At 40.7% G+C, this 144,179-nt stretch overlaps 3 protein-coding genes and 1 long non-coding RNA gene across 7 annotated transcripts; 1 reads left to right on the top strand and 3 right to left on the bottom strand.

The window, feature by feature from the left end:
• Positions 1-55,198: 55,198 nt before the first annotated feature.
• On the bottom strand, positions 55,199-59,881 carry RPS15A (ribosomal protein S15a). Of its 2 annotated transcripts, none has more exons than XM_052773259.1 (5): positions 59,749-59,881; positions 58,448-58,585; positions 58,177-58,256; positions 56,569-56,654; positions 55,199-55,334 (listed from the first exon to the last, which is right to left on the bottom strand). In XM_052773259.1, the coding sequence occupies exons 2-5, from the start codon at positions 58,578-58,580 to the stop codon at positions 55,241-55,243; spliced, it is 393 nt and encodes a 130-aa protein (XP_052629219.1). In that variant the 5' UTR covers positions 58,581-58,585; positions 59,749-59,881; the 3' UTR covers positions 55,199-55,240. The 2 variants fall into 2 exon arrangements, with proteins under 2 accessions (XP_052629219.1, XP_052629220.1); XM_052773260.1 differs by lacking the exon at positions 59,749-59,881 and adding an exon at positions 59,373-59,481.
• A 925-nt stretch (positions 59,882-60,806) lies between these two features.
• ARL6IP1 (ADP ribosylation factor like GTPase 6 interacting protein 1) lies at positions 60,807-68,287 on the bottom strand. Its single transcript, XM_052773133.1, has 6 exons — positions 68,175-68,287; positions 65,821-65,954; positions 63,937-64,056; positions 62,907-63,024; positions 62,149-62,233; positions 60,807-61,909 (listed from the first exon to the last, which is right to left on the bottom strand). Exons 1-6 carry the CDS (start codon positions 68,208-68,210, stop codon positions 61,791-61,793), a joined length of 612 nt encoding a protein of 203 aa, XP_052629093.1. The 5' UTR covers positions 68,211-68,287; the 3' UTR covers positions 60,807-61,790.
• A 190-nt stretch (positions 68,288-68,477) lies between these two features.
• On the top strand, positions 68,478-72,501 carry LOC128134531 (uncharacterized). Its single transcript, XR_008232773.1, has 2 exons — positions 68,478-68,589; positions 68,854-72,501. It is a non-coding gene; the product is annotated as an uncharacterized LOC128134531 (long non-coding RNA).
• Positions 72,502-73,624: 1,123 nt separating this feature from the next.
• On the bottom strand, positions 73,625-143,612 carry SMG1 (SMG1 nonsense mediated mRNA decay associated PI3K related kinase). Of its 3 annotated transcripts, none has more exons than XM_052772294.1 (63): positions 143,316-143,612; positions 132,855-133,018; positions 128,677-128,832; positions 123,381-123,517; positions 121,039-121,097; positions 120,068-120,281; positions 118,018-118,143; positions 117,851-117,923; positions 117,068-117,165; positions 115,359-115,532; positions 114,076-114,300; positions 113,252-113,353; positions 112,528-112,797; positions 111,836-111,966; positions 110,932-111,093; positions 110,343-110,461; positions 109,507-109,594; positions 109,321-109,422; positions 108,713-108,853; positions 108,212-108,411; positions 107,735-107,931; positions 106,842-107,009; positions 105,850-106,004; positions 104,609-104,754; positions 103,731-103,932; positions 101,808-101,917; positions 101,257-101,404; positions 100,705-100,864; positions 99,907-100,027; positions 98,958-99,206; positions 98,366-98,650; positions 97,202-97,346; positions 96,778-96,916; positions 96,244-96,474; positions 95,969-96,146; positions 94,967-95,128; positions 94,429-94,646; positions 94,071-94,225; positions 92,889-93,111; positions 91,647-91,893; positions 90,798-91,027; positions 89,975-90,223; positions 89,455-89,593; positions 89,258-89,367; positions 88,421-88,639; positions 87,798-87,988; positions 87,002-87,174; positions 86,337-86,616; positions 85,341-85,613; positions 84,975-85,209; positions 83,240-83,466; positions 81,853-82,003; positions 81,573-81,762; positions 80,868-81,337; positions 79,698-79,835; positions 78,645-78,797; positions 78,123-78,302; positions 77,673-77,900; positions 77,014-77,225; positions 76,708-76,814; positions 75,829-76,008; positions 75,579-75,685; positions 73,625-74,881 (listed from the first exon to the last, which is right to left on the bottom strand). In XM_052772294.1, the coding sequence occupies exons 1-63, from the start codon at positions 143,402-143,404 to the stop codon at positions 74,804-74,806; spliced, it is 10,989 nt and encodes a 3,662-aa protein (XP_052628254.1). In that variant the 5' UTR covers positions 143,405-143,612; the 3' UTR covers positions 73,625-74,803. The 3 variants fall into 3 exon arrangements, with proteins under 3 accessions (XP_052628254.1, XP_052628256.1, XP_052628255.1); XM_052772296.1 differs by lacking the exon at positions 143,316-143,612 and adding an exon at positions 139,507-139,635; XM_052772295.1 differs by lacking the exon at positions 132,855-133,018.
• Positions 143,613-144,179: the final 567 nt, after the last annotated feature.

Raw genomic sequence — 144,179 nt, 5'->3', positions numbered from 1 at the left:
TTCATTTTTTTTATTGCTTTCCTGATGAGAGGTGATAGCATGATAACAGCACTCATCGCTTTTCAAGGAACCTCATGCCCGTGCTGGTATGTTCAGGTTTTGAGGCCAGGAATCCAAACCTTGGTCTATATTTACAACTGGATGCACAAAAGCCCGTATGTGTATGACAGAAAACGATGGCTACCCTCTGCTCTGGTACCTGTGAGGAGTGAAAGGGGAGATGCAGGTCTACGTACAGCTTAGATCTACTAATATCTTTTCTGCAATTTGTTTTGCGAATCAAGTCATTTCACCAGATCCCTTCAGCATCCTGCAAATAATGGATCCTATCACGCTGTCTTACTGGTATTAAAATCAACTGGTTATATTTCCATTATGAAGAAAAACATTTCCAGAACCTATTACAGCTGTTATAGGAAGGGTTTTGTTCTGCTGCACCAAAACACTCAAAGTACTAATTACACTGTTATGAGTTAGCCTATCTTGGATACAGGTGCCCACACCTTTCTAAGATGGCAGAATGATTGTAATGTTATGAAGACAAATGGGATGATACTAGTCACCCCTATGATACACAGTACTTTTGAAGGAATAGTGCATAAAAAGGACAACCAATCCCATTTTTGTAAGTGTAGAAAGAGATACAGGAGTGGAGATAGAGCAGTACTGCAGTATAGGATGGATGTAAGTATGTGGAATGAAAAGCATGGAGACATCTCACATGATCATTGTAACACCATGCAGTTTGTTGGTGTGTAGCCCAGAGGGTGGGAGAGGTCCACCCACCTTCCTAACACTGATTCATATCAATTTTAGTGTTAAAAGGCACTAGAATGGTCACTGGTTTCTCTACCTTGCATATGACAGAATTTCACCCAGTAAGTCCTTCACCAGACACGTAACTTCTGAGTGAAGTTGTACTTATTTTTAGAAAAGGCGTCCAGTTTTGATTTAAAGACTTCATGTGACAACAAATCCAGCACAATTCAAGGTAAATTGTTCAAATGATTAATTCCTCTTGCAGCAAAAATGTACACCTGTTTCTGGGCATAATACATCTATTCCTTCTTCACTGGTTTTCCAGTACCCAAGGGAGATGCTTCTGCTGGTAGAATAGCTTTTTGAGAAAGAAAATTTTCTCAAGGCCATCAGTATTACAGTCTACTCATCAATGGAATGGTAAATGCCTGGTTCCTACAGCTTGGTGCCTGTGGAGCTGAATCAGACCTGACAGGCACTTCTTTCGTGAAGTGACACTGGTGTGACCATCATTCATACATTGCAGAGGGGAAAGGGAGAGGATGTGGGGACAAAGCAGGAGGCAGAGCTGCCCGCTGAGGGGGTTCAGCATCCCAGCTCCCTGGAGAGGGAGATGAGCATGGGATACTGAACCAGCAAAACCACCTGCCTTGCTTAGGACAGGAGTCCCTAGACTGTTTATCACAGCATCCCCACTGCCCATACATTTCCAGTTTTGTGGCTTGACCAGCAGATTCAAACACAAAAGATAGGAAGGGTACTCAGGGGGCTGGACAACCTCTTAGCCTTGCCACCATCACAGGACGTAAACCACCAACCTGGACAGTGCTAATGTAAAGGCTACAGTCAAGAAATCTGTCCCTCTTCTTGCCAGGATCAAGCAAACAGTTCAGAGACAAGCCAACAACCTTGCACTACCAAGCATTAAGGATGGATGAAAGCTCAAAACTTGTCCATCTTGACAACAGCAGTGATTTACAACAGCACAAAAGCTCTGTAGAACAACTTAAAGCAAGGCTCCAAGGAGCCAAGATTAGTTACCAGACAGTAGAAAATAGAAGTAATCAATTTTGTTCAGCCTGGACTGAAGTTCTGCAACTTTCCAGAGAAATGCAAAGGTGTTTGAACATCATTTTTTTTAGCTATTGAAGAGACAGTGATCCAAAAACTCATAGGAAAAAGACCTCTGCTTGGCTTATGTTTGGCTCTTTGGGATGTATAAACAAAATTTAAATAAATAGGGGTTGAGATAAATTAGGATGCAGTTAAGTTTTTTCTGTTTCTCCTGGGGTTACTTTTTGCCAGGCTTACTGCCATTAAGTAGGACCTTGCTCCTTAAACAGTTCACTGTGAACAGAAAGATTATTCAGAGAAAAAACACTTTATACAAGAGCCTAGATCAGACTACAGAAAAAGAAAAGGCGGGATTTGAATAAAAGGGTGCTTTAGGCAATTGGATTTCAGCTGTGCTGAACTATATCCTTGGTTTCTCACTGCTCAATGTGTCTTCTTAGTTACATATTGTCTCATTTTATCTTCAGTAGGTGAGCCAGAAACAACGGGAAGAAGCAGACTAAGGAAACAATGAGTGATGATGAGGGGTTTGAACAGGAAGGGGTTTGTAGTTGTGTTTTTTAAATACAATGCTTTCCCAGAAAGGTTTAACAAAATTTACCTACGTTGTAATACTCTGCTAGATTAAAGGCTTAGGCACATTTGCAAAACGGATATGAATCCTGTGTTTAATCATTGTATTATAATATTCATTAATATTGCAACAGCTTTGAATTATACAATTACACAAATATTTTGCATTCTATGATTTGATTCAGTAATCTCATTTATTTTAGATTTTATTAGCTGTTTGCTTCAAATTCATTCAGTCAGATACTCATTTGGTTTGCAGCAGAATGGGAAGAATGCTTTCTTCATCCTAAATGGGAAGAAAAAGAGAGCCAGCTCTCATAGTCTCCAGAGCAGCACTGAGATAAGTCTCTTCTCCCTGGAGCATTGTTCCTCTCACACAGGGAGGTAAGTTAATCTCCTACCTTTCCCTAATTTTCTTAAAGTAGAGGAAATGTACTGGATAAATAACCGGTGTTTTTTGCTTGTGGAAGTTTTCCCAGCTCCTCAAGGGCCTTACTGCTCCCTTCCCTCATCACTGCACCTATTGCTGTAACACAGCTGACAATTCCTGTCCTCTCCTTTGGGCGTCTCTCCCACTTCTAATGATTTCCCCTTCTTTCCTCCCATATTACAGTACAGATTAGAAGAAGGGGGACAGATGCAGGTATCTGCTGCTAAGGCTACTGAGAACTGCAGAAGAGCACATAACTAACCGCTTAGACTGTTTATACTGTTGCTGTTTATATGCAGGGTGAAAAAGGAGGATACTTCAAAGTTAGAGATTTGTTCAGTCCAAGCCTTGGAGGATTTTTGATTAACTGTGCAAAAGTTATATACCCTTTCCTCCCCATCCTCCCCCAATACACAGGGATTAACCAATTTAGCTTATTATTTTAGGTTAACAGAACAAGTGAACAAAAAAGACCAAAATGAAAGTCCCCATGAGAAGACCTCCACAAACACAAATACCATTCCTGCTCCCCAGGAGTACCGGATCTGGGAAGCAATTTGTTTTAGCAATAAATTGTGGGTTAAATATACAATATTGAAGTGTGTCTGTAAAAGCAATGGTTTAATTCCCTTGTTCACTGCCGAGGCATCTCCCATTTAGAGATGACTTGAGCATTTGGAGCCAAAGATCACTAGGTATAATCCTTTTGTGGTCTTAACTGCATCTGTAAACAGATAAGGCAAAGCCTGAAGAAAGTATCTCTCAAGCAGGTCAACCTGCACAGACAGGCACACAAACAATCACACACATATACACACACATGTTCTCCATTCCAAAGGTTCAGAGTATTTTGTTAGCTGGAGGTGGGATTAAAGAAGAATTTAAGTCCCCAAAAGCCTTTCCCTGAAAGTGAACATGTGATAAGATAACAGTTAGAGTTGAATCATCAAAAGCAGTAAAGGTTGAGTCTGAGAACAGCAACAAAATGAGTACTGCAGATTCACATGAGTAATGATTCACATGATTAATTCTTTCTAGGGGTTAAAAAAAGGGATAAAGCAGGATTACTGCAGCCAGCCTTAAGCTTAGAGGGACTTTGAAGGCCTGCAGAGAAACAGACACATTTCCAAGGTAGAGGGCTTCCTTCCAACTTGAAAGGCTGAGGGAGGAAAATAAGAAATAATAACAAGTGTGATGGTCTAGCGCATTGAAAGATAAAATCTTCTTTCCATATTCATTACAGAAAAATAAACCTGGAGTCACAATATGACATAACCACACAAAATTAATAAGAGTTGCAGTCCAGTACTACTGGGGCTGAAAAAATAAACAGCTCTTCCAATGCTATGTTGGCAAAAGAGCGTCAGGCATATAAAATAACTGAGAAATACCAAGTATCTGCTTGTGAAACAAATCCCTACTATTTCTAAAATAAGGATCCCATTTAAAAAATAGCTTATACACATTAAAAAAAAAATCAGCTTGTTAAACAACTCACAAAGATGGGATCTCAAAATAAGCATTTCCACTTGCTGCTAAGTCTAAAAGTATTGAAGATTTTAAAGCCTATGTTTAGACCTCATCTATCAAAGGGTGCTCAGAAAGAATAATGTAAATTAATGATATTCATTTCTACCAGATTAGTTAAAACCACACTACACCACTGGAGAAGTTCATCTAAATAAAAACAGTGTTAATTAATTTTCTTAACTCACTTTGGAAATAGATTGAGAAACTGAAATCAGGGTACTGTTCAACAGAGACTGTATAGGAGATTAATCCAAACTTTCAAGCCCCTATAGGTATTTCTAATTCATAATAATGATGTATTTCCCTAAAATAGTTAGGATACATACCTCAGCCTGCCCCACACACAAAGTAGATAGCGTGGATGTTAACTAGAGTGTAAAACCCCTTGCCATGAACTGCTTTGTCCTGTGTAATGGAGATGGTACATTGCAAGGGCTGACCCTGCTCCAAACGCTGCTGGCACCAGCCACCCCACTGTGCTAAACTGCTAGCAACCTGCAGCGTTCGCTATCGGCTCAGCTTTCTGGTCTGCTGGAAGTACCTGGGTCACCTACCTATTGCAAACCAATTTCAGGAAGCTGCAAGTAAGAGGTCATCCAAACTGAGTTGTCTAGGCCACCTACAGCAGCAGCTTTGCTGCTCACCTCCATCAGCTTGTCCCATTGCAGAAATAGCACCTTTCAGAAAAACTACGGACAAATGGACTAAACTTAAACCACCTCCTAAGGGAAATTAAAATCTCAAGGAAGGCTTGGAAAGGCAGCAGTGCCTGTCAATGATGTCTCAATTGTTATTAATGGAAGGCTATACCACCGTGGAACTTTCCTTCTCCCTTTTTCCCTGTTAAGGTTGTATTCAAACCTGCCCCCAGCACAGACTTGTGGTGCTACAAAGATGTAGTTCAGAGAGTAGCAAAGGGTTCAACAATTTCCTCACCACTGGGGGAGATTATGCTGCCTTTGGAGGCAGTTTTGGCCACCCCCAGTGTCCTGGTTTCAGCTGGGATAGAGTTAACTGTCTTCCTAGTAGCTGGTACGGTGCTATGTTTTGAGTTCAGTATGCGAAGAAAGTTGATAACACTGATGTTTTCAGTTGTTGCTCAGTAGTGTTTAGACTAAAGTCAAGGATTTTTCAGCTTCTCATGCCCAGCCAGCGAGAAAGCTGGAGGGGCACAAGAAGTTGGCACAGGACACAGATGGCTTACTTGACCAGTCCCTAGCAGCCTCTCTTAGGTTCAGTGAGGCACTGACAGGAAGAAAAAGACTACCATTTCCAGCTTTTCCCTGCTGCTGCCAATCTTTTCTGATGGCCTCAAAACTAAGGCCAGTACAGCCAGGATGCTGGGCACCTCTGTTATTTAAAATTCCCACTCATCTTGGGAGGTGGTCCACTTCTCCCTAGCTCTCAGAACCTCAGGATGGATCAGGCGTGCTGCTGCAAGTGTCATCCCCTGTGAGCAAGTCCTTTACCTTTGAATGAAAACAATTTATAAATATGTAAGTGTAGAGCATTTATCTGAAACACAGACAAACACAAACAATTGCTACAAGGTCACTTGGATGAGAATTAGTAATATTTTGCATCACCTCCTCTCACTGAATATCATTAAAGAATGGTTATTACTGCCTTTGTGGACCAATTTTAAATGGTTCAGTTCTATTGGTTTTGTACATAGAACATTGCATTTTAAATTATAAATTACACCGAGACCAGTAAAGATCTATTTCTTGAAGTTCAAGTTTCATTTTTTTCACTTGCAGACCTGAAGTCACTTCAAGGCAGGGAATATCTTCATATCATATGTGGGGACCTCTGTCACTGCTTCAAGGCAGTGAAAAAGACCCCAGTACATCTATGGCTTGAGGGTAGCATCTCTGCCAGTGATGCAGGGCCTTAAGATGGGTCTTTTTACACACAAGAAGTAGTGGCTGTGGCTGAATGAGAATCAGACCTATTAATTTTGTCATTGAAACAAAGCTGCAAAGTTGCTGATGTATTTAAGCCTGCAAATTTTGTATCATTGCCTTCCCAGTACACATCTACAGGGTATTTCCTCTGTCAAAGCTCCTTTCCTGGTCCGGTTGCCATAGTATCTGAGCACCTCCGAAAGCAGTTATCCTCCCAGCCCTCGGTGAGCGAGAAGTGCTATTACCTGCACTTTATACCTGGGAAACAGGGTGCAGGGAGGCTAAATGACTTGTTCAAAGTCATGCAGGACATGTTTGAGTTCCAGATTGCTAACATCAGCCTGGACAATCCCTCCTTCACGTTAGCTGCTCTTTATATAGTATCATCCAGCCATTCTCAGCTAAGTGAGTCTTATAAAGACACAGAGCAAGGCATGCATGAAAAGAAAATGACTGTGCAATAGAGGTAGGGGGTTGACACTAACGGGTATTTGAGCTACAAAACCAAAACCAAATTAAAATTAAAGCTCCCTTATTAAATTTCTAATTGTCGTGTGATGCTGTGCAATCATTTTTAAACCACTGGCACCTTCCTTTTATGTGAGACAAGTGGAGGAAAAAAATGGGCTGAATCCAAGTCTTTGTTTGACTTTATTATGTGCAATTCCTTTTTAGCATTCTGAGCATTTAACCTTGAAAAATAGTGTTGTTTTGCTGCTGTGTTTTCTGATTGTTAGTCTCAAGGCATCTCAGTGGCATCTTTATAAATCTGCTGTAGCTGGTAAATATTTCTTGCGGTCCAGTGCTGAAGACTGAAAAACCCAGATCACTTTTAGCTGTCAGGCAATTAATGTAACCCAAAGGAAATGAAAGGTATGTGCAACTGGGACTGCTTTTAATAACGGAGGGCTCCTGACTCATGCTTCTAAGGGGAACAAGGGAAAAAAAAAATCAATAAAATAAAGCATAGAGAGGGTGCTGGAAAAGATCTTGAGACTCTGAATGCCATTTCAATGCAGATTATGTGACAACTAATACTTGGAGAGAAAACATGATAAGTGTATTTATTGATCACCTGTTTCAAATGACAGCCATAGTATAGTTACACAGGGCTGCATCATCTCATATCATCAGTTTCTAATTTTTCCTCTTTCAGGTCACTCCTGTATTTTAAGTAAAGTCAAATACAGGAAAGAGGCATTTGTGTTTAGAGATGTAATGCCAGTATTGATGGCTGTGTTCTTAGCCAAAATACGTGGGGACAGAGGGAGCTAAGCCAGGGAGGTACAAAGGTAGTAAGGCACACGAGCAAGAAACTGTATATATGAGCCAAGATCTAGAACAAGTTCCAGGCTCTTTGTGGGCATACAGATGCTACTGCAAACAGAGCGCAGGAGCGGGGATTTTAGCATTCACCCAAGTGGTGTTGCTAGCAGCAGCAGCAGCAACCCCCCAGCAGGTACCACTGAAGGCCATGGGAGAAGCCAAGAGTTCAACACTTCAAAAGTTGGACAAAAGTGTGCGGTAGGGATTTGGGAACCTAACAGCAGGTCCCATCTACTTTGTAACCTTTTTATTTAGTCAATAACCATTCCCAGTGCCACAAAAGACATGCAAAAGGAGTGAGCTCAAAAGCCTGTTTGGCATGGGGCGGCCCAACGTGCCGGCAGTTTCGAGGTGAGTAAGGTGAGGGGACAGGCTCTGTCTGCTTCACCAAGGTTCCCTAGCCCAGCTGTGGATATTACTGCTCTGGTGAAAGAAGGGCAAAACCTGTGGGACACAAGAGCAAATCTTCAACCTGAACGGTCCCTCTGAACAGACATGGGAGAGCGTCAGTGCCTGTGTTAACAGGACACAGTACCTCTTCTGTGGATTTTCCATGCACCTTCACACCCCAGAGCCCGGTGAGTGTTTCTCTGCCCAGTTCTGTCTTGACCATATTTAAATGGACTTCTGTGCCATCAGCAGAGTTTCTATGTGCATCTCTGCAAGCCCAGAGCCACAGCATTCCGATTTGCATCTCCTGACTAGTTCAGCTTGCATCTAATCTTTCTTCCTCTGGAGTCAAAAGAGTTCTGTCTGTATTAAGATGGCAGAATCAGGCCCTTTTATGATACTGCCAATATAGAATAATTAAAGCAAACTAAATGAATAATTCCAGCAGATGAAAATTAACTCAGCCACATAGGCAGATAAAAGCATCTCTTATTTGAAGTGTCTGTGGAGCTGCACCTTTAAACACCATGGCAACCAATGCCATTACTGAGTTCTTTTTTAGATCTCATTTAAAATGTAGGAAAATTGATGCTTTATTCACTCAGGGTTGGGGGGGGTTGGTTTGGTTTGTTTTTTTTTAATATGAAAAAATTTTGATTCGGGTATGGCCCTACTTTTAACAACTAAATCCCTTTTTCTGTAATAGCTTTTCTCATCCTTCCTCATACAGCTTTTCTTTCTCTAGCTCCCTGCAGGTTGACCATTTAACCAGCACCAAACATTCCTCTCTGAGAACCACTTATCGATCTGTTTTCTACTCTTTAACATACCCTTTCCCAGTTCCAAGGGCTGCATGTCCACTCTGGGCTAAAAGCAGTGGCTTAGTACGTTTTCTTCTTGGCACCTGATTCCCTCAACAGTCCACAAATGCTTCATGTTTTTCATCAACAAAACAATCATTCATTAATCCTGTTTACTAACGTGGAGCCAAGTATTCCCATGGCTATAAAATAGCTGTGCTATATCCCCTTTCATATACTGCAGGTGCAGGGAAGTGGCTTCCTTGGCATGATATCACACAGCGTATTTGTTGATTTGCTTTGCCTGGTTTGTATGTGCAAGTTATGGTCAGCCATTTCCTTTCAAGCACCAGTGCAGGCATCAGCAAATATACAGAAAACTAAATTCTTCTCCCACACTGATCTAGCTTTAAGCACAGTAAGGCTGAAAACTGTATAGGAATTACTGTATAGGAATTACTGTATGGGATCAGCCAGCCGAGTCAAGCATCTAGTAACCAGTCCCAGACAACTCTGGGAAAAAATAATTATTAACAACCTGCCATGGAAATAGACAAGTAGCCTCTCCATCATACTCTATTATACATGTCTCCACCATGGCTGTGCTGGAAGTGTCTACAAGATTTAGAAGATGCTGGAGAACTGCCAAAATGGATCAAGCCTCTGGCTTGCATAGGTCCTGCCGCAGGATGCCAGACAACTTCAAATCCATCAGAGAGGCTGCAGCGGTGACACAAGAGAATTTTCTCCAAAAAAGTTTCATCCAAGCCACTAATAAAGTTTACTTTACAACCTGAAGGATGACGTACTAGTTCCCTTCCAAAATTTGCTAACATCAGCCTTCAGGATGTTTTTGCTAGTCCAATCCCCTTCTTAATCTTGCTATATCTTGGCTGCGGTGATGCTCCACCAGGACTTAACTCCACTGTTACCATTCTGCTTGCTGTCATTATCTCACTGTTCACATCCTGTTGGAAAGGCCAGAAAACTGTCATAGCACTAAAATATACAGGAGGCAGTTTATACCAGAGTAAAACATACAGACCCCTTAGGTCCAGCTACGAGCTGCAACAGAGACACCATACTTTTGAGTCAAACTGTTCATTAAATAAATTACTTGTTCAATAAATTTAGCCCTTCTTCAGCTCATTAACTGTCCCTCCAAAAAACATATTCATTTTTACAAGTTTGTTCATTACTCACAGCTGCTTCATATATTCAAGAGTGCAGACTGCTCACAAGGTAGTCATAAAGAGAACTTAAATTGTTGGTGGCTATTTGGTACTCTGTGTTTAGCTCTGTGTGTCAGTGGCTGTTGGGTATTGATTCTCTCAGCTGAATTAAACATTTCTGATTATTCCTAAGATAATTTTTCATTGTTCCTTATACATACTCTGTTTCATCAGACACAGAGAAAGAATTTGCCTTTTCTTGAAAAACTACCTGAACTTCAGCCATACAGGTGTCAATGAACAGTAAAATGGAGCAGGAACAAGCCCCTAGGTGCCTCTGGCGACTATGGGACCAACCTTAACACTGCCACTGACTTTCTGGGTGATGTGAGGCATATTTTACCATCCTGCTTCAAGGTTACAATGTATAAAAGATCTTGACTGTTGCATAAATCAGTTAGGATGACAATTTGACCCTGTAAAACACTAAGTAAATAGCAGGTACAATTAATGGTGTTGAACATATTAAACCCATAATTCTACCCACCAACAAGTTTTACTCTGAGCCACCCTTCCACTGAACCGCTTACTGCAAATGTGCCAGCACAAGAACGTCAGACAGTTAGATCCTTTAGAGGAGTTTAAATTAAGAAATAATTTGTGAGCTATTTTTTTCATTAATTTGGCCTCGCCAGCAAATAAGTTACAGCAAAACTTATACAGATCTATTTTGTCCTCAAGAGAGTTAAAAAACTGCTGCATATTCCGTGATTTGCACATTTTCGCTCACTTAACATAAAAATAATGACATTCTCTACTCCATTCTGCACGCTTTGAGTTAAAGCAGCAATGGCCAGCTTTGAGCTTTCAGCTCAAAAGACTAATGTCACTCTGCCACCGCAGATATAGCAAAAGGAATTTTCAGGGATGCAGTTTATACTCGCTGGGTTGCCTATCCTACTGCCTACTAGTAGAGAATACACTGTTCTTATACTAGTGGGAGTGTTGACACAGGTGTCAAATCTAAGATGAGGTATAGATAGGCAATTTTCCCACCACTGCAAATGTTTGTTTTTCAGAAAACACAACACTGGTGTCATGCATACTTGATCAGCCAGGATCTAAATATTGGAAAGAAAATTAAATCAACAACATTTAAGAATTTCTCTTGTCTCCAGCTTCCAGCAAATCTAGTTATAAGGCATGGCTGGATTAAGAGCCCAGTACATAATGCAGCCCCATGAATGGTACAGCAAATTATAAGATGAAGAAAGAGTGCTGAATGAGACCTAGGGATTTCCTTTGAATGGTTGATTTCTGGAGATTTATTAACAGTTATCCAACAGGGTACTGGATTGGTATGGGCTATGTTAACTATAGGGACAGGAAAAACAACTTTATCTTTGCTGTTGAAACAGACACGGCCAGTCTGACTAGGGTTATCTCAAAGCCATCTGCCTGCTGATGGCATTGGTGACATGGAGCTGAACTAACATTTTCAGTTGCCATAATTGTCATACACAGTACCAGTAACTTTTTTTTCCAGTAACAGCTTGTTTACCAGATGAGCTATTGCACCCATCTACCAGCAACATTTTAAATTCGTTGTTAGCATTTTTTTTAATGTCACTTGACTGAGTGACCTAAAATATGTTTGCAACCACAAAATGTACACACAGATGTATTATTAGAAAAGATTCTAAAAACTGAGGAAAATGAAATATTATACTATAAGCCAAAATGTAATCTTCACAGACACCATCTTATTAAAATCTGAGAAGCAGCCTTTTTAGTACTATTCCTTCTATTGATATATGGAGGAGTGCCTAGGATATTATATTAGCTCTCAGATTCATCCACTTTGTTGTTTTTATGCCAGGAGCAGCACTCCTTCTCCCATAGCCAAACAATATATACTGCATTTACATCTGTTATATTGTGTACACTTATAAACAGTTGGCCAAGTTTAGCCCTGGAATAAATACATCATTACAATTGCGAATCATCAAACCTGCCTCCTCCAGAAAAGAACTTGTCCTTTTGTCCTTAAAACTGGATATTCTGTGCTAGAAAGTGACATGCTTTCACAGAGCTGGCTTTGACCCCTTGACAGGGGAAACAGGGAAAAAACCAAAATTCTTGCTGACCTCTGCATACAGCTGGTCAAAAACTAAGATGTCTCATAAATTGATATTTGTTATCATTCCAAAGTGAATGAAAGAAAGTGATATGCCTTAAAATTAAAATTCAGAAGACTTCACTTAAAAAAAATACTGACGTATCTGGTTGTAAACTGCCCACAGCTGTGCCCATTCAGCTGCATACCTCCTGCTTTCAATCTCCTCTTCAGCCTGGCCTCTACCACTGGGCTGCATCTCCCATATGCATCACTGACACGGAAATCCCCCAGCTCCATGAGAAGAGAAATGTCCCAGTACCAGGGGAGCCATACACGAGCTGGAAACCTGGTCAATGAAAGAGAAGGGACACACCCATCACTAAAAATACACCACCTCTGACAGTTCATGTTAATATTGAAATGAACCATGATATCACCTGGGTTTTTTCCTGAAGAGAAAATAATTTTGACAAAAATCAGAATTTTCTTCTGAAAATATTTTGATTTTGTAGAAATGGGAGCAAGGAGTTCCTTGGGGATTTTTGTTTGGGGATTTTGCATTTGAAATTTACCGGAAAATTGCACCAAATGAATTCCCTTTACAAAGGCAGCACAAGTGGATAAACAAAAGCCACAAAATACAGCAAGACATCCTTCAGTAAGCTGGTTCAATGTAACTTACTATAAAACCCACACGCTTACATAGGTGAAAAAAAATCAGTTTAAGTGATAAGTCAGCTTCATTACAGCTTGCTGATAGCTCTGTTATGATGTACATGTTTCTGTAGCACAGAAACTCAAAGGCATTACTGACGTGTCCACCCTTTTCCATGTACTACATTAACATGCAAGTCAATCATTCAGAATTACTTTTGCCATCATGAACACAAATTAGATGAAGTTTCATTACAGAGAGATTTCTATGATAAATAATTGACACCCACAGAACAGAAAATATTTCATCCTTTGTATGTAGACCTAAGCTATGTAGCTGCCCTTAATGAACTCCACAACTGCACTTAAACTAAGTAGAAAAGTTCCCTTAACTAATTAAGACTCAGATGCCCACAGTAACAAAACATAGGTATGTAGTGAGGTAAGACAGTGCTGAGATTTTACAGGGACACCGTGGGATACGTAAAAGGTTCTCCACTCTTCCCCAGTGTGTGCTAATATCTAACTCCACAGTACCTCCTTATTCTCTTTCAATACTTTGCAAAATAAATGTGGTTTATGGAATTTCCAAGATATAAACTGCAAAAGGAAGTCTTGGACACACTATTAAAGTGGTATTTGGCCCTGCTGGTTCCATTATTTCTCCTGAAGGCAGCATATCTATCAATAAAACATCTTGCTATTGCCAAGACGCCTTACCCAGGACGTTCTTTCTAGGATGCTGGTGATACAATTACATGGGAATGTGACCTGATGACATCAGCAATGACAGAAAAAAATTATTCATTAACCACCTTTTGGGCTCCAAACCGAACAGGTTTGGCTGTCAGAAATATTGCATTAGACAGCTACCAGCCTTTGCATTCGCACGCTCAAAGCATGTAAGAAGGCAGAGGGAGGCTTATGGATATAATCAGAATACAAGTCAGCAGCATCTTCCAGGCTGGGCGGAGAAGGAAGGGACCAGCTCATGTGGGAGGGGGAAGCCTCTGGAGACAAAACAGCTACTGTGCAGAGCAGGTTGAGAGGCAGAGATGTCCTCCTCACCTCCAGAAAGGGATCACCACCTCAATTCCAGAAAGAGGCCTGATTCTGCCCAGTTCTGCAGGCATTTGCACCAAGCGGTCCAACGCCTTGGTGCCTAACAGCATGTTGGATAATTTACCTGCCTACTTCCCCATGTGGTTTTGGGTTTGTTTTTTTTTTTCCTTTTAAATCATTTACTTAGCTTTCTGCTGCACTGTCCTCACAAACAGCCCTGAGGAAAGGGTCCCTTCGCAATGGGATTTTCTGCCCTGACAGCTCACTATAAAGTTCCTCATCAGCCTGGCTCCATCACGTCTGTGCCACTTCACATCGCAGCTTAAACAATAGGAATAAATCAAGTAAATGAAAATATGCATCCTGAAGGCCTAATGCAAGTGATTTCATCCATTTTAAGAGCCACCAGCTCTGATTTACCTTAGAACCTTGCTTCTGCCTTGAGGGTTCCTCTGAAGCACCCTGTGACTAATGCCCCTATTTTTAGTTTTGTAGCAGAAGCCAAGAAGAAATTAAAGAAATAAAATGGAAAAAATAATGAGAGCTCATTTCAGCTTATAATGGTATTTTCTCAGGTGACTAAACATTCATTTGACTTTTGGTAGTGTTGAATTTGTTCTCCATTAGGGCAAATATGATTTGGAGGCTAGCTTGACCTCTGAAGTGTAGAACTTTCCTTTATCTTTATTGCAGGCTTCAGTTATTTATCAGGTCAGTGTGTGTGCTCAGATTCCAGGAAAACTGAGCAAAGAAATGAAATTAGCACTGAAGACAAACACAATTGGAGAAGCTGGCTGTTGACTCAGATGAGCAATTTCTTTCAGACTGTCACTAGCCTCAATACAAGATGAGATGCCTGTCAGAGTCCAGTATCTGTCATCTAAAGATTCATTTCACTGTATGACGGGAATAAGAAAAAGCATTTAAAAAAAAAAAAAAAAGAAGAAGAAAGTCTAGTCTGGAAGACTTTACAATAAGTTTTCACATGTATCTGCTCCCTTTTGCATGACCCTATAGCATATAACTTCCACAGAAGTCTAAAAAAAAAAAAAACAACAACAAAAAAACCAACAACCCTAGGATGCATATTTTTAGGAACTAAGATTGCTGTGGAAAACACGCTTATTAATAAATTTTATGTAGAAGAAACAAATGTTCTTCTTGAAAGGCAAAGTCAACTCTCATTCTCTGAAGGTGGACAGCTTATTCTGTCTGTCTGTGAGAGAGAAAAAGAGGGACCAGTTTCAGATTCTTTGTGAGAAAATAACAGAGTTTTATGATTCAGGTCAAAACATTTCTTTATGTCCCTGGCATGCCTGAATATGCATGTTGGGTATTGGCTGCATTAAGGTTTAAACAGGACACAACTCCTCTCTTGCATTTCTCATGTTATCTTTGTCATGGCCCTGCTGTAGTGTACCAGTAAGTTTGAACGCATCCACAGGGGATAAGAGATTTTGCTAACTAGAGCATTGTTAACTTATTTAGCAAAAAGTCATCCAGGACAAAGATCTTGCTTGAGTCTGTTTTGCTGAGAGTTTGAGTTATGAAGAGAGAGACTAAAGTGGGTTCGAAAGCTATTAGCAATCCTTCCTCCATCCCCTGAGAAACACTAAGCCAGATTCAACAGGGCTAAGAAGCTCTATGATACAAGTAAAAATGGCTTCCAGCTGAAAAAAAAAAAAAAAAAAAAAAAAAAAGCATAGCACAACTCCGGCTCTGACAGTGGGAAGTGCTCCATTTAGCAAATTCAATTCTTAGAAATGCAAAGTGCGAACTATAATGCTCCCTGTTGAGTTAACGGTACAATTGGCTAAGTTCAGCTGGCCTATATGAAAGGTGACATTTTGCCCAGGAATATTTCTTAGAAAATGAAGGATTTTTGGTGGGGTTTTTTTTTCACAGATCACAATGGGAATTTCTGCACTAGTGAAAGGTGCCAAAAGCAGCTACAGATAGTCAAATCCAATTTATTCCTCAGCATGAACAGCAAGCAGCAATGCAAGCCTCTGCAAACATGCCTTAAAAATGTCCTTGAAATGGCCGTTTCCAGAGGTGAGCAGGGATTTGCAAGTCCCAGCTCCACGAACGTCTGCCTCTCAGAGGGGTTTGCCAACAAGGGTGCCAAATACAGCCTCTGCAGGGCATGGACATACTCGCATGGGAACGGGGTGACGTTACAGCAGATTTCACCTAAAAGGGAACAAAGAAAAGGTGTTTTTCAGGCACTATCCAAATCTGCACCAGACGGTCTCCTGCGAGCCCGGTGCCGCTGGTGGACCAAGGTCCTGAGCTGCCACCTGGGCAGCAGGTTGACAAGTTGCTCCTTGCTCCCTGCCACCCTCACTCACCTCGGGCAGGTGGGAAGGAGGCTTTGAGTGTGAAAGGAAGAAAAATAATCATCTTTATTAATTGAAAATAAACTATGTAAGGAACTATTTCTAGATAGCTGTGCTGCTCTCAGTACATACTACTTACCTGCTGGCCCTCCTGTTAGAGCTCAGTGGCTCATTTAGACGTAGTGTTTTCCTCATTTTTTTGAGAAGATACTTCCCTATCAAACTACTAACTCCATTCTACCAAGAAATTTCTGAATCCCAGATCCTTCTTTTGTTCTAGTACCACTAGTAGTAAAGGAACAATGACAATTTTTAGACCATGGTGTGTCCCTATGCATCAAATATACCCAGCTGTGTTGCTGATTAATATGTAACATACAGCCTTCTTCAGTGAAGTGCTGCTCATAGGAGCAGAGGTGTTTTGTAATTAATGCTGAAAGGATAAGGGGGATCATCTTGACTGCTGCACCAATGGCCAATACATGACAGATCTTTGTTCGAGTTTCCCAATTAGATAGAAAAGAAATTAATTTGCTTTGAAAACATCCTCTTTGGGACAACAGGAATGACCATAATGGTTATTCCAGCATCTTGTCCCCACAAAGTACAGTAGTGCACAGAGCAGTAAGTGAGAGGTAGAGGGTGAAGATCTGCTACTCCAAGGACAGACTCAAAAAGATCAGGAGGGGAACAGAACTGCAGCAAATCTTGCAATTGGGACATTCGCTTTTTTAATCCCTTTCACAGAACTGAGGATCCCTCGCATCAGTAATTCCTTTCTATGAAAACACTAATTTCTCATCTTTTTAAAAAAAAAAATCTGTGAAGGCAGCTATTCTGCTTCAGATAGGATTTCCAGCTTTTGATAGCTGCTTCTTCCAGTTGTTTAACAATGTAAATTATAGTCACAGTGCCACATCTTCATTCCACCAGTCAAAGGATTTTGCCTCCCACTATGAATTAGGAAATGCGCATTAGGAAAAAGCTGGCAGACAGATTATTGTGATTATCTTAGCAGCAGGTATTTAAAGCTCATTGTCACTAAAGCTTCTTGCCAATGCCCAAATTCTTTGTCACAGTCGTAAGGTCTGTGCTGCTGGGATGTTGCCTTGATAGACATCTTCTCCACTGGTGATGCTTCTTGTTTGGACTTTGTGAGTGCGGCTCAGCATGTGCTGAAGCAATGCCACAGTGACATAGACTATTCATGGGAAGGAGACGTGACCTGCCATCTGCTCATCCTGTATTTTACGGTCTTTAAATTGCACTGTAATAATTTCCTGGCCGTCATCCTGGAAGGAGATGCAGGCAGCATGAGTTCAGTCAGCCAGCAAGGCGGAGGTGAGCAGAGCTTTCAGGCATTAAAGAGGAGAATTATTCAAGCATTAGGTGCTGGAAAGATGCTTTCATGGTACACATGGCTAAGATGAGAGGAAAGGAATTTTCTTCTGGCCTCCAGCTTTCTCTTCGATATTTGTTCACTTTATACCATATTATAATACAAGGTGTTTCTGAAGGGGGACACTCCCTAGACAGAGACTGGTCTGGATCCCACTTGGGAGAAGTACAGTGACAGGGTGAAATTATTTGAAAAAGGTTGAAAAAACAACTCCCCATCACTCAAATGTCTGGAGTTTAAAAGTACGTTTGCTCTGAAATTGCAAGGCATACAAGAAAGTACAAGGTAGTTTAGGGCCAGCTTTGATCACAGGACTATCATCTTGCATTGACTGAGTCTGAGGTTTTGAATAATAAAGCTACACCCCAGGCACAGCTCCAGGGAACGTGTGACACTGAGAGGCCTCTTGGGCATGGGAGGTTGACCCAGAGGATGACTGTGGCTACTGAATACAAATAGCAGGTCAAAAAGGCAGTGGGAAGGGCAGAACACAAAGGCCTAATTAGAAACAAGAGGAAGCCTGTTTGCCCCTACACAAGGCTGCAGTGGATGCACACAGGAGAAGCTGTGTGCTCCCAACGGCCATCCTCCAGGCAGGGGTTAGCATTCCCAAGGGTGGGGGGAGACATTCCTAACAGAGAAAATACTGGGGTCAAAGACTGAAGTCAGACCAGATTATAATTTTTGCCCTTTCTGTTATTTTGCCTTATTGAACAGATTAATAGCAATTATGAAAGCTCAGAAGCTAAAGGTCACATTTTTAAAAAGAGGCAAGAATATAAAAGTAGCTAACTTCCAGGGGAAAACACAGTGTTATTAACAGTACAGACAATGCAAGCACTGGAGCAAAGCCTAAGGAAACATAGGATGCTGGCAAGAGAGTCAAATCGTTTGGGTTTCCCTTAATTTTTTAATTTCCTCTCCTCTCTGTGAAGGCAAATTGTCAGCTCTAAAGGATGAGAAAGTATTTTTGTTTGCTTATCAAGCCAGAGAGAAAGAAGGCTTCACAAGGCTTTTGTCCAGCAGTGGTTAAGCTCAACTCTCTGCCTGGTCCATCAATGACTTGCTTACACATGGATCAGACCCTCATTAACTCTTGCACTGGTGTAGTCCAGCACAGGAGTGTGTGTGCATAGATTTAGTCAGTACCTGCCCCCCAGTAGCTTTCAAGTGCTGGCATGATCATAGGGACTACAGAATTAGTGGCCCTCATCTTCTGGCTTCTTGGTTATTCAAGGTCACTGCCTCACTAAGGATTTTGAGCCAAATAAGCTACCAATGTCGATGACAATTTCCTTGGCCTTTGGTTTTGCACAAGGCAGAAATCAATTATTCAGAGTGCCTTCACAAGTGGAGTTGACAGCACAGCCGGGGTGATGACAGAAGAAAAGGTCTGACCTTTTTTTAAAGTAAGATTTTGAGGTTGAAGCAGCAGGAGCAGCAAACGTCCTGCGCTCAGCAGAAACCTTGACGTGATGGTCATTCCTCTGGAGAGCAATCAGTATGGTAACAGCAAGTAATAACACCAACTCACCTGCAGACAGGGGAGTGCCAGCAGGCACTAACAGAAATTAGCTTTTTAAGAGACCATGTGGGGACAGGGAACATTTAAGCCAATGTACAACACAAAGCACCATCACACACAGGGCAGTGACCAGAACTGATCCACTCCAAGGAAAATCAGCTGCAATACGACTTACACAGACCCTCACTCAAGGAAGTAGGACCACACAGATCCACCCACAGAGAGCAGAAGTCTCACTGGTGTCTCTCACTTGCACTATTTGAAGGAAGGGGTTGCTTCAGAGATCTTAATCGCCGTGGTGTCCCCTGTGGACTCTCTCACCAGAGACAGCTAGCCACAGGCTGGTAGGGTCAGGAGTCGAGACAATGGAGAAGTGCTCGCAGATGAAGTCTTCAGACCACACTCCCTGTCAGCCCAGCTCCACCACCTGAGAGAGCGTTAGGCAAACACAGAATCTTCCCCCTGCTCCTTTACTCATCATGGTCCCAGGCCACAGCCAACTGGCATCATCAAAAATACTCCCTTGTTTCAGCAGGCTTTGGATCATACTCAGTCAGTGCCAGTCCTAAACATCAGCTGACACCTGAAAAGAGCTGGAGATGCATATTCTCATTATTTGCTTTCACCTCTGTGTTTTGGCATGTCCCAAACCTGCTTATAACTGCAATGAGAATAGCATATTTTTTTCTCAATGTAGACTTTTTCTACCTCCCAGAAATTTGGGTTGCAAGTCCATCACTTCAGCATCACAGCTTCCCATGCAGTCAGCATTAAGAGATGTTTCTTCTCTTTTAAACTATAATGCCAACACCAAATCAGAAAATGTTGTTTTTGACAAAGGCTCCAAAGAGCACCACATGAAGGTGTGAAGGCTTTCAAATATGTTTTAGGAGCCATACAACCTGATTCACTAGATTTGACAGCAGAACTACTAACACTTAAACCAAGTCTGACAATTTATTGCTTTGGGGGGACTCAGAGATATAAATAACAAAATACTTTAAACAAAGACATCTAAACTTACTTATCAATAACTCACATACCTCCTGGGACCCTGCCACTGAACACTAAATATTGATTCAAATTGAAGTTTACCTCCTATGCAATGAGAAAATACCCTCTCTGGACCTTAATAGTTGTCTGGAGAACTTCTTTTTCACATAATTAGTGCCTTAACATTTAATAAATTTGGCAACTAACTACTGTGTTGAATCTAATCTCCTGAAAAACTTGGTTAATAGGAGGAAAATCAAGAAGTACTATTTCCATAGGGGAGGTGGGGAAAGGCACAGAGAAAGTGACTTTTAAACTATATGCATTTATTTAGCTGGTCCTATCAATAAGTTTTCAGGAAGACTTGCCATCCCCAAGCATCTGCTTGTACATAAGGCTAAAAAGACCAAAGAGTTAAGAAGAAACTTTCCTCCCCAGAGCCTCGATGCTGTTGCTGCCGTGGTTCAAAAATCAGCTCTGGCTCAGTCATAGTTTTATCACCACTTTTTAAGCATTTTCTTCTTGTTGACTTTTAATTGTGGACTTTTTAACTAGTGTTATCATGGCTCTACTAGAGCACATGTGCGAGAGAAAGTTTACTGTCCAACAACCTCTACAACACGTTCAACACTGTAGGAAGAACAGGTACCCCTTCCTTTCTTGGGGTGGGGGACATGGAAGAGGAGAATTAAAGGTAAAATATGCTGCTGCCACCTCTCAGTATGAGATGCTAAGGGTTTTTGGAACCTAGGCAGAGACTGAGAAGTATTTTTAAAAGGAAGTTGAAGACATTAGACATCCCTGCTAGGGCTCTCAGTATTCTCTTTGGAGTAACAAGCAGGATAATGATTAGGATATGAAAGTTTACGAGAAAAACTTGCTGGGAGACAGAATCTAGTTCACCTAACGATTGATGAACTCAACCAAGCAGCAGTGTGACAGCAAGAGACAACCTGGAGCCTGCCAGTGATTGCCAATGCTCAGTCATGCCCTTGCTCTCTCTGGCTTCCCTTCTGGTCCCTGGCTGGCCTGCTTTTTTTGGTTGGCATGAGGCTTTTATGTAGACGTAAATATACTTTCTCAACCGAGAAAGTCTGGGCTTGGGACTAGAGAAAGGATTCTTCTGAGCACACAATATATCATGTCCTCTAAGCAGTCACCTGCAGCACTGTATTTGTCTCCCTTCCAAAGGTGTAACCTGTGTTCACCAAATTGTATTATAACTAAAAAAGATAAAAACACCATGAGAACACCTTCCTTTGTATTTATTTTTCTGTCTATGTACACCACAGAGATCCCTAGGAAGAGGGGAATGTGAGCTGGCAGAGCATGCCACCACTGCTTTTCTCAAGGTACGTACATCATCTTATCAGAAAGAAAAAAGATCTCTTACTGCTATTTGGCCCATAGATTTCATCCACAAATAAGTTAAGTCCAGCTAAGTCTATTAAAGAACATCAGATAATGACAGAACTACTTGACATATTCCACCTAAACTACAGCAGCAATTCAAAGGAAAAAGTATTTAATCAGAAATATGTTCAGCAAAATTTAGATTACTAAAATAGCAGATTTTTTTCTGCCATCTATTTCAAATGAAATAAAATATTCTTCAGACCTCAGCACTGGTTCTTTTTATCATTATTTAAAATACCAGCCCAATATCCCACATCCACTCTATATTTTTAATAAGGCTTCATGTGCTAAGACAAAACACCATGCCATTATACGCTATGACCAAAGACCACTGCAATGAAAGTAAAGTTTCCCAACAACTCCAACCAATTTTGTATCAAGTGTGCCTTATATTTCCACTGTATTGCAAAAGGCCTGTCAGTTTTGGCTCATTTCTTCTTGGGGTTTTTTTTGGTTTGTTTGGTTTTTGTTTTGATATATATTCTAGATTCATGTTGGAAATCAGATTTTTGTCTTGCTCTGATATGTAAGAATCAAGAGGAAAATAATTCCAGTGTCACCTCAGGGTAACTCTGGCAGGATGAGAGAATCAGGCCCAAAGTCTTAAATATTAAAGTCAAGGGCTCTGTGCAAAGGCATCTGAAGCTGAAATTAACTCTGCTAGTTCAAAGGAAACCCACGGTCAGCATCAGCTTCTTTAGAGTTAAGGGTGTTTTTACACAACCTTTGCCCATCAGCAACACCTCACATGCTTGGGCAGGAATTCAAGTAAAGCTTCTCTATGTTACCTAGTAGTTAATATCAAACAAGTAATAAAAACCAATCCCAATTGACTCCAAATTGCAAATAGCATAAGCACGACGTACTGTGAACAGTATGAGAAGGGTGACTTAGCCACGGGAGCACAGAGCCCTCCCTGCTAAAATGGCAAGTCCACATACAAGGACACATGGTCAAGATACTCATTTGAAGGCTTTTCTTCAGGAGCTCCTTGAGCTTCCCCACACCTGCCTCTCCAGCAACACGGCAGGGCTCAGCCTGCTGCTCATTTGGGGGCTGCAACACATCACACCAGCTCTGTGCTGTGTTTGGAGGGAGCCAGGTTAAAACAAAGTCAGGTTTTAAGAGGGAGGAAAGGAAGGTGTAAGCTGTGAGGCTACTGGTGTGCAGTTACACACCTGGGACTGGATCACTACAGGTGCCATCTCTCACAGCATCCTCCTACTGCAGGCCCCCCAGCCAGTAGTAACGATGGGAAACGCTGGCATGTGAATCGCTCCTGCTGAGTGAGACTTTAATTTCAGGCAAATTAAGAGAAATGCAGAGCGAGACCTCACAGGTTATTGCAGCTGGGATAACTCTTTACCTTTCCTTGCCAGAAATGTCAACAAAAACAGGGTGAGCTATGAACTCAGGAGAGTCGCTGGTATTTGCCAGCTGGCTACATCAAACTTTGTACGAGATGTGATAACAGACACGCCACACTGCCTTCCGTCAGCCAGCTTCTCCCTTCTGTCCGCCTCATTGCAAGTAAAAATTAATACTGTTTTTTAAAATGTATGTATTTACTTATTTGTTTCTTCCTTTTTGGGAATCTGTCCAAAGAAACTGAGAGCAATTCTCCCTGTTTCCACCCTCCAGATATAAAGAGAGCAAAAGTGAATAAGAATCCAACATGAGAGGGATTCAGATACTACAACATAGGAATCACCTGTCTTGTGCCTGATACACATCCAAAAAGTGAGGTCAAGGGGTGGTAGCCAGTGATAGATGCAGGTTAGTCTTTCCTGTAAGGTGCAGAAGTGGTTCAGAGAGGGTGGTCTATAGCCCAGAAATTGAGGCAGGCCCTTTCTCCAGGCTCCCCAGGACTAACCACCTCCTGCAGACTCAAGGGCATCAGGCCATACCCTAAGTGACATGTTGGTTTGTCCCATGTCACTATCATCTGAAGTCCTATATCCTTGTCAGGGCAGCTGAGTGTGCCCCCATCTTAATGACCAAGTAGCTTGTGATAGAACCTATTTTTTTAATTAATCCATTATTGCTGCATGTATTAATTTAGACACTTAAGCAGTAAAGGAAATTTACAGCGGGATGTAGCATGATTTGTGCTTATATTTACAGAACATGCTATGGCACATTGTTGTCTTCCCAATAAATCACGCAAACTGCTGCTGTGTCTCATGTACTCCAATATATTAAATGCAACAGCCGCTTTTATATTCTTTAGCACAGAGGAGTATCGCACATTGGCCATGGAGATTGCTTCAAATGTCATTGAAAGTCAGCAGTCAAAAATCCCCAAAGTACTGAATGTCGTGGACAATATTATGGTGCATGGACAGATGAACACTATGTCAAGCTCGGTGTCTGGTCCAGAAGCTGGAAGAAAGGCATTGCTAGGAGAACAGAAGCCTGTGTAAGATGGTGACTGTGCAGCAGAGGGATTCCTGGAGCTGCTCCCAAGATAACTATTAAACCACAAATCCTCATTTTACCGCAACACTAGTTAGTTTTCTAGGAATCATCCCTTAGGAAATGAGGCTATCTCATCAGCAGTGCAGAACTGGCTATTCTTTGTAAGGCCATACTGCAATTTTGAAGGATTAGAGAGCTACTGCCACACAGAACGAGCCAGGCTCGCACAGAAAAGAGCAGTGCCAATCTCCATGCTGCCTCCGTGCTGATTCCCCCAGCAGCCACGGCTCTCCCTGCCCCTTAGAAATGCCCCTGTGACCTTCACAGAAATCAAAACTGAAACATCACCCCCTATCCTCACGAAGCCCTGCTAGGCACTTTTGTCGGTTATCTTGCATGGAGGAAGGTGTCTGTGGAGCTAATGCCAGCTGCCTTGTCTAACTTGGTGCCTGAGCAGAGGTGGCAAAACACCTTCAGAGGTTGGACGCTTCCAGCAGGAACCCCTGTCTAAACACTAGGGACGCATTCCCCCAACCTGACCACCAGACCCTGGCAGGAGAGATTAAGGGGACAAAAGGTCGGCCTGCCACTTACAACAAATTTGCCCAGGAGAGAAGCCAAGTCCAAACACCAAAACACCTCTCAGAGCTGTACCTGCACTGCTCACCTGCCCCGTAACCTCCCCAGCAGGGTCTAACAGTGCCATCTACTGACTCTTGCTTCAACAGTTTTCACTCCACCACCCAAGCAGCAAGGGACAATTCTTTAATTTTAATGCTTCACAAGAGAGATGGTAGAGATATAAGCTGCCACTGAGCCAAAGACAGCTGAGAAGCAAGAAATCTTTTGGGTTTCACTAATTGTTGTTCCTGTTTCACTCCAGATTTAGCAACCATTACACAGACACAACACAAATCAGTCAACAAAGATCAGCCATGGGAACAGGCTGATAGACACAAGTATGCTCATATTCTTTTAAAAGCCACGATAACACACGATACTCTTAGCTTATTTTAATTAACAGAGGCAGAATGAACTAACTGTTGATGCCAGTGCAGTTGGTCTGGGAGCTGCACTAATCTAGAAGGACAGCCAACATTTTGACAAAGTGAACATTGTGGCATATGCTACCTACTTGGTTTTAACGGGGGGCAAAGATATCGAGACCAGAGACTAGCAAATCAGCAATAGTCTGAATGCCAACATTTCCATCTTCATTAGCCGGTGCTCACTTTTGTGTTAACGGCTGATTGTGAGCCAGCACAAGCAGACTTTAGCAGGGCTACATGCAACTCTTTGTAACAAGAGGAAGAATGATGTAAAAACAAGATTTAAAGTACAGCGGAGAAAATGCTCCAGCCAGCTTTTATACCAAGTTCAGCAACAAAACCACCACAGGCAGGAAGCAACAGAATGCAATAAAGCAAAAATTGGTGTTTCTTTTTTTGCATGCTGTGCTGTTCCCAAATACCAAGAGCAGAGGAATGCAGATCGAGATATCTGACAGCTGCCTGCAAGGAGCACGGAGGAGCTGTGGCTGCAGCAGTGACAGAAAAGGCTGCCAGTGTCACACCACTGAGTCCAGCCCTTTTCAGTTGCTGGCACAGTTGGTGACATTTTCTGCTATGCTCTTATTCATTTTTTCAGCTCCTGTAATATTTACGAGCTGGACAGGCTGGGTGATGATTTGCAATCAAGTGCTCTGCCACACAACTTCTACCAGCACTACGAGATGCAAGCTACGTGGCTAGTCTGTCCTGGCTTCCCGTCCCTGTGTCCAGCTCCTTGTCTTCGGGCTGCCTCACACCTCAGATCCCAGCTACACAGCACTTTTCCCTTGCTCTTCTCTCCCTCCTCCACCAAAGAATTGTCCTTTTTTTTTTTTCCTACCACTTACAATATTTGTGAGTTTTAAAATTATCTATTCACAGGGGCTAATCCCACCCTCCTAAAATCCCACTACGCAGCTCCTCCTCACAGACAGCCACCTCCTCTTTGCAAATATCCACCTGAAAGCAAGGTTTAACCCACCCGCCCCCTATTCTTTGGGCTCGGTCCCTCAAGATAATGAAAACTCAGGTCAGAACCCAACATCTCAGTATTAAAGCACAGATCAAAAGCAAGTTTTGAGTCACATCTTGTGCGACCTGCAGTTCACACTGAATGGGGAACTTCTCCATATATTAGCCACTCGAGAAACTAAGAAATTATGAATTCCGCTCACATGTGAACTGTTTGTTCTGGTCAGACCAGGAATTATTTAGGGAAGAAACTCACAAACAATTTGTTGTAATGAATTGTTTGAGAATTTAGCAATCTGCTCACAGGCTATTTTCAGACAGAACAAAGGAGGAATTCATCCAATTAATTGCAAATTATTTTCTCATGTGTAACAGAAGGACTTTCCACTGAACTGTACCTCCTATGCAAAGATTTCAGAACACTGCACACAGTAATGCAGCAGCACAACTATGCTGTCAGAAAGGAGAAGTTTGCTCTGTTATAGAAACTGAGAACAATGATTCAATGCTAAGCACTAAAAAAGTGACTAAAATAGCCAAAGTGAGTGACTGCAAATAGTGACTTTCAGATAATGAGGGCTCAAAAGTGCAGAAAATTTTGTTTGTCCTGGGTGGGGGAAAAAAAAAAAAGAAAAAGAAAAAAGAGATTTGCCCCTCCCCAGTTAATCCCAAAGAAGTCAGATCAACATTTCAACATTTTCACAAACACACAAACAGCAACAACAACAAGCTTTGAGGAGTTTCATCTGTTATCCTGAACGCTTTATTGTGGAATCAAGCAGATTTGCTAAACATATTTTAACATGGAAACCTAGAGTCCTGTTTTTGCAGTTTCAGATGGTTCCCAACAAAATCCAGTTTGGGAGACGCAGAAACCAACACTTCCCTGTGACCTCCTTTTCTGCAAAACATTGAGCTCTCAATCTCTCATCCCAGAGAAATTGTAAAGCAATCAGAGACCACCCAGCTAGTAAAACTAACACGGGGATGTGCAGGCCTGAACACAGCCACAGCTACCTGTCCCTCTCGGGGCAGTAGTGGGGAGCAGCACGGACGGTGAAAGCGGCACAGGTGGGCCCTGGGGAGCAGGAGGATGCCCAGGTGTGTTCAGAGCACAGCCTGCCCAGCTCTCTGCTCCCGCCACCCTGCAGAAGATGCAGAGGCTGCGGTTCGGTGTGCGGGCCGTCTACGGCTCCCGGGCATGCTCAGCAAGCACTTGCCATGGTCAGGAGAATCCTACACGTGCGGCATCTGGCCCAAGACATTTCAGCTGAGCAATTAACCCCGGGAAGGGCTTTGCTCTTTTCAGTAGAGTCGACGTTAAGCATCAGCAGATGTGCGTCTTGTTTTCTGGGCTAGCCAGGGCTGACGGTTGCACTTTACTGTGATCCACACGGCGCTTTGTGAAAGTGCAGGTTACGACAGCTGTCAGTTATAACAACCAAAAATAGCCCCATTTGCAACTTCAGCAAAGTCTCAGACAAAGCGAGGCCTTAAAAATAGTTACAGCTGAATCCCCTTTCCAAGAGAGGCCTGTACAAGACAAGTACGTAACAGTTGTGCTCACTGCTACGTAAAAGGGATGCCTCAGGTCTCTGCTGTATGCTAAGCACTCCGCAGAGCAAGTTATCAGTCACTGGTAGTGATGCAAACCCAACTCAGTGCAGTTTGGTTTCTAGTTTTGAGTTTGGATGTGCTTATTTTGCTTCCTTGGGAAAAGAGGTTTGTTTTTCTCTATGTCACCAAGGGCTACTCGCTTCCTAATGTGAGAATGCCAGTTTGGTGCTGAGTAGCTTTACATGGAGAGGTGACAACGTAACACACGATGAACACAGCTGGAAAGGTTTTTTCACCCCTTTGAAGTAACGCTATCAGACAGTTCAACTTAATTCAGGCAACTTCGAGCAATAAGGCCCAAAACATATATTAGTATCCCCTGCCTAGCCCAATCAAAACTCTTTCAAGATCTCTAGTGTCAGGCATAAAATAGAGCTTGCATGGTAAAGTATGTATCTAAAATGCACCCTTAACTTACTTTCAAAAACGCTCAACTAGAATATCATGTCAAAGGATCATTATGCTTTTAGCAACGTTAAAATTTCAGAAGAGGCTGTTCAGTTGTTTTAATCAACTACTCCAGTTCCAAGTTCCTATTGTATGAATAAAATATATTTTAATTGTGTCACATAAATTAACTCCACATACAAAAGTGAAAGCAATACTTCAATTAAGGTTTGTGTGGTAGAAATATCCTTATCTAGATGAGCTCAAAGGAAAGCACTCTCAAGACTTGGAAAATCATTTTCATTCTTTATCTCAGCATAGAAAGAACAGCTTTGAGATGAGGGAGGGTGCTCTAGCAGTTCAGGATGTCCCCTTGTCCTTGTTTTGGCTGGGATAGGGTTAATTTTCTTCCTAGTGGCTGCTATGCTGTTATGTTTTGGATTTAGTAGGAGAAGAATGTTGATAACACACTGATGTTTTCAGTTAGTCTAAACACTACTTAGCAACAAGTCAAGGATTTTTCAGCTTCTCATGCCCAGCCAGCAAGAAGGCTGCAGGGGCACAAGGAGTTGGGAGGGGACACAGCCAGAACAGCTGACCCAAACTGGCCAAAGAGATATTCCATACCATGTGATGTCATGCCCAGTATATAAACCGGAGGGAGTTGGCTAGGGGGGGTGATCATTGCTCGGGAACTGACTGGGCATTGGTCAGCAAGTGGTGAGCAATTGCATTGTGCATCACTTGTTTTGTATATTCTAATTCTTTTTTTATTATTATTGTCATTTTTTAAATTATTATTTTCTTCCTTTTCTGTCCTATTAAACCGTCTTTATCTCAACCCACAAGTTTTACTTTTTTTCCCCCAATTTTCTCCCCCATCCCACTGGGTGGGGGGAGTGAGCAAGCAGCTGCGTGGTGCTTATTTGCCAGCTGGGGTTAAACCACGACACCTCTGCACTTTGCAGGAGTGGTGAGCCTCCTGGTCTCAGTTCCCCTTGGCTCCTCCATACCTGGACGCCTGCCCTGCTCAGCCTCCAGCCCTCCTCCTCCTCCACGGCTGCTTCGGCACCAAGGCCAGCCCTCCACACTTGCCCCCACGTCCTGCTGCGCTGAAACGCTGTTATCTCAGGCTCTCCCTCCCACCACTGTTTTAGGCCCAAAGCATTGTTGAAGAACACCACTGAGAAAGACCGATTTCTTTAACCTCCTCACTGAGGCCAGGCATGACCCTGGCACAGCTCGCCAAGGTTTGGACCGTCTCCTATGGGACATGCTGCACGTTTTCCTACAGATGCTGCAGCTGCCTTCATTTGTACCCAGGTCTTCTCTCTGCCCTGAGCACGTGTCAGAACATATCATCTGTAGAGACCACAAAGGAGCTCGCTTACCACTTTGTGATTAATCCTACAGAACTTAGTCCTTGTCCCACCGAAACTCCTACACTATCTTAAGCCTTGGCCTGAAGAGATATTGCAGATGCTATATCATCATCACCTTAATATTCCCAGCTCAGAGAGAAACCCAGTGATTTTCCAAAGAGCTACCACAGGATTTTCTTGGAAACAAAGCATAGGTGACATCAGTAGCCCAAGAAATTCCACAGGTTGCAAAAAAACCCCAAACCTCAGAACTCAGCCTGGTTCTGGCTCTGGCTCTCAGAACATCTGCTTTAGAAAGGTGATTTTAGTGGCTACTTAAAAGCAGAGCAAACTTCAGTTGTCACACAATCAGCACAGCCGATTGAATTAGAGGAGCATATTTATGCCCTAACAAGTTTGAATCTGCAGAAAAACCTGCTGGGAGCGATTTGAAAAGACTAATGAGACTTTTCCCATCACCAGCCTGGTATATTCTCCTTTAAAGGTTTATGAGCATGTCATTTAGTTTCACTACCGCTTTTGCAAAATCATTAATGAACTTGTGAAAACAATTAGAGAGACAAAAGGGCAAGAAATGTATGTGTTAGCCTGAAACCTGGGATAATACAGGGTAGGTGAAGCAGAGGAGAATGCACTGCTTTGAAGGCATCAGACACAAGATCCTGATGTTTTATGCCTGTTAAAATTATCATTCCTAGTTTTGCTCCTGCTAATCCTAAAATGGGAAAATATCTTTGTAGAACATGATCTTGGACACTCTGTTGCTTATTAAAACAAGAGGGACAGCAGAACAACCTCATTAGGGTAAACAGAAGACATGAATGTCAGGCCATATAAAACGTACCTCATTAATATCTGCATAAACTGAATGGCAGAGGCATGAATGCTGTAAAGACTGGGTCTGACTTTGATCTTTTGAAGGTACCTTTGAATAACTCCCAGCCAACTACATATTGCAGAAGAAAAGCAAATGGTCAAAGGGAGAAAGGACCTAGAATCACAGACTCAGTGCCACAGAGGTCTTTTCTTACTTTGGTGTACATAGGTTATTTCGGCAAATAAACCCACCGAACACCGTGACCAGTGAATACACCAACTTCTTTCCCTTGAAAAGGCATTTTCTCCTGTGTCAAGCTTACAGAAACAGGAATGGCAAAAGCCCTGTTCTGCTTTAGAACGGCACATTCCCACCCTACAAGTGACCCCAGCTCCCCAGCAGCATAAATATCCTTTGGCTGCAGGGACCATGGTCTGTGTGCATCACAGCTCTGAGCACCAGCACGTCAGAGGCTTCCTGACATCAACCACAGCTTGGGACTGAACAGCATACGGTCCTGTCACTAGTGCAGCATGGGACCAAGCTGCAGATGGGTGGCCAACCTCACTCCAGCTGACAAACTGCTTCCCTGCTTCCCCAGCGACTTCCAGCTGCTTGGCAGACCTCAGCCTGTCTCCTGCAGCAGAGACAGTACCTGCTCTTCAGTTCAGGGCCTGTGCTCCATCTGAAAGCATAAACCTCTTTATTTATATCTATCTCCATTATGAAGGAGTAACCCATTAATTTCAGAGAGATTGCTCTTAAAGCAAAAGAGAAAGTAATGACCAGCTTCCTAAAATGACTAGCTTGCTCATCTCATACCATTTTTCTCCTCTGTATATGAACACTACTGTATTCTCAGCCTTGTGCAACTGAGCCTGTGCCTCAGCATTCACCATGCATTCATGCAAGTGGTTTCTCTTCTTCGCTAGCTTCTCTGATCAGTATTCTGAATCTCTCGGACATACAATTGCTAATTCAGAAAATGGAGAATGCAAGATTCACTTCTTCCCTTTTCCCCTGGAAACACTGCAAGTTTGGCCAGCTATGTGGCAAAAATATAGCTAAATATAGGTCAAAAAACAAAGTCAATTCTGGATGATTTGCAGGCTAAGTTTGAACATAAACTGCAATAGAAACTTGCTGTCTCTGGGAAAGTCTAAAAATCAAGTCCCTTCTCCTCTGCACATTAATGACCTGAAACTGGCAAATGGGATCACAGTAGTCTGTCCCATCACAGCCTGATGGCTTAGGTAATGTCTGAAAAGCGTTTGGACCTCAGGAAGGGGAACATTTTCAGTGTGGTTTCATTTCTTAGGTGACTAAGTCACTTTCATGGCTACCTCAGCTATGCCATCATTAATAAGTGGTTTAACCTACGTGCTGGGCTCTCTTTTCCAGTAGCTACGGATAGTTCCAGTTTGGGCCCAGAGTCCCAAAGCCCAAGACAAGTACAGTGAACTGGCTGTGAGTCAAGTCATCCTGGAGAAAAAGAAATGAGTTCTAATGGCTTAGAGTCAACATACACTGACAGAAAAAAGGTAAGACATTTTACCATCGCCTACACCCACACTAACTGGACTGGACTACTGGAAATCTTGGCGATGACTTCAATGATTTTGAATCATACTCAAAGACTCACAGGTTTTGGTGGTGAGTGAGAAACTCTAGCTAGAGCCTTCTGCCTCTAGGATACACTTCTAGGAAGAGCTGCATTGTACCTTTTGCTGCAACGATCAGCATCTTGCATAGACCGCCTTCGTGCGCACCAGCTGACACTGCAATCACTGGTGTCACTCCATAAATCTGCTCACTCCAGTATTTGCTCCACTATATCAGAATTTGGCCCGGCCCCTGTGTCTGGCAGGAAAAATTGCATTGAAAGGCTCTACTCACCAGCCGTTCCTCCTTTCCCCAACATGCTCCAGTCTTCTAATTGCCTTGTTTGGATTCTCCTCTCATCCCTGAAACCTTCCTGATGGGAATAAAATACACAGTAGATGACAACTTTCAAGTAATTTTCATGTCACGCCTGGTAACTGCTGTAGGAAGGTTATTGATACTGTTATTAATTCTTTCATTTCAATTTTCCCTATACATTTCTGCCCCCAGCAAACCCTCAATATGAAATTATTTTCTGAACTGTTTCCAGCCTGCTCTTGACGTTGCTCTCAGAATGATCTGAAGACAGATAATACAGCTGTCATTTCTCAAGGCTCCCCTGCCATGCTTTGATAAAACCCAAATCGTGGTTTTGATGGTGCCAGATTTTACAAGCCTATTAAGCTGTCTGTGCCAAGTGATGGCTTTCCCTTTACAAGCTCTGGGCTGACACAGGGTTTCCATGCTCTCTGCAACATTTAACATCCCATCTCCGCCCAACCGTCTGCCATTTTTTTTTTTTTTTTTTAATCTGACTGCCATTATAGCAGCCAATTCAAATGAGGAAACCAGCATAGCCACAAGGAGCAATCACCTTATTTGTCCTCAAGCAGGGTGTTAAGGAGAAATATTTGTGTTTAAACAGAAAAACATGAACTCTGTTAAAAAAAACCCCAAAGATACTCTGCCTTCTGCTTCAGATTTCTCTACTGTTTTTTTCTGACAAAAGATCTCCATTCACCAAATTATTTAACACACATTTCAGTCCCTCCTAAATCTCAGAAATTAGAAACTAAGCGCATGCCCAAGCACTGCACTGAAATCCCAGCAGCTTTATTCAGCATCAGACACTGCAGAAAGTAGAGACATAGAACAGGTGGGAAGAACAAGACCTGTTATTCATTCCAGCACTGTTTCATTACTGTCAGACATTTACTATTCTGATGTGCAAACTGGGTCTCACAGGCAATAACTGGCCTTCTGTGGTCCTCCCAGATTTTGCTCATGTGGGTTACACTGCACAGGGGGGCAGACACATTAATTTAACCTTTAATTGAACATAAACTCTGCAACATTACCCACTTTCTGAGAGTTTTCAAGGGGTTAACCAATTCTTGTGGTAAGTGGCGAAATAAGAGAGTTCATAGTGAAGGAAAATATTCATGATAAACACAGATGGCTCTTCTGGACAGCAGCACAGCCTGCCCACAGCAGATGGTTGCTTCAAATCACATTCAGTAGTTCCTCTCTGCAACTGCCTATAAAAGCTCATACACCTAAAACAAGCCATCCCAGTGGTACCTTAACGCCTCCATGGTGTGTATATCAGACCCAGCTTTCCCTCCACATTCCCTTCCCCACCTTTACCTTGATAAACAGCAAAACCCCAACAGGAGTAAGAGCAGTTCCTGTTTCCCCACTCTGCTGAAACCTTGCCAAGCCTGGAGAAATTTTCTAGCTGGAAATTTTCTAATATTGACAAACATCAATTAAGTTGCAAAGCAAATTGTTGTGAAATGGAGGTGATAGGGAGGACTTTCCCATTTCTGTGAGTGCTAGTAACACGCAGACAAGAGTCTTGGTTGAAAACAGCAACCTGGCAGGCTGCGCCAATACCAGCAAGTCTCACGTAGCCCCAGCTCCCAACAAGACTTGCTGCACTGTCTGCAGAGGCGAGCATGGGCTTTGTTGGAGTACTGCTGCAGAATACAATGCAAGGCTGTAGATTTGGGAACCAAAAAGGCAATGTTGTGTTTACAAGATAGAAAACAAGGATTCAGAGAAGAAAGCAATGATCTCTGCAGTGCTGATGCCATTCTTGTGTGACTGAAGAGCCAGGCAGCATGAGAGCGACCTTAACTTTGTATGTAGACCTGAGAAGTCCCTAGGAGAACAGCATCCAGACCAAAAAGTCAACTTTCAGAGAATTGGAAGACGCAGAAATTAGTTTAAATGAGAGCTGAAAGAAAACCAGGGCCTGGAGAACAATTCCTGCAGAGACAGACATAAGGAATTTAATGTGTCTAAATAAAACAAAGGGACAACTCAATTGATACTCACAGGTACTTGCACATGGAAGAGCTAGCCAAGAGTAAGCCTCATCAAAATAGGACCCAATGGGCAGAAACTGAAGTCAAACAAATTCAGCTTTGAAGTAAAAGCTTGTTTCTCAGCACTGAGAGTAATTAAAGCATTGGAATAGCTTCCACGGGGACGTGGCAGACTTCCCCACTGGGAAGTATATCTATCACTGCTGGGTGATATACTTTAACTTGCTTCATCTATCCCTACACATCCAAGTGTGCCAAATAGACATATTGCAGTGGTCCTGTCCCACATGGCCTGCCTCAAGGCTAAGGGCATTTGGCTTACATGTGTCCTGCTGTGAAACAAGAACCTGAAGCCAAGGAGCTCCTTCCCTAGCCAGGGCTTGGCTCTTCCTTCCCTGGCAGGGCCTACGAGAACGTGGGGACCTCCAGACCATGCCAGGCTCAGAGCTCCTGAGCTCTTATATTCAGAAACAGACCCTGTTTATTTTTGTATAACTATGGAATTTGCTGAAGAAAAAGGTATATTCGACCACTCATGAGTGAAGGACACGACACTTAGTCATACAGATTGCAGATCCCTTCAGCCACTGCCACCACTCTCTCCTTTTCTTAGAAACTTCTCTCTCGTTAGGTGCACTCTCTGGAAATGGCTGCAGTACCAGAGATACTTGGCCTAACTATCTTTCGCTCATAAAAGAGTCATCTCCCAAAGGCCATATTCTAGTCAAAAGACCTCTAACATGGCAGCCCACCACAGAGAGGTGATCTCCCCTCCCAGCAGCATGCAGCCTGTGAGCAGACCTCACCTCCAGGTCTACCTGACAGGGTCCTCCCAGTTCTGCAATCACAGCAAAAGCCCAGTACTCTGAACTGGCATGAAGAGAGGACAGACTGATACAACCATCTATGCCATCTATTGCCAACCCGGTTAGATCATCCCCAAACAGTATACTGTGCCTGCATCGTGGAACTGGCTCATTTTCCTAAACACTATGGCAGAGTCTATCACTGCGACCATGCTTCCCAAATGAACTGGTGGGGCACTAGACCAGAAGTCTATGCTGTGAATAGTAAGACCATAGTTGCCTTCAATGCAAGGGTCACGCAACACAGTTCACTTTAAATTCTTCCCTCCCAAGCCTTCCAGACACCTGCAAAAGGCCAGTTAAAAGGCCAGACAATATTGCTTGTTCATTTGCTTTTCCATTCATTACACATACTTCCAACCAAGAGACTTTGCTCCAACTTGATAAGCAACTGAGTCACATTTACACTTGCTCCCAAATCACTGACTCCCCAGTAACCACTTTAAGATGGCAAGAACACCAAGTGGCAGTAATTTTCCAGCATGAAGAGATGAGGTCATATCTGCCTATTCTACTTTAGATTTTCCAGTGCAAGTGTGAGCCCTTTCTTTTTATGCATTGCAGGCGCCTTTCAAGCATACAGTAGGTTGTTTTCTAACGAGCTGGAACATCTTGCTTGATGAGATCTCTGTTCAAATTGTTATTTTCCTCCAGCTGGGTCAGGGCTTTCTGGCTTTGACACAATGAGAAAAGCACACGTTTTCCATGATTTATGTGTTGCAAAGACTCACGTGTCCATGCTGGCAGATGCAGAGCTCAGGCATCCACCCCTCTCCAGTAGGTTGCTTCCCCTTCCTACCAAACCCTGTCCACAAGGGGACATTCCCCTTTCTCCCCCCAACTTCAGGAGAGCAGAACCAGTTTCAGTCCTTGCATGTGACTACGCGTGTAATTTTCCTATCTGACCCACAAGACAACGTGATGGAAACAGCCTGCATCTTACACCGAGGAGGAGCAACACATGCACCAGGTACACTGTACAAATGTGTCTCTCAAGAGCAACCACCAGTGTGTGACACAGCAATGCAGCCAGTGTTGCTGCCAGATGAGTTCACCTGTCACAACTCACGGATCGTTATTAAGCACTTGGCCAACTTGCAGTTATTTGTTTTTATAATGTCTCCTGCCTGACAATAAACCTACACATGCTGCTGGTTCAAAGGAAACATTGCACAAATAGCCATGCAGGGTTTTTTATCTTCAAAGGAAATTCCCAGTGAGGCCACTGTTCCACTCCACTACTCTCCCTCCACTGACACCAGGTGTCCACCCTCCCCAGCATTCATGGAGCAGCAGATGTGTGGCAGACCACGTTACACAATTTGTTAGATCAAGGTTAGAAAAAACAATAATGAACCTGCCTGAACTCATGAATAAACAGACCAGTTTAATTATGGGTATGCTTTGACAGGAAGAATTTCCCACTCAAGCCTTTCACAGCGCTTTCCCAAAAATAGATCAGGACCCCAAGAATATCAACAAACATATCCTCACATCACCCCCGCTGGGTGAAGCAAAATCCATTTTACAGAGAAGAACCTGAAATGGGAGTTTTTAACATTTTGCCTACAGAAATCTATGGCACATGGTATCTATCAGCCCCAATGATGTGACAACAATGGAGTGCCATGTTGGAAGATGAGGCTTTCGATCATGGGTAGGCAGCACATTTCACCCATGTACAATGTTCTACCTAAAATGTCACAGTGCTTTATTAAGTTTTGTGCTGTCGCATTTGATTTATCAGCAGAAACAGAATATAGGTGATTCCTGCCTTCTTTCCATCCTCCTGGCCTGCCCTCAGATTATTCAGTAGCTTGACTGCAGAATGCAAAAGTCATCCTGTCTTTCCTAGCCATTTTCCTTAGAGCCCCATGAACGTTTGTTCCCATTTATCAGACATTTCACATGTCTACCACGCATTCATGGTTCTTGCTTTACACTGTTTACACCAAAGACAGCAAAAAGCCATCAGCTGATGATAAAGACATGTCTGTCTGCCTCTGGTTTGGTTCTTGAACTGGCCAAGCCTACAGAACCCACCATGGTGTAAATGGCCTTTCGTTTACAGCAGGTAGGTTTGGGCGTGGACCAGCTCCTCCAGGCAAGGAAGGCAGATTTCCCAGGATTAGCAAGGCAATTCAGGCACACCACAAAGGCCTACCAGGACTTCTGGACTTTTTGTGGTGTTGCAAATTCCTGTAGACATGCAGCACCAAGATTAACAGACATATCCTTTGGTTTACTACAAAGCCTCAATCAAGGTCAGCCATCTCTAAAAGACTGTCCCACCAAACTGCAGGAAAACTTCTCTGCCCCTTCAGACACAGAAACCTGTGAGAAGGCAGTGGAGCCATCATCACTCAAGTGATTTAGCTTTTATTGATGCTGCAATTCCCACTGTCCATCCCAGGTAGCACAGGCACAGAAGAGCAAAATGTCAGCCAAAAATTGAATATCTAGGAAAAGCGACAGAACCACCATTACATATAAGACCCAAGATAATCCTGCAGGGAAGGTGCAGCCTGAATAGGAGCGAGCCCTCCAGAGGCAGTAAACCTCTGGAAGTGTGCACACAGTAAAGCAACGCACAGTTCATCAAGAATTTGGTCATCTCTCACCCTGACTTTACTGATGTGCTCAAACAACATGGGAATTTGAGCCTACTAGAAAGTCGAAGGACAAGTGTAAGCTAGAGCAGTGCTTTGGCTGGCATTTACGGGCTGGATTGCGCTCCCACCCTTACATCAGGGAACAAAGAGCTGGACAAATGCACCACCTGGACCTTGTGCTTCTGGCCAGACATTATTTGGTGGCCACTGCCACCTCGTGGCACTGTCACCCACGGAGGGGCCCAGAGATAAAGTAAGGACTCCTTCACCCCCATTAGTCAGCCATGAACACCACAGCTTAAAACAAAGGAGCTCTCCGGACTGCACAGCAGCATAGAAGCAAGAAGAGACCAGACCGTGTGGTTTTCCCCAGCTGGAACACCCTTGCAAAACATCCTCTGCCTAATTCCAGGCCAGTTAATTCAGCCCGGGGCTTTGACGCCCGTCCCTGTCAACACGTTTTTGCTAGCACAACAGAACAAAGCAGGTTGTGCTGCATTCAGAGCACACTTGGAACTAAAATCTTTTACATGTGGTACAGTTGCCCTTTAAAAAAGGGAAATCTAAATTTAAGAGAAGAATAAGGTCTGGAGAGACTTGGAAGTTTTCTGTTCTGATGGGTGTTTGAGAAAAAGCGACACTCCTACCACCAGAGAAGTTGTTCGGGGTTTACTGGATAGTACCTCCCTGCAGGTAAGGTGGGGTCTACATTATCCCAGCCACCCCTTGCTGTCTCAGAAGCTGGTCCAACAGAAATTTCCATCCTTTACTGCTACACACTAACAGATCAAACAGTAACAGGCTTAATGATTCAGACCCTCCAGGTTCAATCTGCATCCAGGGCCCCAGCTGAAGCCTGATGTTTAAGATGTCCAAACTGTTGTTATGCGCTGACTGTTTTCACACAACGTCAAGGACAGGGTGTGCCCATGCTGCCATACAAGGACACTACCGTGACCCTACATCACTTTCATTGAGGCAAGCCCTGGTTCTCCCTACAGGTTGACACCACTTGTCTATCCTCAAGGCAGTATAACCTCTTGTCTGTTGAGGGTGCCCTACCACCACTGCTGAATCTTCCAGGGCAACTTGATCACCAACCACCATTACAATATGAACTTCTCCTGAGGACTGCCTTTAATGGCAGGTCTTAAATTTCAAGGCTTAGCACCATTTGTGCTTGCTTTTTTTTTTTCCTCCCCTTTAAGATCTCTGTGCACATAAACAGAGTGAAGCCTAAATCAATGCACACAATCGAACTACAGATGAAATTATAAGAAATGTCTCTTTGAAAGACAGGTTCCTCCTTCTAGGGGAGACAGAACAGCTGGGGTTACATTCTCAACTGTCCTGAGCTTCCCTTTGCCATTGCTGGAAGATCACTTGACACATATTTGGCAGGAGCTGATGCAGAGCCACTGTTTTCGTTGTCTGCACGCAGTCCTTTAGGCAAGGGTCGCCACGGGTTAATCCAGGCAGCACAACAGCAGAAAACATTTCCTCTTGGGGTGAGTGAAGTCTTCTCCAAAATTCCCCTCCGCAGCTCCAAAACATAGGAAAGTTGTTGTAAAAACGTGGGTGAAACATGCCAGTTACGTCCCTGAAGATGTAACCCTTGCTTTCAGATGCCTGGCAGAAGGCAGACCTTTTTTTTTTCCCCCACCAGCTTATGTTACAAGCAGGTCTGGGAGCACGCACAGAGAGCAGGCACCCCTGCATGAGTATCCCTGTAATTACAACTTCAAACTGCCTTACCCTGACTCCCCTGTGGACATGTTAGCAGGAACCCTCCCTCTCACTGCTGTGTGACCTCTGCCTATTGTCTGTAGTGATATTTACAGTTGTCGTGGTCTCCCTCGCTCTGTAGGCTGGCTCCCGAAGTCTTTTCGTATTTGGAATGTGTCAAGTAAATGGAAACGCTGACAGGGAGAGTAATTTAAGCATTCGGGAACCAAACTACCATTAAAACACTAGCACACACAGGAACACATACTAATATCCTAAGGAACAATAGCCAATCTGAAAAACAATAAGTAATTTTCTTCTGTCTCCTGCTCTTTTTATGGCTCATACTACGTGTCATAAGTAGCTGTTAAAGAGCCCATGCTGCAGCATGGAAGAGGGGAGGGGGAAACCCAAAATACACTACAAAACACTCTCCCTCAAATTCTGCCCATCAAAGGGAATTTAATCTCCAGCTGTCTACCATTTAAGAAATATCAAGTAAAATGGTGAGAATAGACTGCAAAATGCCTTTTTTTGCTATTATACTCGCTACTGAGGGAAAACATTTTTGATGGGGTGACCTTTGCATTGAGCTGTGTTCATACTGAAATGCGTTTTGCAGACCATGAAAAAAAGCAGCTCCCTTTGACAGCTGAACTCAATACGTAAGAACTATTTAAGAGAAGCTGCTTTACAAACAGTGGGTGGCAGATGACAATTAGTTTTATTCTTCTATTATGGTACTGATGGGGGGAAAAAATTATTGCTGTTAGTCACAGTATGCTTGATAAGACAACAAAGAGGGACTGGGGTCTCTCTGTCTTCTTTCCCATGTTTTATTTTCCCTGTGTATCTGCAAGCATCATCTTTATTCCTTCGTACACACACGCGCACACTTATTCTTCAGTCTGTTCCCAATTTTGTCTCCCTTTGCTTTAATTCAGCCCTAAATATGTTAAATATTTAAATATGTTAAATGCAAATCTGGGTAGCTTCCTGAGCTGTGGAAGCATTTTGCATTGGTCCTTGAAGATCAGCATAAAAAGTCGAGTCCAAGAAAGATGGGGATTAAAGAGGAGGAGGGGAAGAAAAGCGGCACAAGGAAGAGAGGGGGCACAGAACAAATCCTCCACCAGCACAAGTCGCTCCCTCTGGTGCTTGAATTACACAAGATTAGTTTCTCTCAAAATGTCATCCGTGCCTCACCTCGACGCAGGGACCCTGCCAGAGCCCGGATCAGAGCCGTTCACTGCCCTCCAGGGATGCTGGCGTTGCTGTTCCCACTCGGAGCCGGTGGTTTGGGGCCAGACGGGACACGCAAGGGCCTGAGAAGCCACTGCTCTGGAGAGGGTGGCTGAAAAGCAAGAGGAGGCTCAGCGCCCGCAAAGCAACAGGAGCTGGGGACAGCTGAAAACCCCAGCAGCCACCCTCCATGTTGGCTTTCCCAGCCCCCTGAGGGGGGGAGCCAAACTAGGCACAGCTGCGGGCCTGCACCAGCTGGGGCACGGCCGGCAGCCGTGGGGGGGGGCCCGGGCTGTCAGGAAGCAGGGCCGTGGCTGCTGGCGGCCCTGCCTGACCAGGCCCTGGCAAAAGGGGGGACCCCCAGCAGCAGCCCCCCGCAGTGCTGCCCTCCCCGGAGCAGCCCCGTCTCTGGGAGCGGCCCTACCTGCCAGGAGCTGGCACGGCCGGCGCCGTCTGGGTTTTAAAGGGCTCGGTGGGCCAGCAGCCCGACCTCTTTCAGGAGACACAAGACCCTGAAACTCGGAGTCTGACAGCGACCTCCGAGCTGAAAGAGGGAGAAACGGGACAGCGGGGCGCTTTCGGAAATGGGGCGACAACGGCAGAGGGCACAAACGTGACGCTTGCTGGCACTCGTGCCACGTGTACCACAGCAGGCCGTTCCCTTCCCGCGTCGTGTCGCAGAAAACCGCGGCTGATTGCTTTTGAAAGGGGACTGAGGGACGGGCAGAGCCTCCGTCCACGTCCAAGTGCCGCTCGGGGAAGCACACGCGCGCCTGGCCCATCTCTGAGACCATGGGCTAGGACAGGGCACTGGGAGAGCAGCTTGGCAAGGGGAGAGATCCCAAAATGCCCGGGAGGGCGGTCCAGCACCCCCCAGCCTGTTTCCTCCGCACCAGGCCAAGATGGCTGGGGAGGGCAGCCGCCCGCGCCTTTGGCAACAGCAAACCCAGGCGTTGCTTTGCCACCAAAAGGCCCGGCTTTGGAAGGACATGGGGATCCCCAAAACCGCACCTACCTCTGCAGAGAGATGACCCCAGCCTGCCCCAGCTGACAGCCCTCGTCAGCTGCGCGAGCAGCACCTTGGGTCTAGAAACACCAGCGAAGCCCAGATGGGTTTTCCCGTCTCCTCCCCTTCATTCCTAAGGAACCCCACCAGCAAGGACCCTACTCCGAGCTGGGGTCCTCACCAGTGCCCGGTGAACCAGGAAAAGCTATGGCAATCACCTGTTGTGTTCCTTGTTCATGTAAGTACATGGTGAGTTTATTCTGTGATGGGCTAATTTGAGAACGCTTCAGACAATGGGCTGGGTATGCGGCCTCTTTTTCTGTGTCACCACACCATCTGCAGAAAAGTGACTGTTTTCCTCAGCTTAGCAGACACCGCATAAGACCGACAGGGCAGAGGCCACTAGGGCTGCAGACCCGCATTCAGCGTAAGCCCAAGCAAGGGTGCTGTGTGAGACACCAGACAGTGACCCATGAAGAGAGACAAAGACATTTACATAGCACATTCCCACCCAGGCAAGCGAGTAAACAAAAGGGCAAGAAAAACTAATACAAAAAAATCCTATAAAGAAGTTATTTGGCCACGAAGGAACATCGGGGTGGCAGCATCAGATATGATGGTTCCCAGATATATTTTTTTTCCCCGAAGGTCAGGCAGCCCTTTGACTAATAAAATTTGAGAATCACAGCTGTAAAGTCTATTCCCGCCTCTGTTCTTTGCCTGCAGAGAGAATATACGTGCATGAGTCTGTATTTCAGATAGCTGGGGCCAAGGATAACTCAAAAGATCTTCAAAAAGGATAAAAACATCCTTCGTTGTACGGCAGCTCCCAAACCATGATTTTGGTAGAAAATAGGCACAGTCATATGAAAAGCTACACACAGCATACAAAAGGCAACAAACAAAAGTATGTGAATTCAGGCAACGTTTGAATATTTTAATATCAGCGGAAGCTTTTCAAATGTGATCAGCATATAGTTAGGAGACACTTCTCCTTTGCAACTAAAAATACCACGCCAAGCTCTGGAAGAGAGCAGCCACCAGCAGAGCAGGAGGGTTGCATAAGCCTCTGGGCACCATTGTCTATGGGGAGCAAAAGGGCCCCAGGTGCTTTCTTGGTGTTATGGGAGACAGCAGATAGTTCATTGAGCAGTTTGATTTATATGACACTTAGAGCAACAAATCCATCAAGGTCAGCCTGAAATAGTCACAAGACATAGGTATTCACACCATGCATTGGCATCCTTTGATAAAAGGCTGTGCATCTCCTGTAGCACTTAAAAAGCGGTACTTATTTTTAAAGGAAGGTCTCCAAATGACTCTTTAAAACCTGAAGTAGGAAACATTTAGAGCCCAGCTTTGTGGCTCTGATTTGCATGAGGCTATGCTCCCACATAGTAGGGACAATAACGAACTCCATGGGCTGCTCCCAGCTCAGTTCAGCTGGCAGTGCTGCCTCTCTGAGCTGTCACAGCCTGGTGGAATTTGGATCTGTGCCAGTGGAAATCTTCCCTTTAGTTGTCTGAGCTTTGGATGAGGACTAACTTACACAGACCTTTAAATGTGAGCTTCAGCAAGATTGGCTGAGGAAGGCCAGTTCAGCACATACTGTCCATTAAAGGTCAGCAGTTCGGGGATAAGCTTCACCAGGCATGAGCAAGCACTGTCCAGGATCAGCCATTATCCTTCAGATAGACCATAAATTACTTTATCCTTCAGATTGGGTGCTGAAAGCAAGGACCTGAATGTTTCCTAGACTGCAAGGGACACCTGAAATCTGGATCTTTCTCAAGTCTAGGCAGGGACTCTTTCCCCCCCTTACTTCACAGCTGAACGCTGGCACGGCACCAGCCCCGCTGCAGCCCCACGCTCAACCTGGTTCCCCACACCCCCATGTGCTTCCCATATAATCTCAGTTGTTGTTCTAGGCAGACAGCTATGTTTTCACTTAAGGCAATTCTATTCCTTTCACTGTGTTTTTAATTTTCATTTCAACAAGATTTACTCCCACGACCATGCTTTCTGGCTTCTTCCAGCTTTTGTCCTTTGTTTTTACTGCTGGAGTCAGAGATGATTATCTTCAGCTGCATTATGTTGATGGTAAGTGCTGTTTTGCCTGCCCTGTCTGATTTTCCATGCAAGATGCTTTTCGTATAGCTTTAAGTGTTTTATTATTTGCAAATCGGTTGCCACGTCTCCAAGTTTCCCTTTCCCTGCTGTGGAAAGTGCCAGCATTGCTGTAAGGAGGGGACTGCAGCCTCTGGCAGGCCCAAAGAAGCAATCAGTTGAACCTTGGAGAGGACCACAGAAACCTCCCACAGATGCAGGCTGCTCTGGGGCACCGTGACCTCCCCTGGTGGTACCGCAGTGTCTTCGAGCACCTCTGTCTGCATGTCCAGGGCAGCAGGGACCTTCCTGTGCCAGGGCACGGCTCGCTGAGAGACAACAACAGGGTCGCCGGCTTCCCAGCAGCCAGCACATTCGGGTGCTGGTACACAAGCTCTGACACCTCCATCCTTGACAGCACATTCTTCAGCACGACATGGAGATCCTCAAACCACCACTTCTGCTGCCAGCATTGGGAGATGCCCAGGCAGCAGGGAAGCACTGCTGAAGTCCAGGACTAAAGACAGATCCTGATGCCACCTGAAGTCGGTAGGAGCTAGACCTGCCCAAGACTGTCCTTCTAGAGCATCATCGTCTCTGTGACAGGGGGCTTCTGAAGATGCCACATGAATCTCCAACCATGACTAAGGTCTCCACAGAAGCACCTTCCTCTTCCTTTCAGGCAGAGGAGATATGCCCTCCTCAGCCTCTCCAGCAGCACTCTGCATTAGCCTTCCCCACGTTTCCTTCCCAGTGCCATTGCTGCCTGCTCATGCTTTGGACCACCAGTTCTCAGCTGCTTCTTCAACCACCTTTCACAGGTCCACAGCAGCCTCACTGGTCCCATGCACGTATTACACAGGGCCTGGCAATGCCATAAGCTCTCTCACATCACTTACTGCGCTAGCACCCAAAGCTAGAGGAGCAGACAACCCTGTAAGAGAAGGCAAGAGCATTAGAACAGTGTCCCCACATTGTCACAAGCAACCAGCAGCCACAAAAGGTCCAACAAGGTCCTTGTCCTCTCAACTGGCCATGCTGCCCATGCCCTACCAGGGACATTTGTCTGACTTCAGCCAAGTCAGTGCTGTAACCTCAGCATCTGAGTTTTTTCCTTCCTGCCTACTTGTCAGGTCCCTCTATTGACATAAACTACCTGCTCATCTCAGCTCTGCAATACCTCCCAGCATGCTGAAAACCAGCAGGTCCGTGCCCGTACAAGACCCTCACACCATACAACATCCCATTGGCTTGTGAAATAATACCTAGTCAGGGCAATACAATAGAGCAAGCACTACTGAAAGCCACTGCTGGCTCAGCAATTTTATTTTCAATCAAAGCAGCATTTTTCATTTTTTGTAATAGTTTTTCCCCCTTTGGCATTTTCATTAGAAGACCAACAGGGAAAAAAAAAGCCCTCAACAATCCCTGAGTGAAAGTTATAAGCAGACTGACACCTGGTAATGAGATATTTCAAGCTATGGCCTGGCACTTTTATGGTATTTCTAAACCAAGTACTCAATCAAGCGAACTTAGAAAGAATGGAAAGTTTGTTACTCCCAGGCATATGTCTTAAGGTTTTTCATCTTACATTTCAGCAATGGAAGAATGCAGTGCAAATAAGGCAGGCAAATACCTGGCAAGTAAATACTTTTGCCACAGTATAATTATTCCCCTCAACAAAAAGGCTTCCAAGACAGCTCCTGAGACAGTACTCGGCATTCACAACCAACCTGAGAAGCTCTTGGCTCCTCATTTGCAATGCCTCATGATTTTTCTTAAGGAAACAGAGCTCAGACAGTCCCTTTGTCTGTCCACCCCATTGTCTTCTCTTCCTTTCCCCAAGCAGCTCTGCAATCCACCAGCCAGTTTCAAAGTTTAAACAGGACAGTAAGGTCCAAGATTGTCTATTTCCACATGTTCTTACATTAAAATATGAGCGGAGGAGATGAGAAATCTTACTGCTGTTGCAAAGCAACAACTCAAAGATGATGCCCACTGAACCACTCGAGTGCTAAGAGATTTGTCCAGAAGCTGTTGCAAGGGGGCCCTTTGCCTCGTGCCGGCTGGCAGCCAGTGTCTGCCTGACACAGGGACCCTCAGCAAAGCTTTCCCTCCCTCCCTCGCTCCAGAAACTTGGGGAAGAAATGGCAACCATAGCGGGAAGCCCTCATTGAACTGGTCAATGCTTTTAAAATTACTGCAGGCTTCTGCTCTGTAAGGGCGAGAAACCCCAAACTCCATGAAATGAGAAGGGGCAGGGCAGCAGCAGAGCTGCCAGACCCTGACACAGCCAGCATGACCGAGCAGGCTCTGGGCAAGCGAGCAACAAGCACCTCCCTGCAGAGCCTCCACCACCACTCCCAGGTAAGAGCGCCAGGTATGGGGGCACCTGAAAGCACCCCGCAGAGAAAAGCAAGACAGGATGAGCAGGTTCCCAGCAGCAGAAAGGCAGGTAACCTGCACATTCAAGCAGCCAACCTTATCTCCATCGCCAATCGCCACTTGGAGCACCCAACTCCTCAGAAGAAAATAAACCTTTCACCCGGCCTCCCACACATCTGTGATTAAATTCCTGTGAGATAATCAGGATGTTTCCACTCCCCTCCCTCTCCAGCCACAGCTCAAAAGGCTGTTGGCTGCGACCAGGCTGCCAGGAGTCCCAGAGGGGCTGGCGAGGGGTGTCTCGCCCTTGTAGGAGCTCTGTAGCCCCCAAAAGCAGGGCAGAGCCACCATGGGCAGGCAACTGTTGAGCATGGAGACAAGGGAGAAGAGCCGACCTCTTGTGCTATTGTCTCACTTGTCTCCTGTTTGACACAAGGAAGAGAAGGTTTTCTCAAAGCACAGCCATGCTTAGGCCACTTGCTCATCTCCCACAACAAATGATGGCATCCAAATATTGGTGCTAATTGCAGAGACAGGAAAATCATCTGCATTCCGCCCATAACAATCCATTGTTATTTTTACGCACGCACACACAGACACGAGTAAAGAACCCTTCTCATTTCAAGCTGTGCTATTATGCTAACTACAGAGAAATAAATATGCCACACTGTAGCTAATAAGTGTCATTCACATCAGTATTTATTCCAAACATGTTTCCCCCATCACGTCTGTTCTGCCTGGAACTGCTCATCACTAAAGAGAAGACCTTTATTTCTAGTAATTTAAGCAGACAGAAGAGAGTTAGCAATTAAAGCACACTTTTGTACAGTTTAATTCTTTTTATTTCAGCTATCAGGGAGTGTTATCTGCTATCGCTGTATCTTTCTATTTCTGGAACTGCCAAATTGCCACCTACGAGCACTGGGTTCATATTTTGCCGATTTGCAAGATGGGTTCTCCCACTTGGGCATGGGAACAGGGCTGACTCCTGACGTGCAATGGGCTTGTGGTTCTCAGCCCCGTGCCCTGCACCGTGTATGACTGGGTCTCTATCAGGAAGATGGGCTCAGAGTAATTTTTACTCAAGCCCTAACACATTCCTGTACTGCTGACTCCAGCTCCCTGCCATGCCGCGTGCATTTCGCTCTTGCCTGGTGCCTGCCATTACGTGATGCCTGCTGCTCCTGGAGCTGCCCCAGCGCTCCCACAGCCATGCCAGGAGCTGCCGGCAGCTGAGCACAGATCCAGGCACCTTCAGTTGTTCCCTTGAGGGATTATTTCTCTGCTCATCAAAGGCTGGCAAGGACTGAATGTCATTCAAGAAAAGTATTTCAGAGCTAAAAATAGTCTCCTGATTTTTGCTTCCCTCCCAGAGCAAATGTCTGCCTGGCAGGTAGCAGATGAATTTAGTGGTCCTGCCACGCACATCTCATCTTTTGCCTGATGATGCTTCACAAACAGTAAGCAAGGCATCACACCAAACTCAGAAACTCCTACTACCTGGGCTGAACTATAATTATTTTTCACATTAAACTGAAAATAGAATCGAGCAGAAATCCTCCACCAGTCATGGAAAACAAACAAGGCTTTGACTTCTGCCCAAGAGGGACAGATCCACCTGCCCATCCACACCAGAGCAAACACAAGTCTCCACACAAACACAAGCAATGTCTGCAGTCGGCTCCGGGACCCACATCCTGCACAAATGAGGCAAAAACAGTTCCAAAGCTGAGGAGCACAGATGCTTAACTGAGGGGCTAATGTTGCTGCCCTAGGGAATGAATCCCAAGGACTGAACGAGGGCCAGCACTAATTACCGGCCCACGCAGACTTGTGGATTATATGTCGAGGATCCTGTTATGCAAGAATACAGCTAGGCATGTTATTGCAAGTGAGGACACAAGCATCCATGTGAATTGCAGAGGTGTAGGGGGAAAAGGAAAAAAAAAATTCATTTTCCCCACAACTTTCATTCTTATGGTTAAAGGCCTGATTTTTAAAGATACTAAAGACCTAAAGTTCTCATTGATGCTCCTGGACTTTGCTTTTTAAAACAAACTTACACTGCACAAAACAACGGACCAAACACCAGTTAGGCTCCATCCATAGAGCTAATGAGACTGGGAAAGTACCCCAGAGGTGGGTTTCAGCAGCAGCTTTTCTTTTAACCTCACTCGTCACCTGCTTTTGTCCTCCTCCTCTCAGATATAATCTTCATTCCTTCCCGCTTACAGCCTGGTCCAGCTGAAAGCCCAATTTACTTGCATCAGTGGAATACAAGAATGGTTATGCCACGTTTCTCCCCCACAATAGAAGGGGCAAATCCCACTCTAATCTAGCTGGGGAGGTGAAGACGGAGGGGTGTTGCACATACATGTTTCTATCCGAGATCATATACCAAGTGGTTTGCTACTCCTGCCTTTTTCATATTGTCTTATATTAGGGCAGGAGAGACATCTAGAGATCACAGGCAGAGGATCGCAAGCTTCTGGAAAAAGTTTTCTGTAGAATGGGTAGCATGATGTGTTTACAGAGCAGGAACAATAAATAAAATGAATGAAATGAAATATGAAACAAACGAACTGCCGGTTATAAATGAGGAAGACCCAAGAGGGAACATCAATGGATTATAGAGCAGCAGGAATGCTCTCCACTTCCATGGCCTGCCCTCACACAACAGTACTCCCAAATAGTGAAGAAAAGCACCTCCTTGGCAGACAGAAAGTTTGGGCTGGGTCACATACTGTGCTAAGGCACCCTGTCCAAAAGCAGACAATACTACATGAGTTCATACGCAATGACAAAGTGCAGCACTAGCAGATAAACCTTCGATAAAATGTAACTATGCTAGACTTGGAACTTGAATCCTGCCCTTTTAATCCCAAAGCAAAGGCCCACATCCAACCCACCAGCACAACTGCACCGACAGCATCACTATTCTCAACTCAGTCACAAGACTGACGAGATGGGGTGTCCTGAGGATCAGAATTACAGCCCAGAAAAGGGAGAACAAGCTACCTGTTTCATTAAAACATGCACCTGACCCATTTGCTTTTATAGACCATTTGGCAACCACTTTAACAATGTTTTATGTCACTATGAAAAGTGTAAGTGGTGGTTGCTGGGTGTTTCCAGCTGGCTGACCTCAAGCATCCTGCTGCATTATGCTGTTGCATGGCACTAAAATTTGATCAACTACAACTGCGCAATGACTATTGCCCTGATGCCAACCCAAGAACAAAATACACGTCCCCAGAGGTTTTGCTTAAACAGTTGAGTGTCACAACCGGCATGTGAAGGAGGGGGACCAGGGTGGTAGGACATGTAATGCAGTTGTAGCAGTCAGCTACATTTAGTCTATTGAAGAAAGCAGATGTGAATTTGATTACCTTGTTAGACTGAGGCTTGTCACCGGCACATCAGAGGTTTTGCAAAAGGGGTTTTAACTTGCTTGATGCTTGCTGGGAGTAATCATCATAGCTTTGCTCCACTTGTAAAGGCAGCTTCACCACTAGCATACCCTCCTGTTCTTGTTTGCTCCCTCACACCTGGAAAGAACTAAATGGGGAGAAATTCAACAGGAATGAGGTCTGGGGCCTTTGTTACACCAAGGTCAGGGAAGACAACCAAGTATCTCTTCTGGACTTACCTCCCAACTCAGATTTTAGAAGGTGGAACAATTGTCTTACTGACACAAGTATTATATTCCCCACTTTTACTTTGCATATATTTTTTGGCCTGCAGTTTTCCCTCCCCCACCTTCAGCCAGTGAAACTCCAGCTGGAACACGCATCAGGTGATTAAGGACATCCATTTCTCTGCTTAAGGAAAACTAGCACACCAGGGAGAGTCAGCACACTGAAGCATCAGCACCCAGCTGAAACCTTCGTTACACAGACCAAGCATGACTGAAATACTGTCATATCACAAGTATCACATTTTACCAGGTTGTAATTTAGTTGTTAATCAAATATCTGCCTATCCTTTCATTCTGGGTACTGCGTGAGAAAAGATCCAGCCAGTACAGCCTGTCCTGGTGGAGTCGTAACCCTTTTGCAGATGGTGAAATTCCCAGTTGCTGCCACCTCTGCTTGGCTGTGCCCACGCTCCCCCTGCAATGCAGTGCACTTGCCCTGTGCATCACAGTGCCCCAATAGTACAGATTTTAATTTGTGCTCCCTATATAAATATATATGTTCAAGCTAGCAGCCACACACTGAGTAGGAATCACTCGGTGGCTGCTAAACCCAGCGCAGTCAGATCAAAAATGCCGGAACAGCTTTCAAAACCGTGGGTAACCACTAGATAATGCCAGATACCAGGACTACGTGATTACATTAAGAGTGGTCCTAGCAAAGGTCAAAACTCTTTATTACCTTCACCAGAACCACAATATGTCTTTGTACATGTTCTCCTCTGTTTCTAGCGGTTTTATGAGATTATTCTTACATATCTCACCTAATAAACCAGACTGGATCAACTTAAAACTAAGTGGAAAGTTTTATGCCTTCAGACATCCTCGTTCGCTTCATCTGAGAAGAGCAGGAGAAGGTCAATGGAATTTATTTTTTCCCCAGCAGAACATGGACCTTTGTGTATCAAGCAATAAAGTTTACCCAGTTATTCTTGCCACTTGCTATGTCAGCACTTCTCTCTTTGTAAAAATATTTGTAAACAAAACCAAATTAATCCAGGTCATGAGCTGGTAGTCAAAATACAATTTACCAGAGCAAGGAGATGGTGAACAGCAGGAGAATTAAGAGAAAAATAGATAATTCTCTTTTAAAATGGAACTGCAGAAGTAAAATGGCAGCGCTTGAGCAGAGAAAGCATCAGAGGCATGAGCGAGAACAGAGGCCAGCAGCTTCTGAAACTCCTTGGCTCTACTAGAACAGTCCTCTGGACTAAACTGGGGTTAAATCCACCCAGATATTTACTGAGAGCCTGATATTTGCATTAATTGGCAGTAAGACACTGAACAATAGGTAGTCTTGTCTTAAATCTAAATTAGCTAAATAGCATTAGACAAAACACCAAATATCTTGTCATTTGAGAGCATGTAATTTTAATTAAAAACCCTAAAATAATAGCTTTGGCAGTCCCAGATCCTTTAAAACTAAATGATGTCTCGTATCCTCTACCATCAGCCTCATCCGCACATCCTGATGGGCTCATCACCATGCTCCCCATTCCTGCACCCTGCAGTCAGGGCCCCCACGCCAGCCACGAGCGACTTCTCATTCTTTCACTGCTGTGAAATAACTACTCAGTGCCAAACCCGCTGGGGCGAGTTCCAAAGCCTTGCTCACCACTTCAGCCCATTTTCTTTCCCTGCTTTCTGCTGCACCGCCACACACATCCTTGTCTGTCACCGCTAGCTTTCATCTAGACTCCAGTAGGCGTGAAAGAGTCACTAAGATAACTGTTCAGACATTGGAGATCAAGGTTTAATTACTGCTTGCATTTCTGGTGCAAGTAGCCAGCACATGAGTTTGAGAAACAAAACTCCATTCAGGGGAACGGAGCTGACTGAATTACCTGTCGCAGAAAACAAACAAAAGGACGAAGAGGAGAAAGTGCATTTCCAGCGAAGCCGCTGTCACACACCAGGCTTTTTACCCTGTTGCCGTATTTTGAAGATCAATACTTACTCTCACCCCACCATATTATCTTAAATCAGGCTCTACTGCATCAAAGACAGAAAAAATTATCTTTGTGGACCAGAGTACAGAAGTCAGGATATTTAGCTCTGCGGAAGGAGGAGGGAGACCAGCAGCAACACCAAAGCCCTCTCGGGACTCATCTCACACAGATCACGCTGAGTCTCCAGCGATTCAAAGTCGGATGCTGCCATCTGTTGACAACTTCCCACTGCAACAACAAATAGGTACTTCTCTTAACGCATGGCAGGCGGTCTGAACGTGTTTTGTCCTGTTCTTAAACAATGGCATAAGGAGCAATGGCAATCGGCATCCAGAAATACTGATCATCTATCTGAGAGCAGAAGTGAGACCAGGCTGCACCCCGCTGATGGGTCACCAACTCTCTCCCACCTACCTCTGACTTAGTAAGGGTTTTCACAACTCAAATTCTAATCCCATTTTACCACCTGTGACTAGGACTACTGATGCTTACCTTCTTGTGATCAGCTGAGCATGTAAGGAACTATAGGCAGTGCAGCATCACCATACACCATCCATACCATAATACGACTAGTTCCTCTCCACACCACAACAGCCAGGCAAGCGGCCGCACTCACACAGATCTAGGTGCACAGATCTGGTTTAGAAAGTAGCAGCAGACCTCCAGCCGGAGGGCCAAGGCTTCTCTCTACCTCTAGAAGGGTATGGAGGCAACACAATCACTTCCAGACTTGTTCAACGTCAGACTGCAGGGTATCCAGGATAGCACCAGAGCTAAAGCTTGGTAATTCAGGGGTTTGCAGCGCAGACGCTTTCCTCAGGTGTCACCCACCCTCCCAGTTTTCCCCACAGGAAGGTCAACTGCCTCTGTCCCACAGAGGATTCCTCCCTCATCAACATCCCTCTCTGCTCCACAGGTACCAAACACCTTCTCTAAATTAACACTTTGCCTTGATTGCCAGTTGTGACCTGTGCTGTACTTTCAGCTTTGTGCCATTTTCCCATCTCTCCCTATTAATCCTTTTATTACCCAAAATGATAGTTAACTTTTACCTACAAACTGCTTTCCCAAGGCATATGCCCTCAGCTCCAAAAACACCACTGAGGCTTAAAAAAATACCACTTTCAGGTTTTAAACATGTCCGAGAATAAGAATTTCTGCAACCCATTTAAAGCAGTTGTGTTGCAGGGCATGTCATAATCCTGCGTGTCAGCTCCCGAGTCCCACTTCACAAGTTCCTTGGGTCTCAGCCAGCAGCTATTGCCCAGGAGTAAAGCTCTCATGAGTGAGGTGCAAGCTCAGAGATCATCTTATGAACTTGGATCAGCTGCATCAGCTTCTAAGTGTGGTAAGTCAGTACGTAGTTACATTTTTTAAGATACACTGTGGAAAAGGTGCATCTGCTGCTGCATGCTTCCCTCCAAGTCATTCTTTTTACACTGGAGCTCTTAAGTCCCAGTTAATAATTCTACAAAAGTCACTGGGCTGGCTTGTGAAATAAATTAACATAGTCTATTCCCAACTCGTCCGTCAACTGAGAATATCAGAAATTCTCTTCCTTTGGAAGTCTCTGTGGTAGTAAAGGACATACACAGGTAAACTCGTTCAGAAAAACTGATGTGCATGTCCTGCATAAAATTGGTTTAAAACGTGAACGTCAAACTAGCAGGGAACTTGAAGCCATAGTGAATTCATCTAAAGGAAGCCTTAAAGCATCACTGCCCTTCTTCCATCAGGTATCAGAAACATGTGTTCTATTCTGGACTGATAAAAAACAAGATTTTTCAGAAAGGACCAGTGGAATCTTGATACCATCTTCAGAGTTACTCTGAGCAAGAAATACAAAAGCTCATGTGTGTATCCGTGCTTACTACAGCAGAATTATCTTAATTAATGATAGGAAAAAAAAAACCAACCCTGTAATGAACAGCTTGATTTGACAATAAAAAGGGGTCAAGACAGACTTTTTAGTTTCGTAACTACTCTTTGTAATCCAGTGTACAGTTCTTTATCTTCAGCTAAGCAAATCTGTTTCAAATCAAAGAACCATACTCATCACATTTGAATATTTTGATGCCATCTACAATCCATACTTTGTGACCTTAACCAGCATGTGACCGAGACAAAACAGGTAAACTAGCCTTTTTTATTATTCCCCTGTTCTTCTCAGTCAATCTGCAAGTCTCCATTATGGGACGCTAGTGTGTACCACCAGAACACTAACTGCACGCATTCTTTCACAGCCCTGTTGCTATCTTCTTGCTCCTCAGAAGAGCCACCACATTAGACAAGACTGTGCAGCTTGTCTACATAGAGGTAAGACCTGTTTGCTTAGCAGTATCACCTTCTCCTTTTCTCCATAAAAAGTAACAGACTGAACTGAAACAGGTTACATAGTTATAAGCTATAGCGATTAAAGACTTCCTGCCTGAAGACATTCACTTCCATCCTAAGGCTCTCTGAAAAGCTGTGTGATGAAGTATCACATTCAAGGCACAATACTTTTAACTCAAGCAACTGTACATATCAAGCATCAGGACCTATCGCCAAGAAGGAAAATTATTTCCAAATGTTTGTATCAGGTGGACCACAAATTCAACAGTTGTTTTAAAGTGCGCTGAAACGGGCTTGCTACATTTGAATAGGCTCCTTCCTAATAAAGACTCCAAAGTGAAATAAGGCAAGGGATTTCCAACTGCTGTTAAAGGACAACACAATCAGCCCAGAAGCTTGCTTCCCATTCTCTACCATCTGCAAGTAGCTCTTCAGCTGTAGTCACCTGCTCTATGTACTGCTTTGAAAGAAATTTGTTGATTTTTCTGAATGGTCAAGTACATTATGCTGTCATGCATCAGATGCCTGAAACAAAGACCAAAAACTCATTCAATACTAAACATTCACTACCTGTAGGTTCAGATACCCTTACTTCCTCACTCCAAAAAGTAACTTAAAGAAATCTCAAACAGTCACATCTTCATGGTAACATGCAAAGCAGCTGCAACTGCCTTACCCAAAACTGATGTTTCAAAGGGCTTTCAAACTAGAAATTTGAAGAAAAAATTATTCACCTCAGTACCTCAGCTACTCCTTATGCTGTAAGATGTGGAACAAGTTTGTGATCTGAAATCAGACTTCAACCATCTTAATCATTCCACAGTCCTACATCTCGTAACTTTCTAAACCACAAACAGGAAACACCTTCTGGCAAGACATCTTCTACTGTTAAGCCAAAAGGTGAAACTATTATAGAGTCACATATATGTAACTATGGAGACGCATGTATCTAACAGCCAAGAGGCAATCGCACCACATGATAGCTGAGTATGTAGTTTAACATTAGACTTCCTCTGCTGAGGCTATTCTGTATAGTGACCTGTAACTGTCATTCAAGTGGTAATTACTGAAAGTATGTTATATTAACAGAAATAAAAGTTGTGACCAAGGATGGCATGGAACCTGAATGTCCTTTGCAGTGAAGGTGGAACTTGAGCACTATTGAAGAGCTGTCTGTTGCAAGCACTATCTCAAGTAGTGTTAGAAGTCATTAAAATACCGACTGGAAACACCAGAGTCCATTTGAACAATTTATTAGTATCCTCTTTTTTTACAAGTTTTAGAAAAAGAATCCCAGGATTTTGCCTCCTGTGTGTTTTCGCCTAGCCTCCTCATGGTCCATGATGCCAGCTGAGGTTGTCAGTACAATGTACCTATTAAGAAAGAACAAATGTTCAGTTTATCATATTGTTCTATGCTTGTGCAGAGTTGACAGCACTAACTTCATTTTTGTATTACAATAGTAAGATTAGTTTCTCTAAGAATAGGCCTAGCGGAACTAAGGTTATCAGACAATGAAAAAGAAACTCCTCTCACAAGCACAACTCTACGGCACACAAAGGACATTTATAGGCTTCTGTTCCCAAATATTTGCATAAGTCTCAGCAAGAAGTTTTCTTGTGCATTCCCACTGTAAAGTCAGTTCAGCTGTTGTAGCAGCAACTCTATAGTTTCCAGACAAAGTCTGCTTCTACTTTAAGCAGACATTTTTCTTCAGAGCAGGTAGAGTTGCCATGGTGCCAGACAGCTCCTCAACTCCGAGCGCTTTGTGTCTCAGTGTTTTGAACACTGTGCACTGATGCAGATGAATATCTGGATCTGGACTGACAACTGAAGCAGCCTTAGTCATTGCTAATGCCAACATTTGGATTATCAGCATACTTCATCCACACAGCTTCGTGTCTGAGAACCTCTTGTCCTACCACTCTATAAATACTCTTAAAAATATGACAACACACACTAGTAAGCTATATAGGTACAGCTAAAGCAAGCAGCTTATCATTGGAGCTTTAAGAACAGAAATGACAAGGAACTGTTAATCCTGTCTTTGACAGGACAGACTGGCTGAGCCCCTGAAGACTGTTCTAGCTCTGCCATCCTGGTGCACTGAGATTTATTACCCTTGACTCAGTGCATTTTGGAAAGGAAAAACATATTGCATAATAGAAAGATTTTCTACATTGTGGAGGTTTGTTTAACAGAGGCTCCGAGTCTCTCATCACTTAGTATCTAATCAATTCATACACAATCAGGAAGTTCCTACTTCCATTGACCTGGTAACTTACATGACTCCTCCTCCATCCATAAACAGCTACTAATAAAATTAAAACGAGTAAGAGAAAAATCCTATTTTCCCAATAAACTGTAGAAATGGTGAAAGCGGGATTTACCAAAGCCAAGCAAAAACACATCCTTGCTTAGCAGTGCCCCTTTAAAACTGGTTAAAAAGAGCATTTATATGGAAGATGGATTTTTAGACTGGTATCTACCTCCAGATTGATCAGAGAGGAAAGGTGTCAAGGGAGTCTAACTTGGGCAGTATGAAAGTGTAATAAAAACCACCACATTTTTACATACAACATGTATTTAAATCTTCTCCATACTTACCCAAACTGACGTGAAGGCAGCAGGTTGTTCTGCCACTTTTCCAAATCCTTCAGCTGAACATCAAATCTGGGACTGATTACACCACACTATAAAACAGAATTCCATTACAAACGGAAGAACTTTATAAACTGGATTTGTATGTTTGTCATTCCAGCTCACTGAATGAAGGAATGTAACAATTGCAGTTGAAATATTTTTGGCAGCAAAAGATTAGAATACCAAGAAGCACACCCCATTACCCACAGTATGGAACAGCGCTTCCTCTCAGGTAAGTTGAGACTCACACAGCTATTCAGCTTTTATTTCCTTAGCCTTACCTCCTCCTCCTTGTCTAAATAGTGTGACTTACACTGCTGCTGAAGCTAAACTAACAAATTAATGGCTAGACCTGCAAGAGCACAAAAGCATACTATAAACCACTAAAGATTATTAAGCATCCTCTATCATCAAAAAACATGTGATTACTCAGGGATATTCTACTTCTAATCATCAAAAATAGTCAGCAAAAAATACCTGTAGATTTAAAACATGGAGAAATTAACATGCATAAAAGTTATTGAAGTCTTCAAGTTAATCGTATTATTTACTGACCATGACCACTACTACCACCTTCAGCTACGTCCCTGGCTTCAATTATCTTAATAAATATCCAAGAGCAGACCAGAAGTACACTTCCTGCACTGATGGACATTCTTCTGAAACAAACAACTGTTCCCTTATTGCAATTATTGAGAGAAACGTTACATCCAGCTGTACCCTGCAAGATCTGTTACGAAATTATCCCAAAGAGTTCAAGGAACACTATACTCAAACCTGACATACATTATTTTTATTACAGACATTTAACACTAGTAATTTGGGTGGCATCAGAATTCGCTGCCTACTACACTCAAACAATTTTCAGCTGCAGTATTTTTTCATCGTGGAGACAGCACCCAACATATTTTGACCAAGTAATTTTTTTATTTCTTTAGTAAAGAAGCTTAATTGAATAGCTTAATTGGAAACAATGATGCACAGCAAGTCATCACAGAACTAGCCAGCTCAGTATTCTGAGACAAAAGCATTAAACAAATTTCCAACACACACATGAATACTTCATATGCCCCAGGAATTTAAAAAACTCTAATCGACATTAACATTCAACTTCCCTCAACTGCAAGCAAAGCCAATCTAGCAGCAGCAGAAAGGCTTATTTTCTCAACATTTACAGGTATTAAACATCAATTGGAAAGCAACTCAGTTCCTATCTCTTAAGACAAGTCTTCTAGATAGCTTAAACATCAAAGAAACTGAGAAATCACTAGGTAGCCAGAAAGCCTTTAAAGGGAGAAACACACAGCACTTGCAAGCAGACTTCCCTGAAAACGTCTTACACATTCAGAGTTTACCCAAAATGTAATTAGTCAACCATATCACTATGAATCTAGAAAAATTAACAAGCATCTGATAACCACTGATAATATCCATACTACTTTCATTTATATGGATTCAATAAATACTACCTTCTTTGTAAGTAATTCTTTCAGAACTGGAGCAGACAAACATTTAAAAAAGTCTCATTTAAACACCTTCCTAAAGAACTGAATTCAGGAAGACAAATCCTACCTTGTTGAGTCTGCCTGTGAGATTGACAACAATCTTCCCAGCTCTGTGATCATCAATTATCTCAAATTCACCAATGTAACCTACAAAAGATCAGCAAACAGACAAATCAAATACATAATACTTAGCTACGTTACTACAACTCAATTAACCATGTTGTACAAAACTAGTTCAAGCACCTCGACTTGCTTTTAGTCAAAAAGCATCTTAACACAACAGCATCCACAGAAACCACGGATGAGAAACAAGTCAGCGCTGTGCACTCTAGACTTACCGTGCTTCATCATCACAGTTAAAAACCGGACGATTACTTTGGAGCACGGCCTAATGAGAACTTGGCGTTTCCCACGTTTCTCTGCGTTGTTGATGCTTTTGAGAGCATCGGCTAGAACGTTCATGCGCACCATGGTGCCTGCAGGGAACAGGAGAGGCAGTTACGTACACCAGCTTTTCAGCACAGAAATACTGAGCAGTGCCCTTTTCTTAAGGGCAATTTTAGACCTAATAAGACTGACAGAAAGTTCCATTAAACCTTAAAAAGCGCTCTTAAGCTAGAAAGCAGATCAAATCACACATTCGGGTATGTTCAAGAGAATTCCTAACTATCATAACAAACCAGGAAACCCGACACTTATTTAAACTTAGCATTATCAACACACACAAAGATCTAAAAAGCACCATCTAGACACCATTTCAGCAGTATGACACCTTTCCCAGGTCAATCGTTTCGGACTTTAAAACCTAGTGATGCAGAATTAGCCCTACTCAAAAACTAGGTCGTACACGGTATTAAATAGAACAGAAGCTGCTCGGCTTGCTTATCTGCAAAAAACCTGCAGAACACAAGTGCAACGCAGCACTCTGGGAAGGAAACTGGGAATCAACTCTTGCGTTCTCGTGATAAAGACAGGAGCCCCCCGAGTACCACAAGGGATGACAAGACTTGATGCTGTCGCCCCACTTGTTAGCAGTGCCAGTGCACCGCCAGGACAGTGCTCCTGACTGGCCCACTGGGCCATTCCCCAGGTGGCCAGGTCCTGCGGCACGCGAAGGCTTTTACTGCTCAGCCAGGGACGCCCAAACGAGCAGGCCTGGCTAACTGCTGCCCACGGGGCGAGGGCAGGCAGACCCCCCCGTCCCGAGGGCCGCCTCCTCTCCCAGGGACCAGCCCACCGCCCGCTCCCCAAGCCCTCCCCTACCTCCTCCCAGGCCTCGCCGCACGATCCTCGCTCCCCGAAGCCCGCAGACTCCGCGGCCCGGCTCCCCCGAGCCCTGCCCAGCCCGGCCTCCCACAGCACCGGCCCGGGCCTGGCTGCCGTGCCGGCCCCCGCCCTCGGCGCCCAGCCCCGCATCTCCGCGGAGAGCGGAGCCACGGGCAGGGGGGGTGCTTCCCCCCACCCTACACTCCGGAGGCTCCGGAGAGCGCTAGGGGAGACGCCGGCGGCCCAAAACGGGCCGGGCCGGCCGGGCGCAGCCTCATGGCCCCGGCGAGGCGGGCAGAGGCGGCCGCCGGGCCCGGATGGGGCCGGGAGACGGCGGATGGCAGCCGGGACCCGGCGACACCCCCCGACTCACCGGTGCAGCAAGATGGCGGAAAAGGAAGAGGCCGGGCGCCCGCGCGGGATTATGGGAGGGCCATAGGCGCGAGGTGGTGCGCGGCGCCCCGCGCGAGATCGCGAGACTTGACGTCCCAGTCGGGACCCGCCGCGCGCCAGGCCTGGCGGTCCCCATTGGCCGAGGGCGGCACGTCGCACTTCCGGAGCGACGCCTCTGCCCAGGTTCCTATAGCAACCAGGACGCTTCGCGACTAGGCGGGGCTACGGCAAGGCGGGAGGGCCAAAATGCCTGCCGCCACGGCGCCGGCCGCGCTCTCAGGAGCCCGGGGCGGGGGGGGGGGGAGGCCGCCCCGGCCAGCGGAACACCCACCATAGCCCCGTGGGAACCGGGCATGGGAGAGCGGGCTCTCCAGGAGCGGGGAAACCCAGCAAACCGCCCACCCACAGACAGAACGCCAGGGAGGAACGCCCAACGTTTCGGCAGGGGCAGGCGCCCCGCACGGTGAGGAGTCACGCGGGGAAGGTGAAGGTCTGAGGTGAAGGAGGCCGCGCCAAGCGATGGGTTCTGCTTCCACCGCGTTTTAACTTAGAAGGGGAACACGGCTCTCGGGACCGCAACAGCAAAGGTAGAGCACCCCAAGCCAGCGCTGAGGCTCCCGAAGACGCTGAACGGCGTCACCCCATCTCTTCCACTACCCGGGGATCCTCCCAGTCTGTGCCAGTTCAGCAGCGCGCTTTCTAAATAACCGTTTCAAGCTGCAGCATCTTCCCGCGGCTCAGATCCATCACAAGTTTTACTGATCGGGTCTGACTTGTCCACAAGCCATCACTTTTATCAGCATCAATCGACTACGGATGACGTTACAGCCTTTCCCCTCTGCAGCGGGAGCTGTCAGTGCACCATCACGGCTGATTAAAGTTTTACTATTTACAGTGAGCTATTTCCAACAAAAGGTGTTTTTCTGGTAGGACGTTGCGCACCGACTACCACGTGGCACTAAAACACAATTCGCAGCCCCAGTTCTTGATTGAAAGACACATTTGCACAACTTTCTGTACATTCACAAAGAGCAAGTCTTCAAGAAGTTTCTCTTTAGTCTGTATTTACCTATCCAACAGTCACAATAGACACTGAAGAGAGTTCATTTTAAAACAGTAAACTTTTAAAATGCATTAACACAGGTTTTAGCTTTTAAAGAAAAAAAGTTCAGTTTTAAAAAAAGGAGGGAGAGGTCATAGAAAAGCACAAACAATTCAAACAGGCTTATTTACAGAGACAAACCTAGCATATTCAGGGTGATTTTGTATATAGACAACATTCATAACACCAAACGTGCTACATGGCTCCATGACAACAGCAGTTTTTAGAACAATCAGCTGTTAAGGTAACACACACCTTAACTCATTTTCTACAGTCTCAGTGCAATGAGTTGAAGTTTACGCTACGGCTAAATAACTGAACTACAAATTTATATATTCCAGACCCCTATCCAACAGATAATCTGGTATATGCAGCCATAAAAAGCAAACGGATTCAGTGGGCCAATGGTATCACCTTCTGCCCCGATTTTGGGTATGCACCCTCAGGTATGATCATTCTTATTCCGCTAATTGTCCTCCTTCCACAAGGATCAGTAGTAACAAGCCTCCAAGAAGTGTAAGCTTTCAGAATTGCCTTTCATACTTGCTGTAGCCACAAATTAACCATCAGTGAAACTAACACAGTTACAGAAATGCTATCACACATCGCAATTCTGCTGTTTCTTCAGTTGGGGTACTTATTCACAGGGTCTCTTAGTTTGGTGAAGACACTTAATAAGCTCCGTACACCAAAGGTCAGGTACTTTCATATAAGATCAGCTGCAGGCTGCAGAACCCTAGTCAGCACAGCAAGAGACACAAACCCACAGCAGTTGCTAGTGACATTTACACTTCATCAGGGAGCCAATTAAAAAAAAAAAAAGCCAGTGAGCAATACAACTTCTATTGTCTTAATTATACATTAATTCTCGAAACTGTTCCCAAGGAAACCTTTTACAAGACTGAACGGCAGTTAAGTCTTCATTCATTTTTCTTTTCCTTGTGCTTGAGAAGTTTGTTTATCTCCCTTTTCGCCATTCCAACATACTTTGTAATGATCCCATGCTGGTTTAGTCCAGGAAACAGCAACAAGAAACTTACTAGAGAGAGAGAAAAAAAAAAAGGGGGGGAATTACTTAATACTCCTTTAACAAGCTTCTGTCACCTTGCAATTCCTTGCTTCCCTTAAGGTTCAGTAACTGCTTGAAAACAGAAAAATATAACCCTGCAACAAAAAAAAAATCACCACACATATAAACAAAATTTACTTCTACCAGCCTCACACCATTTCACACAGCTAACAGAAAAGTTACTTCTGGTTTGCACACTGCACACTTACCAATAAGATAGGTCAGAAAGAGATTGTGAACTTGCTGTCCAATCCAGGCAACCACAGCAAGAGAAAAGAGCATGGTCATGAAGTACTAAAAAATGAAAAGGGAACAGTTATCACAGATCTGTTGGGAATTCTCCCCCTTCCCTTCAGTATCCAGCAACACTTCAACATTTAAAACTAACTTGAAGTTTGCTGGCTCTTCCACATGTGATGCCTATGCATAGGCTTGTTAAAATTGAGATTACAGTGTCTACAACTGTATGTTCTCATTTATTTTCAGACCATCAGTTTTACAGGATGCCAGTTCTTTTCTGTCCAGGTATCCCTTAGAGTCAAACTACGCCATCCCAACTGACACAACTTCAGCCTCACATAGTACCTGAAGCTGTTTTCAGGACAGTAAATCAGTAGCTCATGCACCTAAGCTAACACATTACTAAAATCTAGTTTTCTGGACAGTTCACACACACTGGAAACAAGCTGCGTTTCCAAAAATTGACCTATCCTAAGAAACCCGGTTTAGCTTTATCTTAATATCAAGGGTATGCTCCTAACTGCACAGTATTGCAAGTTTAACGTCATGTATCTTGCCACGCCAGGTTTGAATAAGATGTGTGACTGGCATTAAGTCACAGCCAGAACTGCTGGTTCTTGGTTTGAAATACCAGTTTATTCAGACATGTGCCTTGACAAAATACTTAAGACAAAACAAAGCAAATAAAATCTTAAGACAATAGAGATGAACTCCTAGAGCTCAATACCATTTTAGGCTTCTCTTCCTTCAGTGTGAAGAGACGCTTCCACCAGCCAACAATTCGGCGACGAGATTTTACCAAATTGCTGCAAATCTCGTGAAATCTTTGCTGCTGTTCCGTAGTCCTTTTATTAAAGAAAAAAAGCCAAAAATAAGAATTCAAGATTTAATCTGAAATTTAAAAGATCTCCCATAATATGCTTCCAGCAGTAAAAATTTATCCAGTACTTATCCTGGCATTTTCTTCACTCGGTTTTGTACCTTATCTTTATCGAGCATTGTAATGCAATTGCCCATGTAATTTTTCTGTATACTCTCTTAAATTGACTCGCAAAGAGCAACAATATGCAAACTAGAAAACCATTGATTTTAATCTGATACCAGTGTGATACACACAAGTAATGCACACCTGAAACCAGTGTGTATTACTTTGGCTTTTATGTTGGTTCATTATTAGTCAAGAACATTTATCCACTAGTCATCTTAAAGCAGATGCACTAAAATTTACTTTTAACTCAAAATTTAGTTCAAATAAGGTTCTTCTCCAGCTTACTGTTTTTACACAAGCCTTGCCTTTCTTCAAATCTGTTTCAATCACTTACAGTCACATTCATACTCTCTGCATTACTCTTTTCCTTCATTGTATTTACTACTGCCACTCTTTCAAAACATATAATCCAATACCCTTCTTCATAATTTTAGTTCTCAGTATCTATTATCCATTAATTACTAAAAACTAGTTTAGCATAACTAACTAGCATCCTTAATGGAGAGCAAAGACTGTGCCTACTCCTTCAAGAGAGTCCTGTTTTTCTAGAAGAGAAGGAACAATAAAGGTATGTTGTAGTAGTTATCTTTTAGAAAAAGAAGGATGAAGGACATCTTGCTAGTATCCTCACTTCATATACTACAGATTGCCAACTTCTTACTACAATGACCCTGTAATCATTTAATATCTGCAAGTCCAATATCCATTTTGATAAAGTTCATAATTTATTTACACTTCAAGAAGCTGTTTTAAATCAAGCTTTTCTCACCATTTATTAGAGCCAAAGATTCTAGGTGCAAGAGCAGGAACAAGATAATCAGCCAAACAGAGGAACATAACAAAACAGGAGACGCCTGAAAGAACTGATGGGTCCAAGTAGTAGATCATCCTGCAGAAAGAAGGTAACAAATGATTTCTGGACACTCAGACTCAGTATTTATACTAGACATATTTAGTCTCCTCTTCAGATTGGCTCAGGATGTCAAACAGTAGACCTACCCTCTTGCCCAAGCTCAAAAAAAATTTCCAAATTTGCTCCTATTACTAATAAAAAGAGGTTTAAGTACTTCAACGCTATTACAAAGAAATACAAATAAAAAAATGCAATTTTCTTAATGCACTAGATAAGAAAATGCTACAATACAACAAGCATGGTCTGAAGTTCAGTAGAAGTAAAAATTCATCATTATTGCTCTCTCTGAAGTTGACATCTAGTGAACTTAAAACACTGACTGGGGGAGAAGGATGAGTGAGTGAACGTATGAAATACCCAGGTAGAGAGAAAGCTCTAATCTTGTTGGTTCTTAAGTAAGTCACAAAATTCAGATCCACTACGGGTTGTCATTTCTCTGTCTCACCTGTGAGAGCTAACCAAACCTGTTCTAGACAAGGAGACTTAAATCTCCACAGTGTTGTGCTTTTACATAATAAGTGTGCCATCACTCAAATACAGCAGTATGGGTACTGGACAAGAACTAGCTCATCTAATAAGTGTCTGTTAACACTCAGCCATGCCCCGTACTGCTTATTTGCACTTAACAGAACTTCCTAAACATTGAAGTAATAAAAGTAAAGAAATGACAAAGTAAAGGCCACTGCAGGACCAGTCTTTCTATACATCTGGCACACTGCTACTGCACTGAATGTTCAAGTTCATTTTTGATGAAGTACCAATTGAGAATCTGAAGTAGTTCTATTTCCTCAAAATATTATTCAACGCAAGATCTTTCCTGCTATAATCACAGAATTTATAACAGAATACCCTGAAGTTCATGCAATTAACTCTTTTAAAAGTTACTTTTCAGTTTCATTTGATTTCCATACCCCTCACCTCCCCTGAAGACCATAAAATTTATATTATCCAGAAGACAAATTATCCCTGCCTCACCTGGTTCAACATTTATTTTTGTAACTTTCCTCTTCTCCTTACTCCAAAACCACGTGCAGCTGGCAAACTCCACAGCTGGCATGGACACTTATCTGTACAAGGCAGGTTGGGGTCATCCTGACTACTACCGTGTTACGTAAAAGCATGTACAAGCGCCTCCAGCAAGCCAGTTCTGTATCTCCAATCCAGAGACAGGCAACATCCTCCCATTCTGTTGACTGAAAGTTACCTGCAGTCTTTCCTTTTCCTCCTTTCTCAAAGGACAGGACAGAGAATGTAAAAAAAACAAGTTGTGCAAAATTGATTGAACTCATCCTAAACACCACACCGAAGATGCAGAATAGGAAAGTCTGCCCTATGGAAACAAGTTTTCCGTAATGATATTGCTGCTGGTTTGGGGAAAAAAGCCAAAGAAGGTAACAGATTTGACTAAGAAGCAGGATACAAAGGATGAGGGCAGAATATGAACACACCAATGAAGAACATACAGCTGAGCATGGTAAAAAACTACAGCAATCATTGCTGGCAAACAGCTTTTGCAGAAAGCACTGCCCCCCCTCTGAGCAGGATGTGACTTGTGTTACTTCCTGTTTTCAATACTCAAGATTTTTCTTTTCAACAAAGTTCACACGCATTCAGAAACAGAACCTGGAATAAGAGCCTTCCTATTAGATTTTTAAAGGCGTCTTACTAATTTACTGAATAGGTTTGCTACCAGCCATGAAAGTGCAACGGTGTTCTAGGCTCCGTCCACAAGCAACTTACAGAAAAGAAAAGGAAACAACACTCATCAGTGCCAGAGGAAACCAGGCTCTCTCCCAGCGAAGAACTTTATCAGTCATCAAAATCACTTCTCCCCATCCTTGCAACTGCTCTTCCAAGCTAGCAGTTTCTGCAGCCTAGGCAAAAAGAGAAGAAAACTCTTTTATCACTAACCAGAGTATCAAATTAATTCCCACACTTCAAGTAGCTAAAAAAAAAAAAGTCATAATTAAAGACCCCAGTCACAAATCTTTCCAAGTAATTAAATTACTAATAATGTTGTAAGCTTTGTACGCAGTTATGACATTGTAGCAGTACTACTTTAAAATAGTCAAGATCTTAACAAAGCAGCAGCACATGTTATTAGACCAAATGATACCTCCTCCCACATTTTGCCAAGGTGTTTTCTCCCAGTCTCCCATTTATGGTACTCGCTCCCCTCAGGTTAGTAGAAAGTCAAGTTTTAAAGTCTAGCTAAAACCTCTCGAATTTTCAGTGTCAACATCTGGAAGATTGCAACATGAGAACTATTTAAAATACATGTATTTTCAAAGACAACTCTACCACATCAAACTGAAGCTTTCTAGCTGCTGTCCAACACCAATTTTTTATCATATAGAAGATGGATAAAAACTCAGAATCCACAGTAGAGGAAAGTTACCCAACTGATAACATTTGGACTGCAAAGAACATTTTTCCACAGGTTTCCCAGGACAGTGATCAGGCAGCCTTTAAACTCCTCCTCTTATATTATTCCTATGTTCCTCCCTACACATCTTCTGCAAGGAGGCCCCATCTGCTCTGGCATCAGCTTGCTATGCAGTTCACCTGAGGTGTTCCACATTTAACGTACCTTGTCCCACTGAGGAGAAACTATTAAGCTATCAGAGAGAATAGAAAACTCAAGTAACCATGAACAGAACTGACCACTGCCCAAGTAGTAAGTGAAAAGTCATCAAGACCTGCACATGTGCTGTGCAGAGACAGCAGGGCAGGCTTCATTGTCAACTGCATGCTACACTTAATTCAAATGAGAAGCCTGACACCACTAGAATAACAAGGACAGCTGAGTGCAGCTATCATGGTAAAGCATAGTTTTCTTGTGTGATACCATTGGAAACTATCTGAAAACTACAGTTCAGGACCAAAAAAAAAAAGGGGGGGGTAGAAAACCATCTGACAAGCTGCTGAACACCTTCCAGTTATTGTACCTGTTTCATGTTGTAAACACAAACTGTCACGGGGGAGGGGGGGAGATGCGTTTCGCCACAAGACATTTTACGACAAACTCTTTCGCTTTATTACCTCTGGCTGTCTGCATTTAACATCACAATCAAGAGAAAATTTAATGGGAAACAGACTGGAATATAACAGTGTTATTAATAGCAACCTGCCTCTGTCAGCCTAGAAGACAGCTATTGTAAGTTGTTTTCCCACTGGGCCAGGTAGAAAAAACTTAAGTCAGCTTTTGTCCACATCATCTTCATTCCAGAGCCCATCAATTAATAGTGTTTCTTCATTAATCAAACAACATAAAGTTTCCATAAATATGAACTTCTGCTCCATAAGGGGCATCCCTCCCGAACATTACATGTTTTTTTGGCAATATAGCCCCGCACACTTGTTCTGCGGAAATTCGAACCTCCCTTCCACCTCTGCACTACTGACAGTTTCTCTCTGCATCTCCCAGGCTGTACAGCTTCCTGCTGCAAGAAACAGCACTGATCAATAATGCACTCAAACGTTTTCCTTTCTTCAACCTCTTCAAATGCTTTTGCAGCGATTTTCCCATTTCCCACAGCAGCCGTTTACCGTCATGGAGATAAATATACCTATCCTTGTATTTGTTTAAGTTTTTAAATATTCAAGCCCCCCACCCTCGGCACGCTGAAGTTAAGCTAATCATCCAGCTCCTGCCACTCTCCTGCACCGCTGAAGCATTCGATAACACAGCCAAAGGATGTTGAAACACAAAGACGTGAATATTAAACGCAAGCCCTGCACATCAGGTAAAGCCAGATGTTATTATGAGCTCTAGCCTGCGAGCAGCAGAACAACAGCCGTGCCCGCTCCCAGGGAGGGCACACAGCGCAGCCTCGTCAAACCCAGTCCCCGCCAGGCCCCAAGGCATAAGCCGATCCCTGCACGGGAACCTTTTAGAGGCAAAAGCGAGCGCAGGGAGATAATTCCTCCGCCTTTCACGAGCGGGAGGGCCGAGGCGGCCCTCGCCAACAGGCCCGGCTCCCCCGCCTCCCCCAGCGCCGGCAGGGCCGAGCGGCCGCCAGCCCTTCCCCAGCCACTGGGAGGCAGAGCACCTCCCCGCCGCCGCCAGCCCCAGCCCTCGCCCTCGCCCTCACCAGCTGGTAGACGCTGTTATTGTCACCCTCCGCCATCTTGCGCGGCCCTCACACCGCCGCCCCCCGCCGGCCGCGCCCTCCCGCACCACCCCGCGCCGCCGCCTTTTATAGCCTCGGCGGCCCTTCTCGGCACTCTGATTGGCCTTCTCGAAACTCAGCGCGGGCCAGTCCCAGAGCTCCTCTCGCGCCCCATCGACCGCCGGTTGGCCGGTGGGCTGAGAGTAGCGACAGCCGCCCAATCAGCGCGGGGCCTCCGCGCCTCCTCCCCCTCCCTCCGTCGCAATGCGACTGGGAGCGGGGCGGGGGCGGCGGCCGGCGCTGTGAGGAGGGGTGCGGGCCGCCTCGGCCCGGGCGGCCGCCCAGCCTTCGCCGCGGGGGCGGTGAGGGAGTCACCTCCCCGCCAGGACTTCCACGGGTAACGCTTTTGTTTTACAAAGGCTGCCCCCTAGAACCTGAACGTGTGATTGGTGGGAGGCAGATAGGTAAAAGAGGATGTGCTGTCTAAACCCGCGACCTCTTGACGTCCACCCTGGGTGTCCATGTCCAGGAACGAGGCGGAACGTTCTGACTGAGAATGGTTCCAGGCTAACAGGTAGCCCGTTAACTGCCGAAATAACGTGGCAGCGGAGGCACTCGCCACCACACGTTATGCGGCTTAAAAGTTTTGCTGTTTTTCCAGCACAGGTATGTATTTATCGCACGTGACCAACGTGAAGCAGCCGGCGTGGCAGCGGTAGACGCCGCAGTCCGCAGGTACAACGCTGCCGGATTACCACACAGAAAACCGACGGAACAACTCGGCTTCACAGGAAGGTTCTCCGGCTCTGAGCACCACCGCTGCCTGACCTAGCTACGATAACTGCCATCTGTCCAACAACTTGCTTTATTTTTTTCAGAAGCTGTAGCAGCATGGGAATAGACGCGGGGGAAAAGCACTAGGATACAAGTATTTCTTCTGACTCAACTTTCTAAATGTTTCAGTCACACGTTAATGAGCTTAATCACCATCCCTAGGATACAATGCAGTTCCAAAATGAGGGCAAAGAAAGCGTCTTATCATCTCTGGCACCAAAACTGCAATACTCTTCCAACCCAGCTCACCACCTTGATGGAGAGGAAAAAGAGAAGGACTAAGGATGACACTGTAAAAGCAAAACCATGTCTGTACTCAATTGTTTGATCTTTTACAGGGTGCTTTTCACACTCATTCAAGATTGTATGTAAAGAACAGATACTTTACCGAACAACTTTCAAATTCATTTACATGTTGCTAAAAGCTAAGAGAGTTTTTGTGTACTGTTTTGCACTTAAAAATGATGGAGTCCACCCTCAAAACCTGTCATTTTGCCACAGCAAAGCTCAAACAAAAACTACTTTCATAGGGAAGCGATGCCAGCAATAATTCTGATTAGTCTTTTGAGAAAGTAAGGACCCACACAGGAGCATGATACATTGCTGTTCCATAGGAGTATTTGCAGTGTCCTGCAGAAGCCACCTCTCTGGCTATTCGATACGATCAACCAGCCATAAATGGTTTCATCCATTTGTATGATTTGCACCACAGAAACACAAGCACTTACCAATGAAGAAAGCAGGTATTTCCATTATCTCCAACCACTGTCAGATTCATTATCTTCCAGCCAGTCTTCCAAATGCCAGCTCCCAAGTCAGTCTACCGTTAACAGCTTCTCTCCCACCCTAAAGGGCCCACAGAGGTGTAGTTCCCTCACGTTAAGTGCTTCTCCATTGCTCAGAGGGGCAGAGGGAAAAGTGAGCATTGCAGGATGCCCTCACCAGCCAAAACCACCAGAGGAGATGGGCCATCGCACTGCAGAGAACAGGACAGCGTGGGGCCCTGCCACCCTAATCAACACCTTCCTCCCTGAGCAGCCAGGCCTTTTGAAGCACAATGTAAAATGAAAAAAAGATGTGTGTGTATACATATACATGTATATGTTTATAAATTTGGTTGTTAAAATCGGAGTCCTAATGTAGAAGGCAGAGAATGGTAATAGCAGTACCTCAGCGTGGAAAACCTGTTCATCACCTCCCAACCATTACCTGAGCTATAGAAAGCCAATTGTTTTCTGTATGCTTCAATGTATGACGCAGATCATGCTGCAATGTGATGCATTCTTCCTACACTGAGATTCTCTCTCAAAAGATGCACAGAAAATTAAATGCCCAAGCTAACTTCAAAGCACCTTTAAAAGGAGCAGTTTAATTGCTCTGTGCACTTAGAACAGACACAAATTTTACATGTTAAGCCTCCACCCATTCATCATACCTAACATAATAAATGCATCTCAAACTTTTTTCTTATGCCATGAATAAAAAATTAGTCTGATGGATAGCAAAATTGCTCTCATCAGGTATGCATTTAAGTACATACAACAGTAGTTTTATGTAATATCTGTATTTTCAATGAAATTCTTTAACTAAAACATTAACAGTATACTCATGAATAACTATTTTCCACTAAAGAATAAAAAAATGCACATGATATTTGGGTACTGTGTTAAGAAAGCAAAAGATGGATGGCAGGTATCATCATAAACTTTTTTCCTAGTCCAATTCTTTAATGCATAAAGGGATGTGTCTGCTAATTTTAGGAAAAGCTAGCAAAAAAGGGGGGGAAAAAAAGGCAAAGAAACCTTTGAAGTATTTGAGTGTGCTAAACCAGGATGGCCATACTAGGTACAGAACACATTGATGAATAATTGAAGCAAATTAACGTTAAGGACTACAGCATTTAGAAGAACGGAGCTTTAACCTCTCCAATCCCCTCCAGTATTTCTGAAGGAATATTTTTATATGGCGCTTTTCATTCAGATATCACAAAGCAGTTAACAGGATAAATATTTATTTGATCAGTTTATCAGAAGGTGGACAGCACTATGTGGTGTCACGGGGCTGGGGTTCATGGCTGCTGCAATTCCCACAATGGAGTTGGTGCAGTGAAACACCCTCCTTTTCCATGCAAGGTAACCTCGCACTAGCATTAAGCGTCACCAGTGCTTTTATAGGTGTCTCATTCATTTTTCCTTGGAAAACTAGCTCCCTGCGTCTGACTTGTGTGACTTACATGGGAGACTTTTTTTAAAGATATTTGAAAAATTAGACAAAATATATTACTACTTAAATCGACTAATCACTGAGGCAAAACTAATTGTTGCAAAGGAAAAATGGACCATGAATTCCCTGCAAAGTACCAAAATAATTTGTTAACTGTACATATCTGTTACAATTTCCATTTCAGTTATATTAACTTGACACTGCCATTATTCCACCAAAATAATCTAAGACACCACTAATGACTCCAGTTTGTTTAATACATCCCAGTAACCCGTTTGGTAGAGCAGTGCTCACATCCTGGCTTTACAGAAGGCGAGCAGGTACAGAGGCAAACTAGTAACTGCATTTTCAAAGGGTTAAGAGCACCTCAACTAATAGGCTATACAACTGGGAGGGGGCAACAACTTAAAACAGATGAGCATATTTTGAATTTGACTTCAAGAAATTAGTCTGTAGCATGGTCCCTTGGTTAGCATTTACTGCAAGTGAGCATCATGCAAAAAATTGCCATCAGCTGATCGGTTTGACTTCTATAGCTTCAGCTGATTTGTATGTATTTAGAAAGATTTGATTCTAGATTTGCATTATTCTAGGTCTGTCCTACTGCAGAAAAAATAAATGTCTCAGTTTTACTGAAAAAAATATGAAGTAACCTTATGTCTTTATAACAAACACATTATCTTCTTTTAAAAGATAATGTAACTAACGCAGTCTTATTTAATATGCAAGATGCACACACAGAATCTGCATTTTAGGTTGAAATAAGACTGTACAAATTTGCCATATTGTCAACATTTACCAAGGAAAATGCATCAGCACACAAAAGCTGACAGTCCCACTGACTCCTAAGCATGTGAGCTATCTCCTCAACATTAGTTACACAAATTTAAGTCTTTGTAGAATCCTGCTCTAATTTGGGATTTGTTTTGTATTAGACACTTTATTCTCCCCTGTAATTTTCACAACCACAAGTAGTTTTGCATACAAGCAAATTATGAACACATATTCTTTTTTTTTTTTAAAACTTTATTAAATTACGCCGTAAGAACCCATCTCCACACAAGTGTTTCATTTCCGGATAGCAGAGGTATAATACATGAGCTACAGGTGAGTGCATTACCCCTCCCTTCCCCCCAGCTTCCAAGAAATAAAACAGCATGTATAATACACTCTTGTTACTATGGTACTCCAAAAAGATTGTTCCTAAGGTTACTTTTAACTGGAGAAAAATAAAAAGGACCAACAGTGTCAAGTGTCTTGTTCTGCATATGAATGTTCTTCACTGCAACATTCAAACACCTTCTTTCTTGCAATGCATGGCATGGCAGAGGGTTCAGGAAGCAATGGCAGTGGAATGCATTTGCATGGCTATCATTAGATATAAAGCATGTGACTTCCCTAGAGTTAATCAGGCAATCAGAATGCAAAAAAGGCCATGTGTCTGTTGAAAATTCTTACACTTCGAAGTGCATGTCCACAGAAAATTGGCAACAGAGGAGAAAGTGAATTCTAAGACCTACTGAGGAAGCAGAGCAGTTAGCATAGTGCAAATACTGAGAATAATACAAGTTCATCTAATCCTTATGCCTGGTGTTAATTTATGTTATCTGAAAATTACTAGCCAAGCTTTCTACTCAGATGAACTGCTGCAAATCCATTCAATTAAATGAATTTTATGCCAGCAGTGGGCTTGGCTCAAATCCTTTAATACTTAGATTTTGATTAAAAAAAATGCTGTATTTCAAGTGCATTTCTACTCTGAAAAGTGACAAAAATGGCATAAAGGATCTTCCCACGTCTATCTTTTTCAGCAACTGTGCGTAATGAATTCACCAAGTTTACAAAACAGAAACTTTTTATACATAGCTACACAAATTTATCTGGGTTAAGAACACCATTGTGCATTTCTGCTTTAGCTGTCAGCACCTGTAAGATTCTGTAGTTGTAACTGAATTGTTTGGTTTATTTGCTCTAAGAAAAGGAAGTTGCCTTTTCCTAAAGGTGTCCCACTTTAAAAAGGAAGCAAAAAGTCTTTCAGACAACTGGCAGACAAGCAAGACATCAATCTAAGTAAGAAGATGCCATTTTTAGAGAGAATTTTACTGAACATAATCACACTTTGAGTGCAGAATTGATCAAAAAAACCAAAAAACCTTGGTGGAAGATTCACTATGGATGCATTATTGAACAACCATCTATAGAAGTAATATGGCAAAGGAAAATTACTTTGCAGAAATCTTTACAGATCTAATTGAACAAAAATTGGAGAGTCCTTCATTTCTTGGATTATATGTATACCCCCGTGAACTGAAGCATTATAATTTACAAGTGTAAACTAAAAGTATTAGGAAAGTGAAGTAAAAAGCATATCACTCTACCTCCACCAGAACATCACTTTATTGTTTATCTGTCATCAACAATGTAAAACTCTACTAGATACTCTATCCTGGTTTTTAAAAAGGTAAAGATTACATCGGATTAGCTACGTCGTATGAAAGAAACTACAGCAATCACAGTAGAATGAGATTGGAGGGACAATTTGAATTACAAAAAAGTGTACACTGCAAGCAGAGGGAAGTGCACATTAAATCAAATGCCTGTAGAATTCATTACTTTTAAATGCACAGTGACAATTTTGAGAAACTGTACATAATAGAATCACATAAATGACTTTAAAATAACCAAACTTACATTTTGCATTTGACCATCCAACTCATAAGTAATCATTGATGTTCTGTATTTTCAGTGCTTTTGGAAAATTTGTTTAACAAACAAAATTTAAGTTGTTAATTTGACTAAACTGTGAAGCAGAAGGATTGAAATAATAAGTATATTGGAAGTACGCCTAACCTACAAGAATAAGCCAAGAGGGGTGTATGCAAGGAGGGGCTGGGAGGGAGGAGAGAAAGGAAAGAGGAAAGGGAGAAGAGAACAAAGGCTTTTTCTTCTATCTCAGAAGTTCTTCCAATGCAGCGTATATCTGATGTACAGCTCTTTGCTTTCAGTCCATTTCTGAAGTTTACATTTGGTAGCCTTTTTCCGTACTAACTGGTCAACTCAACCAGCACTGTTGCCACGCAACAAGAGTAACAAGAATCTGAATGCATCAAATCTTCCCTTGCTGTGATTTCTTCATGGCCCCATTTTTTTCCGTTTTTCTTTGAACAGGGTTCGGTGTTTCCTGAATTGTTCACAGGGTCAGGTGGAATTGAGTTCCAAATCACTCTGCGGTTTGTAGCATCCCGATTTCTTTCTGCAGCTAACCCCCAGACACGTTTGCAGTTCTTCCATAGCAGAAAGACAAACCATGTTGTTCAAGCGGTGAGCTTTCACCCTTGACCGTGGGGGTTGCAGACCATTGTGTTTAGCGTATCCCTGAGTGCAGCTATCCTGCAGGATTCACTTCCCAGTGCACCGAGATTTCCTAGGTTTCCTCAGATTAAGCCCCAGTATGCATCACCACCGACTGTGGTGCGGCTATGGATGCCTGAGGCCGAGTTGATTCTGGTGGATGTCTGACCTCACTGAACCAGACTGATCTGCTTTCTCCCTACTCATACCCAGGCAGTCCAACCTTCATACAGCTGAGCCAAGTTATCTAGATTAGTTGCTTCCTTAATCACAAAGTCAACCTATTAAAAAGGTCAAACAGGTAATTAAAAATAAGCTAGATTTTTTAAAAGCTTTTAAGTGATCTTAAAATTTACTGTTGAATGTCACCTGCAAATACAAAATTTCAGTGAAAATCTATAGTAACTGTAAACTTAATCTTACATAATTTTGTGTAGTCCACATAAGAAATAGGAATTTGTACTGCAGGGGCAAAAAAGATCACACATCATCTCATTCATAGCCCCTATCTTGAAAATAGTCACAACATTCTCAAATTTACATGGACATCTGGGTGCCTGACTCAGTTTCCCAGAGACAGGAGTGTGGCTGTGTTGTGCTAGTGAACACAGACAAGATCTGTCCTTTAGACAGCTGTACAGATCTCTCGTTCTCCCTAGATATCAACAGCTGTGTAACAAATGTTAGCTTACTGACATACAAAAGGAATTTTATCCAATTCATGAGTTTATATACATATATACATATATATGATATAGAATACAAAAGCATTTGATAAAAATAAAAATGAATGCAGCAATACAAGGCAGCAGCATACCTCGATTTGTGTTGGAATATAAGCCACACACCTCAAAAGGGACCCCCCATTCACAATAGGATTTTAGTCTTTTAGGCGTGCTTCAGCATACATACACACATGCTTACTACCAAATATTTACAGCAAGGATCAGTACTGGAATTCTGCTATTTTCAACTTACCTGTTCAGCAACAGACATTCTCCTGTTGGGATCCACATCTCGGCCCTCTAACTTGGCTTTGACTCTCTTCCACACGCTAACTGCATACGAATTCCTTTCCTGCACGGCTAAAGGTACAAAATAAAATTAATTCAGTTTTACATTCCTGCACAGAAGCCCACTGAGGTGTTTCAGGGTTTTTTGTTGTACTGTCAGTGGTGGGTTTTTTGGTTGTTTTTTTGGTTTTGTTTTTTTTAAGCCCTATATTTACCTTTTCCTGTTTTAGGGTCCCTGGCTGTCTTTTTGGGACTACAGGCAACACTTTTGCCAGTTCCTGGGACTGTGCTTGGAGGAGTATCTGCTGACGTGGCAAGATTTTTCTGAATTAGCTTTCTTGCATTCTGCGACATCACCTCTGGCTGAGTTTTCTGCCCTGTATTGCTACGTACAGCTGTAAAGCAAGTTTAAAAGTGCTTAAAGTATTCAAAATAATATATTATAGATGCAAGAAAAAGCACAAATGTTTATCAAATGCAGCTATCAGTACTTCAGTACAAATGCATTTTAAACTTGTATTTTAAACTCTGCACCAGTTCTTCTCTCTTCAATCTTTCCATTTTCTAATTTCTTTCACTTCGTAAACAAGAGGTTTTGTTCCATTGCAAAACATTTATTTACATTCAGCAAATTTCTATGGGCTCTCAACCTCTAATTCTATCATCTTGTATGACAGGAACCTGCGCTTAGTCCAAATATTGACAGTAGAATAATCCTCTAAATAGGAAGAAATCCATGCTTATGAGAAACTTTATTCAAGTTTTTAACTGTAAAGTAATGAAAATTTTGCAAACGTGAATGCCTTTGTAGGGTTTCAGGATTAATTCCAAATTCACCATAAATTTTAATACTAATTTAAACAGAAATTACAGTTCAGTTGATATACATGACAATGCTTTCCATATATTCTGGGCTTTGTGGAGTGAATCCAGATATTGAAGGCTATTCAAAGGCTATGATCAAGCAGTCATTCAGTATCGTATGCTGAATGACTTGAATTTTACATAGTCTGCATTTAAAAATTTAATAGTTATGATCCCCTCTCTAATATCAATTCCTGATGTTTTAACGTTTGTACTTTTTCAGGTATTACCTGCAGCAAAGGTTGGCTGATATGTAGCAGCTGATGTTGGGCTTGAGCATTCATTTGATGTATCCGTGACTAAGGGTGATGCAAAACCCACTAGATTATTGTAGACACTAGGAAACATAATGGAGTTGATAAATATTCATGCAACTACTTGACTTATTGAAAACTCAAAAAGAAAGTGAAGTCAAACTTTGCAAAAAGATTTCTGCATTCTAAGACAACCACCAAGTAGGTACCCCATGCTGTGTTCCTGCTATATACAAGTACGTAAGCAAAATGCCTTCACCTGAGAGAAGGTGACTTTCTTACCTTTGGCTCTGTGTTTTTAGTTCTTTCAAGGTGGGAGTTATTTCCTGCAGCATTTCAACATGCTCCTGACTGCGGACTTGACCCATAACTTGAACTAATGTAAACAAAACTGTCTGAATATTATCTTGCCATGATTTATATTCACCCAAGAACTGCCTAACACTATTCTCATAGGGAACGTCTTCACCATCTGCCAAAGCTGCTTCTTCATCCTATAACAAAGATATGCAAAAACGTTAACAATTTGCTGTATTTTGGCTAAGAGAATAAAGTTGAGCACTTAGCCTTTTCAGCCCCTCAGTTTGTCATTTGACTAATAACAGCCATAATTTTCAGTAGTTACATTTCAAGAAAACAAATTTGGAAAAGATCTAATGTTTTACTAATTAAAAACCAAGAGGATTTGTAAACACAAAGAAAATGTTTCAAGTGCCAAATGAGAGAAAAGGTTTAATTCAACAAAGCTTGATTAGCCTAACTCTAGAAATAAAGCTTTATGAATTCTTAGAGATGAAATTAATTTTGTCTTGAAATCCATATGCCTGAACACATTTCACTGTTTCTAGATACTTTAAAAAGCACATAGTTACAAGTGTTATGTTTCTTAAACTATACCGACATGGGTTTGAGGAATAAATTTAATGACATTTTAGACATACCTTTGCCATAGCCTTCAGAAGATGTTTGACATCTCCAAGTTGTCTGTTATGACCTGTGAGCACAGTTTTAATACTATCCACCAGATTCTGCATTGTTTCACAAACTGTTTCTATTTGCTGTTCTCTTTCTGTTTGCACTGTTCTCTGTGTAGATATTTCCTGGGTCAACTGCTTGTGAGCTGAGTGAAGCCATTCAGAGCTGCCAATAGGGTGTTCAAGACCAGTGCCCTAAAAATAACAGAAACATTTTTGTATCTGTATCCAGAGATAAGACTCAATTACTGTGTAGATGCTTACTGCCAAGTGTTTAGCAGCTGATGGACTAAACTCCATAATTCACAACCCATTAGAAGGAATACATAACATTAATTTAGAATGAAAGACAAAATTGAGAACTCACGATTACAGCGATTCTGTAACATTACATATTTTGCTTTGACCTTTACTTACCACTCTCTGAAGTAGGCGAAGCTCCAGCTCAGAGACTGAACTGTTGAACTGTGATGCAAATGAGCACATTTGTTGACAGCGTTTGAGAAGTTCAAATAATGCAGCATCAAGATTTAAGGCTTCTGCTGTCCTAGTACGTAAACTTTCAAAATGAATGATATTACTGCAGAGAAAAGTGACCTGAAAATAAAAGCAAGAGAGAAAAATTATTCCAATTAAGCTGTCTTTTATACAAACTGCATTTGTTCCATGTTCTTAGAAGGGAGAATTTTAAATACAGCAGTAAAGCCACTCTGTTACTGTAGCAGTATCATTTCAGGGTCATCCAACCCTGCAGCAATTCTCCAACGGAGTATTCATATTGCTTTTAAAGTGGGATTCCCAGAAGTATTTAATTATCTATGTTTGCTCTTTAGATGCTGAGGAGGAAAAAAAAAAAAAAATCTTCTACATAAATCTCAAGTAGGAAATAAAGAGTGAACACGCTTATCAAGTCAATAGTACTATACTTATGTATAGTACCTGACTTGCTCTTTGACTTTCTTTCAGTACAAGGTTTCTTCTTTCGGCAATAGTGGCATCAAAATCTTGCAAGACTGGTGCCAGTGCAGGATTAGCACCTCCTGCCCATTTTAAACGCTGCTCAATACTTGCTTCAAGTGCTGCTAGTTTCTCCTGCATTGGGGAAGAAAAAAACCCAAACGTATAGATAATCCATACTGATATATATCACCTTAAGCCTAACCGCCTAACTTTAAAAAAAATTACACATATATAACACATGCAGACACATTCTTATACACATATATATAAAAGAATGTGGTATTCATGATTGACAAATGTTAGCTTATGCTGTTTAAAGGTTTATTTTCAGCACACATCACAACTGGATTTGATCGTTATGGAAATAAAAGTCACCTGTCTAAGATTTTAACCCACCAGAAAAAAGAAATACAAAAGCAAGTTAGAAGTAATCACATTTCTAGACTAAAAATTGTACAAAATCATAGCAGTCCTGAATTATTTTACAAATAATCTTCAAAAAATTACAAACAGTACCCTCGTAACTAAAAAGGAAATTAAAATTCAAGAAGCTAAGCAGTATTTATTTTAAGCAATTAAACATTCTATATTACTGATACCCAAAAGTCTAAAAAGCTGAGCCAAGCCACAGCACACAGAAACCTTAACATGCAGAATAACTGATTTGCCCAGATCTACAAAGGAAGCTTCTGACACCTAGCTAGTAAAATGATAGTAAGGATGATTTAAGTCAGACAAACTTAAAGAATAGGAGAGTGGTCAGCCTTCAGAAGGAAAGGTAATTTCACATGTTCATATTTGCTCATGAAACAGATTTACCAGTATTCCAGAGAGAGTATTTCATATGAGACAGCAAAATCAAACAATGTAACAGTATACTTCAGACAGACTGAAAGAGATCAATGAAAATACCACTAAATTTGTGCTTCAATAGCAAGAGAGATAACAATCTGAAGGTGGCAGATAATTTTGCAGTTTGTGTTAGTCACATTCCAATATGCCGCTGAACAAACCTCCCAAAAATAGTAGTACCTGGACTGTTGCAATTGAAGCTTCAATCTGACTGAGTGTGTGAAGTTTCTTTTTCACATTGGCTAAAATCGCAGAACGAGGTGGAGGGGTAACAGAAATAGTTTGTGGGCGACTGATGAGGAGATCTTCATGCTGCCACTTTAAGAAAATAATGGGAATACTTGATTATCAATATTGATCAGCACAAAATACTTTGCTTCACAAACAGCAATTCTAGTACTCTGGTATTCTTTATAAGTAAGCGCATCTTAAAAGGGCTAGGTGTCAGATGACACCGGCACACTTAAAAGTTGTAAATCATTAGAGAGTGTTAAATTATATAAGTAGTTGTAAACTATGTTTTGCTGGCTTGGATATTTGTATCATTAATCAGTCTTTAACTTACTAGAAGTGATTTACACATATTTCCTTGATCTAAAGGAAAACCCATCAATATTCAGAAACAATTCACTTGTGATGCATTAAAATCAAGACAATTTTGCTTACGAGTCTATTAAATGGTTTATTAACTGACATAAAGAAAGCCTTTACCCTTAACCTACAAATCACTACAAAATGAAGATCAATAATACTACAATACAACTGGATACCAGCATACAGCTCAAGGTACGCAATGGCATTTATCTAAAGCCTCAGAAGAACATTTTCAGGATTGATACTGCTGCTGGTTTTTTTTTTTTCATGAGGCAAACAGTGGAGCAAGGAGACAGTTAATGCATTAAAACTTTGAAGGAAAGGTACAAGATGACATTCAGCAATGCATACCCTCCATTTTAAGCAATCTCCTCCCTTAAAGTCATAGTCTGTTTGAAAAAAGGGGGAGAACAGGACAACATTCCTAGTAAGAAAGCCAGTGAATGACTTCTTTTCCAACAAATGACTTAATGGTTATTGGAAAAAAATTGCATGTGTTGACTTGAAAAAGAATTTACACATTGCCACAATTGCATCTTATAAAGCAGCCCGTCTTCAAAAGAAGCTAGCTGTAACACACTTTTCCTTACACATTTACAGAATAATTTAAAACCAAAATACTTCATCAGGTCTGTTAAAATACTCTAAAGCTCATTCAACAAAATACAAAAGTTCTTGTTGTGCTCAGACACAGGAAATAAAGCTCACTTTCCACAGACACAATTTGGAGAGAAATAACATGCATTGTGGTCTTACCTGGAACATGGCAATATGCAACTGTACTCTCTGAAGACTGGTCTTGCAAGATGAAATACTGGTTTCAAGTCTGCGCACTAGATCATGCTTCTTCCATGCTGTATCATAGGAACTAGCTAATACTGTTGCCCTGTTCATGACCAACTGCGAGAACTTGCCAATTTGGATATTGTGCTCCACAGCTTTCTTGCACAGGTCATCCACAGAAACTTTGCTTTCTGCTCCAAAGTCTTTAGCCTCTACCTGAGCAATGATATCGACACCCAAAGCACTGATGAAACTGCACAAAGTAAGTCCCAAAGCTTGATTTGGAAGGCCAATTAGAAGCTGCCTCACGAAGTCAGCTGTAAAGGCCTTGATTGGTTTGGCCATTTGGTCTTCACTAAAACAAGAGTTTCTGTAAAGGGCTTTCATATTAACAATTTGAACAGGTCCATTTACTGCATTCTGGTCTTCAAGGGAACTGATCCCTTTTAAAGGAAAGAAACAGTATTTTTGTTATAAACAAAACATTTGATGCATCTAGAAAAATATCATCTGACTTATAAACACAGCAGGATTACAGGAATTAAAAATTAATTTCTGCATACTTGCCATATATGAAAGGTAAGTTAGAGTAAAAGTGACCATTTTACATTCTTCTCAAAAGGACATGGGATGAGAAGTGGACAAAGCGATACTGAGTATTTGATAACATATATTTACCTGACAACGTTTTAGAAAAGGTACCACAGAGCCTGAAGAATTCTTTAATTGTTTGCAGTCTCTTCAGAAAGAAAATTTCCTCTAGAACTTGCCGATTATTGTCATCATCAAAGAAGTTAACTTGGGTGCTGCGGGCTTCCCTAATTACGTCAATCTTACGCCAAGCAACAGGTATTTCCATCTTGTTTAGCTGAGCAATGTAAAGGAAATAAGTTCAGTTTGTTTTCATAAAACTTTCATATTCCTGACTCAGAGCACTCTGAAAAGAACAAATCCATACCTTTTCAATCAATAAACCAAATGCAGTTTCCACTTGAGCAAACATTCCATCAAAGGCTACCAAAAGCATCTGACCAGCTGACATTTTGGGAGTTTCATCAACTGAACCATTTCTTGGCTGAATCAGTTCACCATACTGAGCATGAAGTACTCTTAAAAAAAAAAAAATTACATGTTTTTGCTTAGTCTACAAGAAATAAATAGGATTTTCTTAAACTGATTGATCCCACAGCTAGAGCAGATTGGAATTAAGTTGCATCTGAACAAGATGAAATTTTTGCAGGCTATTCCTATCCTCTCCACCCCACTCACCACATGAATCCTAATGCTGGTCTCATAAGAACAGCTAAGGATACCACATAAGATAGGATTGTATTAAAGGACCAGCTACAAAGCTAACTTAAAATACAGGTAGATGATACAGACTGTACTTGCTATGAGCATGGTAAAAAAGTTATGAACAGTAAGTGATGTAAATATCACCTCTCCTTCCTTGAAAACCAAGTACTGGTTTTGTAACATACACATATATAACTGACTGAATGGAGTATGTGGAGGTGGAGCAAGGTGGAGGATGAGGTCTTGGGTTATGGCTGAGACGGTTTAACAGCTTGCCACTCCTGAAAGGGTGGTCTTATCCTCTCCCTCCCTTATATCACTTTTGACCCTCAACTAACAGGCTGAGTAGGCTTGCCAATGGGTAAACCAAGAAGAAAAAACTAACCTAAGAGAGAAAAAGTAAATTGTTTTCAACTGATATATAAGCCTTCATTGTACCACTGATGGAACCACCATAACTGGCTCAAAGGGAGCAGCAAGATCACTTCTACTCAGCAACAAGCTTTTGAATTGGCTCAGCTGTCTACCAAGCACTTCCCCAGAAAGGTACTGTCCCACATTATAAGATGCACAAGTCTTCTTGTTTGGTTGGGGTTTTGTTTGTTTGTGTTTTGTTTTTTTAAATGAAGTAACTGATACATTATGCAAAAGCTGCTCATCAAACCACCTGATGAGAGGAGTGCCATGGTTACAAACTCTCCCTTTCACAGGTTCCTCCCACAAACTAATGGACCAGTTCCTATTTTTAGCATCCCTTAACTTCAAACATACAATCACAACTACATACTTTGGAAAAAGCTGACTAGCAAAAGTCAACTTTAAACAGATGTAAATGTACATTGCCATAGCTCTGTATTTCTATGTATGCATGCGGATAAACACACAAACATACAGAGAGGAAACGTGCACACTTTAGACACTGCACTCTGTTTAAGGGCATTCTTGGGCAAGGAAAGCCTGTACGTCAAACAAATAATAAAATTTAAACAAACTGATGTTCTGCAGTCTTCATTCTCTCATACCTGAACTAAAAAAAAAAAGTGATTTACCTTGCAACATCAATGTAATGAGTATGTGTTTCTTCCTCTAGTCCCATAGCGGCATTTCGTAAGTAGGCTTGAAGAGATTCAACCAATGTTTGCAAAGGGACTCCATCAGTTGTTTGTTCAATAAGATTATCTAATTCATGAAGCATACTTTCTAAAGTATACTCTCCTTTCATTAAGCACCTAAGTGCTTCAGGAAAAATGATCTGTCGGAAGTTTGAGTTCAATTCCTGTTGGGAAGTAAGTATGAAAACCTAAGAAATTTTCCCCTCTCAAAAAGTATCATATGCAACATCTTTCTCATTTTAGTATTACACCACCCTGTGGTAGACATTATCTAAAAGGTAACATGATGGTGGTCAGCCAAGGGTCAAAATCTGCTTTTTTTTTTTTTAATTTAAAGAAATCAGGAATACATTAAACCCTGTACAAACCCAAAGGTTTGACATTTGCACAATGTAGCAACAACTGCCTCAACAGCATCAGCAACAATACCTTACAGCAATCCTCAGCAGAGGATTAGTGGTGCAGAGATCACACTTTGCAAATCAATTTCATCAAATTATGTAGCTTTTCTTTTCCATTCCCTAAATATAAATGAGTAAGTTAAATTATTTACTGAATTTATGATTTGCTAAACTGATTGGACTAGTCAAGGGAAAAAAATAAAAAACTTGCCAGATAGTGATTATTTTGCTAGTCCTACACATGCCATAGAAATCAATGCAGGTAAGAAAAACAGTACCTTATGTGGCATAAAGCAATTTTCCCCAAGCAGAATGCATCACAGGGCTAAAGGCAGCTGCTACAGAAAGAACCAACCAATGCACTCTGTCTCCAAAATGAGACAAGACACACCAAAAAGATTAGTTATCTTGACTGCTCAGTGAGCTGCACATCTTACCTAAGAGCTCACAGGGAAGACAACAATGTGTGGGTGAAAGATCTCAGCTGCAATGCAATGAAATTGCATGCATATTTCTGAAATGTTAATACTTTGAAGAGTAAAGAAACAAAGTGACAAAAATCTCAACACGCTTACGCAGGTTGGTAGGAAAATATTTTTCAAATACAATGCAGTGGAAGCAAAAGCCTCAACAAAGCTATTTACGCCAGCCATAGTTTATAAACCACCTAAGTCTTCAGCAGATATTTTACTCAAGCTGCCACTGATGTTTTTCATTCATTTTATTAAAGTGGAAACATTTCTAAAACACAAAGTTATAAATGCATTTTTCTCCTTCCCAATCTTGGAGATAGGGGCCTGTGAAACAGGCTTTCAGAATTTGTTTCAAACTGCTTGTTTCAGGTGAAAATAAGCAAGGCTTAGCAGGAGCAGAAAACAGGAAGAGCACAGACTAAACAGTTTGGAAGTTGATCTGGACTGCCAGCAACAGAATAAAAGAATGAAAGCAAGACATGAAGCTGGTGCATCTATAAATCTGATACTAATTTCTTTCTCGTGGTTACTTACTTGACAGCAATTTTTACAATTTGTCATGTATAGATCAAAGTGGTTTCTTTCAACCACTAAAAATGTAAATGTAAATGGCAGTAGCAAATGCCTGTTCAGCTCAGCCAAATACAGCAATCAAGACGAAGGTCCAACAAAAGAAAAAATCTCAGCAGCATCATAAACAAACATGCAGCTGTTTAAGGAAGAAGCTGTTAAGAATGGCTTAGCTGAAGCCTCAGAAGGTTGGGGATGAGGAAAGAAAAAGCAACATAAAAGTATCACCTGAAGTGAGATATATACTCCATTCGCCAAGTGAACAGCTTCTGATGCTTCAATTGGGTTAGGAATATCTAAGTCCTGGGGTACAAGATGACACTGCTTCAGCAACTGCACAAGGCATGTAACATTCCCACTCATGCTGCAAAGCTCCTCCAAGAACCAGGCTCCATCTCTGGAAGTCAAATCAACCAGTTGCTCTCCAGCACTAGATGCTGCACCTTCCATCATCAGATTTCGCCTAGATGAATTATGACAGTTAGAAAACCTGCCTGCTATTGCATTCTCCACATAATTATGCCACTTGAATACTCCTTTTATGTGGTCTCATGTGTGAACGCACACAAAAAAATTTCACAAGAGGCAACTCACCTTGTCAGCGTACAAAGAGCAGAGATGATAACGCTTGCTAAGCTCAGTGAGCCTTCCTCTCCATTTTCATGAAGGAAAACTTTTATGCAACGTTCAATTTCTTTCAGCTGCTCTTCACAAACAGGTACAGTAACTGCCTCCTGTTTTAAACGTTCCACTTGCCTGATAAGTCTGTTATTTATATCTGCTGCATAGCGCTGTAGAGTCATTTCTGTAGCAGTTATGAACTGACACATACTTGGAGGTGGTTGAGGAGCATATTGCATTTCATACCTGTAAAGCAAAAGTAAAATGACAAAATTCTCTGTTCTCAAGTGCTAGCAAATTGCATTCTGCTCTGTGGGTAGGTGTTAAACAGTTCCCCCATCACCTATTCCGTATCAACTCTAAATACCACAGCAGTTGATGGCTACCCTAATGCCACTTTCATAAAGTCCTAGAACAGACCACATTTCATACCTATTCGCAAGGACAGAAAACAAACAGTAGTCCTTGAGGCAAAGAATGACTAGAAGATAAGCAATAGGAAGGAAACAGGTTTCAGTGTAAATGCTTGAACACAATCTAGATCTTGTAAGCCAAGCAGTAATAATGCTGAGATGGCCTGACTTTAGAAGAAAAAGAAAAAAAAAAGATTGCTTGAAAATCTGCTTTAATAAAAAAGTCTTTAGTTGACTTAAGTGATTTTTAAATACTAGAAGTTTCTAAAACCCCTAAATACCACTACCCTAAAGCCACAAACATGGCTCCTCATTTGTTCATTACTGGGCAACATTAGTTGGTTTTCTTTTTGCAGTACACAGATTAAACTCTGGAACAGTATTTTTAAAGCAGTATTTAATTTTTTTCTCCAAACTCTTGGAATTACAACTTAATCTTGTCTTGCTTTACAATTAGATCAGTCCTCGCAAAAGTATTCATTTTAATTAGAAATTAAAATGCTGAAGTAGCTTGAAAATTAAGTTCTTCAAACAATCTATTATTCTGTCAACTTACTTCCTAAAGATATCCTGACAACGCTCTATTGTCATGTTACAGATGAGTTCTTCCATCCAGGTTTTCCACTGCTCTATTCGGTGCTTCTGAAACACAGCTTTTGGATACTGAAGAGCTACTGTTGCATAGTTGTGCAATTGTTCAAGACAACCACGTAACACGGATCTTCTCTGCTGGAGAAGAGCACCAACTTCTCCTTCCAGTTGTTCACACTGACTGATTAGATGTGCCTGGCCTGCATTTTGCAGAAATGCTGTTGCTGGTACATAACTTGGAGGACCTTTTAAGAAAGATGGTTAAAAATTAAGATGCATCTCTGAAGCACACATATTTTATACCATGCAAATACTGAGCATTAACATCTTTTCAAAAATACTCTTTTAGTTGTGATAAAGGAGGCATGGAGAATTCATATTGAGAATGTTGAGCACAAGGTAAGAGAATAATCTCATGCCCAGCTAAGGTAAGACAGACAAGTTCCTTCAGACAACTTGCCACAGAAACCTTGAGGTGCTCTAAACCACCCTTTAAAGAACCCCCTTTCTTTTCATTTATTATATACAGGTCCTTGCCTTTAAGTTAAAAGATACTCATAATACCTCCTGATATTAAACTCTAGTTATTTTCAAATCATTAAAAAAAACCCCACAAATACTGTTTTATACCTAGGTCCATTTGTGTGCTAATTTCTTGAAGAAGACTTGCAAGTTGCGTTGCCTCTAAATTACTGAAAGCAGTCTGGTAATGTGTTATCCACTGCTCAAACTCATTCAGCTTCACCTGGATTGCTTCTTGGACAGCTCTTTGTTGAGACTGCAATTGTGTGTGCTCAGAATACCTGAATTATTGAAGCCACATAATCAAGTAAGTACTACAAGAAAAAAAATACTGAACTATATTGAATACAAAACCATATTGAACAATACAACTACCTTGTAGACCAGAAAATGAACATATTCTTACCAATTACTTAAAACTTCAACAATGTTGTGTTAATAATTGTTTTCCTATAAAATAATGAATGCATATCCATACTCATGTAATTCCGAAATCCTTGATCAATTTCAAATAAACTTGAAAAGTAAGTTAAAGAATTAGAAACTTAGATGAAAAGATTTTTGTGCTATTTATCAATAACTGCATTATGTGGATTAATTTGATGGGACACCACATTCAGCACATTCTGTCTCTTGTCTTGAGGGTCAAGTGTGGAACACAGACTAGCACAAGTTATATTGATGGAGTACAAGGCGTAGGACATAAATAAGATTATTCAGTAGGAAAATGGTTTCAATAGTTCTTCTGTACAAGAAGTGACTTTCTTACTGTAAGAATAGCTTTTAGCCAGCTATTAATCTTGCTCATATATACATTTCTAACATTTAATTCATAAGTACATTACTAAACCACCATCTGTATTGAGCTGCGAGATTCCTGACAGAATTCCTGGCTCCTCTGTACCTGTGCTGAAGCGTGTGGGAGGGATGATCCACTCCTTCTGCACCTTCCAGGAATTCTATCTCCTCCAGTAGTTTTCCTTGCAACTTTTCTACATCTGTCAACTGCTCTTGTAGATTCAGATACTCTTCTAAACTACTGTCCAATTTTGGCAGCACAGCAAGCATTTCGTCTCTGTTCTTAAACCAGTTAACCTATAACCAAGACACAGACGTTATGGAACTGGACTTAATTCAAGCAGGTAAGAGAAAGTAATATATGGCAGCAGTTGACCCTTCCATGGTGTTGTTCATCTAGGACTACCTCTAGTGCTACAAGTGTTAAAGCTTAACAGACATTCTTTATTTAGACTGCTCTCTAAACCTCTATTATTATTCCTCTAGCCCAGATTCAAGCAAAACATTAAAACATGTTTTAGAATTAAGCACGCAGAAAGTGAAAACTAAATATTCGCAAGTTCTGCATAAGCACTTCCCTCAATACAAACTCAATTTAGCTCAATAAAATTTTTGAACTATTTCTAATAAAAGACCACCTCTTCCACCACCCCCAAAATGCAAATAAATGAAGTGAAAGCATAGGGCCTACTTTAGTTATAAAATAGAAAATTATTGTAGTAAACTCACCTTTATCTCAGCCACTCTTGAAGAAAAGAGACTACGTGTAATATCTCTTTCCATTTCTCTTTTGCTCTGTTTGTTTTCAGCCTGCTGGCCACCACCACCATAGACAGCTCCAGCAAATCCTGCTTCGCCTCCTGCTGTCCAGTCCACCAGAGGATCATAAACAAAAGCTTCAAGCAACGTAAGCAAAGTCTCTCTCCCACGCCGCATAATATGAAGCACCTGCATCATATTTTAAACAGACTCATTCTGCATTATCCTTCTAGAACAGTGAAATTTTAAATGCAAAATACTGTACTTGAGTAGGTACAGAAATCCTTAACTTATACCTAACCACTACAAATATAGGAAGAACACCACAATATGTACAAATGCAGCTAGCCTATAGTAACATCACTAAAACTAAAGATTGCATTCTAGCCTTCCACACAAACTCTATGCTCTAGCAACAGACACTTGAAGAAGAAAACTCTCCTTTGTTCAGAGCATTTTTCTTTTTAAAAACATATCTGTCATGTTTATAAAGGACAAGTCCTGAAGAAAGAGGGTAAGCAAAACTTCACAAAAAAGCTTCAGGAGAAACATAACATTTTACATCTAGAGCTACAAGTCCCCCTCCCCCCCGAACTGTAGTTGTAGCACTACTTGCATATGTATTTATCCAACATTCTCATATTTCTTAAATACCTATTATAGGATGTACCTAAACCGAGTCCAATTAAAATCACAGCAGAAAAGGGGAAGGCTTTATAAATCAACAGCAGAATGTTTGATAAAAAAGTTCTAAGATAGTATTTGGCAAGTGATAGCCCTCAGTTTTATGCAAGTTTCTTAACTTACCTGTTCACAAGAAAGCCTGAAAACCCCTTCTACTCCTGTCACTCCAAGTGCTGTTTCAATATTGTGCGTCATCCGGAACGGAACCTTCTCTGGTACCCTAAGGCTTTTCCCTTTAAGATAAAAATTTAAGTTGTTTCTTTTAATTACCAAGAAAGGAAACCTTTTATTTGAATAACATATAGCATTTTTTAAATTACCTTTTTCAAAGCAAACATTATAATCTATGTGGACAACTTCTCCTGTAGTCATATCTATAAGAACATTATCCAGATGTCTGTCTCCAAGACCAATGATGTAGCCAACCATGGACATAACTGCAGTGGATCTTGCATACGACTTTAAAGAGAGTTTCAGGAAAAAATTATTTGTGGGAATCCTCTGCCAACACATTGGACTGACTACATTATTTTAAGTGTAAGACAAATCAAACCAACTTATTCCAAGCTGTTTTCTATTTGTTGTCTGATGATATCTTAAAAGAGTTTTCATGTCTTAGGCTGATAATTCTAATATAATAACGTAGAGCTATCAGGTGTATGCCCATTTTTTTATTCCAGATGGTACAATTGCCAACATTTCCTGTTACATAAAACTTCAGCAGTGCTAGCTCACCTAACTCACAAGTATCATTGCTTGAACACATCCCAGGCATTTGTTGCCCCTCATCCCATTAGAAACACAGCCTTTCAAAGAGAAAATGTATTTGTTGTAACTCACCTGCGTAACTCTCCACCATTCATCTGGTGTAGTACATGATGACCAGAGCTCCTTAGCTAGGAGATTCGGGGGCGTTGCTTCCATCAGTTCTTCTAGAACAGCCCTCATGACATTCAAGGGCCAGTCACGACGTGACACATCAAGACTAAGCCCGACTGCCTTTAAAGCAGGTCCAATTTTACTGTAGTAAAGTTCACTGGGTCTAGGCACTATTCCAGGATTCTGAGGAGTCTGATAAGAATCTTGAGCCTAGAAGAGGTAAAAATGGTAGTTTACATATCACAACTCATTACCACAGAAAAGTATCCCAAATTCAGTTTTGGCGAGAATGAAATTATGAAATCAACACCTCTACTGAGGATGACTTCTACAGCTCAGAGAATTCTTTAAAAATTCAATAGTTAAAAAAGCCTAAATAAACGGAAGACACATTGGTTTTGGCCTAACTCTACTCTTATCAAGGTAAATTTCAAAAATGTAATTGTAGAAGCTATATTTAAAATGAAATGAGAATGAGCAATTGAGATATGGAACTAAAATAATTTTAACCAAGGTTAACTCTATTTGTTCAAAAACAGTTCTCCTTGAATTATCATGCCAGAACAGTATATTTAAGTTAAATACTGTAATATATATAAATACATATATGCAATTTCATTGACATCTGGTGAAATCCCACGAGATATGAATACACAGAACCATTCTGTATTATTATGAACAAAACACAATCTTTTTAAGACTACGTTATTTAGAACTGTAAAGCAACTGAGAATAAAAGATTCCCTTCCAAATTGTTCTAACTGGCATAAAACACAGTTGTTACCTTTTGTGCTTGTAAAGCAGCTTCTCGCTGTTGCCACCGCTTGTAAAGACCAAACAAAGGTGTAGCTCCATCCACCCACTGGATCAAGCCTGATCTTGTTCCCAGAGGTGTCACAGAGTAGTGCCTTGCATGGAACCTTGGTGTCTCTTGACGGTTAATAGTAGCAAACATTGTGTTCACAATTGATAAGAATTGCATAATTCTTTCATCTAGATGCAAGTCTTCCAAACCTGCAATAAATTTATTTTGTCTCAAATTCAGTTTCTAGATTAAAAAAAATTCTTCTCTTAAAGCCCAAAATTTAGCGTTTTTTGAAATCCTACTTCATTTCAGACTATGAATAGCTTTATAAATTATGCAGATTAAGGATGAGTTGTTCAGCCTAAACCTAAATGTTTACATAGCATTTACCTACTAGAATCACCAGTTTATGACAGCTCCCTCCGTGAGCAGTACACACAGCAGCTACTAACATAACGAATAGGTCTTTCCCTTTCAGGGAAGGCATGAAGTCTCTCAAGTTCTCTTCTGGGTGCTACCTTAAGCTTCTGGAAAAGTGCATCCAGCTAATCCTATCATTATGCAAGCACAACACTGTTTCTGATGCAACCCTTATAAAGAAAGGATCTGAAACACCCTGACTTATAGCTTTACAAGGCAAAATTCCTTGAAAATGTATGGTGAAGTGGGAGGCAGGGAAGAGAGGGAGCAGATGCTCCAAACAACTCTTTCCCCATATCATGCAGGCAGATAAAAACAAAAGTTGCAACCATACATCTTCCCAACTTTAATATAGTCTAATTTATAACAAGAGACAGTAACTTGTATGAGAAAATTTCATTTTCTTACCTTTGAACAGGTAGGGATAGTTCTTCCCATCTGAACCCAGAAAAAGCAGCTTTTTAGGTTTCGTTTTGGTAGGCAGGATTGTGATGGTGCTGCCCACACTGTGAATTGTGACTGTGTCTCTGGTAGATACTTCTCCAGGAAGCGCTATTTCAGTGTTCATCATGGCAGCCAACCAAGGACTGATTTCTTCAAGTCGTAAAAGGTAACTAGCCCGTTTCTGTGCTCTTTGCTGCAGACTTAGCATAACCTATTCCAAACAAATTGTCTGGTTTAGGTTGAGGTTCACCTTAACAGCTAGCATTAAAAAAACCCCCACCACCAAAACAGACTTAATGGTGGTCATCTTCCAGGAAGCGTGGAGATTTTTCTTAAACTACCTTTCATCCTTGCCACCCTACTAATCCATTTACAGCTTCGGATGAAGATGACAAAAACTAAAAAACATCCTTTATGCAGCAACTACACCCTGCCTGATGGTAAACACCAAAGTCACAACAAATCAAACTCCTCAAGAGGTTTGCCTCTGCATTTATAAATATTTGAGCTATGGTCAAAGGCAGCAGCATTCAGCAACCTTCTGTTTATGTATCAGCATGCTTGTTTGCTCTGCAAAGCAGAAGGGGAACTACAAAAGGAAAAGTCTATTTGTGTGTAAAACCTAGGTTCTATCTAACAAAACTTTTAAAAACCACCAGGTTAGCTCTGGATATCCACATGAATACATATGTTGTTTCTCCTCAGACACATAAAAAAAACTAAGACAAGATCACATAATTGAAACACAAAGTATCTTTGGGAGGGGTTGATCATTTGAAGGTTGCTGCACAGCCCAAGGACTATGCTTAGATAACCAGAGTACCAACTTGTTAAAATTTAAATCCACTAAGCTCAAATGACATTGGGTTTCAGAAAGACAGTATTTAAAAAACAATAAAGCCCTCTGCCCCCACAACTGACAGCATCCCAGACAGCAGAAGATGCAAGATCTGAAAAAAATAAAATAATTTCATTGGGTAGAAATGCAATAATACAGACAGTCAATAGGACTTGTGACAGAGGCAAAAATTACTGTGCTTTAGTGTCTAGCATGCCTGTGGTGATTGCAGAGAAGATGAAGTTTCAGGCTGCAATTGCGATGTGGCAAGAGAATAGCAAGAAAATACTAAGGAGTGGGTCAAGCACATGGTGCAGCAAGAGTGTCAAGAGTCTCTATACTGCACTCTCAGTCTGTGCATATAATACCTCTTTAAATGGGAGCCAGCTGCTTCCCGGTTTAGCAGGATTCAAAGGATTCTTAAGTTTCTCTAGCGCGTTTTCAATTGCATCTCCGTAGTTATCCTGAAACCACTTCTCGTGAGGAGTTTCTGCAGGAGCTGCAGTGATGCTCCGTACATGTTCCAAAGCAAATACAATGGGCTTCATTAGAGCTGTATGCTTTTCACGCATGATTGCTATTTTCTCCTCTCTATTAAAAAACAAAAAACCACAAAATTTCCTCTAACTCGATAAAACCAAGTTACTTCATAAGCAGAGCATTAAAATAAGACTGCAAATGAGACATCTAAGAATTCATGAAAATTATTACATGTCTAAAATGAGGTCTTCAAGCATAACTGTATTAAAAGGAAGAGTATTTCATTCCACATTGAAAGCATGTTCCTCTGAACCACACCTTTTTTTTTTTTTTTTTTTTTAAACTGAAACATTTGAATTGGGTTCTTCACCACTGGAAACCCTGAGAAGTTCAGAGCTCAAACCACTCTATGCAACTGATTTCCTTTAATAAAAGAGCTCTTTACTACTACTTCCTGAGGATGTACCACAGTTATTAAGAAGGGGAAGAGAGAGATTCAGATCATGCTGTTCTCCCATTCCATGTCAGCCCTGACTACAGTACTCAAGAGGCATTCTTAAGCTTAGCCAGATGCCCAGTGAATGGCTTTCCTCTTCCACAAATCCATTCACAGGAGAACCCAGATGAGGGGGGGAAGACTTGCTAAAAACTGAAAACTAAAAGCAGATTAAGACATTCTGTTTACTCCAAATATCTGTATTTACAGTAAACTCCAAATAGATTACACCCTTTGACATGCTTGTCTTCATTTCAGCAGACTTGTAAGAAAGACCTTGGAAATGACCTATAGGATCTCATAATCCACAACTTAATATGCATTAGGTTTTAACATATTATTACTAAGGAAATCCCAACATGGATTCACAGGTAGACTGTTGTTGTTTCTCATTTGGTTAGAGTACTAGCTGTAGCATAAAAATGTTCTTGAAATAAGGTCAGTGGCTTACAGAGAAGCAGCTAGGATAGTATAAATTCAGGAGCAACAACACAGTTGATCGGTTTGACTGTATGCTTCCCTAAGAACAAACATTTGTTACAATTATCACTTAAATTATTCAAAAAAGACATACTTCCGTAAAGTGTTGTTGTTTTGGACCCTCTTGACTTCATCTTCCAGTTGTTGAATCCTTCTGAGGACGTACATGTGCTGCTGCAGTAAAACTCCCAACCAAAGTTCATCCCAAAGAACTGTAACTCTGCGCAGCTCAGCCACTAGCATCTGAACCTGTATAAAATAAATTAAGATTCACTTACTTTTAAGAGTACTAGTATTAAGACTTATTTTTGTAACTGAACAAGTTGGAAAAAAGATGACAGCCTAAGAGCAAAGATGCACCAAACTTTCAGTAGGTCTACTCACAAGACTTACAAATTATGTATTTTGTGGTTCAAATAAAAGCACAAGTAGCATACGTTTAGATTATTTACCTGCAATACCATTGTTGGATTTGCAGCAGAGAGTTTCTCCACAATTTTGCTGTAACAATCTTGCATCATTGCTTGATCTTCATTTAATCCAACTTTTGTGTCATCTTTACTACTTTCTTGAGAAGCTGGGGGGCTCCCTCCATCACATTCACCACCCAACAGTTCTTCTCCTTGAATATTACCTAGCAAAGTAGGGATGGCAGAAGGCAGCTTGTTTCCTAAATTAAAAACAGATGTTAAAATATTAGCTACACTGTTCTGGCCTTGAAAGACACATCACTCAATACTTTGTTTAGCATCAGGTCCCCATATTACATTAAGTACTGGCAAAGTCTATGATGATAAAATTCCAAAAACTAACTCATTTCCCAAACTGGTAAATCAAATTAAAGGTATCAGCGAGGTCCCATAATAAAAATATTCATAAGATAAAAAGTATCAGAGTTACTGAAAAAAAAAAACCCTCAGTATCACTTTAGCTAATATATTTTTATATACTGGATAAAGTGTATTTGTACATTTATTTTTTCCTCCATACCTGAAGTCTGGGATTCACTGCTAAGTGAAATGGTACCCACTATTGCAGGATATAGTATGAGATGAGGAGAATCTTGAGCCACTCGACACAATAAGTTGCAAATACTCTGACGAACATACACTTCTGGGTGATTCAGGCGGGAGAAAAGCTGAGGTATAATACCTTCATAAACAGGAAAAGAAAATGTGCCGATTCATTTCATTTCACTTCAAATGATGCAGAATTTTATTTTATTTTATTTTTAAAAGCATACTGGTTTTGCATCGGGAGAATGCAAATGTCTAGTTTCCCAATAAAAACTTCTTTTAAATAACTGTCTTTCACAGTACAGGCAATAGCTTATTTTCTTCTACTATTCAAATACAGCTAACATCAGATGCAATATATAAACCCTTTAGTCAAGCACTTGGAATTGAGTTTTGCATATTGTATCTGTTATATCACTTTTCAAAAATAAGAAGAGTCACATTAATAGTTCTTGAAGTCAGCATAGCTGGATGTTTCAAAAGAAAAGTACAATTTAGCAATTGTTGGCCTCCTCTTCTGCTGCCTTCCACACTTTAACCCAATAACCTTTTGTGGGAAAGTCCCTGAGCAACCAGAACCAGTAGTGTAGTGACAAACAACTTCTTCTGAGACATCTCGCTTTAGCCACACATCTTTCTCTAACTGCATTTCAAACTGTAGCTAGGAAAAAAACCCACCCCATTTTTTTTTTAAGGTGGTAATATAATGTAGTACTTCACAAACTACATCTCCTTTCTCCTTTCAGTGTCTTAAGGCGGGGGAGGGAGGGGATCAGAATCTGTGCTACTTATCTATTTTAAGATCAGAATGCACAGCAGACTTGAACACCGTTAATGAAATTATTTAGTAAAAGACAGGCTCTCTTTCCATCATGCTTAAATAAACATTTTATGAAAGTGCAATGAATACTTTTCGGCTTGTATTTAGAGAAAATACGTCAAAATTAATTTTAACAACTAGATAACATATACTCACCTCTCCAAGGAGCAGTAGGTGTAGTTTCTAGCCCATGCTCTAGATACTGTCTAAGTTCTCCAGCATGTTTCACAAGCAATCGTAACAGTCTCAGGGTTGCCATCACAATAACATCATCAGTGCTTTGCTCAGAAGTATTTCTTAAGTGCAGCCTGGGATCATCTTCATCAAGTGGAACCTTTAAAGAAAGAAATACTCCTCTAAGCTAAGTATTAGTTCATATCATCATTTAGAAAAGTTTGTAACTGGATTTCCTCATCAGCACAAACACTAACCTGACCAGCATTGAGTTTGAGGAAAGTAAAGTATGCACTGCAGGAGAGTTTATAGAGACTGAAGATTCTGTCTACAACTTTCCTCCACACTTTAATTAACCCTTCTGTTGCATTTTCATCAAGATCTGAAAGCCAGGGACAACTTGTTAATAACTGACGCCATATAACATCCACCATATCATCTTCTTCATTGTCTTCATTTTCAGTGATTTGTAGAGTCATGTCTTCATCCTAAATGCAAATAAAGAGAAAACAGATTTTATTAGGTCCTCCAACCATTTCTACAAGCAATATTAGTTCCTAATCCAGTTTTTGTCTAGGCAACTCGTGCAACTGCATTACTTGATCATATTACCATAGTCCATAAAACAGGTACGTTACCACTTAGCTAACAGATGGTTTCTTAGAGAACTCTGGTATTGTCTGAATTTTAACTTTAAAACATTTACAAGAGTTAATATGAATCACAAGTAGAGGAAAAATAAGGTTCACACTGAAGTTGAACATTTTTTAAGCAAGAAAATTTACACTTACTTGAATCCCAGCTGGACGACACACTGCCTGACCAAGAATCCCATAGATTTTCTCTTTATCTTCCTCTGCAGCGTTGTCTGGAAGCAAGTTCTGAACCTCAGATTTTTCCCGGGGCAGCAGACGAACACCTTCTCCCTGACTGTAACATTTAATGAATTATTGATCCCCAATATATCAGTATTCATAGAGCTACTGAACCCATTATGACTGTATATGTAAAACTTCTTGAAGGAAGAAACCTTCATCCTTATCTCAGAATTAAACTTGCTTCTTTCTACAGAGGGCAAATAATCAAAAGAATATTCAGTTTCCCATTCACATGCGACTTCGGACCAGGAAGAACAGTAATCATAAATATAAAGGTAGAGTTTACCTTAAGAAAACTAATTGTGCCGTATAAATTTAAACATTAGGATGAATTTACCTGGCGTTATCAACTACTTTACGGCCCCATCTATAAGCCCAACTAGCCAGGGCTGCCCAAGACTTGGCTACTTCAGGTGCCTGTACTGAAGACAAGTGATACAGCTGTCCCAAGATGAAGTCAGGTTCTCCAACTCCAATATTTACTGTGATGGGAGAAATAGAACAATATATGTTATGATGCAAGACCTACTTCTAATTTCATTAACATAGAACATAACACCAAAACATTTTAAGTATGTAATTTTGGGGGGGGTCAAGTTAGTACCCAAGAGTGCAAAATTTTCCAAAATGCAATTATTTTTCGGTTCTGACACTGGCTGCAGAACAAAGACCAGTTTTTCATTTGCCAACAACCACTGCCTATACTCTATTCTACAATTGCTTTCTCATTCACAGAAAGATGAAACTGAGGCAAGAAACTCATGATCTCCAAAAGAGCAAGATGTTTCAGAGAGCAGACTTTTATGAAGTACCTAGGGCAGTGTGTTTGTGTTTTATTTGTGTATATATTTTTCTTCACCGTCAAGTCAGAAAGCACCTACTACTTAACATCCATTAACAGCTCTAAAATAATTCTGACTCTGCAAGAGAGGAACAAAGTTATTCATGAAATCCATGTTTAAGCAAAGAATGAACTTTATCTTGACATTTGAAGAAATGCTGAAAATTGGGAATCAGAGTACATTTGTGGCAACAACAGTAGTGTTCAAATTAAGTATACATTAAAGATAATGAGAAAACCTAAGGTAAAAGCTTTTCACACTTATCAGGGCCTTCAAAATATAAATCCTGTCAATGCTTAATCTGAAAGATCTCATTCAAACTTTAGCATATACAGAAGCTGAAAGCAGACAAAAGCATGACAAAATTCGATATCCTCCTCATAGAAAATAAACGCATTCCAGTTTCTTCTTCAGGCCACCATCACTTGAATGAGAAAAATGTGAAAGTAATATGAAATATCAATATTAAGGTGTTTGGTTTTTTTAACTGCATAGAGTTACCTATTGCACAAAACACAGACTGTTTATACGTGTATTAGGAAAACAAATACATGACTGATGGATCACTTAGTCTTTATCAATATAACTGGTGCTATCCCTCAGTGGAATCATCAGTAACTAATTTAACAGAAAAAGAATAAGGAGGAGAACAAATCTACCTGTAGATTCGCTTTCAATCCTAGGGTATTCTTCTTCTAGTGTATTAACAGCTGGGAGATCAATCAAATTATATATGTTTTTAGACAAGGTAGACAGACCAGTGTGATTCTGCTGCTGTCGAGCTCTATATACTTGTTTCAGCTGTCCCGAAATCTCTTTCCATTCTGCTTGAATCCATTTAGCCAGCGTGAGAATAGATTTAGCAACTGCATATTCAGCTTTGGCAGATTTGCAAAAGGATATGGCACAAGAACTCAGCATTTCCATGGCATGCGTTGACTGACCTGCATATCATCAAAAGTGGATCTTCAGCAGAGTGTTAACTTTATTCAAAACACTTCTTCTGAAATTCAGCATATTCAGATACAGTTTGTAACAATATATTTTTATAAAGAAAATTTTCTTTTGAAGTTAAAAATTACAAGTAAGAAAAGACTTGTGAAAACACTTTCAGACTGAGACAACAGTTAATAGGATGAAATCAGTTCCTAATGATACTGTCCTATTACGATTTCTTCAAGGCCAGGGAAATTAGCCTGGTTATAAGGACAAGAAGCTCAAGTATCTACAACATAATTAGCAAATACTCACCTGCTGTATATAACAATTTTGTTTTCTCAATATCAAGTTCAGGACCCCATTTTTCATCTATCTGACCCGGTACAGACAATTTTTTAAAGTGCTGGACTAAGTCTTGTGCAGTGGTGGTTTTTCCTAGCTGAACTTCACTGCACTGGGCAAGCAGTCGTGTAGCTAGGGCAATATTTCCTCGCTTCCGTGCAAATTTCGCTGCTGTTAAGCCCAGCTCCATTAGATGGCTTTTAATTGGGACTGTTGGTTCTGAAGAAGCAAGCAAGACATCGTAAACAAAATTATTAAACAAACAATAATTGCACCTGGGTTATACAGATAATTTCTGCCCAATGTATTCTGTACATGGCCATCAGTAAAAAAATTGCTCAGCTCTTTCGTATTTCCTAAAACCTCCTTCAAAAAGTTAGATGACTTCATTTCTGCCTAGAATATTTATATGCCCCATCTGAAACAAAAAAATAAATCATATATCCATAAGATTATCTGCCAGGTAAAAGAGTGATTTTTTCACTATAAGCATTCTTCTTAACTAAGAAATTTACTTGTCCCCCGATATAACTTCTTTTTCTCCTATTACCTCTTATCATATTGCACACTTAAATGGCTTTCATGACTGTTTTTAAAGACCCATTATTGATAGTGTTGAAGTGCTCAAAAGTGAAAGCATTTAAAGTATGAAGAGATGTGCAAGTAAAGTGCGATTAGAAGAATAAGTATAGAACTGCTAAGCATTTCAGAATTTTTTTTTTTTTTTTAACACTGTCTATATTACAGTGGTAATTGAGACCCCTCGTTGTAAAGCAAGACAGCTAAATAACCAAAACTTGGCTTTTAAAAAGCAATTCATCTAAATAATAGAAAAAGACACAGCTGCTGCTTTCAGCAGAAGATTTAAGTTCAAATGCTGCATTTACCTTTCATAACACTAAAATGGGAGCTTATTTACCTTTAAGTTTTTCCATCAGCTGATTCTGGTACACTGTGTACCTCAGTGCATGCATCCATGGCCTTACATCATGCTGTTTACATGACCTCAAAGCATCATTGAAGAGAGGTATAAGACAGTCCTGAAGGCATAGAAGTTGTATAGTTGTCATGACAGACATCTCTACTGAAATGTATTTTCATTTATTAAAACCAAAGACCATTTTAGAGCAGAGTAAACATTCTTAATTGTATTGGTAGCCACTCTTTAACATTAACTAATCAAACGCAAATGTTTTATGCAACTCTAGAAAGGCATGCTTGATTTTGAGAACAAGACTAAGAATAGCTCAAAATCAAGCAGAATTGTTTTCTGAACAACGTGATTAGAAACTAGAACTAGATCATCCATGCTGGTTGAAGTTTGACATTGAGTTTTTAATTGCTGAAGTGATTTTTTTTTTGATAAATATCTTAAAGTTACTTTTAAAGTAAACTACATGTGTGTGTTATAGGAACAAGTGTTACAATGTATTTAGGGAAGAGCTATCAACACTTCTCTAAAAAGCAACTACCAATAAAACTTTAAAAATAAGTGTAATTGAAAGAGATGGTATATTTATAACTACAGAAAGAAGTCCAACTGAGATGTAACCTTAAAAAAACTTGGGTCAAGGCACGTTAGAAAATTAAATGAGGTCTTTTTACAGTATGATTAACAATGGTCAAAACAATTAACGTAAGTTCTATATTCAATACTTCATGACATGACATGGAGAAAGACATTACTCCAATTTAGGTTTTAAACACCCAGACACACCTCTGATGTCAGCCTGTTGGATACAGTGTTTTCCAAAGCAGAAGAACAATACAACTGAAGAGTGCTCAACACTGGTAAAGACTGAGACACAGTGAGTGTGGAAAGTCTTAAAGGTCCAATAGCGATTCGTGATGTTTGCTTTAAGTACTTAATAACATTTCTGAAATAAAATAATCAGAACAGTCATTTTTATTAGCTAGACTTTAAGAGTAAACAGTGGTATCAAAATTACTGAAGAAAAGGCAAATTCAACATCTTCAAAGAGATGATGAGAAAATCTTCCAATATCACACACAAGTTACAGTATGATACTTCATTATTAACCTGACAAGCAGTAGTTTATCAAAGAACTACAAAATCTCCAAGTTAAACATCATCTTATTTTTCCTCAGTAAGTTTATAACTCACAACAGCTAAAACTGGTAGCAAACTACCACAGATGAAGAAGTACAAAGCAGAGTATGCTTTTTACAAAGTTAGGTTTAACAAACTAGAACAGCTTTTCACAGTATATTACATTCATTCATTCACTCATTGCACATTTCAACTTACTCAGATATTGACTGCCACTTTTGCTCCTGTTCTATGTGGTTTACAGCTGTTGCCAGACATACTGAACTTCTCAAAAGCTGGATTTCAACTGCTTTTTGAAGTTCTCTTGGATCAGGACTTAACATATTAGGAAGAAGCTTCTTCATGTCTACATGGAGATCAAACAATTGAAACCAACTAGAACTGCCAAATTTTAACAACTGTCACCATCTGAGAATGCATTTTTGAGAGCAAGGAAATTTGGGAAAAACACCTTTACAAATATGTATATTATATATATGTATGTATGTATTCATATTAGAAATTTATGATAGATTACCTATAAACAAACACATTAACTCCAGAAAACACACTTGTATCAACATTTAGAATGACCACTGCAAATCATTTTGAAGCTTGTTTCTTAAAGGTTATGGTCAGTCCACTGAACACAGCAAACTCCATTCAGAAGTTACTGCATTCAGAAGTTTCAGTCTGTCATTTATAGAGACTGATATATGAAAAAATATTTTCTTTTGTATTTGAAGTAATGTTAATTTATGCATTTATACCTATTTTTTCTTTGGATCCCCCTGCAAGTAGGTTGATATTTTCTCCTGGTAATAATTCTAGTTGTTCAGTGCATTCAGTAAGTTGTCCAGACTCAAAGCTGCTCAAAGATCTGCAATTCAATGTTTATAGTTTTATTTTCACATTCCTTACTTCATTTTGGTTGCTAAATATCTTATACAGCAAAAAAGAAAGACTCAAGCCTAACTCAAAATCCTACAGAGCACTTAAGATTAATTCTAAGCAAAAATTCCAATTTTCACATAGATCAGTAAAAGGCAATAGTACTGCACCAAATGGATAAACTCAATACTGAACTGAAACGAAAAAACATCTCTCCAGCTATAAAGCTTTTCATATTATTATCACACTACATATAATACTCTTCTACCACAGTCCGGAAGAAAAAGGTTGACTTTGGAAGAGTTTAAAAACTAACAAAGAACACCCCAAAACTTTCTTCCCACCTCTATGCACATAAGTTTTGGAGCAGAATTTCATGAGGCCATGGTTTCAACTCTTCAGTTTACATGACACCAAAATTCCAGATATACTGGAATGTTGTGCAGGTCATAGATAATACAAATTTATATTGCGTAACAGCCTGAAGCAGCAAATTTAACTTTTTTTTTTCATTGCTCTACATTAGGAAATAATTTGGGCATTATATACTTTTACAGAACTACACAAAAAAAGGCACTGAAAGGTTAAGAGGCTTGATGGCTCAGAATACTGAAGACTTAAAGGTTCAATATTATTGTTACTATCCACTGAAGAGGGAATTACCTAAGTCTATGCATTAGAAAAGAAAAAAAAAAAAAAATCACCATGTGAAAACTCCCCTTTCTGCTGAATTATTTTGATCCTCATTACTACAGAGAGTCTCTTCTCAGCCTGCTCAGGAGCAGCAGAGCCAAAGTGCTGTGCAACCTCAGGATTTTTCTGATTGTATAGTATCTTACTTCCAGTAATTATCTGGATGAAAACCAACTCAAACCAACCAAAACGACCAGACCTCTGCAATAGTACAGCAAGCACTTATGATGTTTATCAGAAGTATGGTGGGTTTAGTTTACAAAACCACGAACATTCAGTAATGACACACTTTCACATACACGACAAGCACTCACTCTCCTAATGTTATTAGCTGCACAGCACTCTGAGTTACTGCAGCAAGAAAAAGGATCGCCCCTTTCTGACAGTAGTCACCTTTTCAGACCTGCAAGATTTTATTTCAAAGCTTCCTTCTATGCTTTTATTTTCAAGTCAAGAAATTTCAGCCAAAACGATTTTACGATGTTTACCACAATAGTACAGGAATGGAAAGTAATCATGTTGTCAAATGAAACGGAAAGGACCCTTAAACCTTGAAGGACTATTTCAGTATCACAAATATTTTTTCATGAATCAGACAAATATCAAGTGTTAGGAAATAAATGCACAAACTACAATTCTATATTCCATTTTAAAAAAAAAACAAAAAAAAATTTAAGCAGCCATGACCACCTCCTTAATATACTTTTTACATTAGATTAATGAATTAAAGTATTTTTTAAGAACTGTACCACTGACAAGCATGTTATTTTTTACTATTCAGTTGTGCGAAAGGATGCATCTTTCGCCAATATAAGTAGAACAAATTTGGTATCTTTTACATGCAATGAAAAGATGTTTTTCTTGAATACTAAGAAACCTCAGCAGTCAGAAAGCCACAGTAACTATTTAGAATGATGTTACCTCTTTACTTATGTGTATGGTTAGTAAATACCATGGCCAAGTTTTCCCGCTCCCAAGAACACAACTCCCTCCTTATCACACCTCTATTTCAATGACATCCAGTTTCTAAAATCCATAAAAACCTTAGTATTTCAGTTCTAAGATACTGAACTCTAAGGTACTGTTGAATAAATTAATTATACCCTTACTTTATGTAGTTAAAATCTGCTTTCAGATTGATTGAGGTATTACTATTGCTTTTCTTCAAGTCATGGACCATATTTTGCCACTCCTGAACAGCAGACCAGTCAGCAATGGAAATGTAACATTCACATGCTTTGTTACCCAAGTAGTTTATAACTTCAGGTGAAGAGTCACTTGGCTTAGTCAGAACAGTTTTTCTAGTTTCTCCTGTGAAACAAAAAAATAGCATATATACTTAAATATCTATTTATGCTTATATACTTTTAAATAGCAATTCTGTTACTCAAATGTAATTCCTATGTCTTTTGTCAAGAAAAACACTTAATTTTAAAAAAAAAAAAAACAAACAGTTACACAACATTTACAGTATTCTTCTTCCACTTGCACTTAAAAAAAAAAAAAGAACCTCTTCAAAGGAGGTTTTGGAAAAATTTAGTCCATATCTGTAAAGAAGCACCAAAACAGGAAAACAGAACTAAATTAGGAACAAAGAAGGTCCCTTCTCAAAGATGAAACAGAACACTGCAACAAAGTCTCAGTAGTTAAAAAACTGAATAACTAGTGCATTTATGATACCATTGTCATAAATACTAGGCCTTACATTGTGATGATCTAAAATAATTTAGAATTAAATTAGAAAGTTACAAAATATTTTAGCTATTAGTTTCATTCAGCTAGACCTCAGTACTGCAGACACTCCTATCTACACAATACTGGTTTCAATGGCATTAAGCTGTCCAGTTTAACTGCAGACAGAAACAGGTTTTCAGATTTAAGAATTGGACACTATCATTACCATGGCTATGTCACTGAATGTTCTAATTTTATGTACATACAGTTACAAAATTGTATTTCTTTTAAAAAGAAAACAACAAATACTGACCATTCAAGGAATGCTTTGGGCTGGCATTATTCACACTGTTTGAATTGGCCAACTTCAGAACAGTTTTGTCAAAGCCTGTTATGCAGCAATCCACTCCTGTCATGGAGCACAGGTGCTCCTGGTATTCTGCAGTTGCTTTTTCAAACCTTAAATGGTTTAATATTTTAGTCAGCATTTTAGAGAACCAGTTTTCTTTTTTGGTAAATAGACTATATTTTAAACATTTCTTTACCACAACACTCAAAAAGTTCACGTCACCTTCAGCAAAAGAAAGGGATTAATACAGAATACAAGTTTACTGGCTGAATTTCCAGGTTATAGCACAGTATAAAAGCTTTTCCATTCAGGTTTTAATGCCAACTTCAAACCAAGTACACTGAAGGAGATAAATGTGTCTTATATTTGAATGTCACACTTTTTCCTGAATGAGTAAAGCTGAATACTGATTAACTACATATCATTTAATAGAGGCTTGTAAAACTGGGTCTAAGGCAACAATTCACACCTTGAACTTGACATTTCTGAGAAATTTTTCATGTATTACAAAGCTGCACATTATTTTAAGGAATTTTACAAAAATGGGAAAAAGATAGTTATAAATATAAAACCTCATTTTTTTGTTTTGTTTGGGGATTTTTACATGGCAGGTAAATAATGAAAGGTGTCCCTTTTCATTTCATACAGAAGAAAGGATGCATTCCTTTAAGGAGATGAAAACACCAAAATGAAGGCATACCCTATGTGGAACATTGACCCACTTATTTGTATCTGCAGCCAAAGACTCTACTTCAATAGACATAGAAGCCACTTTTTCAAAGCTGAACTAAAAGTGCAAAGCATCTCCCTCGGAGTCCCTCTCTTGGCAAACTGTGGCAGGTAATCAGATCACGCCATTGGTCAGAAACTTCATTAGAAAATATTTAAATTAATAATATTTTGCAATGGAAAATCAAATACAATATGAAAATAGTATTGCTGTGTGCAAAAAAATAAATTAAAAAAAAGCTTAGGAACACCATTCATATTCAGATCCTAGTAATTTAGTTAAAGCTAAAAGTTAAAATATCTAGAACAGCTGGATGTATTAGGTATCTCCGAAAGACAAAATTACTTTAATTGACATGGAAATTAGATCAGTAGCCTTGATTCACACCACAATTTAAAAGATTTAGAAGTAGAACTATGCATAAGAAGGAAAAAATGTCCAAGTTTGTAACATCTAGTTATCTGAGAAAACTTACCGCCCTTCTGCTTGTTGAGCTACAGAATTGATCCAGGCAAGACTCTTCCCAACTACAGCAGAAGACCAGACAGCAATACCCTGAATAGCTTCAGGACAGTGAAGCTCACATAACGCTTCTACCAGCATCATAATTGTCACTTCCAATTCATTTCCCTAAAACCAAACCAAATGCTTTATTTAACAAATCTCTTATAAAATAAGAGCTATATACATGTTTAAATACTTGGAAATGGTAAAGTAGTATTTCATTATATGCATCTACAAATGAAGTGCTATGTATATCCATCCATTACACTGCTTTTTGAAAAGCAGGGGAGCTAAGGGAAGAGTATATGCTGTCAATCCACAACCTGAATGTCAACAGTTAGCAATCACTATGTGATGGTCTATACCTATGCAAGTATGAGAATTCATAAAGAAGCAGGAAGTAATAAATACCTATCAAACCTCCTTTGTTAAAATATTTAAGCAAATCAAGTCATGTACTGAAGAAACTATTCAACCTTTTTGAGATGGCTTAACCACTTTATCCACTCATCCCACCCCTGCACTTATCTACTAGTTACTTAGAAAGGAAGGATACCCTCACGATACATCCCTCTCCTGCTCATACCCACAGGCAAGCAAAGACACTACACTACCACAAGCTCCAGAAGGCCTCATGCTAATACAACAGAAGTTTCATAAGATTTAAGCAGTACCTTCTGCTTAAAAAGAAATTGCTCAGTTCAAACCGTGAAAAAACAATAGCATTCATCTGTGTATAGTATTTGACCACATGTATACAGCACATCCTAACCTCCAACGTACAGTATCACTTAACCACAAAAGTCTGTCAATACGGAAGTATGAGTTTAAAATGTGGCTTTAAATAACACAATCTTTTACAGACCAGTTGGTTTAATAACTACTGATTGCCTTAGCTTAGTTGTTTTTAGAATATTGTGGGGATATTTTTGCAATAGTCCACAGAGTTTGAAAAGAGAGTACCTGAGAGATACTATTATTAGTTTTCATTTCTGTGAGTAAATCAAAACCATGCCTGACTGTCACAGCAGGCTGGCCAGCCAGCAATCCAACTCTCATGATGGAAAGTCTAATCCGCGTTAGCCAATCTTGGCATGTCTGACGATTAGTATAAAAGAATGTCCTGATAACCTTTAAAGACAGAAAGGGTAAGTTTTACAATACCGTTCTTCTGTATGAATCATAACAGTTACATGAAGTACTTAACCTTTATAACAATCAAAGTCAGGACAGGTTTCTTTTCTCCAATTGAGTTTTCAATCGAGAGATGAAGAAACAGGTAAAATTTTGCATCTTTAATTTTATTAATGCAGATGGTCTGAAATCATGCATAGCACACAACTGGCCAGGCATACTGGCAAGCTAAAAATCTTGAAATGAACTGACTATAAATTATATATTACTGTCATTTCAAAGTCTGGTAATTAAACAGATTATTTCAACAGTGAAGAATGTTTCGCAGTTAGAACTACACAAAAGTTTATAAATAATTTTATATATATATATATGTTTATAAATAATTATTGTACTCCTCAAAAAGCAATTTAAAGCCTCAAATAATTGTGTTACTTTATAACAGGACTGCTGACAGTCTACAAAGAAGTGGCTGCTACAAATTAGAGGTACTACAGACGTGCTTGATTTGTACCACTATATGCACTGGTAGTCCAGAAATAAATCCTGTTTTCACACATTCTCTAGGAACAAGCTGAAGTCAAAGCCATATGAATTAAGAGTCTCAAACTTTGTTTGAGAAGTTCTTCTGAAGTTCCATGGTTAAGATCTGAACAACCCCGAAAACACTGTTCGTTCAATAGACCGTTTCAAGTAACATCAGCACTCTAAGACAGACAAACCTTGGGTGGAGAGGTAAGGGCATTGGCACATCCTTCGTAAGCATTGTACATTAATTTTTCCAAGTTCTCCAGATACTGTAGAAGGAGAACAAGCCTAAGCTGGTTGCTACTGTGTCCTTCATCATTGTCTGCAGTAGTCCACTGGCTAACATCTTGGTCAGGGTTTAACGTATGGGCTGCAAGACTCCTAATAATACCTACACATTTTACCAAAACATGGAAAAAAAAAGTTACCAGACAGTATTTTATTTAAATGTGTCAAGGTATAGCAACGCTGAAGTAAAATCTCTCAAAAGTTAATAGCAATTATGCAACCGCTCTTCTGCCATTGCATTTCTTGATGTGTCAAAAACATGCTAAAAATCCATCATCACTGAAAAATAAAGCCATTGTGCTTCTTGCCTTGGACATGAAGTTCTTAGCTGCACAATCTTACCAAAAAAATCCCATGAAAATAAACTATATTTTTTGCATTACCTTCAATTGTTTGAAATGTATCTTGGGCTCTACCCAGAGGAGTTCGTAACTTCGAAAGAACTGTAAACTGAGCTGCTTCCCAAACAGCCCATTGCCAAAGAACAGCCTCAGTCTTCAACAGATTACGAGGGATGGTTGGTTGATCTCTCTTATCTAGTCTTTGACAGCTATAGAATAATCTTTCTAACCAATTATCCTTCCTGAAAGAAAATATCAGCATGTTAACACAAGTTCATGTGGTAACAAGTTTATACTGCACACACTTCAGCTCCCTATTGCTCTCAAACAAATCTCTCATGATTATTTCCAAGCAGCAATGTACATAGGCAAATATGCAAAAAGGTGTGTATTTGAAGACTTTTATAAATACTTAGAGAAGTGACTGAAGGTAAAGCAATGTAGTTTCTAAAGATAATTACAAATTTTAAACTAAATACAGCTTGGAATTTTTTACTATAAGTTCAACATCCATGGATTTCAGTTTTAAAAATAAGTTCTTACCCAGTTCGGTGAGAGTTTCCATACAAAATAAAACTAATGACATCAGAGAAATCCTGCGGGTGGAATGTATTACTTGGAGCTTTGCTCATATGACTTCTTATAGCCAAAGAAATTTCTTGTATTTCTGTGTGGGTACGGTTACTGCAGGAAGAGGGGGTGAAAAAACAACCCATGCTATAATGTACTTGAATAAATGAAAAAAAGTTGTGCAAGAGTTACATACACACACACACACATACATATATATGCGCGCAATGACTGGAAATAGGTATACTCTTTGATATTAAGACAAAGTGCTTTAAAAGTTCAGGTCTGAGACAAATTGCAGGACATAATATTGCTGAAGCTCTGGATAGCATGGACCTTACCAGTATGCATATTTGCTGCAAGAAGTGCTGCATAGTTTATCAAATTTGTTAATTACTCTGTGTACTACCTACTGTTCTTAAACCTGTAACAAAGTAGAAGAGATAGCAAGACACTTCATCCCTCTTGATCTTAAATTAAGACACTATGATGACATTCAACTGGCATTATTTTTCAGATAAGTGTCATTGAAGAAAGAAATTAAACCATTGTCTATATTGAAGTTAATCTGAACAACTTACCTCAACACGACATCTAAAGGAATTGACTTCAGAAGTTTTCCAAAAGTTTGTCTTACACGAGCACCACTATGTACTAGTTGAACACGACACACATCAACACACCTGCATCACCAAAAAGGAAAAAAGGTTGGTAACATTTCCATTAACAGCATAATTCAAATAATATACAGAATTCTGTGCAAGTACCTTTGTAAAAGGTCATCTGGGAGGGAGGAAGACAGGGCATGTAGGCTACTACATGCTTGAAGACAAATGTTCACATCTTCCAGAAGGGCTGAATTAAGGAGTTGGAAAAAAAAAAGTTATTCTTGCTAGAATTAGATAACTTATGCATTACTCTGGTTGTGGTAGAACATCTAAAGACATTTTTACAGCATAGCTTGTAGAAGGAGACAATGGCTTTAAGCAATACTTTTCTTTTGATTTCATTGACTGGTTTTACTATAACAAGTAAATGCTTAGTAACAAAAAGTCACTTGTGCTACATGTTACTTATGGGCCTTTTCTGATGGCTGAGAGATTAATCCTTCTATGGTCTCCATACATTAGCATTATGCACAACATATTTCAATAAGAAAAAAACTAAGATACCTGGCCTTGGGAAGTTACTGCTCTTGCTAGTATTATGCTACTAAAAGTATTTGTTCCCATATTTCTATTTCCAGGTTTTGAAATCCAAAACAATACATCACATTATGAAGTGGTTTCACTGCTTTTGATAAAATAAAATGCAATCTTACAAGTAAGATTTGGCACATCACTTAGATTTTTGGTAGATCAATTTCACAATCACAAATTATTATTTTAAGAAGATTAATTGTTTGCTTAAGTAATAGGTAGGGATCCATTTGAGAAAAATTATAGAAGGCAAGTGTAAGCTTTTGCACAATGCAAACCAGAAGCATCCTTTTAAGTAAATGAAACAAGTACAACTACATCTATCAGTGGTATATGACATGGTCACTTATATACTTAATTATGCCACGTAAAAGACAGTTAAGTAAAAATACACGATATCTTACTGTTTGCTAAAAGTCCTTTACAAAACTTATGAAAAGATGGGAGAGAAAATAACGGTGCATATGTTTCTGATTTTTTCATCAGAACAGCCACTTCCAAGGCCCATGTCATAAGTAGTTTCCTTCAAAAAACCAAAAGTATTAGTCAATCTATACAGTTACAGAAAGATATCTTTCAATATAACTTTAACTATTTCATGTTACAGATGAGGATTATACCATAACTCATATTTTTTTAAACAAAAGGGTTTGTAACATTAAAAACATCCCTAGCTTTCACAGCATTTTGGTAATACAGGTTTGTAACTATTGTAAAAGGGTACTTTCAGTGAGTAAAAACTCAGTAAAGTTTGATAGCTCTGCTTTTACTGTATAGATCTTACGATGGTTTCAATTTTTCTAGTTTTCATGCATAAAAATAAGCAGCTACTTTTTCTACAGGTATTTCATTATTAATGTTTCAAAAAAACCAAATACTTGACTGGTTAAATTTACCCCAAGTTTTACAGATTAAAATTATCCTGGATTCTGAATTAAGGCATTCTACTGGAAACAAAAAAAGTCTCCCAATTAATAAGAAAATGTTAGTTACCTAGTATCTTGAGTAAGGTTATCCTTCTTAAGCAGTAGCCCCAAAAGGTTTAGTATGATTGAGAAATGTTTTTTTGTTGCTGTGGTTACAGTACTTATAACTGCTCCATCAAACAGAGAAGGAGAGGAAGAACTGAGGCTACTGGATATGAAATGGTCATGCCTGAAAAGGCAAGGAAAAACATAAAATATAAAACCAACCCAAGATTAGGGATACTTCCTTGAAGTATGCAGGAGGGGGGAAAAACAACAACACCCACCCATCCACCCCAAAATAAACAAACAAAAAACCAACCAAAAAACCCAGCAGCAAAAGTTAATGTACACCCTCACAGTAACCACATTATGTCAAAACCGAAGTATTTTGATCCCTGGCCTAAAAGAACAAAGCTACAATTTTACATCAGTCCATGCAGCCCAGTAACCTGGTTTCAACTGTGGCTGGTATCAAATGCTTAGTGAAAAATCACCAAAACAAAGAAATGTACAGAGTAACAGTTAAACTAGTATATTCCCTTACTTTGACAACATTTTATAGTAATAAGGTCCAAAATGCATTTAAATCTGTTCTTTACATTTCATTACCTCACCTAGATCTCACAGTAAGCAAAATAGTAAATAACCTTTCCTTATTTACTTTCAGTAGAGTTCTCCCTCAGTTATTTCTATTCAAACACAAGACTTCTAATCTGCCTTTGAATAAAATGCCAAATTTTAAGACAGGATATGCTTTCTTGGCAGACATACAGACTCCCTGCAATTAATGAAAGTAAAAACTGATTAGGGAAGTTTAGGCAAAAGTTTAATTGTAATAGGCTATTTAAATTCATCCCTCCAACAATATATTCTATTCAGATCAGTCCATCCTAGTCTTCTTAATACTGATTAATTATTAATCTTCATACCTGGAACAGTGTGAATATAATGTATAGAGTACTGCATACTGGACAGCAGGAAAATGAACTGCTATGTCACCATGAACAATCATCAGATTTTTACTCAGTAGTGCAAACACAGTCGGCGAAAGGGCCCACATCTATAAAACAATTGCAACACAAGCAAAGAAACATAATAAATAGGATCTATTTTTAAGTGTAGATTCCATACCATTAATTATTGTTTTGCTTCTTCCCAAGGGAAATAATTTAACTCTATTAATTTTCTGACCTTAATTACAACTATTTTCTTTCCCCTTTTTAAACCACCTGTTAAAAGCAGTTTATGTTTTTATTTGGAAAGATCTACAGCAAGTGTTTTCACATGACTGATATACTACCCACTAAAACTGCTTTTATTTGTCTTGATTTTCAGAAAGAATTACTATGATGATCTTAGAATCAATCCATGAATAACCCCGATAAGATGCTCTTTCCTAGAAACTGCTTTTCATTATGCACCAACTAGAGAGATAATCCACCCATTCTGTTTCCCCTAAGTTTTAATACTGGAAGTTTTTCCATAACCTAAGTTAGGAAACAAATATTATCATTTTAATTATACATATGTGCACTACTGGTGAAATACATTATGGTATATTTTAAGTAAAATGTTTTTTTACATTTATTGCACAAATTTTATCTGTAGAGTTTTTACTCACCCCAATTAGTGAGTTTTTAGCATTTCCAATAGTACTTAGAGCACTGAGGTCAAATATAACAACAAACTTTGCATTATCCACATTGAATATACGCTTCTTGAAAGAGTCATGCTGGATTTCAGAACAGGCCTCAGGAAGATGTAAGCTATAGAGAAGACTATTTAGAGCACAGGTCATTTCTCCTAGAATCAACCTGTAAGCAGTCTCCAAAACAGGAATGTTCTTCAGGCTCAATACGGCTTGGTATACAGCATGGGCTGCTGCAACAACCTTGAGAATATAAAATAATTACAGTAATAATTGATTAGCATGAAATCATAAAATATATTAGTCACCAATGTAGAATTTAACACTATGCTTCTTTATCTACAAATAGCCTAGTCTGATACACATACCTATCTTCAGTTTTCTGTAATTAAGTACTACTTACTTACAGAATCTATTGATTACTTTCTGGATCATCCACATAACACGCTGAGTATGAAAGCCACATCAACTAAGGACTTCTCTATCTGGTATGATGACCAACTTACCAATTCCTTATCAAATCTAAAAGCCAAAACCGAGAACTAGGTACATCTGCCTTTTCAGAAGTTTCATAGATATATAGTTAGAAAAAAGAAAAAAAACTATCAGATTAACAAAGTTTTATAGCTTAATAAATATATTCTAGGAGATGCATGAAGGCTGTTGTGATACACCTGTAAAAGTCACTTACTCTTACCTCTTTCTCCTTATGATAACGAAGAACAAGTAGCTTAGACTCTGGTATAAATAATTTCTCTACAAATGACGATGGTAATTTTGTATTTATTTGTTCAACAATCTGGGGATAAAAAGCAAAGTGATAAATATCTTTAACTACCTGAATTAATTCTTATTAGAACAGATTATTAAAGGTTAATTAAAATGCTGGTTGTCCAGCTTGCATACACTATATCTAGAAAAAAAAGCTTCCCAGCAATGCAAATATTTTGTATTTGCTTTCCCAAATTCACATTCAGAGAATTAGTTATTTTCAGGCTTTAGCAGCACAGCTGAGAGAGAAAGTTGCATAATTAATTTAGATCAGTGTGGGTTTACAAGTTTGTGGCCTACACATTAAGAGCTATGTTTTGAAGAAGTCTGATTTCCCAGGTCATGGCATAAGTAGATAAATAAAACATATTAAGCACTAAGATTCTGAAATTCATCAGGTGGTGTTATCAACTGCAGAGGCCAGAGAATGGCACTTGTCCAACAGTCAAGCCAGACAGCGAGAAAGTAGGAAAAAAAAAAACAAAACAGCCAAAAACACCAACACACAAACATGAACACTCTGGCTAAAATAAAATGCCACTTTATCGACAAGCCAAATGCATAAACAAGTTAGCAGCATAAGCTTTACAGAAAAGAATACAAGCATTTAGAAGAGGAGTTTCTTGCTCGTGATCAGGAAGAGAAGAGTTTTAAATATTTATCCAATATACGCACACAAAAAAAGCAAGGTTGCTTAGAAAATAGTATTTTTCCAGTGCAAAAACCGCAATAATAAAAATATGTACAAACCAGTGTCAACAGATTCAGGACTGAAATGATATAATCCGTGCCACAAGTCTGACAACCTTCCATTTGATCTAATCCATATGTGATGACCATGTCGCAGTGTATGGTCATACTTGGATCTAGGCTGCCAAGTAAAACACCAACACACTCATTGGCAGCTGTAAGTACAGCTTCAGAAAAGAATACTTGGTTTGCTGCAGTCACACATCTCATTACTCTGTACAGAACCTGGAAAAATAGAAAACACACCTAAATTAAACTTCATTAAAAAGAGACAAGGACTGCATACTATTTAATTATATTCATATCCACTTCATATCCTGTCCCATCACCTACTCTGCAGCTTAGTAAATTCTGTCAATAGAATATTCTGAATAATGCACATCATGGCATTACACTTCAGAAGTATAAGAAAAAACAATCCTTCAATTGCCTGGTTTCCTACTCAGTTAAAGGCCTGCAAAGACCTAGAAAACCTAAATTTATTATTCAGAATTCTGTTCAGTTCCAACTGATGTCAACAGAGCTCCTCTTGTAAAAGACAGACTAGTTTTCTTGAGCTTTTGTCATAAGAATCCCCTGCAGATTAAGACACAAATTATATAACTGTCTTGGCTTTAATTGGGAAATCCATACACTTATTTATCTGAGAAGTTTTGTCCCTCTCAGAACTATGCAAGGGCAAAAATTCCAGTTGTGCAGCTCTCACAGCAGCAAGATTTTGACTGCAGGTATTTTTATCTTTTTTTTTTTTAATCACTCACACCCTCTACAGTTCCTGTTAAAGAAGTATAGCAGCTACTTAGCATATTATATAATATTTATTCTGAGTTTACATCATTCTATACTATAGAACAAGAGGACTTTGCTATCAGATTTGATAGATACAGTTTCAGCATGGATAAAACCCCCTACATTTTATAAAATCTAACACATAATTTGAATTGATTTTATAACATCATAGCAATCTGAATAAATGGTAACATTATGGCTACAAAGACAGATAACACAAGCATGAACCCACCTGCACGAAGCTAAAATGCCTAAAAAAGCGCTAGTTTCTGCTATGTAAGACTCCTATGTGCCACTACCACAACCTATACCTTAATATTTAATAAAATTCTTGTAGCATATTTTTTCAAGAAAATACATTCGCTCAAAGCTGAGCGTATACATATTCATGTAAAATTCACGAAAACTAAATAAACTCAGTGAATAGCATCATTATATGGTGATAAATCATGTCAGCAACAAAGAAAAACAAAAAGAAAAAACGGAATTCTTACATCAGTTACATATGCTTCTGTAATTGGTGGTCCTCTAATTGGGCTGAAGCGCTCCCCAATACTCCTCACCACAGTACTGAAAACCCGAAGAAGTGCAGCCAGTTTAGGAAGTGATACTGAAGGAGGAGGAATATCTTCATCTACTGATTCCCCAGAAGCCACATGGCTGAGGTCCTACAGCACAGAAGTTTTATATATCAGTACACACCATCAACAGTTATAATACATGCATAAAAGATCAAAATATGAGATTGAAAATACTTCATCTATCTATTTTCCAGACATATTATAGATACTATCCAATTACAGATATATTTATCCAGTATCTCTAACTTCACATACATACCAAGATGGGTTATAGGCACACAATGACAATGAGCAAGTCACAGAGCAGTAATAAGATGCTGCTCATTAAGTTAGCCACTGAAGCAGAGTACTCAGACTATATCTTGTAAATTAAAACAGAGGCTTATGATGTTCCTGGCCCCTGGAACATGATCATCCATATTGCTGCACTGTTACAACACTTGTCTGCACACTTTTACCACTCTCCCAAACTCCTGTCCACTAATTGGAGTCAGGATGTTCAAGTGGCCATTCCCATCACACTGTTTACATGCAAGTACCTTGATCTGGAGACCAGGAGTTTACTAGCAGGCTACTTCATGCCAGCTGGCATCAGTGCCTGGGAACATTCCCAGAAGCGCTGATCTCATTAGTATAGATATAGCCTTGGTCTACCCCCATTTAAAACTCTTCCATGACTAAGAATACGCATGTTGTCCAGTTCAGCAGACAAGCTGATAAGCAGCGACTTACTGCACTGACTAATCACTTTTAACCGTGTACCTACAGTCTCACAGCACAGGTTTCTGTGGGCTTTGACAGTGTCAGTGCTGTACCATCAGCAACCTTGGTGTACATATAAGTACACTAATAAAATCAAATTAATTATTCTGCTCTGAGTGAAACAGATTATGCTGGAAGTACAATTTCACCTGGATCTCCACGTTAACATACATAGTATAGCATAATCTAGTTACAAGAATATATACCTATGAGCACATATACCTTAAGAAAAAGACAACACTCCCCCCCCCCCCAAACCAAAACTCTTCTTTTAATGACAGCATCAGATAAACTCTAAGCCCTGTTAACTATGCAAAGGTTACAAAGTCAAAACAAAGTATGTTAAATTAATATACTTACATTTTCTATCGGTTCCTGCTGCATTATTTCCTGCACTATACAATGCGTTATTTTATTTTTTAAAAAGGCAGATTTACCATTAATCTACAGAAGCATTAAGAATCCCTCTCCCCCCAGTAGTCACTACTTCTGAGAAACTCTGAAGTTGAACAATTAGAGAAAATACCAAGGAAAGACCATGAAATGCCTTCACTGCAGCTTTTTAAAAATGAAGGCATTCCTGTTTGGTTAGTTGGTTTTATTTTTATAACACCACGATATTCTCAATCAACAATGGCTGAAAGCCTGGCTATGATACATTTAAGTAGTTCATGAGGATTTGTGTAGAATTGTCATTGTACATGCCTTAAGTATATTCCATAATTTGATCCTCTTTTCCCCAGGAAAACCATATAATTTTATTTTCTACAAATGTAATACATCCCTAAGAATCACAGCTGTGGATTTATTAAGAAATACGCAACAGTTAACTCTAGTATATACCATAAAGTCTTGTTTACCTCAGCATAAGCTTCCATATCTTCTAAAAACTGACCCAAGAGCGTGGTAGAAAAAGTAAGATCAGCCACCCAAAAGGGCTCCAAGCTCTGCAGCCATCCTGTATAAAAATACCAGGGCAATTAAAACAGGGGAACAAGGTAACAAAGAAATTAAATTTTACTTGCATATTGCTGAGGTAAAAGTTGGTAAGGTAAGAGAAGGTCATCTGCATGAAAATTTTAACATAAATTGTTTTTAAAATAAACATAAATTGTATTTCCCTCTTTTGTCCCTTTGACAAATTCATTTTAAGGTTCAGTCCTGCCCCACAGCCGTTAAACATTAAGGATAGAATCCAGGACTATGACACAGGAAACATAACAGACTTGCTGTGAATAACTCCAAGACAACTGCTACAGCTATAGGAAGAAGTTTCCCAATTTCTTGAATGCCAGTACAGTAACTTTACCACAAAGATTTTCTAGGAATACATAGGAAAAAATATATTCTTTCACATAGAATACATTAAGATCTATAAACATATTAAAATTTTTTTGAAAAGTTACACAAAACAATTGATGTTTAAATGTAGCCTGAATAAAGCATCCCATTTTTCCAGGTACAACATAAAATGGCAAATGCGAATTTACTAAAAAAATTAGGAACAGCCTTTGTTATGTAGCCAGAAAGGTATTTTGGTTTTAAGTCAACTTTCATGTCAGTAGGACCAGAGTTGTATAAGTAAACCCACACCATCTGCAAGCCAGAGTAGACTATATTAGTGACTCTTTGGCCAAACTTACCAGACACCTGTTGCGTCAATGAAGGTTTCTGAGTGTGATCTATATGCCACCCAACCAGTATGTCCACTGTGTCCTGGAAAGCCATTTTGAAAAAAGGTGAATTACCCAATTTGCTGCACCAACATTTCTATGCAAGAAAGAAAATACAGGGGACAAAGTAAGCTTACCCTAAAATTTGTGCTGAAAATGTGTGGGTAGCATCGGGACACCAAAAGGATGCACTTGACACACTTGCACAGCAACTCTGGTGTATCCACATTTTCTAGAATGGACTGCAGGCTGGTCATTACAAGCTAAAAAGTAAAGCAAAGCCACTAGACATTTCACTTCATTAAATCAACTTGTGAAAAAGTTACCATATTAAGACATACTGAGATTTATTCAGTGTTGAACACTTTTTAGCAAACTATTTTGATTCAAACAAGAGAACCAACTCAATACTCTTTCTGCAGGAAGGAAAAATGTAAAAAGCATCACATATACCGCATGAAAATAATCACTTCAAGTGAGCATTTGCCTGAAATATGGCAGACCCAGGCTCAAGGCTTGGGGACACTGTTTTCTCTAATTATTTAGCCACGGAACAACTAGTTGTTCTAAGCTTCTGTTTCTCCTGCTGAAGCTTTTTGGCTCTGTAAAGTTAATGTTAAATTGGAGCACAGACCTGCCATAGTAGTTCTACACCCAAAATAACAGACCCTAAAACTTTAACCAGGGGACCAGATTTGTCTGCACACATCCTACTCCCTCTCAGATCTAATTACAATTCAAGTTAGAAATTGTAAATAGAAGGCAGCACAAAGCAATCAGGTTGGGGTTTGTGTACCATTCCACTCGAGCTCTCAACAAGATTCTTCCTCTTAGATCTGCAATATATACTAAAAAGTTGCATCAAAATATGTATCATCCTACAAAGACTTTACATTCCTTTCTAATGTAATCAGAATCAAAGAACCTCATTCAATCAGAAAGTTCCCTCCCAGTTGTAATTATATGTATTTGGTTGTGTGGCAAGATTTTCGTAGCTGGGGGGTTACAGGGGTGGCTTCTGGGAGAAGCTGCTAGAAGCTTCCCCCATGTCTGACAGAGCCAATACCAGCCAGCTCTAAGACGGACCCGCCGCCGGCCAAGGCCGAGCCCATCAGCGATAGTGGTAGCACCTCTGGGAGAACATATTAAGAAGGAAAAAAAGTTGTGGGAGACACAGAAACAGCAGCTGGAGACAGGAGTGAGAACACGTGAGAGAAACAGCCCTGCAGACCCCCAGGTCAGTGCAGAAGGAGGGGGAAGAGATGCTCCAGGCGCCGGAGCAGAGATTCCCCTGCAGCCTGTGGGGAAGACCATGGTGAGGCAGGCTGTCCCCCTGCAGCCCGTGGAGGTCCACGGTGGAGCAGATATCCACCTGCAGCCCGGGGAGGACCCCACGCCGCAGCAGGTGGGTGCCCAAAGGAGGCTGTGACCCCGTGGGAAGCCCACGCTGGAGCAGGCTCCTGGCAGGACCTGCGGACCCCTGGAGAGAGGAGCCCACGCTGGAGCAGGTTTTCTGGCAGGACTTGTGACCTCGTGGGGGACCCACGCTGGAGCAGTCTGTGCCTGAAGGACTGCAGCCTGTGGGAAGGACCCACATTGGAGAAGTTCGTGGAGGACTGTCTCCCATGGGAGGGACCCCACGCTGGAGCAGGGGAAGAGTATGATGAGTCCTGCCCCTGAGGAGGAAGGAGCGGCAGAGACAATGTGTGACGAACTGACTGCAACCGCCGTTCCCCATCCCCCTGTGCCGCTGGGCGGGGGGAGGTAGAGCAAATCAGGAGTAAAGTTAAGCCCAGGAAGAAGGGAGGGGTGGGGGGGAAGGTGTTTTTGAGAATAGGTTTTATTTCTCATTATCCTACTCTGCTTTGACTGGTAATAAATTAAATTAATTTTCCCCAAGTCAAGTCTGTTTTGCCCGTGACAATAATTGGTTGAGTGATTTCTCCCTGTCCTTATCTCAACCCATGAACCCTTTGTTATATTTTCTCTCCCCTGTCCAGCTGAGGGGGGAAGTGATAGAGCGGCATTGATGGGCACATGGCATCCAGTCAGGGTCAACCCTCTACATTATCTTTACTTATTCAGTCAACATAGCAGTACTTAATTGTTCATTTCAGTTTAAAAAGTTGATTCAAGCACTGCACTGAAAAAAATCCTTAATAATCCTGTTTTAACTTGTAGTCTTACCTGCATTAAAGATGAAAAGGCTTTCTTTTCTCCTACAGTCTCTAGTGCTTTGTAGGTTGCACACAAATAAAGAAGTTTAACTTCATCTTTTGTGGATGAGCTAAATTTGCTAAAAATCCATTTAAAGATCTTCTCAGCCTCATAGCTCAGAGAAGCACAAAGAAGGCCAAGACAGCAAGCTCCTTCCTGTCTCAGTTCTTGAAGCAATTTGCTACTGTATTTTGGGGGAGAAAAAAGAAACATGCAATCTCCAGACATGAGAGCAGAACAGAAGAAACCATGAACAAATTAAAACATTTTCTAAAGCAGAAAAATATATGCACGAATCAAGCTACTTCTCTCCTCCTTAATGGCAGCAGTGATGAAGCTAAAATAAAAATTAATAATCTGAAAAATTCTATGAAATATTATTTCTATAGAATAAATAAACTTGAATAAAAGTATGCAACAAATAGGCCGCTCTACTTGCAACACACTATCCAAGAAATAAAATTCTTAACATACAGCTGACTTTGGGTAATAAGACTGAACCAAACACCAGAAAGCCCCCACACACCCGAGTTCTCTCTACATATGCTCTTAGCTGGATGTAAATGAATTAGATCAGGTTGTAAAAAACTTAAGTTCAATTTGCAAGCTAAACAACCACAGCAGCACACAACTACACCCAGGTGATTAAACATAGCCGAGACAGACTCCATATTACCTACAACATAAAAGCCACACTTGTGCATTCAAATTCTGTCAAGTGCACTCTAGATAGTTTAACAGTATTGTCGATGTGCCTAAGAGCGTCTTCACTCTCCCCTAGTCCCATCCTGTTACTGCAGTGTCACACCCACGCAAAATTAGTGAATGCATTTCTTTCAACCTTTCCCCCCTCCATTCCATTTCTATACAGAAATCCAAACCTAACGCTGTCATTATTTTTCCTCTTTAAAGACTTCAAACTGCTTAGTTTTCCAGCTTACCTTTCATTGAGTACATCGTGAATGGCAGTCAGGATATTATCCAGTTGTTTAACTAGTACCTGTAAGATACATAAAAGGCACAAGCATAATGGTACAGTAACTTCTGCAAACTAGGTCCTGTTTACAACCACATTAAAAACACCACTGCCAATTCTGTTTGCTAATAGAATGCTATTATGCTTTCCACGGCCACTGCAGACTACGATGAACTATATTAAGCAATACTGCAATATTATCCTACATGTTATATTTCATATTTATTTACAGTAGCCACGAAAATACACTGGCAGCCTGGTATCAAGGTTTGTTCTAAGTTTAGTTTCTGCTGATAACATTACATCACAAATGTAAGACTCACCATACAGCTCATCAGTAGCATCTACCGAAGACGTAGTCTCCTATACTAATAGTGAATTGCATCAGCAGAATATTTAATACAATCTGAAGTATTAAAATTTCTTCTTAGGCAATCCTGACTTGCAGAGAAATGGATTATTATTTTGGGGGATGAAACATTATTGATGAACCACTGCTTCCCAGTAAACAGAACCAGAAATACTTGTTTTCCTAATATGCGCTAAAAAATTAGTGAGTTGAGCTGCAAAATAATGCATTAGCTGCAACTGTATAAGCTATTTACAAGAAGTTTTCTTGATGAGTTAATAAAAGGGTTTGTCCTCTTTTCTTTATAAAGTTATTAATCTTTAACACAGTAATGTTATCTAGTTTTTGTTGTTAAGTTTTGAGCAACATCACTCTTTTGGGGGTGGGGATGAGGGAAAGAGGACCACATGCTTGGCCCCTCAGAACTCACAAGGACATTTTAAAAATGTGCTGGTATCTGCAAAAGAGGCTACAAAAGAGACAGGAGAAGCCATCTATACAATTTAGAAGCTGCAGCATGATGCCATTATATGTCAATGCCACTGCCTAGTGACTTTTACTACTTTACCTTTGTTGAACACACATTTCAACCCTAAGAACGAAGAGAACTCTGTTAAACTACACTTAATAGTGTCAAGAACTGCAGAAGCTACTGCTAGGTTAAACACTGTCCATTATAAAGTTTTAGGCTTGACATCATGGATATCACTTGACATCTGATCTTGTTCTCATTAGCAAGCTGGGAGAAGTTTAAAGAAAAGTTTCTCAGTGACAAACTTTTAACATTCTGACCACTAACAAGTACAAAGTTTGCCACCACTGAGTTAGATATTAGAATGGCAATTCCAATATGTTCTGAGATACCAACAAACCTAAATAAAATGCAGTTACAAAAATAACTGGGGAAAAAACGCATTGAGAATAATGGAAGTAATAAAAAACCCTACAGAATAATTCTGGAAAGCGTTTACTCCCCAAACCCTTTTATTAACAAGGGTTTTGTTTGAGGAAAGCTGAAGTAGTAGCTAGGCTTGCACATGGTCTGCTTATACCTAGGTGCACAGAATAGAAAAGTCTCAATGTTTGAGTGTCACACCTTTTGGAAAAGAGCACAATTACCACTGGTTAATTAATATATAATGAGAGAATGAACCAACTTCTTATAAATATGGATAGACACATAACCCACAACTGAAATAGCACTGCCTGTAAATGAGTGTCAGGGTATTAAACCACCGCTTCCTGCTTTTTCAATGCTTGGAGAACTCCTAAGCTCTCCAAAACAGTGGGAGAGATGTGTCAGACAAAATACTCTTAATACTTCACTTCAAAATAAGTAATATTAAAAAAGTATACCCACAGTGGGATAGGCCCCCCTACCCCAATCCTTAAGAAACACTTGAGGATATTAGACAGTTCAACAACTCATTAAAAAACCCAAAGATGTAAAGAAAACAAAGATATACTTTGTTCTCTTCCCATAAAAGGGAATCCACATACAAAGGTGTTTAGCTAGAAAGCTGAGTAACTCTAAGATATGCTGATATTTATAGAGTCTTGTGAACAGCTCATTTTTAATTTAAAATACAGAAACAGTTCTTGAACAAGACAACATGTTTTACTTCCTTTTTCCTCTATTTCCTTGCTGAAGGATCCAGAGGATATTGCTAAGACCAGTGAAACAAAAACCCACATGCATGCCATATTTATTCCTACAGCTCACACATTCAGTAGTTTGCTTTAAGGCAATACATCATAAGTAATCAAGCAATAAAAAATTTCCTGAATGCCAGAAAAAGGACAGGCAATCCAGGAATACACTTTCCCTTCACATGGAAGGAAATTCCTTGTATGTAAGATATTCCTTGCAGATATATCCCAATACTCAGATTTTTAAAAAGACAGTTTTATAAAACGAGAAATACTCTGGTGCTATGGAAAAAGTAAAAATTACTAACCAGTTTGTTTTCTGGTTGCTGAATGAATTCTTTCAATTGCTTTACAGTAGCCAGTCTTCGGTCTCTGTCGTCTTCCCGAGTAATCCTCCGAAGAAGATTTGACAGTCGAGACTCGTCAGAATAAGACAACGATCGCTCTGAAAAAAGAAAAGGCAATTATTTCTTTTCTCTACAGCATTTGATCAATAACATCTGTATTGGCTGAAATGTGTATTTGTGGACTCAATAAGTCATAATAGTAATTTGAGAAAAAAGTGAAAAAAAAAATAATCCTGATTTGTTTGAAAGCTAACATGAGGAAAATGAAATGTAAAATGTAATTTAACTACCAAAATATTTCATTTCTTCCAGTGGACGGCCCAGTACCTGGGTAGAACTCATTCAGAACTAAGCAGAACTGTTTTACTTCTACACAAACACCTGGATTTAGTTCCCTTCTACATAAATTGAACTAAAAAAAAGGGGTGTGGTAAGGTTAAATCAGACTTCTGACTGAATATATAAACAAAAATAATTCAACAAATACTTCAAGTGAACCTTGTGGAAAAAAAAAAAGCTGCTTCTTGTAGGAAGAAAGTATACACTGTGCAGAGGCACAGTGGCTATTGATTAAAGTGGATCATAATACAGGAGAATTAGCATCTTCCCAATAAAACATTTAATTTAAGTTGATCAATAGCACTATTGATACCAGTGAAGGTCACAACTCAGTTTACCTGATTTAGGTACAAATTACAATGAATTCATATGAAGAATTCATTTCCTTCACTTGCAAAAAAGTAAACAAAGTTTCTTTTGAAAAGTTTAACATTAGATGTCTCATGGTGATGAAAATTAGAGGATTCGTGGAATCCTCACGGAATGATGAGGTTTTCTTAGTCACCATGACTCTTATAAGAACACCCAAGACAACTACAGACAGCTTTTTTCTCTGGTATGTTACATATCAGTCATCTGATGGGAGCAGCCATAAAGGCAACCTGGTTATAATGGGAAGGTTGTAATGGAAAAAATACTGACAGAAAATGCGTACCAGCCTGTGAACTGCTAGCCTGAGAACCCAGCCTGGGAACCTGGAGCATTCTTGAAGGGCAGCTGGGTACCTAAGAACCTGAGACATCCCAAGATACCTTTGATAAGCACAAAACCAAGAAACTGCAACAACAAACTTATTGTCTGGAAAGGTGAAAAATAGACTGTAATGGTGGAAAACATCCTGGGAAAGCTATTGGCTGCTCCAGCAGGAAAAACTGACTGGAAAGCAAACATTGGTCAGAAAATAGAAGACAGCATCATCTATTGGCTGTTCCAGATGAAAAACAGTAGTTAGTAGAAGCTACTGGTGGCTCCAGGTGGTTGCATCCTATGCTCCCTTACATCTCTAACAATATAAAAATAACTTGCTTTCTACCCAAAATGGAGCTTCTCTATGAAAGCTCCCCCTGCAAAGAGACTTGGCTACGTGAGACCTCCTGGACAGATTGGACCCTCACTGGGGACACCTGACTGACTGCAGGCTCCAAGACGCAGATCATCTTTGAAGTGGAACTTTGTCTGTCATCAGTTGGCCCCACTCCTGGGAGAAGTTTGGCAAGTGCTGTAGCAGTAACATTTTGAATAGTATATACAGGTGTGCATATAAGTAATTAATCAGAAATATATACTTGCTTTACTAGTGGTAATTTGTAGTAACTTGTAATAAAGAAATGCAAGAAACAAAAACCTTCGTGTCCTTGTGTATCACAGAATCCTATGAACCCACCCACAGGCCAGTAACTCTTACTCTTATAGATCATGACATCACCTACAGGAGAGCATGTCTTCCGTATTATAGTCATGAGGAATATTCTCAACCTTATTTTCATGTCTTTATTTTTTTTAATTTTAAGAGAGTATGAATAAAATAGGCTTTGATAATCTGTTTCTTGCCAGACATCAGTTTAAGTAATTAATTTTGAAGACACCTGAAATTCTGAAGGGTTAGGCAGGCTTAGCAAACATTAAAATAGCAATAAGAGTCTGAAGGATCAAATCTACGTTTTGTTCCTAGCTAGCACAATACACAAGACATGTTGAGATGTTATCTGACAGGCACGAAGAGGACTTGTTTTAACATGTTACTGATTTTACAAAAGATTAAGGCATACATGTCCATTTTGGAAGAATTAAGATTCTTTCCCCTCGCTTTATCTGGAAACCACAGTCTTTAGTAGTGGATGAAAAGTCACATGTCTGGTGAGAAACATACAAGGAATCATGATCAGCAAAGACACCTTCTGAAGCATTATCTGCGGTCTTCCTGAGTGATGGTGTCAGGCTAATAACTACGGTCCCTGCTAGATGATCACTTGCATCTGAAGATCTCCTTGTATTTCTGCCCAGAGTTGAGCTAGCAGCTGTAGTCCAAGGCTTGCCTGCCAATGGTCAATACATAGCCAAACTTCAGAAAGATGGACCTAGCGCAATTACCCACCCAAAAAATTTGATCAGCCCTAGAGAAGAAAGAAAAAGGACTACTAGGAAGAATGCAGCCTGCCTGGGTGTGTACCACATCTACCATTTTCTTTAAAACCTGGGCAGTAGTAGAAGGTCACCAGATCAGGGAAAAAAAAAATTTTTTTTTGCAAGTTCAAATGGAATAGTTTGGAAACAAAACATACACAAACAAGAATGAAAGTTCTTTTAAAGCTTGGTTACAATGAAAATTAACACAGACTACGGTACACAAAATAAAAAGTGCAACTGCTATTCATGAATAATTCCACATGAAAACTCTTCTGCTAGGAAAGTACTGCATTGTACATTACTGAATGTATCTTGAAAGCTTAAGCTGAACCAAATCTACACACATTTATTCCACTATTAGACTGTCTACATACGAAGCCTCTCAAAACAGCAATTTGAATCTGTCCTTGAATAATTCAATGCATTGGCCACCCCCTAATACAGTCCTTTCCAAGACAACAGATGTGCCTCATGAGAAAGAGAAAAGTCTATTCTACAATATTCCTACAGCTGCACTCTACCAACAATAACCCGGATGAGGAACGCACAGTACACATCACTTCTCTTCCGTTGCTCCCAATTTGCACTGATCTCTGCCACTCAGCAAGCACATGGGAAGCTACACCAGCACAGCTGGGTTGGGTCACAAGATACTGCTCTTGAAGGGCAAACCAGGATGCAGTGGTTTGGAAAACACTGAAAATTATTTTTACTAAATAATTTTTTATAAAGGTATTCTAGATCTTTGCAAGGTCCCTAAAAAAGTCCCCCCTCCTTTCCCAAAAAATGTTGGTTGACTCTTCAGTGTTAGATGAAAAGTCAACAGTAAGTATAAGCCTTGAATTAATTAAATCCACAACTTGCAACTTTTTAGTGTTGTCTTCTCTGTGTCTATCTTTTTGCTTGTAATCTCTTCATGGAAAACTGTAGTTTATTTTGAAATATGGTTGTGCTGTTCTACATACAAAAAAAAAATCCTAAAACCAGAACTGTATAAATAAAACTACCACCACCAAGGTTACTGGTATGAGACACACATTTAACTGCTGCTAGAACAAGACGTACTGTTCAAAACTCCGTACCAAAAGCATCTTTGGTTTTATTCAGTTAATATCTGATGAACATTGGCATTACTCCCTGAGAGAGTAAGTGTTAGCTGTCTGTTGAGCCATAATCATAGCGTAAAAATAATTTAAAGAAAAGAATAAACTAATCAAGAGCATGACTGAAACTATACTAATCAAAGCACTAGTTAGTGAAGTCTTGTATGACTTCCACTCTGAAAAATCAGCAAGGTCTCAGCCACACACTAACTCACTCACAGAAGACAACGGTTTTAAAAATTGCTTAATGCACACACTAATAGGCAAGAAAATATATAAGAATTTAAAAAATAAGATCCTGTTGCAACACAATCCCACTGTATTTTGAAGAAGATATGAAAAATCAAAATGACTTGCTGAAACCTACAATCACAAAGACAGCCCAGTTAAAAAGGAGAAACTCTTGAAATCTGACATCTAGAGGACAGAATACATACAGAAGCATACAAGTCATAGCAACTTCAGTCATCTGAAATTACAGTCCCTAACATTTTAAGGATTAAAGAGGTGCTCACGTACCTAGGAGAACAGTCTGAATTTTCTGCCAGTACTAAAAGTAAATTCACACACAAGCCCTCTACCGGGATTATTTACAGAGTTCTCTGTTAGACAATTCTCTATTTCCTCTACATAGACATAATTTAAAACACTAAAAGGAGTGAATAATTTTTATATCAAGACACCAGAATGGGACTATAAAGTTTGAGTTTAACCCATTCCAAAGATCAGGCTTTTGCAACAGTCGTCACCACTTCCACCCACAAAGCACACTGAACTTCCTTCTTCCACCTTTTGTCACCTCTGAAATATAAATCCCTGAGGAGAAACACCGTGTCCTCATATGTTTATAATGTGCCTGGCATAAAGCAGCCACAGTTTTTGTCACTGGCTCAACTACCACTTGTACTAAATGATGCAATAAATGACAGCACTTAGTCATAACAAAGTTTCTATTTTCATTCAAAAGTCCTTGGAATAACATTCTTTTTTTAAAAAACCATGATTTAAACCCAGATAGTGGGAAAAGTGAAGACTTTTTTCTTAAAAATGCATGCCCAGCATTCTTGCAGCCTCTTGCAACTCCAGCTTTCCTCTCGCTGCATCTCCCAAGACCTTGCCCATATTCTTATGATGCCTCCAGACCCTCCCTGGCCTCTAATCCTCAGCTGAGCAAGAGGGAGCACGAATTGTGGCTGATTCAGGAGTTCACATCTACTGACTAATCAGCTGGTATTATGTGATGACTAGTTGACCTGCAGGCCAGTGAGAACAGATAACAGTTGAGCTCACTGTTGCAGGTTTTCCCTCACTAGGGACTCATTAATTAACAACCTTTTACTCAGGCATCAATTTTCAACAAGTCTAAGAGCAAATTCTCCTTCTTGGAGCCCTTGATCTCTTTGCCAAATTTGGCTAACCTGAATAAGGGTTCAAAAGCTATTTAAAGGAAATGGAAAGATTGATAGCACAAGCCATATAGTCAAGAGATCTGCCTAACCTATGGAGGAACTCTCAATGGAGGGAACAGTATAAATACAAGATGACAGTTTCCATCAACATCATCTAATCATGTATCACAAAAAATAAAATCTATATAGATTGCCTAATCATAGCAAACTTTTCATATTCCGAACACAAGAGGTTGCCAAAAGAGATCCTCTTTTCCTGAAAATCTGTGGTATCCTTACCCTGTGATTTCCTCATGTCTTTTGTGGCTAAAGCACGATTCCCATGCGGAACACTGGTAAAATCAGGATTGGTCACATTGTTAACTCTCAGCTCTTGCCCCAACGACTTCCGACCATAAGTATTTTCCCCAGATCCTCCATTGACACTGTAGCCACCTGTGGAAAAAACAATGTGAGATTAAAACAGGCTATCAGACCATATATTTAGTAACATAGTGTGTTATGAGTTATTCAATTCATATGCAAATTAGCAACCCTATCCTCTACCACCTTCTTTAGCTTCCTTTTTCACTTTCACATGCAAAAATGTTTTGCTATGCCCTGTAAGTTTCCAGGTCACATATTCAGAATCTCATCAGTCTTCTTTTGAAGCATATGAAAAAAAATCTCTATTACAGTGAAGTTTAACATCGATTTTGTTGCATTTGGGGTTTTCTTATTACTTTTGACCCTGTATTTTACAAGGCCCTTCATGTCAAACTGCTAGTACACATGGCTAGATACATTCACTTGCTCCTTGATTATGCACATCAAGTTTCCACTGTTTTTGTTATAAATCTACCACACAGGCTCAGTAAAATGACAAAAAAAAAAAAGGAGAAAGATTTTTAAAAGCCACAGATTATTTATATGTACAGATTGAACAGCTCTCCCTAAATATACAACAGTCAGTATTTTGACACACTAATACTGACATTATCTTAAATTAAACTCAATCCTACATTCTCCCACTTGAGATACACACGGTACCTCTTTGTTAACAATACAAAATGGAAATAAAAGTGTCATTTTGAGTAATTCAATTATTTTTACTCCTAGATCCACAAGAATTTACATACTCAAAAGTTGAAACCAAAGATTTTTCCAGTTTGCGACACCGCTTTGATGGGCAGGTTCTTCATCTGCAGTAGTGTGGAGAAGTGAAACTGTCCCCTGAGCCTGCCCAATACTTCACTCTGTATCAGAGCTCACTTTCGAGGCAGCTGTGCAGGCAGCTTTCTAAAGTGCCTCCTGCCTGAGACAGGGAAGAATCAACTAATAAAATTAAACCCAGAACAACGGAAGATATGCAAGATTTCTTTCAGAAAAGGTATTTCCACAATTCCACCTGCATTAGTGTATAAAAGAAAGCCTGGGGAGAAGGAGAGGTGGCTCTCCATAAAAAGAGGCAGCTTACCGAGACTACAGGATGATAAAAAGATAAGTTCAAACATCAGGTGAATCTGGACCTTACTAGATGTAAAGAATGTCATCTTGAAGGCAAAACTTTTGATAAAAAGAAGCTGTGAACTACCAGTAGAAGTTTGTGTATTTCTATACACACAGGACTACCCAACCATTACAGAAAATCCTGTGCAAAGTCTCAGTTGTAATTAGTTAATTACAATTACAGTAAAGATAATTTGTGTATATTTGGATTTACAACATTAAGTACAATTTTTAAACACAAACTAGCATGTATGCCACCTTAACATTATCTTGTCATAACAAACAAACACTGTCCTATGAAAGAAATTACTTCTAACAGCAATAATTTTATTTATGACTAAACAGAAGTGTATCACTAAAATTCAAAGCAGCAAAGAAATTAGTTTAACCAAAGATATCAGAGATCATGTACTCCGACCACAAACATCAGCTATCAAAACCAGACATACTATCATATACCGTTGGAGTTCTTGGAAGTTATTTCATACTTTCCTGCTAACACACAAAATATCCCAGCTTTTTTGGTTGTCTGCAAAGGCATGTAGTATTTGCTACAGCGTATCTGACATTATTTTAAATGAATAAACACAAATCTGTATTCTCCCACTTGACAGATAGACAGTACATCTTTGGTAACAATATGAAACAAATTGTCATTTAGAGTAATTAAAAAACAGCAGGGCAATCAGGTTTTTTTGGCAATAAGGCTGTAAATACTACATTATAACTCTCTTCAGTTATCTCCTGGTCTGAAAAGTTTTTGAAAATCCTAATATATACGAATTCTATTCATCTCTCTTTAAGTGTTAAATCTGAGACCAAGTAAGAATATGATCAGCTATGTCACTGTTATTAATTTTAGCATAAATATGTAGATACCATGACATACAAATACTAGTGCAGTATCTTTTTAGCAGTAAGGACCCTGAGCGCATCCTAGTTATAAACCAAAAGAGAAGAAAGTGTTGCAGTAAGGGAGAACATCTCATCTATGAGTAAAAACCCAAGAGTCTTCTATTTAATTTTAAAAACTTAATCTTCCAACTCCCCTGTCTTGTTTTATAAAATAAAGAAGAGAAAACAAAGGGGGGACATCTAATTGCACTCTTCCACTAGTTAACTTGAAGGGTTATTTAAAAAAAGAAAAAAAAAAAAAGACAGCCAGACTAATCTTACAGATGCAGAGCAAAAGGACAGGAGTCAATTCATAAGTTGAGCAAGGGAAATTCAAAGTGGATATGAGAAAACAATTATTACTAGGAGAGTGGTAAAGCACTAAACAGGCTGCTAAGGGAGGCTGCAGAACCTCCCATCCTTGGAGGTTCTCAACCTAAACAACTTCCAGAAATTATCAAGTTGGAAGTCATTTTTATTATCAACACCAGAAACTGGGGGGGAGGGATGCGGGGGGCGAGGAGGAGGGAAGGCATGTGGAATATTTTCTCAAGGATTCTAGGTACTTATGACATACGGTTATCCAGGATAGAAAAGTTAGAAATTCTTAAAATGAAAATTCCATGCTGGCAGACTCCAACAGATTAATTGAAAACAAATTAATTAGTAAACAAAGAAACTATTCTGCACCTGTAAGCTTGCAAATTTCTCCAAAAATAAAAATGAACTAGAGATACTTGGAATTTGGTTTTGTAGTGCAGAATACCCTAATCATCTCTTTTCAAGTCACACCTGAACAAAATAGCATGGTTAAAGTGCTGAGCTAGCAGAGACATGCCCTGTAAGATAAAGTACTTGAGGGAGAGTTGCATTTTTCTTTTCAAATGGCACTTTCCCAGCAACTTCACAAACTACCTTACTGAATTTGTCTGAAATTTACTATTTCACTATGCTGCCAGTACATTCTTTAAATACTAGCACACTTCAAAGTATAAGAATAACCTACTATGCTAGTCTGTGTGAAACACAGTAAAACTCTCCATGTTAGTAGACACACTGCCAAATATACTCACTTTCTAAGCAGTTTCGCTGTTAAAGTTAACCAATCTTAAGGTTCTCAAAGTATGCAGATAAACATATACCTGTTTCATACTCCTGCCTCCTAGTAACAGTACCTACTACTTATAAAAAAATAAATTTGCAACAGTACACCCAGCTGTAACTTCCCCTAACATGTAGCAAGTCTTTACAGAGAGTTACAGGGCAGAGAAGTAGGGGGTGTGTGAATGCTTTTTAGGTTCCTGAACAAAAACTCCCACACTAATATTCCTGTGAGATTTTTCTGAGTCTGGCCTGCCTGAAGAAAATTTACATAGTCTAAAAAGTGACTCTGCAAGTAAAAACCCTCCTATGTGATACCTGTATTTGGCAATTAAAAAAAAAGAAATCGGAATACGGATTTCTTTTCCATAAAGATGAAAAAGATACGATTCTGAATTTTTAGCTATCTTCTACAGAAAGTAGAAAATTCTCAAAAAAAAAAAAACCATAAAATGGTATGAACCATACATCACACGATTTAGATTAAGTCAGACTGAGGCACATAGAAGTACAAATCCCCATTAATGACAAAATATAGATTTGATTCCCAAAGATTCCAGTTAGCTGCAGTAAAGCTGCAATAGGTAATATATCAGATTAGTAGCCCATTTAATCAGGCAGTCCATTTTCAATACCAGAAGCACCAGACAGTATTCAGGAAGAAATTACAACTTGCAGACCAGACACATCCAGAATACTATTCTTTAGAAAAACATGCTTATTCCGTTAATGCATTAAGTCTTCTCTTACATTCTTCTCCTAATGCAACTGCATATTTTTCTCACTATTCATATCAACCACAACATTTCTTTGATCCCTGATAAATCTCTCAACACAGTGATACTGTGGCAATGAGTTGTATCAGTTCACTGCCTTTTTTTGGAAAAGGAAAAAAATTCTCTACCATTTCAAGTTTACTGCCTTTCTCTGAATGTCCCCTCACAATTTTACACATGAAACAGCAATCTGTATACCTTTTTCTTCATTCTGTATGTCAGTGTGGACTCTGATATCATCGTGTCTTTGTCGAGACACCACAGCTGAATTTGAGGGTTGTAATCCATAGGAGGCAGAACTGCCCCGATCTCTGGATGAAGAGTATTTTAAATTGTCCTGGTCAGCTGATGCACTGTCAGTTCTATAAAGAGAAAAATATTTTTTTTTATGCAGGGATATAACAGGAGTGGGATTCACATTCACTTATAAATGCAACATATTTAAATGACAATCCCAAATGTATTTTCCTGTGTCAAAAAAGTTGTACATCTAACCTGCTTCTTAAAAAGCGACCTTAAATTCACGTTGGGATTAGAAACATGCAAAGCAAATGCATTCTAGTGTGCCAGTGCCTCTTCTCAGGATGTTCTCAAGTCTCTTTTCAGTTGGATGCCTATATAAGGAGAAATCACTTCCCAGAAGTGAAAATAAAATACAACTAGGTATATACCACAGCTAGGCAACACAGTGTCTACCATTTGTGAAAGTCATTACTAATCCACACACGAACATTTATGTAATATGCTATGGGCCTTATTGAGCAATGTAAACCCACTTATTAGATGGAGGTGTTACTAGCATGTAACTGATACTCAATAGAGGAATCGCATATTACGTTTTTGCAAAACAAAAATTGCAAAACAAGAAAACAGCCTTTACTGTGGAAAAACCTGGAATGTAAATTAAGAGCTGTTATCCTTTAGAATAAATGTTTGCAGATAAAAAGCAAGTTAAAAAATCTGCATAGTTTAAGCCACTCTCATATCAGAAAACTGATTTACAGCCCAGAATAAACTTTTAAGGAAAAAGGTGAAAATTATGGAATCAGCTCTTCTCACTGGACATACTAAGTGATTTCATTTTTAAGAATACAGTAACTTTAACATACTGAACTTGTGCACACGAGACTTCAGCACCTAAATTCAACCAATCACTATAAATGCATTCTTACAAGCAATCCTGGAAGCTTTACATTAAAACCAGTAAAACAATACCCATCCAAAACAAAAATCAGCAGAATTTTGTTCAACTCAAGTATATTTAGAATCACACTATTCAAATTATTTACAGAGGGCTTTTCCTAAGCAAACTCTAAAGATCTACTATTTTTATTTTAAGGTTTGGATAGTTCATTTGATTATTTAACAAAAAGCAGGACAGATCATTCCTTTCCATTCCTGTAAATTAGCTACAATTTGCGTAAGGATAAACACCACATGTTCTTGGGAAAAAGTCTTTAATTTTTACTTTTCAAGAGAACACTGCAATTAGAACCAGGAGACAAATTCAGGAAAAAGGAGTTATATACATCTCAAGGCCAAAAGGGAAAAACACATCTAAAATTTTTGAAAAGCAGCTGTTACTTAAGCTGTCCTGAAGGCTTACTATTTTCAAATATAGCTTGTCCTCAGTACAACTGGAGAGTAATACATGAGAGCTGATATTTGCAAAAACAACTGCAATTAAAGAACCCCCTCCACATGATTTATTCTCTTGAGGATGTTAAAAGACAATATACAATCAATTTGGAACAGGGTCCAAAAGCAGAAAATTGTGCTTTTGCCCTATTCTCACAGTGAAAGGTTGACACTAGGTTTGCTTGGCAGGTATTATTCCCTTTTGCTCTCTAAGCAAATTCACCTTTAGATATACACAATAAGACTCTTTTCCTCATTCAGTATTCACTGTGGCATCACATCTACTGCTTTGTTGAGCACTTGCTTGGACTATTTTATAAAATAGGCTATGCTACTCAAGAGGCAAAGCTTTACTAAAAGTCTTTGCTCACAACAGTCAACTAGGATTGTAGAAATACTTACACAGTTGGACCTTCATCATTCACCTAAGTTATGTTGAACAAGTTCTGCACTGTACCTTCAAATGGTATGAACTTTAAATATGCCTACACCATGTGCAAATTTTCCAGTCAGCTACAGAGCCCCCAGATTTTCTCCCTGCCCTAAAACCTCAGGAGACTTCCAGCTGACTTTGAGGAACAGCAGTTTATTACAGAGGATTCAAATTATTTTAGCCTTTCAATGAAACAGACTGACAAATTTTCAGTTGGTAAATTTAAGTACTGTTGGGTTCTTAACAGTGTACCTCCCCAAAGAGCATTGCTTTTTTTAAGGTGATGTGCTGTAGACTGTATCATCTCCAATTGTCAAGCATTAAGTCTGAAATTCTTAAGTCTGAAAGCAAGCTGATTAAATGTACAATTTTTAAGACTGTTCTGCATATCCCAATCAGCTGAAGGACTACACGTGTTCTCAGCTAACCTCACTTCCCGCAGCACAGCCTTTGAATGTTTTGTAAAATTTTCCATTGTGGTAAAATACATAAGCCTATTGTTTCCCTGGGAAAAACCTCACACTCGCTTTGTTCTGTCTTTGGGAACAGCTTTCTGCAAGCTAACTTGTTCACACTTTATCACCCAACTAAAAGGTGAGCATAATTTTATTAAAAATATGTAATTGTTCTCGTATGTTTCAATTTAAGAAACAATAGTTCCCACTGAAAACATTGTTCCCACTACAATAAATGTGTAGCTAGGATATCCAGCAGCTTCTGCCCATTCTTCATGAGGCAGAGAAAAAAAATGCATCATAGGAAGATACTGTTTCCAGACAACTAGGTTCTGTGACCCAACTGGCTGCCATGGTCCATATTGCTTTGAAGAAGGATTTTGAACTGAAAGAAGCTTGCAGTAAGATTCACACCAGAAGCAGAGCCCACCATCTCATGTGCCTGTGCATTTCTAGCTGTTCTGTGATGCACACCATTTCTCACATGGGAAGCAAATTTAAGAATTGTACTGCAGGCTCCTGCATCAACACTCTAGGAGTCTGTAGCCTGGGCTCATGAAGACCTGGGTATGCAACCCCAATACCTGTCACCCACACCTGTGCTCGCTTACCGAGGAACCCAGATGCCCGGGTGACATAGGACACTGCTGTGCAAACTCACAGCAAAGCACAGTCTGCATGCGCAGGAAGAGACATTTAATTTCCAAATCTGTTTCTGAAAAATACGATTTTTCCTGTCAGTAATGTACTCATGACTTTGAAAGACAACCACTTAGAACTCAAAACGCAGCCACTCTATGGACAGGTACTTGCCAAAGTCTTACAAATAATTACTTTTTGCACCTCCCTCCAGCCCTTTATGGTACACTACAGCCATTCCACCAGGCAATGGGAAGAACTGTAGTCCGGGCTACCTCGACTCATGCCCGCATATCAGGAGGGCACTTTCCCTGTTCACATGGCAGTATTTCGACTTTAATTACACTGTGCCAAACAGATGTAGGTTACATGACAGACGTAATGCTTAGCGTCATCTTTCCAAAGAAGTCTATGCAACAACAAATTTATCAGTTACATACACTGACATTGCCAGACCTGAACAAACATTGTATACTAATAAAATCACAATGTACAATGTTAGCAACAGATAAGCAGAAGTACAAATACAAATGTGATATTAGACAAAGTTGGAATGGGAAATTGCAAGGATGAACTTGACTATGATTACCTTACAATGTAGCTTCAAAAGCATATTTGCCACTTTATGAGACACTACTCTGTTTTATTTCCACCTGAAAAGCTCATTGATGGAGACTAAGCAAAGTACTTCAAGAGCTCCAATGACAGTTGTCATCTGTGCCTGGTTCTGGATGGAAGGCTACCTGTTTACCACTGTCCTGGTTTCGGCTGGGATAGAGTTAATTTTCTTTCTAGTAGCTGGTATAGTGTTATGTTTTGGATTTAGTAGGAGAAAAATGTTGATAACGCACTGATATTTTCAGTTGTTGCTAAGTAGTGTTTAGACTAAGTCAAGGATTTTTCAGCTTCTCATGCCCAGCCAGCAAGAAGGCTGGAGGGGCACAAGAGGTTGGGAGGGGACACAGCCAGGACAGCTGACCCCAACTGGCCAAAGGGGTATTCCATACCATGTGATGTCATGCCCAGTATATAAACTGGGGGGAGTTGGCCTCAGGGGGGATTGCTGCTCGGGAACTAACTGGACATCGGTCAGCGAGTGGTGAGCAATTGCATTGTGCGTCTCTTGTTTAGTACATTCCAATCCTTTTATTATTGTCATTATTATAATTATTATTTTCTTCCTTTCTGTTCTATTTAATTATTCTTATCTCAACCCATGAGTTTTATTTTTTTTTCCCCAATTCTCACCCCCATCCCACTGGGATGGGGGGAAGTGAGCAAGCAGCTGTGGGGTGCTTAGTTGCTGGCTGGGGTTAAACCACAACAACCACCAGCACCAATTTCCTGCATACACTGTTATAGCAACATCATTTATACAGAAGAGATTGCATTCAGTTTTTTGCAGGGTGATTATTAACCTGCCTTTATCCATCAGAAAAAGAAAATAGTTCACCCACCTAAATAAGCAGAAATGGCCACTAGTTCCCCCTAAAAAAAGCAGACGCTTAATTTTTTTTCTACAAGGACATACAACAGGAAAGCTAGACTTTTCCAAAAATAAGTGTATATCTCATTCCATCAAAAGTATCAGCATGATTTGACTAGCTAATTTGTATGACTAAGAAAGCATGGCTGAGAACAACTGGCTTTTTCAAAAAAAAAATACCAAAAAAACCAAAAAAACCCAAAACTTTTTAACTAGAAAGAAGAAAAATAGGTCAATCAAAAATATATCATGTTTCTTTAGTTATATGGAAGCCTTAAGAATTTTTGTCCAAGAAACTTGTTACAACAATCTGGTGTATACTATTCATTATCTGTAGCTCCTTCAGAACAACCCTGCCATATGGATATTATTTTGAGACAAAAATCACTTAATTATTCTATTTGATTTTATTTTCAAGTACAGGATCTACAGGGAGGATTTATGCTGAGACAACTCTACTGTATGAGTTGTATTATTGTCCAAGTCAGTCAATTTTACTAGCTGCTTTGCTCTATTTGCCAAGTTTATTTGCTATAATGCAGATAAATTCATTACTTAAAGTCTTTATCAATAAAACATTTAAAACTTAGGAGTCACTGTATCCATTCAAATCAACAGCTTCCCACCAAGTTTCTGACCTTTCTGACCCTTCTTCCACTGGCATGCAGAGCTATGACAGCCGCCTTTTGCCATGCTCTTTTATCATCACTTGGTCCATCTTGCCAAGCCCAAGGCTGGCTGAGCCCACCCCAAAGCCTACTTTTGTTTCTTCTCCTGCATTGAGAGAGCACAACGAGAGTGTAAGTGGCCATGTTTTCTACTAGTGAAACAACAACTAAATAACTATTTTCCTACTGCAATTCTGCCATCTCCGCTGCTGGACAACTACCTGCACAGTAGCTTTTCAAACCACTTCTTGATTCTGCATCACTCCCTTCTTACACAGTAGCTCACAAATTTCCTTCTGTACTGTGATGGACATTAGGAGAGAATGTCAGGGAAATGTATTACATATACATATCCTGTTCTTATTTTTCCATAGGCATCTTTTGATAGCCCTTTTTGGATACAGGATATTACGCTAGCTAAATCATTGGTCTGATCTAGTATGGCTATTGCTGTATGGAAGACTATCTGCTCTCCAAGTTCCTTTTGCTTCCCACTGACACACTTTCAACTTCTTTCATCTTTCTCACATCTCATTCTCCTCTATCTTCACATTAAAAACAAAGGCTTTCACATTACAAAGTTAGGCTTCCCCATTTTACCAAAAAACAAAAAAGCTCTTTGATCTCACACCTTCCCAACCTTACCAGCATATTCAATGCACCCAGATGTGAAAGGAGATCAAGAATTACTTGTTGCCAGTTCAGAACTGAATGCATTCCTGTTCAGCATCTCCCACACACAGTCCACTGAATCTCTTCCCAAGGTTTCCATTGACCTCTTCACAATGGCACCTCACAACTGATACTGCATTTTGTTCTCTAAGCTGCCTTCAACATCACAGACTATCTTTCTCTCTCTCCCCCCGTATGTACATATCTATCTATCTATTTCACACTTTGTGCTCTCCTCTCTCTCAACTATCCCTGAAGAGACGGAAAAGCCTTACCAACTTTCATCCTACATGACTCCACCCATTCTCAGGTAATTTCAGCGACATCCTCAAACATCTCTATGTTGTCAACTTTCAGGTGTCTCAGTTACACACCTCTCCAAACTAAGATTTGAGCCAATTTCTAACAAACATTTTCCATGTACCTTGTTGTACATGCAAACGCAGAAGAAATAGTCTCTGTCTCAACTTTCCTTAAACACAGCACCCACTACTATCACCCTGCTTGTCGTTCAATGTATTAGTCCAGCATTATGGACAGACAATATCCACAACAACTAGCGCTTGCCTTTTGTAAAAGGCTGCTCTAACCATCACTTTCTTAGCCCATTTGCTCTGATAAGTTTCTTTGCTCCCTGCCAATACCTCCCATTCTGTCTTTAATTAAACACAGGATACTTGTCCTCAGTTATAAAGTGCTAGCCAATACTGCTCTCCTGCTTAGGTTATAAGCTACCTGGAAGGAGAGCCATATTTTACTGTCTTGTCTCATCGTGTCTAGACCGATGGGGACCTAGGCAGTAACTCCATTTGACAGGCACCCTGATAATAGAAATTAGTAACTCGTAACACTGACTTACGTTGCATGAGAAGGATGCACTTCATTTTCAAGAACGAATGTCAGTACTGAACCTAGTAAGACACTTCTGGAACTTTTCTCAGATGTGAAAGACTTTCTTTTTCACATTTCCAGATACTCCCCTGCTAACCTACATTTATGATAGGAGAGACAGAGAGGTCCTGTTAATTAAAATCTTATCTTCCTTTTCTCACTTTTGCCTAAGAATAAGAAAGCCATGGTGCACCCTGCACCTGCTAACCTACTACCCTGCTCTCACACTCCTGCTTAGTACCACCGTAAGCACATGAAACTTGCTTTGCCATGCAGAGCATTTCCTATCAAAGGGAAGTATTGCTTGTTTCAGTATATAATTAGTCTTTAGTACTCTACCGAATTAACTCTGCTCACACACAAGACCTGCACACTGACATGATTTTATATTTTCCCCCGGAAGAACAGGCTGCCCAGGGTAGTGGTGGAGTCACCATCCCTGGAGGTGTTCAAAAAACACATAGACAAGGCACTTCAGGAGATGGTTTAGCGGGCATGGTGGTGTTGGGTTGACGGTTGGACTCGATGATCTTAAAGGTCTTTTCCAACCTAAACGATTCTATGATTCTATAAGTCATATCAGGGAAAATGCAGCGAGATCTGTGAAACAAAAAGGAAAGAAAACAGAAGTAAAGGTCTAGAAAGCTATAAAGATTAGAAGAAAGGGGAACAAGATCTTATCAAGCCTTCTCAAAAAAACCTTACTGTTCTGTCACATACATCCAACATTAACCTAAAAAGTTTTTGTGTTGCTATTAGAGTCTGGCACACCTCAGTGCACTAATATGCCCATACATATCAGAACAACTTCTTTCTCTGTAATACACAGCTCTATCAATGCACACACTGTAGGAAAACCAGTCCACATGCATCTGACAGATACGACTGAATTCATGCAGGCACAAAAAAAAAAAAAAATCAAATTCTAATTAAAAACTACTCTCCCTTAAAGAAGGATGTGGGTTCCAACTTTCAGTTTCACACTGTTTTCACCCGAAGTTCCAGTGCTGATTAGCATTACTAAAAATTGAGAGGAATCTAGACCTAGTAATGAGAATCGATCTAGTCATTTTTACACACACAAAAATGTGTGTTTGAAAACACAATCCATCTGATTTAATACACCCATGCATTAGCAGTTCCTCTCCCCGCCCCCCCCTTTAGGAACTCAAAACAACTACAATTACTGCAGTTTTCATTACTTTGGCCATGTGTGTTCCTTCTTCCACACCCTGCAAGAAAGCATTTACCAGTAAGAAAGCATTTACCAGCAACATCACCTAAGCTAAACGAAACTAAGTCAACATATAAGAAAGGGGAAGGAAAGAATACATGGGTATATTTTGTGTTGTGGGGTTTGTCCAAGAGCATATTCGAAACCATCAACGAAAAAGAAACACTCATTGCCAGTTTTATGTAATAGATCTCCTTTCAACCATGCATATGAATCACTTTTAAAAATTAGTTAATGCCAAAACAACAAAGACTGATTTAATCTCTGTGTTGTTCTTTAAGCTCTTAGTGTAGACTCACAGGTTCCATATCGCCAAAGCTATCTTTTTGAGATTTAAAAAACTTGAGCATAACTTACAGAGAAAAATGTGCTTTGTGTTTGGGACTGTTTGAACATTTCTGATTCTTGGGCTCTCTCACCAGATTAAAAAAACATATATATTTAACGGAAAGGATAAAGTTAAACTCTTACAACTGACAGGATCAGTGAAGAAGTGTTACCTATTTCTTAGCAGGAGCTCTAATCACAGTGTGATGGAAACAGAACTAGGCCCTGTCCATGCTATGAAGCTCCCCTAGTCTGCCACACTTTCTCTAGTGCTTTCAGATTTTTGTTTCTGCTGTGGCTTTTGGGATAATTATTTTTAGCAGCCCAGTTTACAGCAGCTGCATTTGAGACCTAAGGAGACACCAAACTACAGCATGGGGAACGGACCACAGTCAGACACTGAGGTAACAGTCTAACTTCTTAAACCAGCCTCATCACCAGGCAAAGCATTTCTGCAGCTAGACTCTTTACTTTCACCCCTAACTGAACCTATTGCAGACAATACTATATTGGAAAAAGTCAGCTTCCTAGCCCCTGTAAGACACATTTTTTAGGCTAAAAGACAGAACTTGTGACAAATTAATATATCCAACCAGAAAGCATTTATAGAAGCCATCCACTGCAAAGATACAAGATGTACATCCAATTTCTTCCCAGTGGCAAGGTAAAGGATTAGGGTCCAGAATTCCAGACTACAGTCCAGAAATCTGAAGCAAGGTAGTAGTTAAGGAACAAGAGAGAGACCAGACTTCTTAATTCCCCCAAAAACATCTGCATGCTATAAGAAGGAGTCACCAACAAGGTTTGCAGGTTTTTAAGTGAGGAAAAACCAGTAAATTTTGACCAAGTAGTTCAATAACAGAAGAAATCAGAACTTAAATAACCATGCCCCACACACCACTAAGAATTGAATAGCCTCTAGCATTAGCCCTAGAGGCTGCACTGCTAGCTGTTCAAGCAAAAGGAAAGCTTCCTTCACGGTAAATACTGAAGTTACACCTGTGTTTCATAAGATCTACCTTCACATCCACCCAATTTTCCTAGTCCACACAGCATGCGACTGGGACCGTCACCTGTAAATACATTCCCAAGCACGTGCCGCTCTGTTTGTTGGAAAGTTTAAAAGTAAGATCCCATATTGTGTTAAACTTTCAAAAACACTAGAAAAAAGCCCCAAATCTTCCACATTAAAGAAAAATTAAGAAGCACCAAATTTATTTACAATTTCTATGTGACAATTTTGACTCTTAAAGTAGCAAAGCTGAGCAGCAGGGCAAATACATTGTCATCAGATATATTAGAGGTAACCAAGACCTGAAATACACTCCCTGTACTTGACTAAAGAAGCCAACAGACTTGGAATTTCACTTACTAAGAAGTCCCAGGTATAAACAGACCTTAAAACCTAACACACTGTATAAGCTCTCACCCCAGCCTACTTACAGCTCAACTCCTTTCCCCAGATTAAAAAAAAAATTAAATAAAATAAGGATCCTGTACTACTTTATTAGCCCTCAAAAGACTACGAGTACTTCTGCAGCCTCTCTTCTTTCTGGTGAAAACTAGGCTGAAAAAATACAGGTGTCAAGCCCCCCCCACCCCGTTCTCCACCCCACTGCAGGCCCCCCCAGCGCTTCAGCTTTCCAGTGAAGCGTCTCGCACCGCGACGCGCAGGAGAGGGAAGCTGCTGCCTGCGGACACGCACCAGCTCTATCAGCCAGAGGCGTCAGGGCCACCCCGAGCCGCGAGAGACCCAGGGGAAGAGGGGACACCGGGAGAGGCGGGGGGGAGGAAGGAGCGCTCGCACCCGCCAGCCGGGAGCCCAGACCGGGGTCCCGCCCAGCCCAGCCCTGCGCGCTGACAGACCTGTCCCGGTCCCGGTCCCGGTCCCGGTCCCGTCTCCAGCCGCCGGCAGACACGGATCCGGAAGCCACCCCCCGCGCCCCCGCCCGGCTCCCGCCGGGGCACGGCCGCGGCCGGCCCCTTCCCCGCCGCCTAGGCCCGGCGGCCGGCCCGCCGCCACCCGCCCCGCGCTAGGCCCAACAGCCAGGAAGTGGCTCCGCCGCCGCCGCTCCGAGCCGCCGCGGCCCGCGCCGCCCCGCTGCCCCAGGCCCGGCGGCAGGGCCGGGCCGAGCCGCCAGCCGCGGCGCCCCGCTGCCCCGGCCCCCGCGCCCCGCAGGCGGCCAGGCCGCGCCCCCTGCCCCAGCCCTGCCCACCTGGGTTGCCAGTCATTCCAGCCCCGCGGGTGGTAGTGCTGCCTGCTGCCGGTGCCGCTCAGCCGAGACCCCGGGGCTCTGCGGCTCATTACCTTGCCCGAGACGGCATGGCCGGCCGGGCAGCGGCGCGGGACAGGGGCGGCGGCGGCGGCGGAGGAGGAGGAAAGGAGGAGGAAGGAGGGGGAGAGGCGCGGGCGGCGGCTCGTCACTCGCGCTCCGCAGGCGGCTGCTGTCTCACACCGGAGGGAGGGGACGCGGCCGCCGCGGCTGCTCCGGCTGCTGCCCGGCCGCGCGGCATGCCGGGATCGCGGACATGGGCCGCCCGCCCCCTCCGCGGGGCACGCTGGGAGGGCGGGGGACGGGGCGCGGGCGCGGGGGCGGAGGCGCTCCGCCTCCGGCAGCCGCCGGACGGGCTTCCCCACCGGGGCGGCCGGGGGGGGTCCCCGCCGCTGCGCGCCCCGCGGGGCCTCGGGCGGCGGTCTCCCGTGGGCGTGGGGGAGCGGGCGGCCATCATCGCCACCCCGCCGCGGGGCGTGAGAGGAGCGGGGGATCCCAGCCCCCCCCCGCGTCATGAGGGGAGCCTGAGGCCCCTGGGCTGTCAGGGTCGGTGCCGGCCGACAGGCTCCCAGCTGTGAGGGGAACCTGCGGCCCCCGGGTACGAGGGCAGCCGGGGGATCCCAGCCCGACCGGCGTGAAGGGATCTGGGGGACCCCGGGTCCTGAGGGGATCCTGGCACCACAGCACCCTGAGGGGACCAAGGTCCCCGGATCGTGGGGGCAGGCGGGGGCTCCCAGTCCCCCAGCTGTCCGGGCAGCCAGAGGATCCCAGGCCCCGGGTCCTGAGGGGAGCCCGGGCGCTGAGGGG

Source organism: Harpia harpyja, chromosome 21 (genome assembly GCF_026419915.1).
Source record: "Harpia harpyja isolate bHarHar1 chromosome 21, bHarHar1 primary haplotype, whole genome shotgun sequence".
Lineage (NCBI taxonomy): Eukaryota > Metazoa > Chordata > Aves > Accipitriformes > Accipitridae > Harpia > Harpia harpyja.
Note: the sequence above shows the minus strand (reverse complement) of the source record. Positions and strands in the feature narration are given on the sequence as shown.

Bases quoted from the DNA above. Each gene is read 5' to 3' on its own strand.
- RPS15A (XM_052773259.1), bottom strand. From the start codon at position 58,580: ATGGTGCGCATGAACGTTCTAGCCGATGCTCTCAAAAGCATCAACAAC. The intron at 56,655-58,176 runs GTAGGATTTGTC...TCTGTTTTATAG, and splicing joins TCACAGGCAGACTCAACAAG to TGTGGTGTAATCAGTCCCAG. The intron at 55,335-56,568 runs GTAAGTATGGAG...CTTTCTTAATAG, and splicing joins CTGCCTTCACGTCAGTTTGG to GTACATTGTACTGACAACCT.
- ARL6IP1 (XM_052773133.1), bottom strand. From the start codon at position 68,210: ATGGCGGAGGGTGACAATAACAGCGTCTACCAGCTG. The intron at 62,234-62,906 runs GTATTGAGCTCT...TTCATTTTTTAG, and splicing joins AGGAAGAGAAGCCTAAAATG to TACTTCATGACCATGCTCTT. The intron at 61,910-62,148 runs GTAAGTGTGCAG...CTCTCTCTCTAG, and splicing joins CTTTCTGACCTATCTTATTG to TAAGTTTCTTGTTGCTGTTT.
- SMG1 (XM_052772294.1), bottom strand. From the start codon at position 143,404: ATGAGCCGCAGAGCCCCGGGGTCTCGGCTGAGCGGCACCGGCAGCAGG. The intron at 117,166-117,850 runs GTAAGTTTGGCC...ATTTTTATACAG, and splicing joins ATTGACGCAACAGGTGTCTG to GATGGCTGCAGAGCTTGGAG. The intron at 109,423-109,506 runs GTACTTGCACAG...TTGGTGATGCAG, and splicing joins CCAGATGACCTTTTACAAAG to GTGTGTTGATGTGTGTCGTG.